This window comes from Nicotiana tomentosiformis, chromosome 2 (genome assembly GCF_000390325.3).
Source record: "Nicotiana tomentosiformis chromosome 2, ASM39032v3, whole genome shotgun sequence".
In the NCBI taxonomy this organism is placed as follows: Eukaryota; Viridiplantae; Streptophyta; class Magnoliopsida; order Solanales; family Solanaceae; genus Nicotiana; species Nicotiana tomentosiformis.
Genome location: NC_090813.1, coordinates 190,740,752 through 190,882,049, shown reverse-complemented (window position 1 = coordinate 190,882,049; position 141,298 = coordinate 190,740,752). Strand labels below are relative to the sequence as shown.

At 37.5% G+C, this 141,298-nt stretch overlaps 5 protein-coding genes and 1 pseudogene across 11 annotated transcripts; 3 read left to right on the top strand and 3 right to left on the bottom strand.

Annotated features, from left to right (window-relative positions):
• Nucleotides 1-70,643: 70,643 nt before the first annotated feature.
• On the top strand, nucleotides 70,644-78,085 carry LOC104110078 (general transcription and DNA repair factor IIH helicase subunit XPD). 3 transcript variants are annotated; one of them, XM_009619501.4, is made up of 13 exons: nucleotides 70,644-71,374; nucleotides 72,708-72,988; nucleotides 73,459-73,535; nucleotides 73,632-74,035; nucleotides 74,651-74,844; nucleotides 74,950-75,130; nucleotides 75,252-75,376; nucleotides 75,685-75,774; nucleotides 76,236-76,314; nucleotides 76,402-76,478; nucleotides 76,772-76,880; nucleotides 77,454-77,600; nucleotides 77,748-78,085. In XM_009619501.4, exons 1-12 carry the CDS (start codon nucleotides 70,835-70,837, stop codon nucleotides 77,571-77,573), a joined length of 2,277 nt encoding a protein of 758 aa, XP_009617796.1. In that variant the 5' UTR covers nucleotides 70,644-70,834; the 3' UTR covers nucleotides 77,574-77,600; nucleotides 77,748-78,085. The 3 variants fall into 3 exon arrangements, with proteins under 3 accessions (XP_009617796.1, XP_070052590.1, XP_070052589.1); XM_070196489.1 differs by having other exon boundaries at nucleotides 77,677-78,085; XM_070196488.1 differs by having other exon boundaries at nucleotides 77,454-78,085.
• Nucleotides 78,086-88,815: 10,730 nt separating this feature from the next.
• On the top strand, nucleotides 88,816-90,704 carry LOC104110079 (probable aspartic proteinase GIP1; annotated as a pseudogene).
• A 151-nt stretch (nucleotides 90,705-90,855) lies between these two features.
• Nucleotides 90,856-102,231, bottom strand: LOC104110080 (mediator of RNA polymerase II transcription subunit 33A-like). The gene is made up of 12 exons (XM_009619503.4): nucleotides 101,806-102,231; nucleotides 99,826-99,936; nucleotides 98,596-98,943; nucleotides 98,090-98,409; nucleotides 97,925-98,016; nucleotides 96,733-97,069; nucleotides 95,902-96,112; nucleotides 95,245-95,359; nucleotides 94,581-94,742; nucleotides 93,633-94,290; nucleotides 92,956-93,162; nucleotides 90,856-92,275 (listed from the first exon to the last, which is right to left on the bottom strand). Exons 1-12 carry the CDS (start codon nucleotides 102,078-102,080, stop codon nucleotides 91,107-91,109), a joined length of 4,005 nt encoding a protein of 1,334 aa, XP_009617798.1. The 5' UTR covers nucleotides 102,081-102,231; the 3' UTR covers nucleotides 90,856-91,106.
• A 328-nt stretch (nucleotides 102,232-102,559) lies between these two features.
• Nucleotides 102,560-112,623, top strand: LOC117274522 (uncharacterized). Of its 5 annotated transcripts, none has more exons than XR_011414470.1 (13): nucleotides 102,560-102,813; nucleotides 102,938-103,093; nucleotides 103,211-103,481; nucleotides 104,028-104,592; nucleotides 105,127-105,670; nucleotides 106,217-106,781; nucleotides 107,316-107,471; nucleotides 107,589-108,970; nucleotides 109,505-109,660; nucleotides 109,778-110,656; nucleotides 111,066-111,157; nucleotides 111,235-111,696; nucleotides 112,412-112,623. XR_011414470.1 is itself a non-coding variant. In XM_070196486.1 (13 exons), exons 1-4 carry the CDS (start codon nucleotides 103,079-103,081, stop codon nucleotides 104,530-104,532), a joined length of 381 nt encoding a protein of 126 aa, XP_070052587.1. In that variant the 5' UTR covers nucleotides 102,563-103,078; the 3' UTR covers nucleotides 104,533-104,592; nucleotides 105,127-105,670; nucleotides 106,217-106,781; nucleotides 107,316-107,471; nucleotides 107,589-108,970; nucleotides 109,505-109,660; nucleotides 109,778-110,656; nucleotides 111,066-111,157; nucleotides 111,235-111,696; nucleotides 112,412-112,623. The 5 variants fall into 5 exon arrangements, 2 of the variants coding, with proteins under 2 accessions (XP_070052587.1, XP_070052588.1); XR_011414469.1 differs by having other exon boundaries at nucleotides 102,560-102,820; XR_011414468.1 differs by having other exon boundaries at nucleotides 102,560-103,093; nucleotides 107,589-108,468; nucleotides 108,879-108,970.
• A 6,503-nt stretch (nucleotides 112,624-119,126) lies between these two features.
• On the bottom strand, nucleotides 119,127-120,257 carry LOC104114009 (heavy metal-associated isoprenylated plant protein 32-like). The gene is made up of 2 exons (XM_009624349.2): nucleotides 120,224-120,257; nucleotides 119,127-119,575 (listed from the first exon to the last, which is right to left on the bottom strand). The coding sequence occupies exons 1-2, from the start codon at nucleotides 120,255-120,257 to the stop codon at nucleotides 119,127-119,129; spliced, it is 483 nt and encodes a 160-aa protein (XP_009622644.2).
• Nucleotides 120,258-124,309: 4,052 nt separating this feature from the next.
• On the bottom strand, nucleotides 124,310-132,702 carry LOC104114000 (elongation factor Tu, mitochondrial-like). Its single transcript, XM_009624336.4, has 12 exons — nucleotides 132,466-132,702; nucleotides 129,204-129,279; nucleotides 128,992-129,084; nucleotides 128,838-128,912; nucleotides 127,706-127,810; nucleotides 127,527-127,617; nucleotides 127,213-127,418; nucleotides 126,867-126,950; nucleotides 126,331-126,393; nucleotides 126,175-126,237; nucleotides 125,544-125,784; nucleotides 124,310-124,597 (listed from the first exon to the last, which is right to left on the bottom strand). The coding sequence occupies exons 1-12, from the start codon at nucleotides 132,636-132,638 to the stop codon at nucleotides 124,527-124,529; spliced, it is 1,341 nt and encodes a 446-aa protein (XP_009622631.1). The 5' UTR covers nucleotides 132,639-132,702; the 3' UTR covers nucleotides 124,310-124,526.
• Nucleotides 132,703-141,298: the final 8,596 nt, after the last annotated feature.

Below are 141,298 nucleotides of genomic sequence, written 5' to 3'. Positions count from 1 at the left end.
ATCTAGCCAAAACCAATTATATATCATGAATAAAGCTACAAGAAACTAATTTAAATCATAAATCTACGACTTTAGCAAAGAATCGAAATACGAACACCCATTCGATATCGAGTTCACCCATACCAAAATTACCAAAATCCTATACCAAATCGCCACTCAATTCCTCAAATCAACTCTCCAAACTCTTAGCCTCAAACTCCCACATTTCACCTTAAACACATACAATCTAGGTGGGAAATAAAATGGGGAAACAAGATTATTGATAAAAAATAAGCACAAGAGACTTACCTCAAGAAATCCCTCGAAAATGCTCTCAAAAATCGCCCTAAACCGAGTTTGCAAAGTCCAAAATGACAAAAATCATGAAGCCCTTCGGTTTTAAACACTGTCCAGGCTTTTAACACCTGCGGCCTGTGATCTGCTTCTGCGGAATCAACTCTTGGCACCCATTTCGCTTCTACGGTCCAAATCCCGCTTCTGCGGGTGCACATTTGCGCAAACACGTCCGCTTCTGCGACCAATCTTCCGCAGAAGCGACTCCGCTTCTGCGACCTTCACACCTCATCTACGACCACTGTCCAATTCCCCTAGCCCCGCACATGTGTCCCATTGCTCGCTTCTGCGGGCTCGCACCTGCGGTCAACCTTGCGCAGCGATTACACCATAACCAGCCCAACATCAGAAAATCTTCTAAGTCCAAAAATGATCCGTTAACCATCCGAAACTCACCCGAGGACCTCGGGACCTCAACCACACATACCAACAAGTCCTAAAATATCTACGGAATTAGCGGAGCCCTTAAATCACATCAAACAACGCTAAAAACTTGAATTACACATCAATTCAAGAATAATGAACTTTAAAGTTTCAAACTTCTACATTCCACTCTGAAACCTATCAAATCAAGTCTGATTGACCTCAAATTTTGCACACAAGTCATAATTGACATTAAGGACCTATTCCAACTCCCGGAATCGGAATCCGACCCCGATATCAAAAAGTCCACTCCCGGTCAAACTTCTCAAAAATCATCCCATTTTTGAACTTTCGCCAATTGACGCTAAAATGACCTACGAACCTCCGATTCAACATCCGAACACACTCCTAAGACCAAAATCACCCTACAGAGCTATTGAAATCATCGAAACTTCATTCCGGAGTCATTTTCACACAGTTTGAACTATGGTCAATTCCTACAACTTAAACTTCCATTTTAGGGACTATATGTCCCCTTTCACTCCGAAACCAAAGACAAATCATCCCGGCAAGTCACAAAACCCAAAAATGAAATAGAGGGAGCAATAAATAAGGGTTCGGGGCTAATTCTCTCAAAACGATCGGACGGGTCGTTACATCCTCCCCCTCTTAAAACATACGTTTGTCCTCGAACGAGTATAGAGACATAGCTGAAGTGGTGAAAAGACGAGGATAACGGTTGCACATATCATGCTCTGTCTCCCAAGTCGACTCCTTGACCAGATGACCTCTCCACTGAACCTTCACCGAAGTGATGTTCTTCGACCTCAACTTTCTAATCTGTCCATCCAAAATGGTCATTGGCTCCTCAACATAAGATAGATCCTTGTCCAACTGGACTGAGCTGAAGTCTAACACATGAGACGGATCACTGTGATACTTCCGGAGTATGGAAACATGGAACACTGGATGAACTGATGGCAATGCAAGTCTGTTAGCCACCTCTCCAACTCTCTCAAGAATCTCAAAAGGACCAATATACCTAGAGCTCAACTTACCCTTCTTCCCAAACCTCATAACACCCTTTATGGGCGAAACCCGAAGCAAGACCCGCTCCCCAACCATGAATACAACGTCGCGAACCTTCCGATTCGCATAACTTTTCTATCTAGACTAGGCTATACGAAGTCGATCCTGAATCAATTTAACCTTTTCCAAAGCATCCTGAACCAAATATGTACCCAATAGTCTAGCCTCACCCGGCTCAAACTAACCCACTGGATACCGGCACCGCCTACCATACAAAGCCTCATACGGTGCCATATAAATGCTTGACTGGTAACTGTTGTTGTATGTAAACTCCGCAAGTGGAAAGAACTGATCCCAAGCACCCCCAAAATCCATCACACACGCACGAAGCATATCCTCAAATATCTGAATAGTGCGCTCGGATTGTCCGTCTAAGGGTGAAATGTTGTACTCAACTCTACCCGAGTACCCAACTCACGATGTACGGCTCTCCAGAACCATGACTTAAATTGCATACACCGGTCAGAGATTATAGATACCGGTATGCCGTGAAGCCTTACAATCTCGCGAATGTAAACCTGAGCCAGCTGCTCCGAAGAGTAAGTAGCAACCACAGGAATGAAATGTGCTGACTTGGTCAATCTATCCACAATCACCCAAACTGCATCGAACTTTCACTGAGTATGTGAGAGCCCAACAACGAAATCTATAGTGATCCGCTCTCATTTCCACTCTGGAATCTCTAACTTCTGAAGCAATCCACTCGGTCGCTGATGCTCATACTTCACCTGCTGACAATTTAGGCATCGGGAAACATATTCCACTATGTCTTTCTTTATCCGCCTCCACCAATAGTGTTGTCTCAAGTCCTAATACATCTTCGTGGCACCTGGGCAAATGGAGTATCGCGAACTGTGAGCCTCCTGAAGAATCAACTCACGCAAACCATCTACATTAGGCATATATAGCCTGCATTGCATCCGTAATACACCATCACCTCCAATTGTGACTTCATTGGCATCACCGTGTTGAATCGTGTCCTTTAGGACAAGCAGATAGGGATCATCATACTGACGCTCCCTGATACGGTCATAAAGAGAAGACTGAGAAACTGCACAAGCCAAAACTCAGCTCGGCCATTCCGTCACAGAAGGAAAAGGATATCGAATGATCGATTCACTATTGAGAACATTAACCCCAAAAAGACGAATATTGTGGTGTTCTAACAGCGGCAGATCAAAGAAGAACTTGATGAGCGCCCATTCCTCCTTTGATGACTCCCAGTAGAGAAAGCCTAAATTTTCTGATGTGGATTGAAAGGAAGTTGGGTCTCTACTAGGGGTTATTACTCATTTTTGTACTTGCTTTTTTATTTTCTAATAATTTCTTCAATTAACAAAACGAAGCTCTTATGAACTCTCACCATCCCTATGGTACTATGGCTGTACAGCTACAGTACCCTATGAAGAGATTTTCCACTCTTTGGTCCGCTCTTCTCTCCTCGTGATTGAAGCTGACCCTAGAAGTTGGGTATTCCTTCTTAAGAGGACACTAACCCTCCCGATCTTGCTAGCCGGGGGCTCAGTCTTTCAAGATTCAATCTTTCCCCTTCTGGTCCCAGGGAATCTCCGGATCAGGAATAATAAATAAAATGGAAACAAGATAAAATCTTATATCAAAACGACTTCTGGCATCACCGGAAGGATCAAAACCACATTCATAGGCCGACAATTTTTTTGGATAGGTCGAAATATTGGAAGAAAATAGAAAAGGAAGACCGAGTTGTCAAAGGAATCAAGGAAGAATTTCTTCTGATATTGCGGTTACTCTTTCAGAATCTCATCCTGAGACCTAAGTATGCCATTCTCTTCGTCAAGAAAGATCGAGCAGCATAGCTCAGAAACATCCAATCTGACGAACTGGTTGGCCAAGGCCTGAACATCCAAGGCTAAAGGCCTCTCTGCCACTGGTAGATATGCTAAACTGCCCAAACTCTCCACCTTGCGACTCAAGGCATCGATCACCACATTGGCCTTCCCGGGATGATAGATGATGGTGATGTCATAATCCTTAAGCAACTCCAACCATCTACGCTGCTGCAAGTTAAGATCCTTCTGTTTAAACAAATGTTGTAGACTCCGGTGATCGGTGAAACCCTCCCAAGGAACACATACAAATAGTACCGCCAGATCTTCAATGCATGGACAATAGCTGCTAACTCAAGGTCGCAGACAAGATAATTCTTCTCATGCGCCTTCAACTGTCTGGATGTGTAGGCAATCACCCTACCGTCCTGCATCAACACCGCACTGAGACCAACACGCTACGCATCACAATACACCATATAGGACCCCGATCCAGTAGGCTACACTAACACTAGGTCTGTACTCAAAGCAGTCTTGAGCTTTTGAAAGCTCTCCTCATAATCCTCGGCCCACCTAAACGGAGCACCCTTCTGGGTCAATCTGGTCATAGGTGATGCAATAGACGAGAAACCCTCTACAAATCGACGGTAATACCCCGCCAAGCCAAGAAAACCCTGGATCTCCATAGCTGAGGATGGTCTAGGCCAACTCTGCACTGTTGCAATCTTTTTCGGGTCTACATTGATCCCCTCACTCGATACTACATGACCCAAAAATGTCACTGAATCTAGCCAGAATTCACACTTCGAATATTTTGTATATAACTTCTCCCTCAAGGTCTGAAGCGCAGTCCTCACGTATTGCTCATGATCCTCCCAACTCTGGGAGTATACCAGAATATCGTCAATAAACACAATGATGAAAGAGTCAAGATAGGGCTGAAATACAATGTTCATCAAGTGCATAAATGTTGCTGGGGCGTTAGTCAGCCCAAAAGACATCATGTGCATAAATATTGCTGGGGCATTATTAAACACATCAATAAACATATCATAAGTTCATCAAGTGCATAAATGTTGCTGGGGCGTTAGTCAGCCCAAAAGACATCATAAGTTCATCAAGTGCATAAATGTTGTTGGGGGGTTAGTCAGCCCAAAAGACATCATAAGTTCATCAAGTGCATAAATGTTGCTGGGGCGTTAGTCAGCCCAAAAGACATCATAAGTGCATAAATGTTGCTGGGGCATTAGTAAAGACATCAATAAACACATCATAAGTTCATCAAGTGCATAAATGTTTCTAGGGCGTTAGTCAGCCCAAAAGACATCATAAGGAACTCGTAATGACCATATCGAGTCCTGAAAGGAGTCCTCAGGATATCTGGCTCCCGAATCTTCAACTGATGATAGCCTGAACGCAAGTCGATCTTAAAGAACACTCTGGCACCCTGAAGCTAATCAAATAGGTCATCAATACATGGAAATGGGTACTTGTTCTTCACTATAACCTAGTTCAACTGGCGATAATTAATACACATCTGCATATAACCATCCTTCTTCTTCACAAACAAGAGAGTAGCACCCCAAGGAAACACACTGGGCCGATTGAAGCCCTTATCGAGCAACTCTTGCAATTGTTCCTTTAATTCTTTTAACTCTGTTGGGGCCATACGATAAGGTGGAATAGAAATAGGTTGAGTGCCCGGTAACAAATCAATGCCAAAGTCAATATCTCTGTCAGGTGGCATGTCCGGAAGATCTGCTAGAAATACATCTGCAAAATCCCTCACTACCGGAACTGACTCAACAGTAGGAGTATCAACACTAACGTCTCTCACATAGGCTAGATACGCATCACACCCCTTCTCAACCATTCAGTGTGCTTTAAGAAATGAAACAGCACTGCTAGGAACATGATCCAAGGTACCTCTCCACTCTATCCGCGGTAGACCTGGCATAGCCATCGTCACCGTCTTGGAATGACAATCAAGGATAGCATGATAGGGCGACAACCACTCCATGCCCAAAATAACATCGAAATCTACCATACTGAGCAATAATAAATCGGCTCTGGTCTCAAAACCACTAAGAACAATCAAACACAACCGATACACATGGTTAACAATAATAGAATCACCAACGGGTGTAGATAGATAAACAGGTGAACTCTCAGAGAATCACGGGATACACCCAAACACGAAGCAAAATAAGATGACACATAGGAATAAGTGGAGCCTAGATCAAATAAGACCGATGCATCTCTATGACAGACCGGAACAGTACTTATGATAACAGAGTCTGATGCAACTGCCTCCGTCCTAGCAGGAAGGGCATAATATCTGGCATGGCCTCCCCCTCTAGGGCTACCTCTACCTGTCCGACCTCCACCTCTAGCTGGCTGTGCAGGTAGGGTGGAAGTTGGTGCTGCAATCATAGCCTGAGGACCCGGTGGAGCATGCGGTGCCTGAGAAATATGTGGAGGTGCACCCCTCCTGAATCTAGGGCAATCCCTCACCAAATGACGAGTGTCTCCACACTCAAAACAACCTCTCGGAGGATGTGGCTGCTACGATTGGCTCGGGCTTGATCGAATGGACTGACCACTGGAAGCACCCCATATAGGAGGCACACTAGAAACTGGCGGTGGATAATAAGGATCCTAGGGCCTAATAGTGGCCGGAGCACCGCTAGCAGCTGGAAGTGTTGAATGAACAGGGCGACCCATATAACCTCTGCCCTGACGATTTGTAGCTGGGGAACGAGTACCACTATAAGTGCTAGACTCTCGAGACATCTTGGCCCCTCTCACCTATCTATCCCGAGTCAGCATACCCTCCAACCTCCTAGCAATCCCTACTACCTGCTGGTATGCAATATCCATCTCCAACTCTCGGACCATACTCAATCTGATATTGGGGTTGAGCTCATCAATAAACCGACGAACCCGCTCTCGAACGGTAGAAACCAAGACTAGTGCATACCTAGACAAATCACTAAATCAGACAGCATACTCTGACACGGTCATAGCACCCTGGCGCAACTGCTCAAACTCTGCACGCCAAGCATCTATGAGACTCTGAGGAACATACTCCCTCAGGAACATATCTGAGAACTGATTCCAAGTGAGTGAAGGTGCCTCAGCCAGACTATCCAACTCGTATACACGCCACCACTGATACGTCTCTCTTCTATGCTGGAATGTAGTGAAAGAAACCCCACTAGTCTCTACAACACCTATAGTATGGAGGATACAGTGGCACTCCTCAAGAAAACTCTAGGCATCCTCTGACGCCAAGCCACTAAAAGTAGATGGGTGGTACTTCTTGTACCTCTCGAGCCTGAGTTACTCTGCCTCAGAAGCTGTTGCCCTATCCTCGGGCTGAATTGGAGCTACTGGTTGTATCGATATGATCTATGAATCCCGATCTACCTGAACTCGCTGCTCTAGGGTACCGGCGATGGGAGTATGTGCTTATCCCCCGGCCTGAGATGTGGTAGGAGCAAGAGGTATCAATCCTGCCTGAGCCAAGGGGCTGAACATGCTCAGAAACTGGTCTAGAGTCTCCTGGAGAGCTGATGTAGTAGCAGGCGTCTCAGGTGCCTGCCCTCCAACTGGAGCTACTGGTGGCTCCTCTATAGCAGCTCGTGCGGGTTCTCTGGCCGCACCACGTGGACGTCCTCGACCTCTACCCCGACCCAGCCCCGGCCTCTCGTGGCTCTAGCAGGGGGCGCGAGTGTCTGGTCATCCGATCTAGCTATACGTGTCCTCACCATCTGTGAGAGAATAGAAAGGCAAAAGTTTAGAGTCCAAAGTCAAAATCTTGCACGATAAGGAAATCAAGAAAGTGAAACTTTCCTAACAGTTCCATAGCCTCCCGAAGATAAGTATAGACGTCTTCATACCGATCCGCGAGACTCTACTAGACCTATGTGTGACTCATAATACCTATGAAACTAGAGCTTTGATACCAACTTTTCACGACCCCATTTTCCCCTCCGTAGGACGTCGTGATGGCACCTAGTCTCTAAGACTAGGTAAGCCTAACAATTTGCGGAATCATTGAATAGTAAACTGAATTCCAATCTCAACACATGTTATATAAATATAAAAATGTCATTCAATAATTACAACTCCCAAAACCTGGTAGGAACAAGTCATAAGCTTCTAAGAGCAAATACTAGGTGTCTCTATACATCAGAGTCTAAAGAGAATAATGAAAAATAACATAGTAAAGATAGAGGGGGACTCCAAGGTCTGCGGATGCTGGCAGATATACCTTGAAGTCTCCACGTGCGGTCCAACTCACTGGTATCTGGTCTGGTGGAAAGAACCTGTATCTGCACAAAAATATATGCAGAGTATAGTATGAGTACACCTCAACGGTACCCAGTAAGTTCCAAGCTTAACTTCGGTAGAGTAGTGACGAGATCAGGTCAGGACCCTACTAGTTTAAAAGAAAGTAAGGCAGAAGATATAATAATATTTTGAAATGACTGAGAATTTAAACAATAAGAAGTTTTAGAAAAATATCAACACAGTAAATAGAGGTAAACAACAGGGGCACTCCCGAGGTACCACCTCATAGTCCCAAATATAAATATGCACGATAGGGGGGATCTCTCGAGGTACCGCCTCATAGTCTCAAAGTAAATATGCAAGACATGGGGGATCTCCCGAGTAAACGCCTCGTAGTCCCAAAGTAAATATGCAGTACAGGGGGATCTCCTGAGTAAACGCCTCGTAGTCCCAAAATAAATATGCAGTACAAGGGGATCTCCCGAGAAACAGCCTCATAGTCCCAAAGTAAATATGCAGCAGGTAATCGAAGGAAACACGAATTTACAACAAGGATCTTACAGTTAAAGATTTAATTCAAATTAAGGAAAGCAGGTAATTCAGCTAAGCATGTTGCACAAATTGAAAGTAAGTGTTAAGGCATGTAGACATGCGATACTAGACTAAACATGATCACTACATATGCTAAGGCAATTGAGTAAATGAATTTTTAAAAGAAGACAACTCAGTTAGGGAAATTCAAAAGATGACAAATCAGCAAGAAGCAAATTTTCCATATTCAGCCCGTGTACGCACCCATCACCTTGCGTACACGACGCTCACATATCACAAATGGTTACGACAGTTCCAAAACCTTAGGGTATTTCCCCCGCACAAGGTTAGACAAGTCATTTACTTCAAATCTCGCTCAATCAGTCAAGTAGTATACCTTTCCCTCGACTTTCCGTCTCCGAATAGCCCAAATCTAGCCAAAAGCAATTACATATCATGAATAAAGCTACAAGAAACTAATTTAAATCATAAATCTACGACTTTAGCAAAGAATCAAAAAATCGCCCCAAAGGGTCGACTCGGCCCCACGTCTCGGAATCAAGTAAAAGTCACAAAATATGAACACTCATTCGATATCGTGTTCACCCATACCAAAATTACCAAAATCCGACACCAAATCACCACTCAGTTCCTCAAATCAACTCTCCAAACCTTTAACCTCAAACTCTCACATTCCATCTTAAACACACACAATCTAGGTGGGAAAGAAAATGGGGAAACAAGATTATTGATTAAAAATAAGCACAAGAGACTTACCTTAAGAAATCCCTCAAAAATGCTCTCAAAAATCGCCCCAACCTTTCGGTTTTAAACATTGCCCAGGCTTTTCGCACCTGTGGCCCATTATCTGCACCTGTGAAACTGCTTCTGCGGAATCAGCTCTTAGCACTCATTTCGCTTCTATGGTCCAAATACCGCTTCTGTGGGTGCGCATTTGCGCAAACACGTCCGCTTCTGCGACCAACCTTCCGCCGAAGCGACTCCGCTTCTGCGACCTTCACACCGCATCTGCGACCACTGGCCAATTACCCTAGCCCCGCACTTGCATCCTATTGCTCACTTCTGCGGGCTCGCACCTGCGGTCAACCTTGCGCAGGTATGATTACACCAGAACCAGCCCAATACAAGAAAATCTTCTAAGTTCAAAAATGATCCATTAACCATCTGAAACTCACCCGAGACCCTCGGGACCTCAACCAAACATACCAACAAGTCCTAAATCATCATACGGACTTAGTCAAGTCCTTAAATCACATCAAACAATGCTAAAACTTGAATTGTGCATCGATTCATGCCTAATGAACTTTAAAGTTTCAAACTTCTACATCCGACGCTGAAACCTATGAAATCAAGTCCGATTGACCTCAAATTTTGCACACAAGTCATAATTGACATTACAGACCTATTCCAATTTCTGGAATCGGAATCCGACGCTAAATGACCTATGGACCTCCGATTCAACATCTAAACACACTCCTAAGACCAAAATTACCCTACAGAGATATTGAAACCGTCAAAACTTCATTCCGAAGTCGTCTTCACATAGTTCGAACTACGAAACCAAAGACAAATCCTCCCGGCAAGTCACAAAACCCAAAAATGAAATAGAGGGAGCAATAAATAGGGGTTCGAGGCTAATTCTCTCAAAACGACCGGCCAAGTCATTATAGTTATGGAACTTGTTGGTATTTTTCGACGGGATCGCGGGGCCCCCGAGTGTGTTTCGGATGGGTTACAGGTCAAATTCCCCTTATTTGGAGTTGTTGATAACTGGTGTCTGATAACCTCCTTGTCGATCGCGTAGAGTTAGCCGCAATCTCGTAGTGTATTTGTTGCCTTGCCACACTTTCTTCTTCGCGTTTGCATGGATAAAACCATGATCGCGTACGTTGAGGCTATGGTGAACCGCGTTTGCACTCTTCTTTATGCGATCACGTAGTGCTTTCTTTGGGCAGTGATATTTCACCTTCGTGATCGCATTCCTTTGTTCGCGATCGCGTAGTATTTCTCTTGGCAGCTGATGATTCCTTCTTTGCTATCGCATATGAATTTCCACGATCGCGATGCATGTTACCTGGGCAGCAGAATATATTTTCCAAAATTGTAGGTTTTGTCTATTTTTCATCTTTTGAGCTAGAGACCTCGTATTTGAGCGATGTTTCGTGGGTTTTTCAAGCAAATCATTGGGGTAAGTGTTCTTCAGTCAAAATTTATTATATTTCATGATTTCATCTTTATTTTTATCATTAAATTAGTGGTTTGAGTTGAGGTAAATGTAAAATTTTGTAAAAATCTTTCATAATGTAAAATGATGATTTGAACAATGATTTACTATCAGACGTTGATAATTTTGGTATGGTTGAACCCGTATCATAATGGATGTTAGGGTTTAGTAAATTTTATTGGGGTTCGAGGTGCGGGCCCGGGGGTTGACGAATATTCCGCAGAAGTGGAAGAGGCCAGCTAGGCGAAGGGCCGCAAGTATGGAGTTTGGGCACGCAGATACGCATCCGCAGAAGCGGAGGAAGCACCGTAGAAGTGGGGGCTGGACCTTTGGTACTGGACCGCAAGAGTGGATTTTTGTCCGCAGAAGCGGACTTGGCTAGGCTTAGTGGGAACCACACCTGCGATGAGAATTTTCGCAGGTGCGGAGCCACAGAAGCGGCTAATGGACCACAAGTGCGAAGGCCACTAGGCAATGAGGTATTTTAAATCCGAGACTTAGCCCACTTCTCTCATATTTTCATTTGGTTGGGCGATTTTTGGAGCTCTTGGAGGGAAGATTTTCATCATCTATGGCAAGGTAAGTTATTCTCACCTATTGTAAGTAAAATACATGGATTCTATAGGGATTTAAACATGGAAATTTATAGAAATTATGGGATTTTGGTAGAAAACCTAGAATTTGGTATTTTTGGAATTTGATCACAAAATTGGACATAGAATTAGGAATAAATTATATATTTGAGTTCATGGTGTTATGGGTAAAGTTTATCTTCGAAAATTTTTGGAATCCGGGCCCGTGGGCCCGTGGATTGACTTTGTTGGATTTTGAGCGAGGCTGAGAATCATTATAAATTGTTAAATTATACGTATTGGGGTATATTGTGATTGGTTTGCACGTTGTTTGGCTAGTTTTGAAGAGACGAGCATCAGGTTGAGGTGTTTGAGTGGTGTTAGAGTCGGTTATGGAACTTTGGAGCGAGGTAAGTCTCATGTCTAACCTTGTGAGGGAAAAACTTCCCCTAGGTGATATTATTGTTATGTGTAACTAGTTGTGGGTGCTACGTACGCACGAGGTGACGAGAGTCCGCATGTAGATAAAGCATGTTTATGTCCGGGTAGACTTAGGGCATTATCATGTAATAATTGAATTATTTGAACTCGTTCTGCTGGCTTAATTAATTAAAGTTATAACTAAATTTGATTTAGATATAAATATATGTATAATAGGCTGAGCCTTAACACTTTGAGTTGTGGACGAGTTATTTGCAAAACGGTAAAGATTATATTCGATATGTGCTCATGGACTGTATTGTAATCATGTGTCTCGTAATTCGATAACTTCCTTCCTTTCTTGTTGAGCAGGCCGAGTGCCTCGGCAGTATAATGGATGCATCTATAGTTCGTGCCGCTCGACCCTCGATAGTGTACACATTATTCTGGATCGGGTCGAACGACCTTGGCAGAATCATGCTTTATATCGCTAGTAGTATGAATATTCACAAGATAAGCCTTCCACTGATGCGTGACATTTTATGGTATTCCTTATTTATTTGATACTGACACTTGGCATTTTCTGAGCTATTAAGGTAGAATACAAGATCGAGAAATTTATACTTTAAAAGAAATAAATTGGAAAATTATGAAATTTACAAATTTATTCCACTATTGTTGTGCACTTTATATCTGTTATGAGTTATCATATTATTTTATTGGACCTCTAGTAAGTGTCGATGTCGACCCCTCGTCACTACTTCTCCGTGGTTAGGCTAGATACTTACTGGGTACGCGTTGATTTATGTACTCATGCTGCACTTCTGCACTTAATGTGCAGGATCTGACAGGTTTATCTGGTGATCATCTTGGCGCGTAGGAGCATCTGTTGAGGAGACTTCATGTGAGCTGCAACTCAGGCTACGCATCGCAGTCCACCGAGTTTCCATCGTACTATTTATTTTATACTGTCGTATTTACCTTCTAGACATATGTTGTATTATTGATGTATTCATTAGAAAATGCCCATGTACTTGTGACACCGGATTTTGGGGTTCCTACGGGTTGTTCATTTGTAGTTGTGTAAATATTACCATTTACCCTGTAAATTTCATTTCATACTATTTTATTAATGAAAATTATGATTTCAAAATACTAAAATGAGTAATTAAGTTGATTAGTCACCGTTGGTTTGCCTGACGGCGGTGTTAGGTGTCATCACGACCTTTAGTGGATTTTGTGTCTTGACATTTTACCTCTATGGAGATAGTGGAAAGGTCATCCCATGACATTATATGAAGACATTACATATCTATCAAGAATGATGATTTCAAGATGCAACATAATCATTAAAGTTAATATGACTGATTTGCTTATCAAATCTCTACCAACGATCTTTTGAAGATGTTGGACAAGATTGGAATACGAAGGCTCAATGATTTGAATTGATTGTCTCATCAAGGGAGTTAATACACGTTGTACTCTTTTTCTCTTACAAGGTTTTGTCCTACTGGATTTTCCTTGTAAGGATTTTAACGAGGCAACCAAAAGGCATATTGTTAGATATGTGCACTCTTTTTCCTTCACTAGAATTTTTTCCTACTGAATTTCATTTTAGTTAAGGTTTTAATGAATATAAATAGTAAGGTGAATGTCTATCTTTTAGACAGATTCTAGAGTTAGTTACTTTGTGGCTAAGTCACTTCTCCCCTATAAATAGAGGGGTTTTATTCCATTGTAATTAATCTCAAATCAATAAGAATTCTCTCTCTACTTTTCTTTGCGCAATACTCTTTTTCTTCCTTTATTGTTTTATAACAACATTCCCTTTTTTTCTTCCTAATATGACTTGCTATAATCTTTTTAAACCTTATTCGTTTTATTGAAATTTATATATTATTAAAAGGAGAGGAAAAAGTCATCTCCTCAAGGCAAGTGGCATCCTTAAAATCAGCCACATGTAACGTATTAACTAATTAACTACTAGCTACTAACTAATTCAGTCATATGGTATAACCAGAAAAAGTCACATGTAACTTATTTCTTAATTAATTAATAATAAATAATTAATACTTAAAATATTATTAATAAATTTAAACAATTTAATACTTTTGAGTATTAATTTAAAATAATATAAATATTTATATCAAGATTAAAAAATTACACATCTATATATTATTAAAATGAGAGAAAAAAGCCATCTCCTTAAGGCAAGTGGCAGCCTTAAAATCAGCCACATGTAATGTATTAACTAATTAACTACTAACTACTAACTAATCGAGTCATATGGCATAACGAGAAAAAGTCACATGTAACTTATTTCTTAAATAATTAATAATAAATAATTAATACTTAAAAATATTATTAATAAATTTAAACAATTTAATACTTTTGAGTATTAATTTAAAATAATATAAATATTTATATCAAGATTAAAAAATTACACATTGATCTATATTATATTAATGGATATAAATGGATAATGATATTAAATAAAAGGGAAAGTTAATGAAAGCCACATGAAAGCATGAAATAATATATATTAGGTAACGTAATAGCAATGATTAAAAATTCAAAAATATTTAATATTAGAAATAGAAGGGAAAGATGATTTGAACTTGAGATTATATTAAAATTATGGTAAAAACGCTCAAACTATGAATAGGACCACAAAATTAAGGTTTTACTAGATAAATAAAAATAAAAATTAGATACATTATTAAAAGAAGAGGAAAAAGCCTCATCCTTAAGTCAAGTGTCAGCCTTGAAATTAGCCACATGTAACGTATTAACTAATTAGCTATTAATTACTAACTAATTCAACCATATGGCATAACCAGAAAAAGTCACATATAAATTATTTCTTAATTAATTAAAAATAAATAAATCAATCAATCAAAATATTAGAAATATTACTATATAATACTAAAAAATATTATTAATAAATTTAAACAATTTAATAATTTCGAGTATTAATTTAAAATAATATAAATAGTTGTATCAAGATTAAAAAATCACATATTAATCTATATTATATTAATGGATATAAATAGATAATGATATTAAATAAAGAGAAAAGTTAATGAAGGCCACGTGAAAACATGAAATACTAAATATTAGGTAACGTAATAGCAATAATTAAAAATTCAAAAATATTTAAATTTAGAAATAGAAGGAAAATATGATTTGAACTTGATATTATATTAAAATTATAGTAAAGACGCTCAAACTATGAATACGACCACAGAATTAAGGTTTTGCTAGATAAATAAAAATTAAAATTGAATAGCAAATTAAAATTTTAAGAATACAAAATAAATGTCTCATGTAGGTAAGTTAGTAACGACAATAAAAGTTAAATTTGTATCCTGAAACTAAAAGAGAAAGAAAATTTAATTGCATGCGATACAAAAATAATTCTAAGAAAATACAATAGATGTAAAATATAATAATTTAAAAACTCATGTATTAATATTTTAGACTAATTCAAAGTTATAACTTAAAATAAAATGTAATACTACATATTTTGACTATAATATAAAATATTAATATAAAAAACTAATTAAAATTTCATAATAGGGATAAAAATATATAAAGAGGAAAACAGAGATAGTTTGAGAATATTTATACTTTGAATTAATTTAAGGATAAGTATATTAAATCTATATCTATATATTCCATATCTATCTTCTATATATTATTAAAAGGAAAGAAAAAAGCCCTCTCCTTAAGCCAAGTTGTCACGACCCAAAATCCATTATAGGTCGTGATGGCGCCTAACACCACCGCCAGGCAAGCCAACATGATTGATCAATTTAATTACTCATTTTATTACTTTGAAATCATAATTATTATTAATTAAATAGTATAAAAAAGAATTCACATGGTAAATAATAATATTTACACGAACTACAATAATGAATAACCCGTAGGAACCCCCAAAACCCGGTGTCACAAGTGCATGAGTATCAACTAGGAAATATAATAAACTACAACATCTGTCTAGAATACAAATTAGATATGAGAATATAAATAACTCTGATGGAGACTCTCTAGGCTGCGGATCGTAAAATGAAATGCAGCTCACGGTAAAGTCCCCGCAATAACCGCGCCTCTGCGCCCAAGAGACCACCAGACATATATGTACCTCCACAAAAAGTGCAGCAAGTGTAGCATGAGTACGAAAATCAACGCGTGCCCAGTAAGTATCTAGCCTAACCCCAGAGAAGTAGTGACGAGGGGTCGACATCAACACTTACTAGTGATCCAATAAGACAGATATAGTAGAAGTAAACAGGTGTGAGTCAGAGTAAATAAGCGAAATAACAAGTATAATACGTAGTACGACCCTCCTCTCAGCAATAACTCAAACTCTTAGCTAGTAGTTACCTCCCCAATCGGAGTATATATATAATGGACCTTAGCAGATAGGTCGTCACAGTTCAATCAGGAAAATCTGACAGATATGCTGGCTTCTTGCCAATTATTATGCACGATTTCATAAGAGTATTTTAGAGAAATGTCGAGGCGTAAGACCCGATCCATCGTAACATTGTCGAACCATAGATACATTTATTTTATTGCCGAGGCGAACGGCCCGCTCCCATGAGAGTGTGGTACATAATCCTGCCGAGGCTTACAACCCGATACATCATAATGAGCGCACTTCCAAGGGTCGAACGGCACGAACCATAGATGTATCTATCCTGCCAAGGTGAACGGCCCGATACCATTAGAATAAAAATCTTTGACGGGTCCTTGGCCCCACTCACAAACAGACGTGTGAGTTATGAATTTTTGGGAAACCTTTAGATGAGAACGCATAGCGCGGGAGAAATTCGTAAGAGGAGTACAATTATTTCGCGGCTAATCATGAAGTCCATCGAATCTCTACAATAGCAGTCTATCACTCTACACAAGTCTAGTCTCAAGTCGCAACATAAAATAAAGGAATTTAATAAGCAGGAGACAACTCGAATAATACAACTATAGTATGGTGCGAACCTAAGTCTACCCGGACAATAATATGGATTTAACTACGTACGGACTCTCGTCACCTTGTGTGTACGTAGCCCCCGCAATAAGTAGCACATATCAAATACATCACCTAGGGGTAGTTTCCCCCTCACAGATTTAGACATGAGACTTACCTCGCTCCAAAGTTTCATAACCTGCTCCAAAGCCTCTCTAACACCTCAAACCGATGCCCGTCGATCCAAAACTAGTCAAACAAGGTGCAAACAAATCAAAATATACTATAATACTCATAATTAATCAATTTAAACAATTCCTAACTCCGCTCGAAAAGTCGATAAAGTCAACCATCGGGCCTACGTGCCCGGATTCCAAAAGGTTTCAAAGATAAACCTTACCCATAACATTACTAACTCAAATATGTAATTTATTCTTAATTCCATTTCCAAAATCGTGGTCAAAATCCAAAACTTATAAATTCTAGGTTTTCTACCAAAATCCCACAATTTTCCTAAATCTTCCTCCTTAAATCCACATATAAACCTTACATTAAGCTCACTACAAATGGAAAATTACTTACCTTGTGTTACATGATGTAAACTCCTCAAAATCGCCCAAGAACCGAGCTCCAAAAATCCCAAATGAAAATAACGAAATGACCAAGTTCGATCCCCTTATGTTCTGCCCAGCTGAGACGTCGCATCTACGAAAGCATTTTCGCTTCTGCGTAGGCGCTTTTACCATGGCCAATTGCGCATCTGCGGACCATCCGCTTATGCGTCTTCATTTCTCGCTTCTGCGATTCCGCAAGTGCGGGAATTTCTTCATACCTACGACCATTGCCTTGTCCCTTCCCATTTCGCTTCTGCGAGCTCGACCTCGCTTGTGCGATGTCACTTATGCGACCAAGACATTATAGAAGCGATCACACTAGCTGCTGCATTTCTTAAGTCCAAAAATCAATCTGTTAACCATCCGGAATTCACCCGAGGCCCTCGGGACCTTAACCAAATATACCAATACATCCAAAAATACAATACGAACTTAGTTGAGCCTTCAAATCATATCAAACAACGCTAAAACCATGAATCGCACCCCAAATCAAGCTTAATAAACTTTAGAACTTCAAACTTTTACATTTGACATCGAAGCCTATCAAATCAAGTCCGATTAACCTCAAATTTTGCACACAAGTCATAATTGACATTATGGACCTACTCCCATTTCCGGAATCGGAATCCGATCCCGATATCAAAAAGTCTACTCCCGGTCAAACTTCCCAAAATTATCCAATTTCCAACTTTCGCCAATTGACGCCGAAATGGCCTACAAACCTCCAAATCGACATCCAGACATGCTCCTAAAACCAAAATCATCATACGAACCTGTTGGAACCTTCAAATCCCGATTCCAAGGTCGTTACTCAAAAGTCAGTTCTTCCAACTTAAAGCTTCCGAAATTAGAATTTTCTTTCCAAATCAACTCTGAACTTCCCGAAATTCAATTCCGACAACACGTACAAGTCATAATACCTGAAGAGAAGCTACTCAAGGCCTCAAACCGCTGAACAACGCGCTAGAGCTCAAAACGACCGGACGGGTCGTTACATTCTCCCCCACTTAAACATGCGTTCGTCCTCGAACGTGCTAAGGACTGCTCCGGAGTTGTCCAAAATTACCGTTTAACACCTCGTGCACCTACCTATGCCACTATATTCTAGTTGAACACATTAGCTCGAGCCAGACTAAAAATCCTCCCTATAACCTTATTAACAAGCTTTAGAACCAAGTTCCAACTTCCGAATTTCTTTACAAGGCCTGATTCTAACATACGAACACCGTACCAATCACCACACACTGTACCAAACACACGATCATGCATCTATGCTGAAATCACACTATGCACCACATAAGTCGGTTGCCCATAATAACATCCTCCGACCATAATAACTGTAATTTCACGAATCTGATGCCCGCAATACATCTCATTACGCATATAAATCTTGTTCCAACTCTCGCGATACTGCCACGACAAACAAGACGTGTAGAACTCATAACTACCTGCCGAATCAATAATTCATGGAGTCTCCCCTCCTGTAAAGAACCATTACCTCCTTCTGAACTGAATAATGATATTTGCTCTTAAATGAACCTTATATAAATCTGATTGCACTAATTTCAGGTCCAATAATCTCGTCTCACCCAGTACAAGTTGCTCAGGCAATAAGCCATCTCATACACTGCCAAAATCTTATATGACGCCCACAATGTGCCAACAAGCTACAAACTCGAATGTGACACATAAGGAGGAACGAACTCCGGAAAAGAATTACCCATCTTGCGCAATGAATAAAACAGTCGAATAGATGTTATGAACCCTTCTCAGAGAATGAGAAACAAAATACGCAAAAATAGATATAGGAAACCGTACTCAACATATCACTGTTGTGGCGTGCAACCCGATCCAAACATGATACCGTTGTGGCACGCAACTCGATCCAAACATGATACCGTTGCGGCGTGCAACCCGATCCAAATAACGCACCCGTGGCGGCATGCCACCCGATCCACTCATAACAATAAATAAGGACATACTCATCAAGCCATAATGCTTCTACCTATGGAATACCGAATATCGACCATAAGCATGCTAAGTGCAAAAATACAACTCTGGGGAGACGGATAGCACAATACGCCACAAAACCCAAGAAAGACTAAGGTGCGATAAATGATCTGCATCTCAAGAGCCATCATTATTATCTAATACGGCAAGCTACATGGGACCACAACATATGTGCGAATAATAAATCCGTCTCAATCTGGGACAAACTCCCACAGTTCACAACCAAAGGACTAGGGCGCCTTCTAAGCATAAACTCTCACATTAGCGACAGTACCAGAATCTCCATACTTGGTTTCAATCTTTAACAATCAAGTGACTAATATGCCATACTTATACAATTTTCCCCGTGGAATACTCTCCCACGATCTTTCACATCAGGTAGCAAAGTCTACACATCCATACCACCAACGGTTCTAATTCTGTAAAGCAAATCAAGAATCCGCAAATCAATACACAAAGCCTCTTACATAGGACGCCATCCTTAGGTGACACTAAAGAAAACACCAGCTTACTCTGAACATCTGAATTTCCCCTGCTCCTCCGAGCCTGTGACATTCTTGTCAACACTGAACCGCAACCTTGATTCTCAACTTTCAAATTCCCATGTCGCTCACTGCACCTATCATGCCGCTATGCGAGAATACATGAATTCATCATAACTCCTGAACTACCAGTAGAATAAACACTTCATTGGCTAGAAGTATTTCACTTAATTCATTTCCGAAGAACCCATGCAACATGCAATTGAATTCCCAAATCGCAGAAAATACAAACCTCAAGTTATGATCTAAACTGCCGGGACTCTTCCAGAATCCATTTACACAACAAGACCATTCGAATACAATACTTCCCAAAGCAATCAAGTTATGGTGGATGCCAAGCCCGCACGCACAACTACAAACCACATGTATGACTTCACACACCGAAGGGACTGATCATTGCCACAATCATGCCGATTCAACCATTACTAATCAACCCAACTTATTTCAATTTACTCTTGACCTGACTTAGAAATATAATAGCCCCATTCACAACATAACGAACTCAATCTACACTCATCCCGAGTGACCCGAATCACGGGACCACATCGTCTTAATGCCCATGAACCACCTCATACCCTTCTCAAGTGCACAATATCATCTCTAACTGGTACACCTAGTTTACAAGACCTTCCGCGAATCCGAAGCTATTTCTTCATTTACTCCAATACTGCATCGCATACCCGATGATGACATAGAGCATTCCAAGTTCCGTTTGCAATCCACTGCGAAAACTCGGTCTTTAACTACACAACGGACCAGAAATCCTTAGGCACTGCACTCTAATTCTTGAACCCATTAGGACCGTTGTTGAGAGTCACCCACTCTGACCTAATCTCGAACATAACCAAACTCCAACGTTATGCTAGCGCATGAACACCCTCTCAAAGAAGCAACCAACTGAATTCCTTTCCTTGTACATCACATCCACAAAGCATAAACTCTGAATCTCTCCAAAACCTGCACATGAATCGATAAGGCAGAATATAGCACATATTTATCAATTTCTCAACTCAAATTACCCATGATGTTTCCTTTTCTTAGTCATAAATAATCCACCAATACACCTCTTAGTCATAAACAATCCACCAATACACCGATAACCAGAACACGCATAAGCAAACACCCACGCGATCCAATCGTAGACAGTGGGCTCCCCCACTTAGCTTTAAGCTACCACCACATAATGTAGAGCCCATAACGATTCCTCTTTCTCAATTACCATGATCTCGCACCGTTAACCCGCCAAATTTCTCGAAGTCTTTTGTTAAGCTTTTCATGAACATTCTGAATCATCAGTCACAATCACATATTCGACCTCTCACTGGGTAGCAAGTAGTATTCTTCGTAGAAGCTTCATCAACATCATGCAATCGCTAACCTACTCACAAGAGATAACCCACCTGTGAAATTCCTTACCGACATCCTCCAACGATGTTGCACTGAGTACAACTACCACGTAATCAGTAAATCTTTCTGAGCCCATGCTCGCCCACCAGTTGTATAAGTTTGTTCCTTCCCCATTGACATCAACTAAAAGTTTAACAATACCTTCCAAACTTAAATCATATTGTATCAGGAACAATAATCAAATCTTCACACCCCTCTTCATTTCAAGCAACTCCTTTCTGCCATATACAATTTTTCTTCGTACGGTAACCACAATTCAAAATAAAATCCGTAGACCAAATCACCTTCCATCATAACTCCCAAACTGTTCTACACTTTCTCAAGGTACATGGCTCTCCTACCACAGAATCCATATGCTACTCTGCCACTCCCACTTCGGTCAAACCATCTACTTTAAGCAACTTCCCAACCTCGGTTTTTCATACATAACCTGCCAGTAATTCAACTTCCGCGAGACACTTCCCGCCTCCCTCATACTTTGCAGCCCAACTACTGCCTTATACTAACTTTCTATCTGTAGCACCGAAGCTAATGAATTGCCACCAACTCTAAACCTCTTAGACGATCATCTTTCCTGAGCCATCAACATTAGAATTACCAATTTGATTCGGAACCGCTACATACCGCTATCTCTGACAGCCGCTTATTAAGCACCATTTCACAATGCCCTGCCCCAAAGGCAAAATCAGAGAAGACCATAACACCAGCGAACCATAACACGTTCCCAACAAGGACGACGATACCACATCTCAAATGAGAATTCCACCACGCTCCAGAATACCAAGTCTCGTCACTTCACCAACCAAAGCTGGACATATATAGTCTGATTGCCTTCCCTCTATTGGAATTAAATACTGAACCCCCTAAATCATGCACTGAGAAATCCTGATTCCGAGCCATTCACTGCTGCGATCAATATATAAGCACTATATCATTACACCAACACGGTGCGATAACAAATCATGAACAACATAGCAATCCATGCATATCCTCACAACTATAGGAAGTACGGATACTGAACTGAAACGACAGAACACCCTTCCGCAAGGCGACGATAATAGCCTGCCCGAACACGCAGGGAAAAATATCCCGCACTACGTCTGCAGTATCAATACCACTACTCGACGTCCAATTGACAACAAGCGCTTCACATCACATAAGATTGAGTGGGAAGGAAATAAAGGCACATGCCTCAATGGAATCGAACTGCACGATGAGGAAGTCAAGAAGGGAAGTGCTCCTAATAGACCTATAGCCTCTAGAAGATAAGTACAGATGTCTCCGTACCGATCCGCAAGACTCTACTAGACTTGCACATGACTCGTGAGACCTAAGTGAACCTAACGCTCTAATACCAAGCTGTCATGACCCAAAATCCACTATAGGTCATAATGGCACCTAACACCGCCGTCAGGCAAGCCAACAGTGATTGATCAATTTAATTAATCATTTATTACTTTGAAATCATAATTATTATTAATTAAATAGTATGAAATAGAATTCACATGGTAAATAATAATATTTACACGAACTACAATAATGAATAACCCGTATGAACCCCCAAAACCCGATGTCACAAAAGTATGAGCATCAACTAGGAAATATAATAAACTACAACATCTGTCTGGAATACAAATTAGACATGAGAATATAAATAACTTTGATGGAGACTCTCTAGGCTGCGGATCGTAACATGAAATGCAGCTCACGGTAAAGTTCCCGCAATAGCCGCGCCTCTGCACCCAAGAGACCACCATACATATATGTACCTCCACAAAAAGTGCAGCAAGTATAGCATGAGTACGAAAATCAACGTATACCTGTTTAACAGGCCGGGTTGACCCGTTTCCATACTGGCCCAGACCGATTGTAACCCGGACCGGTAGTTAGGGGGCCGGGTGGGCTGGGTTAGGGGGGTTGGTCCATTTAAAAAAGAATCCGATTAACCGGACCGGTCAAACCCGGCCAACAAAAAATACTGTTGAACCGGTTAACCAGCCCGACCCGGACCGGTTCAACGGCTAAAATTTGATTTTTGTTTTTTAAAGTGATATGATCGTTGGCAACGGTCAACTTCAATTTGGTCGTTGCCCAACGAGTTGATTGCAAAAATAGCCCTTTTGGGGCAATTGTTTTTAAAAAATAACACCTTTAGTCATTACTAATTTTGCCCTTTGAAAAACTCTAAATACACCCCCCTTCTTCTTCATTTCTTCACTCATCTCTCATTTCTCAAACTCATATTCTCAATTATCATTCTCTCATTCTTCACCTAAAGTGCAATCAACTATTTGGCTCTCATTGTTTTTTGGAATTTAATTTATCGTATTATTTATTATTTGAAGTTTGAACAATTGAACTTCAAACTTTGAACAATTGACGTTTCTTTGTAGTAACATTGGAGTTGCGAAATTATCAAGTGTTCAATTTATTGCCGAATTCGGTGCACTCCCTCCAACTCTTTCTCTTATTTACTATTTTATTTGCATATTTAATTTTTGCTAGTAGTTAAATTTTCACAATATGTTTAATGCTGCAAAAAGAGTTTGTAATAAGGTTGCTAATCGGGGTAATCGGGGAAATAGAAAAAGAGGTACTACTTCAACATCTGGTAGTAATTTAAATGACTCTACACATGTTTTCGAAATATTATCTGATAATAATATAGATTATGAATAATTACAGGAAGATTTCGGTATAGAAGATAATGAATTAAAAATTGAAGATGAGACACCACTTACACCTAGTAGTGTTGGAGTTGGTAGCAGGGGCGGTGGTCGTGGTGCTAGTAGTAGACCACATGTGGCCCCGACTACTAATCAGAGAAAAATAAGTAAGGTTTGGAATTCTTTTGACGAAATAGAGAATACTGATATAGTTAGATACAGACTTTGTAAAGATGATTTTAAACATCAGACTGAAGGATAATTAGGGGGGACTGGGACACTTAGTAGACATATGAGAATTACTCATCATATAGAATAAGGCTCTGATTTAGATGAAAATCAAGGAACTCTAAACCCTAGTACTGGAGGACTTATGAAATATGATAAAATGAAGGATCGTGAGGAGTTAGAAAAAATGATTGCTTTGGGTTGTCTACCTTTTTCTTTTGCTTCTTCATCATATCTTATTATTTATATTCAAAGGATTTTTAATCCTTTATTTAAAGGTATCCCCAGAAGTACTTGTAGATCTGATATCTTTAGACTTCATGGACAATATCAAACATACATACATTATTTGATTGACCACCTTCCTTATAGAGTTTCTCTAACTTTTGATATTGGCCATGCTGTTAATGAAAATAATTATTTGAAAATTACATGTCATTGGATAGATAATAATTATTGTATGCAAAAACGTATTATCGCTTTTAAATATGATGAAGATTAAAGTCATACTGCTATGTTTATAAGTATTACTATTTACGAAGTTGTTGAATTTTATAATCTTAAGAAAAAAGTATTGTGTATGTCTTTTGATAATGCTTCTAACAATTGTTGATACCCAATTTTGCCCTCATATTTTCTCAAACAGTATATATATTTTCAAAATATCACTTTGCGTCATTACTTAGTTTACAAGCATTTTCTATAATTTTTCATAATTTTTAAAACTCAAAAATTAATTTCTTTCAACATTTTTATTATATAAATATCTAATAATTATCCTTTAAAATTATTTTTGGGATGACTTAAGTACCTAAAATTATTATTTGTATACATAATACATATTTCAAATATTTTCACTTTAGTTTTTTAAATTACAATGGTATTTTAAGCTATTTGCACAATCTTGCAGGCATAGCCTATATTTTGCATTTGTCATTTTGTTCAGGGTCAAAATAATATTTTACATTATTTGTAATCTCCTACTATTATTTTAAAGTATTAATTTGAATAAATAAAAATTTATATATTTATTTAATTATTTGTTATTAAACTATTTCCCTTTTAATCTCCTATTTTAAAATTAGCCCAATTTTAGGCTAATTTTCGGACCAATCTTCGCCCATATCCTAAGCCCACACCCTCTCCCCTCTCAGCAGCCCAAACCAGCCCAACCCTTAATGAACCCGGTCGCGACCCATTTTAAATGACCCGCCCCACTCCCATGTCGATGTTGGCCGTTGATCTCAAATGATCAACGACCCATAATAATCCCCTACCTCTCCTTATAACCCCTCAACCCCAAACCCTAACTTTATTTTACCCGTCCGTTGCCCCCAAATCCTCTCGAAGCTTCTCTTCTCCTCACAAACCCTAACTGTCGCCTCCCCAATCTTCTCCAAATCTGAGTAACTCATGGATTCCCTCTGTGATTTATTTGCCTTTTACACGTTATCTCGTTGTTACTTGCAAGATTATGGTGTTACTTGGTACTTGCCTAAACATGGAAAGTATTACCTCTCTGATTCTGTCCGAATGAGTCCTATTTCTTGAATCTGGGCCGTATTTCGTCTACACACGTCTGATTCTACACTGTGTGAGTCCGATTTTGTTTGGATTTCTGCTGATTTACACTTTCCCTAAAATTAGGGTTTACCGGATTTCTCTCTTAAATCGATTTCAAATTAATTTGCATGTTGTCTTACCTTATTTGTTGCTTAATTTACTTCGTTTCCTTATGTGCTTGCTCGATTTTTGACTGCAATATAAACCCCTCCCTATCCCCCTTTGAGGCGGACCTAAATCGCAAGACTTTCACTAAAAATTGGAGTTATTACTCTATTGTTCTCTTATTCTCTTGTTCTATACTGTGATTCTAGGCCGGCTGAAAGCCAAGGCTACCGGATTTCGAATTTTCAACTTTTCTTGGTGCGAGCACTGCTCGGGGTTTATTCAAAGCCCTTGGGAACTCTGACGCACTAAGATTCTGAGTTCTCTCTCTTTGATTGATATTCAAAGTATTGTGGAGTTAGTTCTTTCCTGTTGTTTTTTTTGTCAACTGATAACTGGTAAGTCTTTTGGCTTTTACAATTTTGTTCTTCTGTGTTCACGATTTGCATACTCTTACCTCTAAAATTCGTGACCTAATGTGCTCTGGGCTATTTTTGTGTGCAGCTTTGTTAGTTTTGCACTTGTCTTAAACCTCTTTAGCATTTGATTTTAAATGAAGCTGCCAATTATGAAATAGGTTATTTGAATATGTTTCACCTAAATAATTTAGACCCTCTTAAGCTTAATGTGTTGATACCTGAATGTCTATATTTGTTGTTTGACATGAGTTTGTTTTTCCTGCTCTATTCTGCATTCCTGTAATGACTAACTCGCATCTATAATATGTTCACTGTTAACTATGATCCGCTCGCCTGCTAGTTTTGACACTTCATCATGTCTTTGTTTGTTGAATCTCATATCCTTTAGTGATTATATGAACCTTTAGAGTAGCTATCTCAACTTGTGTTTCCTTACCATGTTTGATACTATTTAGCTTCATGATGTAAGTTAATATGTCTGTCTTTTGATATTGTGATGGATACTTAACATGATTTGGGCCCCCTAGGTTCTAATACTCCAAGTTAATACTCTACTTCAGACTCGTTTAGTATTATGCACCTTTGTATGTCAATTTTGTAATGTCAGAAACTTTTATTCCCTTGTCTTTCGCAAAAAATGTTTTCTTCCCAATATGCTAAGTGTTTGAATTTGTGATAACAACCTACTCTTTGAGTTTTGTGATTCTCTTTGCTTGTATGCCACCCTTGTCATGTCTGCTTTCTAAAAAATACAAATGCACCTCTTCAAATTCTGCCCTCTTGATCACTATTCCCTCACTCTCATTTGTTACCTACACTATTCTGAATATATCACTCTTGGCTGGCTGAAAGCCAAGGCCACTAAGACTACTCTATTGACCACCCTAGTGTGAGCACTGCTCGGGGTCCATTTGAGACTCTTGTGAACTCTGACATACTGGGATTTGGGGTATTCTAGCCATTCTCTTTACTATTTGAGACCTGAGCTATCTCTGACACTCAGCTCTTTCTTCCTACTATCCACTGAATATATGTAAACTGGTTGGTTTGAGTGATTTAATGTCCGGGTAATATTGGTCAATCTAGGGCTATTTGGTTTGGCTTGAGTTCTCCTATGGTTTCTGGGTTGTGCTGATGAATATAGTTCCTTGTTGGGAATCTGGGTATGCTATGTGAGAGTTGTTGAAGGCCCAGGCAATGCTGGGTATTTCCTTTTGGGCCCGTTGTGGCCTACTGCTATTGCTTGTGTAATATGTTGTAATTACATTCATCATTGGGTCTGTAATAATTTTGTAATAAACAATTGGGGGTGTTAGTGAAATAGGGGAAATGGGTATACTCTAATGTTTTGCACGAAAGGGTAGAAAACATGCCTATATGGTTCGTATGGTCTACTTGTTGTCCAACCTGCTATATATATGCCATTCAATTTCCATGTGCACTGGTAGAAATCATGCCATTAGGAAAATCACACACTCACACAACTTGCCTACTATCAAAGCATAAGTATTTTATTTATTTTTATGTCAACTGCTAGACAACATGCCTATAGAAACCAAAAATGTCGATGACCATTCTTTTATTTGCATAACTGCAGCATATACATTAGATACCATGCCTATAGGATTATACTAGCTTATGTTCTACTTATCTTCATTTAGAAATCCTACCTATAGGACTTTAATTGGTTGATTTGCTATTGTTATCATACTGCTCACCTAGAAAACATGCATATAGGGACTAAGTATAAAAAATATCAGCTGCAATCGTTAATCGTTGGAAATCCTTCCTATAGGGTAATACTACTCGCTTTAAAGTGTTAATGCTGAACTTTCCAAACCTTGTTTCATTGCTTAGCCGTGCCACTATTAGAAAGCAAGCCCATAGGATCAAACTGAGTAATTCTGAGTATTTCCATTAGTTATCACTGCCAACCACTGCGTAAATCACCTAGAGATCATGTCTATAGGTTTAATCACTTATAACATGTAATCTCAATACTAGATACCCCTGAACTGTATAGTTGTTTGGAAATCATATATATAAGTTTAAAGTGGCACTTTGCATCTGAGTCTGCCTGCACGTTTGAATCCAAGATCATATAGAAATCATGTCTATAGGGATTTAAGTTCTTAATTCTGAACTGATTAACATACAACTTGCTCACGTGCATTTGTTACTTACATGTAGAGGACGACTTGAGCCATTTATTGTCTTTATGTGCAGTACTACATTTTTTGAATGTCGCTTAGATTTATCATTTTTTGAGCAACCTAAGTAAAGTCTAGAACCATCCAAATAGAGGTCCAAAACCTCCTGGACCATAGATAGTGAACGGGTAGTGCACTCACATAAGGCACGACTTAGAATCAACTAGTGCGCTTTAGGTAATAACTTAAAGATAGTAATCGGGTAGCAGGTGTTGATAGTCTGTGCCCGCTGAATAATACGAGTAACACCCCATCTTGAGGAAGTTACGAAGTATTATTTATGTTGCACAGGGTGATCCTTTAGGCTAAAAAACTTAGGACCCCTCTTTATCTTTGAATCAAGTGTTTGTATTTACTCAAAGACTTTGATAATCAAACTTCCCAAACTCTTTGTTTTCTCTGTCTTTGTTTGTCTCACTAATTCATATAATTCAAGTTCATCCGGGACCCACAATTATGGACCTCGAAGAGTGCCTAACACCTTCTCTTCGAGGTAATTTCGAGCCCTTACCCGATCTCTGGTGATGCAAACTAGTCAAACCTGAGTCATATGCAAATAGGTGCCCTAACACACCTTAAACCGTTAGGTGGTGACTCTCCCCTTTTAATACCTCCTTTAAAAGAGTTGTCACACATTGAGGCTCGCTTTTTGAGAGAGAAGGAAAAAAAGGGACGCGACAGCATGGCGACTCTGCTGGGGATTTAGGGGATTTACACTTAGGCTCTTACCATAACAAACTTGTCTCATGTGAATTAGTCTTCTCTGATAAACGTGTTTCCTTGTTAATACCATAGCGGCGCTTGATGAGTGTCCACGCTCTTCTGAAATCACCCTTTAAATTTGGAAAGGCTTATTTACGGTAAAATTAGTCGATCAGCGGTGCAGTCGACGGTTTCGTGCCTTTCCCTCTTAAGTTGTCCGCTTGAGGGTACCAGACTAAACTTTTCTAGAAACCCCGCTCTAATATTAACTATGCATGCATCATGTCCAAACATAGTATGGGTTAGAACGTTGTCCGCGTGATAACCCGCTAAGGCAATCCTTGTCCAAAGTCCGCCGGGATTTCCGTAATCCCAATGGATACCATCACGATATGTGCATTATTTGGAGAAAATATGCCGGTATGCTGACCATTAATGTGTAAATAGTCAAATTCAGAGGGGGAAAAAGGGCTAACTTTATTTGTTTTGCAGAAATGAGGCACGAAGTCCCCAAGTTTGGCATGGTTCAAAATATCCCACCTTTGCTGCTGGATTGGTGGAAAAACCTCTCACCAAGTGACAAAAACCATGTAAAAAGAGTCCTCGGGAATCTACCCTCTTTATTAGACATTCAGCCAAAAAATGCATTAATTGAGGCCGCCACCATGTTTTGGGATGAGAAGAGAGCCGTCTTCCGTTTTGGCGACATAGAAATGACTCCTCTTTTATAGAAAATAGGAGGCTTCGCTGGACTCCCATGGGATAGCCCTGGTTTGTTGGTACCGAAAAATCGTACTTCCCGAGGTTTCTTGAAATGATGGGTTTCAAGAAAAATGATGAGTTACTCTGTCCAAAGAAGTCTTATATACCATTTGAGTTCCTTTATGAGCGTTATGGGCACAGCAAGTCATATTGCCTTTACCATGATGAACTTGCCATTACCTCTTTGGGTTGGACACACCGCCAGGTTTTCGTATTCATTGTCTGTTTTCTGGGAATGCTGATATTTTCGATGAAGGGAGAAAGGATCCACACTCGCATAGCTATGGTCGCTAGGACTTTAATGGAGGGAATTGAGGGGAAAACTTACACCATTGTCCCTATGATCTTGGTTGAGATGTACCGGGCTTACCATTGAAAAAAAGGGCATGGGCACTTTGAGGGTTGCAATCTGTTGCTGCAGGTATTGTTGTTAGAACACTTTTAGAGAGGTGAATTCCGTCAAGAACTTCCGCGATGACCATGGAATGACCACATAGCCTATCATCATCCGAAGAGAATGACTTTTATCCCAAACATGTTTGCACAACCAGGAAATGCTGTGAGCTGGGTACGTTTCTGTCACACCCCTTTTCTACCCCTAAAAGATATTTGTGTTTGGATTGTGGGTTAAAGAGTTTTTCCAATTAAAGTGACAATTTTTGAAATAGGGATTATTTTATTTACAGAGTCGCCACTTGGAATTGATTTTTTTCCGATGTTCCAAGTCACCTTTTATTTGAATCCCTAGTCAAAGGAGAGTTTGACTCCTTTATTATTGGTCTGCGAAAACAAAGTTCGGGTAAGGAATTCTGTTGACCGGGGAGAAGGTGTAAGGCATTCCCCGAGTCCCGTGGTTCTAGCACGGTCGCTTTATTGACTAGAATTTGGCTTGAATAAATTTTGGATAAACTGTGTTTTATTGATTTTCATGTTTTACCTATGTCCGATTTTATTTATTAAAATATAGAATTATTTGGGATAAACTGTGTTTATTTTTTTATATTATTATTTGAAGTTATGGTCAAGTCGCATGAAACGCGCACTCGAATTGAGGATTATATATCATGACTATGCCACGGAAATCGTATCCATAGTCACGATATTTTATTATTAGCGTGCCTAGAAGCAAACTACGAGTGTTTATAAGAATTATTTTCTAAACTAGCGATTATTGCAAGGACAATAGTTTATGGATATGGAGTTATCGAAATGATTTTTTACATCTATTACTAAGTCGTTTGATCTAACAAAATTGACATTCTCTTCATTTTATTTTCACATGACTCAAGTCTTATACCATACAGTTTCTACATATATCTATGCCCCATTTAAACTCTAAATAACCAAGTTCTTACCACCCCATGGCCCAAATATCTTACCTAATAGTCCATTTTGTAATCCAGCCCATTAGACCCAGGTCCAAACTACCAATAAAGCTCTTAAGCAAAAAAGGAAACAACTGAATCAAGTTCAATGCTAACACAGTAGGGAATGAAATGAAGAATAACAAAGTATCCAACAGTCAATGCACTCAAGAAAAATCAAGATGCATTCATAGTTTGTCTAAAAAAAATGAACGAAACATAAGTTTTTATATCTCCAACACAAAACAAAAATAGAAAATAGACCTCCAATATTTATTCGCTAAATGAGATCCACAGCAGTTGAAAATGAGCACAACAACAATGCTTTCATTGTACCTTAAAAGCAAATCACGAGCGACGGAAGCCGAAGGAACCTCAGTTGCGACATGTACGTCTTCGTGTCGTTTTTTTTTTAGGAACCTGTGGTGTCGTTTTGGAAACAGTAATGAGGGTCATTTTTGGCTGGGTTTGGGACTAGTTTCAAGACAGTTTTGTAGCTGTTTGTTAGAGGAAAAGGAGCTGGTTGGAGATGGTATAATTACGACGGAGACAAGGCTATTTCTGGGGTGTTTCGAGACTGTTTTCGAAGCTGTTTGGTGGAGGTTTTCAGCTTGTTTTTTGGGCTATTTTTGATGCTTTTTGAGCAGATTTTGTGACTTTTTAGCTTCTGTTTAGAACTGATTTTTTGTTGGGGTTTTGATGTGGAAACAGAGCTGGTTTATGGACTATTTTTGGATTGGATTTTGAGTGAGAAAAGCAGTGCGTTTCAGCTGCATTTTTGGGTGGATTTGGACTGAGTTTAAGAGCTGGTTAGGAGGTGTTTTTGTTGGTTCAATTGCTGGAATTTTTTATGCTTGTTGTTAGAGGAAGAAAAGGATTCAGCTCTCTCCTCTTTTTTGTGTGTTATGTGTGTGTTTTATAGCTGAAAATGGGGTATGGGGTTTGTGATAGGAGACAAGCATGGGGGACAAGGAGTGGGGAACAATGGAGAGAGTAGGGAGCAAAGTGTGGGGGGACAAGCATGGGGGACAAAGCATGGGGGACAAGTATGGGGGACAAGCATGGGGGACAAAGAAAAATTGAGTGGGGACACGTCTGGGAAGCGGGAAATATTCAAGCACGGTCAAAAATTAGGTGCTCACAGCATGCCCCTCTTTGCTTGGAAACATTAAAAGTTTTCAGGCAAAGATAAAGTGAGCGGTGTGACTAAGTTTTGACCATATCGTTATTCAAAAGAGGAAGAAAATAAAAGAAAAAGGTGCAACCGAGTCCTGGTTTTGGACAACCTACATATCCCGGGTTATAAGGGAATCAGGTCGCGTGTAGTTCAAGAAAAATGATGGAGTGATGAGTTCGAAAGTCGAGCTAGGTTCCGTCGAGGCTCCGGTCCGTGGCCCTGTTATTACATCAAAATCTAAAGGAACTAAACAAGCCTATCAGTTATAAGTTACAAGATTCCTATTTATAAGTCTTCTGAACCTTGATCTTGAGTCTTGACTGGTTGTTCATGCAGACTCTGATCTGAACCTTGATGCTTGCTAGCTGTAGGTGCTAGTTCATTCTTCTACGGCTTCTTCTGAGCAAAACGGGAAATGTGAAGCTCGTAACTTCAGTCATGTTTTGAGCAGTCCATATCATTTCCATCTGCTTCTGCATTTGGATTCACTTTTTTTTTCCTTTTCTTTTCTTTATTGTGGATTCAAACTTCTTCTTTTGTTCATCTCGAACCTTGTGCCTCGAGGTAAAACCTGCTCAGACATCACAACAAACAAACTGACGAAATTTTTCTGCCCCAGTTTTCACTAGGAAAATTTCGTGAGTTATTGTAACAAAATTCTAAACTACTTCTTTATTGAAAGAAAATAATAATAAAAAAAGTAATGGTGTACCCTGAAAAGGTCATGATGATTTTGTTTTTTTATTGTCCCAAAAGAATGTCTCAACTAAGGATTTGTGCACCTTATGTTGGGAAACTGTGGTCAGAGAATGGGATACCCTATATTGGCAATGATACCAGGGAGTGGTGTATCCTGCATTTAAAATCAAATCAACTAGGGAGTGGTGTACCCTATGTTGGAGAACACAACAAGGGATTGGTGTACCCTATACTGGTAAGGAGATCAGGGATTGGTGTACCCTATACTGGTAAGGAAATGTAATCACGGGATGGCGCCCTGTATTACTGAAAAAGAAATATAACCAGGGGTTGGCGCCCTGTATTACTGAAAAGGAATGGTAATCAGGGGTTGGTGCCATGTATTACTGAAAAGAAAATGTAACCAGGGGTTGGCACCCTATATTACTGAAAAGGATAATGTAACCAGGGGTTGGCGCCCTGTATTACTGAAAAGGATAATGTAATCAGGGGTTGGCGCCCTGTATTACTGAAAAGGATAATGTAACCAGGGGTTGGCGCCCTGTGTTACTGAAAAAATATTGAATCCCCAGGGCGAAAAGGGTCTACCTGGGTTAAACTACGAAAAGCAAACCTGGGCGAAGAGTACTTCTACTCGGAATATGAGTTGTATCCCCCTAGGCGAAAAGTTTCTACCTGGGTTAAACTACGAAAAGCAAACATGGGCGAAGAGTACTTCTACTCGGAACTATGAGCTGGATCCCCCTAGGCGAAAAAGGTTCTACCTGGGTTAAGCTACATAAAACATCCTGAGCGAAAAGTACTTCTACCCGAAACTATGAGCTGGATCGCCCTAGGCAAAATGGTTCTACCTCGGTTAAGCTACATAAAACAACCTGAGTGAAAAGTACTTCTACCCGGAACTATGAGTTGTATCCCCCTAGGTGACAAGTTTCTACCCGGGTTAAACTACGAAAAGCAAACCTGGGCAAAGAGTACTTCTACTCGGAACTATGAGCTGGATCCCCCTAGGCGAAAAAGGTTCTACCTGGGTTAAGCTACGTAAAACAGCCTAAGCAAAAAGTACTTCTACCCGAAACTATGAGCTGGATCGCCCTAGGCAAAATGGTTCTACCTCGGTTAAGCTACAAAAACCAATCCTGGGCGAATAGTATTTCTACCCGAAAACTATGAGCTGGATCCCCATAGGCAAAAAGTTTCTACCCGGGTTAAACTACGAAAAGCAAACCTGGGCGAAGAGTACTTCTAGTCGAAACTATGAGCTGGATCCCCCTAGGCGAAAAAGGTTCTACCTGGGTTAAGCTACGTAAAATAACCTGAGCGAAAAGTACTTCTACCCGAAACTATGAGCTGGATTGCCCTAGGCAAAATGGTTCTACCTCGGTTAAGCTACAAAAACCAATCCTAGGCGAATAGTATTTCTACCCAGAAACTATGAGCTGGATCCCCATAGGCGAAAAGGTTCTACCTAGGTTAAGCTACAAAAACCAATCCTGGGCGAATAGTACTTCTACCCGGAAATATGAGCTGGATCCCCCTAGGCAAAAATGTTCTACCTGGGTTAAGCTACGTAAAACAGCCTGGGCGAAAAGTACTTCTACTCGGAACTATAAGCTGGATCCCTCTAGGTGAAAAGGTTCTACCTGGGTTAAGCTACAAAAACCAATCCTGGGCGAATAGTACTTCTACCCGGAAATATGAGCTGGATCCCCCTAAGCGAAAATGTTCTACCTGGGTTAAGCTACCTAAAACAGCCTGGGCAAAAAGTACTTCTACCCGGAAATATGAGCTGGACCCCCCTAGGCGAAAAGGTTCTACCTGGGTTAAGCTATGATTAAAAACTTGAGCAAAAAGTACTTCTACCCGCAAATATGAGCTGGATCCCCCTAGGCGAAATGGTTCTACCTGGGTTAAGCTACGTAAAATAACCTGGGCGAAGAGTACTTCTACCCGAACTATGAGCTGGATCCCCCTAGGCAAAAATGTTCTACCTGGGTTAAGCTACGAAAGACAGCCTGGGCAAAAAGTACTTCTACCCAGAACTATGAGCTGGATCCCCCTAGGCGAAAAAGTTCTATCTGGGTTAAGCTACGTAAAACAGCCTGGGCAAAAAGTACTTCTACCCGGAAATATTAGTTGGATTCCCCTAAGCGAAAAGGTTCTACCTAGGTTAAGCTACGAAAAGCAACCTGAGCGAATAGTACTTCTACCCGGAACTATGAGCTGGATCCCCCTAGGCGAAAAAGTTTTATCTGGGTTAAGCTACGTAAAACAGCCTGGGCGAAAAGTACTTCTACCCGGAAATATTAGCTGGATCCCCCTAGGCGAAAATGTTCTACCTGGGTTAAGCAACAAAAAGCAGCATGGGCGAAGAGTGCTTCTACCCGGAACTATGAGCTGGATCCCCCTAGGCAAAAAGGTTCTACCTAGGTTAAGCTACGAAAAACAAGCCTGGGTGAAGAGTACTTCTACCCGGAACTATGAGCTGGATCCCCCTAGGCGAAAAAGTTCTATCTGGGTTAAGCTACATAAAATAGCCTGGGCGAAAAGTACTTCTACCCGGAAATATTAGCTGGATCCCCCTAGGCGAAAATGTTCTACCTGGGTTAAGCAACAAAAAAATAGCCTGGGCGAAGAGTGCTTCTACCCGGAACTATGAGCTGAATCCCCCTAGGCGAAAAGGATCTACCTGGGTTAAGCTACGAAAATGAGAGGTATGAACAATAGTTATGCATGCTAAAAATAAAGGAAAGTGGAGATTTTGATGAAACTTACCTTTGGCGACATTCGTCCTTTAGAAATCACCATTCTTCATTGTTTTGTTCATGCTGCAAACAAAGAAAAATTGTGAGTTTTAAAAATAGTGGTCAGTTTGTGGCCCTGATGTCTTTGGAAGCTTGGCTTTGTGCCCATCTTCTTTTGATGATGATTTCAACCTGCCACTAGATGTTTCCTGAATACCACTAGCATGTCTGGCCCCAGAGAGCCTTTGACTTTTCAAACTTTTACATGACGGTTGGTCGCGTGGGACTTAACCTTTTCAACTTTGTTTTGCCTTTGTGGAATTTCACTTTCGACTTCTTTCCTCCGAAACTTTCAATTTATGAGAATTGGGGAACCTTTAGCTTTTCAAACTTTGCCAAAATGGTTAGCCACTTGGGACTTAACCTATTCAACTTCATTTTGCCTTGTAGGCACTTTCAATATGATTTCCTCTTTACAAGAGTTTTTGATTTCTAAGCATCAGCCGCCATGGTCAGTCGGGGTCGACTTGATGTCAATGCCGAGTCTGGGTGCCTTTTTTGCATATTAGCTTATATCAAACGAAAGCCCTATAAATCAGTCTTGCTATCCCTTCTTTGCCTTAGTTTTGGAACAGAGTTAGACCAAAATGGATTCGAAGAAAAACAAACAATGGAATGGACAATGAATTTAGACAAGAGGTATCCCTTTCGGGGAAGGAAAGAATGACTTATCCGGAGTATATGCGGACTTCAATGAACATGACATGCCTTTTGGACTTGATGTCTGATCTGTGTAAACCGTCCGACTCTTAGAAATTCATCACAACTTTTGCCTCGAAACCTAGAAACCTTGCCCAGGATTATCAATACCAATGGCTGTGAAGATCCTCTTTTCGATCAGTAGTGCCCTTTGCGGGTTTTCACCAGCTAAACTCTCTCAATTCTCTTCTCACCATCGCCTTATAGTGCCCTTTGCGGGTTTTTACTAACAAGACTCTCTCATTTTCATTTTCTTTACTCGTCATCGCCCTATGGTGCCCGTGAGGGTTTTCACCAATAAGACTCTCTCATTTAGGTGGCATCAGATCCAAGTGATTGTATCCTCCAATTCTTGAACATTCTCGTTGATTGATCGGAAGGACTTGAAAAGGATTTAGGTAAAAAAGATTTGGATTGAATTACAACTTTGGAACCTCTCAGGCGAAACCATCGCCGAATCATTATAACACATGCCCCAGTTTTAACTTTTGGGGGAATGTAGATTTTTATTTTGGTGACTGGACCCTAGAGAGAGGCTGCCTACGTATCCTTTCGGAATCAAGTCGAACGTAGTTCGATTAACATGAACTTGTGTTGATTTTGTTTTTTTTAAATAACATCTTCAGGTTCCAAAGAGGGTAATCAAAGAAAGGTAACCGGCTCAAAAGGGTTAGCAAAGGGTTGATGGTGTTTGGATAGCGAGAATGAAAGCCTTCATCATCCTAATCAGAGAACATTAATGCTATATAGAGGGTCAAACAAAGTACTTTTTGACTGCATCCGCGTTGACGGTTGTTTCGGGGACACTTTCTTCGTTGCTTCCCAGGTACAACGCTCTCTTTTGCAGTACTCTCATTACAATATATGTACCTTTCCAATTTGGAGCCAATTTTCCTTTAGCTTCTTCATGAGTTAGGAGGATACGCCTCAGAATGAGTTGTCCTATTTTAAATTTATTGGGCTGCACTTTCTTGTTGTAGACACGGACCATTCTTTGTTGGCATAACTGCCCGTGGAAAATTGCGGCCAATCATTTTACATCCATCAGTGTCAATTATTTCAATCGGTTCTTGACCCAATCTTTATCCTCAATCCCGGCTTCAACAATGATCCGAAGAGAGGGAATCTCAACTTCGTTCCAATTTTCTATTTGTTTTCTTACAAGCCTTGTCTTCAAAATATTTTGTTTCTTGATCTATTATTTCGGGGTCTGATAACGTTTTAGGATCTAGGCATGAAGTCCGCAAGCATGTCATGTTCATTGAAATCTGCATTAACAAAACTTAAAAGAGAATAAGAAAAGTGACAAGATTAAGAAAAGAAACATTCCACGACAATGAAATATTAATTTCATTTGATTTTTTTCTAAAAGTTTTTAAGATAGAAGGGTTTACATCAGAAAGCAAAGCAGTGAAGTAAAATATTCGGATTAGATCCTGAAATAATTCGGACGTAGAAAAGATAGCAAGATCGGCTACCAAGACTCCCATATGACAGAGAACTTTTCAGGTTTGGCGCCCGTTTTTAGGTTTCTCTTCTGTCTCGGCAATGTCTGCAATGGCCTTCAATGCCAGATCAAATTCCTCATCTTCACAGATCATTCCGATTACTAGCCCATTGGTGTGAGTAGGCAAAGAATTGTTCATCATATTAGGGGCCTCTTCATCCCTAAGAACTATTTTTTTGACATTGATGAGGTCTTCCACTGCTCTCTTAAGAGTCTAACAGTCTTCTGTATCATGTCTGACTGCTCCATAGTGGTATTTACATCTAGCATTAGCCTGGTGCGAATGAGACTCAGGGTTTGGTCGGTTCGGGGCTACTTGCCACAGTAGACCTAGCCTGATAAGCTTTTGGAACAAGATCGAGTATGATTCACCAACAGGGGTAATCCATCTCGGGAGACTCTCTTTTTCTTCTTTTTTTCCTTTTTTTTTTTGATTTTTTTTTTCATATCTTGATTTTTTTTTTCTCTTTTTGTTGTTTTTCGCTCTTTGTTTTTCTCTGTTATTTTTTGTCACACTTTCTTTCTTTTTCACTCAATTCTTTTTCGATTTTTTTTTTACTCAATTTGCTTATGGTTATGATCGAATCTGATGGGGATTGCCTGCGTATCATGACACCGCATGAATCAGATCATTACGTAGTTCAGGAATACCGGGAACAAAGTACATAAGCTAGCTCCTTTTTTTCTTTTGGAATGTTTGAAAAGAAGAATTCTTAAAGGAGAAAGAAAATATTTTTTTTTTGGATTTTGATTATTTTTTGTTTTTTTGGATTTTTTGGGAGAAAGACTTCTAAAGAAGGAAAAAATATATTTTTGGATTTTGATTTTTTTTTTTTTTTCAAATGAAAGACTTCTAAAAAGAAAGAAAATATTTTTGTTTTTTTTTTTCCGGTGAGAATCAGACCGGTGTAGTTCGGTGGATCAAAAATAAAATAGATAAACTAACTCTTTTTCATGTACAATTAATCCGATAAAATTTCCTAGCAAAGAAAATATTTTTAAATTTTTTATTTTTGTTATAAGAAAAATTAAATTATGGTGGATGTCTACTCTTCCTCCATGATCTTCTCAAATGCTTAATGACATATTCAATGACATATTTTTTTGCTTAATGACATGTTAAATGACATATTTTTCTTCACTTTTCATGCCTATATAAAGGCCTTGTAATAGATAGGAAAACACACACAATTGAAGAAGAAAATTTCTTTCTTCTCTCTATCTCCATTTCTTGTTCATGTTTTACTAAATTGCTTTTATTTTATAACAATATGTCTTGTTCATGTTTTACTAAGTTGCTTTTATTTTATAATACGTTATCATCATGAATTGCTCATTTCATGATCTTCTACGTCAAGACTATGTAAATTATAAGCAGACAATGAGATCAAGTACAATGAAAAATGTCTTGGATGATAATACAAAGATAAGTTTTACATCCATCTAAACCCATTCATACTTTCATATCTTTGCATTAACTTTATGTGCAGCGTTTAGTAAAAATATATTTTTTAATTGTATCCAGTGAAATAAAGAACTGGAAAGGTATGTCTTTATTTGCTACATCTCTTATAGGAAAAAGATAATATTCCAACATATATATATGTTCTGACCTTTTACATACTATGATAGATAATTATTAAGGTAATTTAGTAATAATATTTTTACCATAACACGATGTATTTCATTAAAAGCAAAATTGGCATATATCCTAACTAGCATTTTTGTTACAGAGGAACTGTTTTCAAGATTGAAATAGTTATATATGTCTTCTTGAAAGTTAATTTACTTATGCCTATAATTATGAAGTAATAATATTTTAAAGGCTCGAGTGCGAGTCCTAGTGAATTTTGGCCTATTATGCCAAAGATTGAGGGTAAGACGATGGGTTCAAGTCCCAATACACTATGTTGATGAAAAGACGTTGGATTCAAGTTCCAACGCATTATGGCCTAACATGCCTTTATATGGGTAAGACATAGGGTTTGAGTCCTAATGCACCATATTGATAATAAAAATAATAATAACTAAAGAAAAAATAATGTAATTTTCATGAAAAAGCATGAAGCTTGTCCCACTTGATTTGCTCCATTCTTGAAGTGAATGTAATAGCAGTGTATGATAAGTCTAAATAAGGACAAGTGGTTGACCAATGAATATGGGCGTGTGAAAGGCCAAAATAATAATAGTTATCACTATGGTAATTATAAAAAGAGAAATTCTTTGAAGAGAATGTGACTTGTGATAAACATTGAGATTGCATACTCATTCCTGAAAGTGAATGTGAAAATATATATATATATATATATATATGATAAAAAATATATATATATATATATATATGATAAAGATTATGCATAATAATGTACTTGTGCATAGTTGGATAAATACTACAACTCACCTCTAAGGGAGGTTTGAGACAAAGAAATATAATGAATATTATTGTGTAGTTACATGAATATATCATTGGTCGCATGCATGTGATACGTCAAAAATATTTTGTCATGCCTTATGAAAGTTATTAAAAGCAAAATTAAAGCAAGAAATTATTTTGCTTGTGATAATTTTGAACATGACAATTATTATGATATGATTCTCTTTGTGAAGGAGACATTCATTATATGGATGGTATGACAAAAAATCTTGTAGTACAAAAGCAGTTAAGAGCTCTGAAAGAACTAATTTGTTACTACCCGGATGAATGAAATTATTCATGACATTAATATTGTAGTAAGTCTAAAAGAAATATTTTGATTTACAAATATATTAGCCAAAGTGGTTGGCATATTGAGACTATAAATGAAAAGAAGATTGAATATCTTTATATTACTATAATCATACCGGGTAAATATGAAAGGTTACCTGACTTTTTTTCTATTTGTACTACACAAGTATAAGCATGATGATGCAATCATAAGCCACAAGTAAACTAAAGGTTTACTGAAATAAATATTAGTTGGCATGACCGGTTGACCATCTCGGTTCAATCATGATGCGAAAAAATTAATTGAGAATTACATTGGCATATATTGAAGAAATATAAGATTCTTCAAGAATTCTCTTGTGTTGCTTATTCTCATGATATACCAGTTAAGGTTGGGATTGAATCCCTTGATTTTTGGAACGAATAAAATGTGATAAATATATGGGCCCAGTTACCTTCCATGTGGACCATTTACTATATATGATTTTAATAGATGCATCTATTCTATGGTCACATGTGCATTTGTTATCAACTTGTAGTTTGGCTTTTGCAAGATTGATTGCTCAAATTATTAGAGCACAGTTCCAGAATATAAATTATGATGATTTATCTTGATAATACTGCTTTAAATCCAAGTTGGTTTAGCAGAAATTGTATGCCTCCAATTATATCTAAACCATTGGTTATGAGAACAAAATTGTCAAAATAAAATTTGGTATGTGATGTATTATTAAATATACAACAGCACTTGTACGCATCTAGCCAAGTTATGATAAGTTCTCCCTATCACAATCGGTTCAGGGTCAGGAACCAAATAATTTCCATCTAGAAATATGAATGTGCTATATGATTTAATTGTTCTACCACAATACATAAAGATGGATCCCCAAATAAGGCTAGGGATATGTGTTGGTGATCCCAACAGTAGGGGGAGAAAATGGGCAGCTGAAAAAGTAATGCATGTAATAAATTATTATGAGTACATCGAGATCCTCGTACGAGAAAATGTGAACTTGAAGTTCAAGTGATAATTCATTTGCAAAATATTGCTAGGCGTATTTGCTGACCCAAAGCTAAATATCATATTCAGCTGCTAATGCTCCAAATAAAATAAAGTTCATAATGAATAGAGTCCATGGCATGCATAAAGCATAATAGACTAATCAGTTCCAAAGATAAAACTCCTTGAAGAAGGAGATGAGCAAATGTTCAAGATGGTCATAATAAAGAGGCAAGTGCTCTAGAAGAGCACCACGACATAACACTTCATAAGACCTCATGGGAGAGGCTCAGGTACCTGAAAATAATAAGATAAAGAGATCTCAATAAGTTCTATTTTTATTGGGTAATAGTAGAACCGATATAAAATAATCGTCAACGATATTGTTAATATAATGTAGTGCTCAATATTATTAATATTGACGAGGATCTTGAGCTCAAATCTGTCATAAAATTTGGACAGATAAATGATTGACCAAATGAAAAATATGCAATGAAAATTGATTTCACATGAAAAATATGAAGTTGGACGGATAGTCCCAACACCTGAAAGTATAAAGTCAGTGGAGGTATAAATTTGTTCATGTGCGGAAAAAAAAAGGTCAAACCGATAGACATAAAGACGACTTGTGTCACAAGAAGATTTATAAATATCCTGGCATTGATTATATAGAGACATGTTCTCCTATGGTGGATGTCTCCTTTTCAGGTTTTAATCTGGCAATACAAGAAAAACGTGATATGCATATAATGGAAATCATTGAAGGATTTAAATTGTTCTGAAGCATATTAAGGTTTCCAAGAAATTTATTAAATAAAGCTTCAAAAATCCTTATACGGATTGAAACAATCATGGCGCATGTGGTATAATTGCCTGAGTGAGTACCTGTTGAAAGAAGGGTACAAGAATGATTCAATTTGTCCTTGTGTCTTTATAAAAAGATCTGGATCTAAATTTGTTATAATCACCGTGTATGTTGATGATTTAAATATCATTGGAACTCCTAGGGAGCTTCCTAAAGCAGTAGAGCTTCCTAAAGTAGTAGACTATTTAAAGAAAGAATTTGAAATGAAAGATCTTGGAAAGACAAAATTTTGTCTTGGTCTACAAATTGAGTATATAAAAGATGGATTTTTTGTCCATCAATCAACATACACTAAAATAATTTTAAAGCGATTTTATATGGATAAAGCACATCCATTCCGACCTCATGAAATAATGAAGAGCTTCTTGGTCCCGACGTACTATATCTTAGTGCAATTGGTGCATTAATGTATCTTTCTAACATTACAAGGTCTGACATAACTTTTTCAGTTAATGTCTTAACAAGATATAGCTCTGCTCCTACAAGGAGACATTGGAATGGAATCAAACACATATTGCGGTATCTAAAAGGGACTACCGATATGGTATTATTTTATGGCAATGATTGCAGTCCTGATCTTGTTGGTTATGCCGATGCTGGGCATTTATATGACCCACAAAAGGTTCGATCTCAAACAGGCTATGTGTTTACATATGGAGGCACTGTCATATCTTGGCGATCGACTAAGCAATCAATCGTGGCTACTTCATCTAATCATGCTGAGATAATTGCTATTCATGAAGCAAGTCGAGAATGTGTATGGTTGAGGTCTATAATACACCTTATTTGAGACAAATATGATTTGAAGTGTGACAAACTACCCACAATTTTGTATGAAGACAATGCAGCATGCATAGCTCAGTTGAAGGGAGGATTCATAAAAGGGGATAGGACAAAGCACATTTCACCAAAGTTATTTTTCACACATGATCTTCAAAAGAATGGTGATATCAATGTGCAACAGATCCATTCAAGTGATAATATGGTTGATTTGTTCACTAAATCTCTATCGACGTCAACCTTCAAGAAACTAGTATACAAGATTGAGATGTAAAGGCTCAAGGATGTGAATTGATGCTCTCATCAGGGGGAGTTAATACGCGTTGTACACTTTTTCCCTTACAAAGTTTTGTCCCACTGGGTTTTCCTTGCAAGATTTTTAACGAGGCAACTAAAAGGCGTATTTCTAAACATATGTACTCTTTTTCCTTCACTAGGATTTTTTTCCCATAGGGTTTTTTCCTAATAAGGTTTTAACGAGGCACATTATCTATGGACATCCAAGGGGGAGTGTTATAAAACAAATTAAATTATGGTGGATGTCTACTCTTCCTCCATGATCTTCTCAAATGCTTAATGACATATTCAATGACATATTTCTTTGCTTAATGACATATTAAATGACATATTTTTCTTCACTTTTCATGCCTATATAAAGGCCTTGTAATAGATAGGAAAATACACACAATTAAAGAAGAAAATTTCTTTCTTCTCTCTATCTCCATTTCTTGTTCATGTTTTACTAAATTGCTTTTATTTTATAACAATATATCTTGTTCATGTTTTACTAAGTTGCTTTTATTTTATAATAATTTTTTTTTTCGATTGTTTTTTTTTTTTGGGAATTGGTGAAAGAAAAACTTCTAAAGTAAAAAAAAAATTGAAATTTGATTTTTTTTTTTTTTTAAAAAAATTTCAAAAGAAAGAAAATATTTTTTTTTTTTTGGATTTTAGGAGAAAGACTTTAAAAAAAAGGAAGAAAATATTTTTGGACTTTTGGTCTCAAAAAAAAGAAGCTTCTAAAGAAGTAATTAAAGGAAAATATCTTTTTGAATTTTTAAAAATTGGGGGCCGAAACCGATGAGGTTTGCCTACGTATCTCACATCCGGTGAGAATCAGACCCGCGTAGTTCGATGAAAATTGACTATGTTCTTCTTCTTTTTTTTATATAAAAATTAATCTTTAAAAACCATATGCACTAAACCACATCATTTTTTCTCTCTTCGTTCAACCAATATATGCTAAAGTCGGTCGACATGCAAGCCTCCCAAATAATGCAACAAGTAGCACATAACATGACATAATGGTCTCAACAAGGTACCTGTCCTAAAACAGAACTCGGCCCATGAGTCGAGCGCTGCTAAGTCAAATGCACATGATGCAAATAAAGCGTAGCCTACTAGGGATATTCATTGCTTGTGGCTTGTTCTTCTAAGTTTGTAAATCCTAAAGGAGATGGTATCTAGACCTGGCTTACCCGGGCGGACAACCCGAGTCGAGGAGCGTCAAGCATTACTAGTAGTAGAACAGCACTGGCTAGCTAACGGCTCTCCCGCCTAAACATGTGTGACTAAATCCTTCACCAGAAGCTGGTAGGCTAACTGGCTTTATCTCAAGACAGAAATTTTGTGATGCTGGTAGGCAAACACAACATAAATAATTATCAGAAGACTCAGTGGGATGCGAGAGATGATACAATTTATATGTACAGTTCAACAATATCAAGACAGTAAAAAGTGGACAAGTAGCACATTAGTCCCAAATAAATCACAATATATACAAAAATTAATAAAGCCAAATAAAGTCAATGTACAAGCTCGAATTCTTGAAGTCCCCAGCAGAGTCACCAGAGCTGTCACACCCCTTTCTACCCCCAAAAGATATTTGTATTTGGATTGTGGGTTAAAAAGTTTTTCCAATTAAAGTGACAATTTTTGAAATAGGGATTATTTTATTTACAGAGTCGCCACTTGGAATTGATTTTTTGCTGGTGTTCTAAGTCACCTTTTATTTGAATCCCTAGTCAAAGGAAGGTTTGACTCCTTTATTATTGGTCTGCGAAAACAAAGTCCGGGTAAGAAATTCTGTTGACCGTGAAGAAGGTGTAAGGCATTCCCCGAGTCTCGTGGTTCTAGCACGGTCGCTTTATTGACTAGAATTTGGCTTGAATAAATTTTGGATAAACTGTGTTTTATTGATTTTCATGTTTTACCTATGTACGATTTTATTGATTAAAATATGAAATTATTTTGGATAAACTGTGTTTATTTTTTTTATTATTATTATTTGAAGTTATGGTCAAGTCGCATGAAATGCGCACTCGAATTGAGGATTATGTATCATGACTATGCCACGAAAATCGTATCCATAGTCACGATATTTTATTATTAACGTGCCTAGAAGCAAACTACGAGTGTTTATAAGAATTATTTTCTAAACTAGCGATTATTGCAAGGACAATAGTTTATGGATGTGGAGTTATCGAAATGATTTTTTACATCTATTACTAAGTCGTTTGATCTAACAAAATTGACATTCTCTTAATTTTATTTTCACATGACTCAAGTCTTATACCATACAGTTCCTACATATATCTATGCCACATTTAAACTCTAAATAACCAAGTTCTTACCACCCCATGGCCCAAATATCTTAGCTAATAGTCCATTTTGTAATCCAACCCATTAGACCCAGGTCCAAACTACCAATAAAGCTCTTAAGCAAAAAAGGAAACAACTGAAGCAAGTTCAATGCTAACACAGTAGGGAATGAAATGAAGAATAACAAAGTATCCAACAGTCAATGCACTCAAGAAAAATCAAGATGCATTCATAGTTTGTCTAAAAAAAAAGAACGAAACATAAGTTTTTATATCTCCAACACAAAACAAAAATAGAAAGTAGACCTCCAATATTTATTCGCTAAATGAGATCTACAGCAGTTGAAAATGAGCACAACAACAATGCTTTCATTGTACCTTAAAAGCAAACCACGAGCGACGGAAGCCGAAGGAACCTCAGTTGCACAAGTACGTCTTCGTGTCGTTTTTTTTAGGAACCTGTGATGTCGTTTTGGAAACAGTAATGAGGATCATTTTTGGCTGGGTTTGGGACTGGTTTCAAGACAGTTTTGCAGCTATTTGTTAGAGGAAAAGGAGCTGGTTGGAGATGGTATAATTACGACGGAGACAAGGCTATTTCTGGGGTGTTTCGAGACTATTTTCGGAGCTGTTTGGTAGAGGTTTTCAGCTCGTTTTTGGGGCAGTTTTTGATGCTTTTTGAGCAGATTTTGTGGCTTTTTAGCTTCTGTTTTGAACTGATTTTTTGCTGGGGTTTTGACGTGGAAACAGAGCTGGTTTATTGACTGTTTTTGGATGGATTTTGAGTGAGAAAAGCAGTGCGTTTCAGCTGCATTTTTGGGTGGATTTGGACTGATTTTAAGAGCTGGTTAGGAGGTGTTTTTGTTGGTTTAATTGCTAGAATTTTTCATGCTTGTTGTTAGAGGAAGAAAAGAATTCAGCTCTCTCCTCTTTTTTGTGTGTTATGTGTGTGTTTTATAGCTGAAAATATGGTATGGGGTTTGTGATAGGAGACAAGCATGGAGGATAAGGAGTGGGAAACAATGGAGAGAGTAGGGAGCAAAGTGTGGGGGACAAGCATGGGGGACAAGTATGAAAGTGGAGTGGGGAACAAGCATGTGGGATAAGCATGGGGGAAAAAGCATGGGGGACAAGTATGGGGGACAAGCATGGAGGACAAAGAAAAGTTGAGTGGGGACACGTCTGGGAAGCGGGAAATATTCAAGCACGGTCAAAAATTAGGTGCTTATAGTTTCTTCAGCAATTTGACTGATGAAAAAGTGCATTGCATGTTCGAATGGTTCCCTAGCAGCGAATTCACCATCAGGTCAAGAGAGACTCCGCATCTAGTGCTAATCGGGTTGAGAGGGATCTACCCTTATGCTCCTATAAGGGTTATGAGGCAAGCTGGGAGAAAACAGGTTATACCTCGGGTATCCAACATGGTCTAGTACAAAGCAGACTTCAAGGGGAACACCATTCCATTCAAGTTCGAGGCACATCATATGTGGCATCAAAAGATCATTGTGGATAAAGATACCATCGAGCCAGATCGGTATCACGTCGGCCATGTGTACTTCTACCCATCATGGTTGGTAGATGATATAGTGGGAGATGTCAATCCAGGGATTAATCTGAGGAATAGGGTCATAGACGATGCTGCTGAGGCACAAGTCAAATACAGAATGTTACGCAAAAGGGTTTTCGAATCTGAAGCCAGGCATTTGGAACAACACAAAGTGGTCATGGAAGCAATCAACGAGTGGAAAGGAATCGCTATTAAATCAACAGAGGGGTTGGAATATTTTGAGCAGGGGTTGATGGAGCTTGAGGGAAAGATGAGGAAAAGGATCTCAGACTGTCTGAATGCATAGGGCAACGAAGGAGGGCATCTAGCAAGGGCTTATCTCCTGTTGGACATGCGCGATCTGGGGAACCTGATTGATGGAGCTAAGAAGGCTAAGCATGGAAAAGGTCCCTCTGGGACCAAATAGATTAGGAATAATATTTTATTTGATTTCTAGACTCGCTTTAGACTTTGATTGTAATAAGGCAAATGTCATTAGTAACTCTTTATAATTATTGTCATTTTAATAGAGGTTTGGTTCATTTATCACATTGATGAAATGACGCAATTATTGGCATCAATTTTATCCAAATATATATGTCGCTTAGGACTACCTCGAGCACAATGAGGTCCCCAAAATTAGGACGCGAATTTATTTACTAATTCTGCAACACATGTTCAATATCGCAAACATATTTTTAATACTCCTTACTGACTTGGTTACCTTTTTATTTATTTTTTATTTTATTTATTCCCATTCCCCAAGGTTGGTTCGTACATACTGGCATCATCAGCATATCATACCAGATCTAGAGGTCCTCCTCCTCTAAGTGATCCCAAAAACAAAGGAAAAACTAAAATGGATGATATGAGCGGTATCAAAAAAGACAACGCTACACATACAGAGAATGTCGAAACTTCAGATGGCCGGAGTACTCCGGCACAGAACGATTTGGTCTTACGGCTAGAACAGAAAATACTGGAGTTACAAGGGGAACTTGAGCAAGTCTGGAATTTGGCAAACCTTTCCCTCACCCTAAACGTCCCCGACCTTAACCAACAAAACACAAACACCCAAAACCCGGTACCTCCCCAAAACTCACAAAATTCGTAAAATCCTCCCGCACCACATCAATACGCCACACCTCCTCAAAACCCCAACCCTCCGCCAGTACCAACCCCTCCACAACATCATCATCATCCGACCCAGTATCCACAAACCACCACCTACCACGCTCCTCAAAATACACCACAACCTACTCCTGACCCGCAAAACTCAACCAATGACCACCATTACGCCCAGATTCCTTGATTTCACCAAAGCAATCCCATATATATGAAAACCTTACCCCCACACCCCACAACAGACCCTATACATACCTGAATCCGCCGAGAAGGACCTGCTCATCAAAAATATGGCGGAGGAACTCAAGAAACTTACTGGCAGAGTTCAAAGTATCGAAAGGGGCAAAGGTGTTGAGGGTTTGAATTATGAAGATTTGTGTATTCAGCCAGATGTAGAACTGCCAAAGGGTTACAAACCTCCTAAGTTCGAAATGTTCGATGGGACTGGTGATCCGAAGATGCATTTGAGAATGTATTGTGACAAGCTTGTAGAGGTTGGCAAGGATGAAAGAATTCGCATGAAGCTGTTCATGAGAAGTCTCACTGTAGACGCCCAGTCTTGGTACATTAGTCAGAACCCAAAGAAATGGGTTAATTGGGTGAGCATGGCATCGGATTTTATGGATCGGTTTAGGTTTAACACAGAAAATGCACCAGACATTTTCTACATTCAGAATCTCAAGAAAAAGCCAACGGAAACTTTCCACGAGTATGCTACTCGGTGGAGGTCGAAAGCTGCAAAAGTAAGGCCAGCACTGGAAGAAGAACAGATAAATAAGTTCTTCGTCAGAGCTCAGGATCCGCAATACTACGAAAGACTGATGGTTATTGAAAACCATAAATTTTCTGACATCATCAAATTGGGAGAAAGAATAGAAGATGGGATCAAAGGCGGAATGGTGACAAATTTTGAAGCGCTCCAAGCCACAAATAAAGCTTTGCAGTCAGGAGGTATCTCCAAGAAGAAAGAAGTAGGTGCGATGATGGTAGCCCAAGGTCCAAAGTCTCCTCTTACATACCAAACACTCTCACCCACATATCAGCCTTCACCTCCCAGATACCAACAACCTGCCGCCACTTACCATACCTATAACACCCAACCAGCATACTACCACTCACCACCAGCCCGCCAAAACTACCTTAGACCAAATTTTGACTGCAGATCACCCAGACAGTACACCCCAATTGTTGAACCCATAGACCAACCGTATGAGAGATTGAAGGCTGCCGATTATATCACTCTCATTCCCATTGTTGCTATGGAAAGCTCTTCCCAGTGGATTAATCCAAATAAGACATGTGCCTATCACTCAGGCATGAAGGGTCATACTATTGATGAGTGTCTTACTTTGAAGGATAAGATTCAGATATTAATTGACACCAAAGTCATACAGGCAAATGAGGATGCACCCAATGTCCATAACAATCCTCTCCCGGATCACAGGGGCGGAGGGGTAAACTTGATAGAGACCGATGAAGAATGGGACTCAGAGGGGTCAACTGGACTCATTCGAGAAGGGGATAATCCTGAAACATCTCTAGTCACTCTCACACTTATCATGATACAAACTCAGGCACCAATTGAAGTTGAGGTAGCTGCACCAACTCCGTTTGAGGTTGAAGTAACAACACCCTTCACCGTGATGGTAGCACCTACACCATCTTATAAGTCTAATGCTATACCATGTGATTATGTTGCGGAAGCAAGAAGGAAAGAAAAGGCAAAAATGGAAGAAACAGGTGCAGCGCAAGGCATGACCAGAACTGGTAGAATTTATACACCCGAGCATTTGGGAGGAACGAGCAAAGAAGCGGCCTCTAAATCGCCTGTCATCGAGATTGGCCCAGATGATCTTTGGAGAAAGGTACAGGCAAGAGAGTATTCTATGGTTGATCATCTGAACAAAACCCCTGCTCAAATATTCATTTTATCACTGCTGCAAAACTCTGAGGCATATAGGAATGCCGTGATAAAGGTGTTGAATGAAGCCTATGTACCCAACAACATCACCAGCAAGGAGATGGCCAACATGATAGGGCAAGTGTTGGAAAGCCACAAGATCACTTTTCATGAAGACGAGCTGCCACTAGAAGGACTAAGTCACAACAGGGCACTGCATATCACAGTGCAATTTGAGGACAAGTTCGTTGCCAGAGTCCTGATAGATGGGGGTTCGAGTCTTAACATATGTCCACTAACTACTTTGAAAAGATTGGGTAAAGGCCTGCACGAGATACGAGCAGGAAGTATGAATGTGAAAGCATTTGATGGGTCTCAAATGGCCACAATTGGGGAAACCAACCTCAGCCTACAGATAGGCCCAACCTGGTTTGATGTTGAGTTTCAAGTGTTGGACATATCTGCTACCTACAACCTATTGTTGGGATGACCTTGGATACATATCGCTGGGACCGTAGCTTCTACTCTACATCAGGTCATGAAGTTTGAGTGGAACCATCAGGAAGTGATCATCCATGGGGACAGAAGTAATCCCATTTACACCAGTCAAATTGTTCTGGTCATCGAGAATAGAAGGAAGTTGGGTGGAGAAACATACCATCGCATCGAGCGCGTCAACGCAATTAAAAAGGAAAAATGGTGGAGCAGTAAGATAGAAGGCATATTAGCATGGACAGGGTATGATCCTGGCAAGGGTCTCAGTAAGAATCTCCAAGGAATCACCAAACCGATACAGCTAAAGCGTCACGGCACAACTTTTGGGCTTGGGTACGAATACACCTGGCACGAGTATTAGAATTGGTCGCCACCATGGCGTGGTCCTTATTACCCTCTAGAGCAACCAGTACCACATTTGAGCCAGTCATTTCATCAAGCTGACATAGTATGGGAGTCTGAAGAAGATGAAGTTCTATCTGGTATAAGGAATCTGTTTCTGGATGATAAAGACATGGATTGCAGTGCGATAGTTGAGGAGGAGGAGGAGGAAGACTTTATTATTCAGACCATGGAGAAGGGAGTTATTCTCAAGAACTGGACTGTTGCAACATCAAGGGCCGTTGAGTTCCTGGGTAGCCTGGCAATTAGCATCATTTATTTTAAAAGCAATTTTATGAGAATTTAAGACATTTTCAGTATTTTGTTTTAAGCATGTTTTGTTTTGAAATAATTTCTCGAGTCATCGAGCCGTACTTGTTTGACATTTTCAAGATTTATCTAATGCATTGTTATTTTTAGTATTTATTATTATTCTTTATATTTTTTCTCTACGGCATTATTATTACCTATCCTGATGAACCTACAACTGTGACATGTAATGAGACAACGCAACATAAGGATAATGATTCAGAGGCTCTGGAAGATGATATAATACCCGAGGAAATTGTCAGAGAAGTGGAAAACTTTGAAAACAAGCCTAAGTCTAATTTGGACGAGACCGAGGCAGCTAACTTAGGGGATTCCAAAACAGTCAAGGAAACCCGTATAAGCATTCACCTATCACTGTCAGAGAAGGAAGAGTACATCCAGTTCCTGAAGGAGTATGAAGATATCTTTGCATGATCTTACGATGATATGATTGGACTGAGCACATCCGTAGTGGCTCACAAGTTACCCACCGATTTCATGTGTCCACCAGTGAAACAGAAGCTCAGAAAATTCAAGCCAGATATGAGTTTGAAGATAAAAGAGGAAGTCACTAAGCAAGTCAAAGCCAAAGTTCTCAGAGTGGCTGAATATCCGACTTGGTTAGCCAACATTGTGCCGGTTCTGAAGAAGGGCAGGAAGGTCAGAGTATGTGTCGATTATCGGGATCTAAACAGAGCAAGTCCCAAAGATGATTTCCCGTTGACCAATATACATATACTAATCGACAACTATTCCAATCATGAACTCCAGTCTTTTATGGATTGCTTCGCAGGGTATCATCAGATCTGGATGGATGAAGAGGACGCCGAAAAGATAGCCTTTATCACACCATGGGGGATATACTGCTATAAAATGATGTTGTTTGGCCTAAAGAATGCTAGAGCCACTTACATGAGAGCCATGACAACCATTTTCCACGACATGATACACAATAGATAGAGGTGTACGTGGATGATGTCATCATCAAATCCAAGAGAAGCACAGATCATATAGCAGATTTGAGAAAATTCTTTGATCGACTCCGAAGATACAACCTGAAACTGAACCCCGCAAAGTGTGCCTTTGGGGTCCCCGCTGGAAAGCTGCTAGGGTTCATCGTCAGCCATCGAGGAATTAAGCTAGACCCGTCAAAGGTCAAGGCTATCCAAGATTTGCCACCTCTAAAGAACAAGAAAGATGTGATGAGTTTCTTGGGGCGTCTCAATTACATCAGTCATTTCATAGCACAATCAACTGTGATTTGTGAACCGATTTTCAAAATATTAAAGAAAGATGCTGCGACAAGTTGGACTGAAGAATGCCATAAATCCTTTGACAAGATCAAGGAATATTTATCCAAACCACCTGTTCTGGTCCCACCAGAACCTGGGAGACCTCTGCTACTCTATTTATCTATACTAGATGGGGCTTTCAGCTGTGTCTTGGGACAACACAACGAGACGGGAAGAAAGGAACATGCCATAGACTATCTAAGTAAGAAGTTCACATCCTATGAAGCACGGTATTCTTTGTTGGAGTGCACCTATTGTGCTTTGACGTGGATAGCTCAGATGTTGAGGCACTACTTCTGTGCTTACACCACGTATCTCATATCAAGAATGGATCCGTTAAAATACATCTTCCAGAAACCCATGCCTACGGGAAAATTGGCAAAATGGAAGATACTACAAAGTGAGTGCGACATCATCTATGTAACTCAGAAAGAGGTCAAGGGACAAGTATTGGCAGATCATCTAGTAGAAAATCCAGTGGGTGGAGAATACGAACCACTGAAAACGTATTTTCCCGATGAAGAGGTATCATTCGTAGGAGAAGATGTCACCGAAACCTATGACGGTTGGAGAGTGTTTTTTGATGGAGTTGCAAACTTCAAAGGAGTAGGTATTGGAGCAGTTTTGGTATCAGAGACGGGTCAACACTATCCGGTATCCGTAAAACTTAGATTTTCGTGCACCAATAATATGGCAGAATACGAGGCTTGCATCTTGGGGCTCAAGTTGGCTATTGACATGAACGTTCAGGAATTGCTGGTAATTGGAGACTCAGACCTTTTGGTACATCAGGTTCTAGGAGAATGGGCTACAAAGAATACCAAAATATTGCCGTATTTGCACTATGTACAAGAGTTGATGAAGAGATTCACAAAAATAGAGTTCAAACATGTTCCGAGAATCCAGAATGAGTTCATAGATGCGTTGGCCACTCTATCTTTCATGATACAACACCCAGAAAAGAATTTCATCGATCCTATTCCAGTAGGGATCCATAATCAGCCAGCCTATTGTGCTCATGTTGAAGAAGAAACCGATGGGAATCCGTGGTTTCATGACATCAAAGAATACTTGGCAAAAGGAGAATACTCGTAGCACGCAAATCATACTCAGAAACGCACACTCCAAAGATTGTCCAACCATTTCTTCCAAAGTGGGGGAATTCTGTACAGAAAGACTCCAGACCTAGGATTATTACGGTGTGTTGACACCAAGGAAGCTTCCAAACTGCTCGAAGAGATACATGCCGGAGCTTGCGGACCACACATGAACGGTTTCGTTTTACCCAAGAAGATATTAAGAGCAGGATATTTTTGGATGACTATGGAAACAGACTGCATCAGGTATGTTCAAAGGTGTCATCAGTGCCAAATACATGCAGATATGATACGAGTGCCACCCAATGAACTCAATGCAACAAGCGCATCTTGGCCTTTCTCCGCTTGGGGGATAGATGTCATCGGTCCAATCGAACCCGCCGCTTCGAATGGGCACAGTTTCATTCCAGTGGCCATAGATTATTTCACAAAATAGGTTGAAGTCGCATCTTACAAGGCTGTAACTAAAAAGGTCCTCACAGATTTTGTTAGGGATCGTATTGTCTGTCGATTCGGGGCACCAGAATCAATCATCACCGACAACGCCGCCAAACTTAACAGTGATTTAATGAAATCCATATGTGAAACCTTCAGGATCAAGCATAAGAATTCCACAGTATACAGGCCACAAATGAATGGAGTTGTGGAAGCCGCCAATAAGAACATCAAGAAGATATTAAGGAAGATGGTAGATAATCACAAATAATGGCACGAGAAGTTACCATTTGACTTACTTGGATATCGTACCACGGTTCGCACATCAACTGGGGCAACTCCTTATTTGCTGGTCTATGGCACTGAAGCCGTCATTCCCGTCAAAGTAGAAATTCCTTCTTTGAGAATCATGTAAGAGGCTGAACTCAGTGATGCAGAATGGATACGAAGTCGTTATGAGAAACTGGCTCTCATTGACGGAAAAATAATGAACGCAGTATGTCACGATCAACTTTACCAAAACAGAATGTCCAGAGCTTTCAATAAAAGGGTCAGGCCTAGACAATTTACATCGGGGCAGTTGGTGCTAAAGCGAATCTTCCCGCATCAAGATGAAGCCAAAGGGAAATTTTCACCCAACTGGCAAGGGCCCTACATGATTCACAGAGTGCTAATAGGAGGAGCGCTCATACTCGCAGAGATGGACAGAAAAATTTGGCCAAAACTTACCAACTCAGACGCAGTCAAGAGATACTATGTTTAGATTGTTTACATTTCTTCATTTGATGTAACTGAACTACGCTTGACCTGATTCCCGTTTAAGAGGGGATATGTAGGCAGCCCTGTGGGTTCGGTCACAACTCAATAAAGTCTTCATTTTTACCATGGTCAGAAACTGGGGCAGAATTTTGAGAAGGATCCTCAAAATTCCGGAGCAAGTCCAGCCAACATTGTCATACACGGAACAACCAAAGTATTGCACTTAAACTGGGGCAGAATTTTGAGGGGAACTCTCAAAATTCTAAAGCAAGGAGGTCGCAATGTCTCTAAAATATGTCACAGTCATTGGTTCATCTAACTCAGTCAATATTGCATACTACTATATTTTAAATAACTACATTCATCAAATGCACGCATTTCTTTCGGAAAACTTTATTTCTATAAACAACCAGATGTTACCCAGGGTGACTCAAACAATATCTCAAGATCGGAGCACAGGCAAAGCAAAAGACAAAAGCGCGAACCAACCTTCCCCTGCAAAACTCACAATTTTTCTTTGGATGCAGGCACGGTAAGATAATAATATCTGCAGACATGTCAGTTCACCACCTTCAAGATAGCGGATTATCTATCCCAAGCATCTCCAGCTAAGAAACACTCTACTATCACTCATCGTTTTCCTTATATCGAGACTAAGCATTGTCTCCTATTTTTGCATGAGGCTAAGCATCGCCTCCTTAATTGCATAAGGCTAAGCACTGTCTTTCCTTGCATGAGACTAAGTGTTGTCTCCTTTCTTTGCATGAGACTAAGCATTTTCTCCTCTTCCTGCATGAGGCTAAGCCTTGCCTCCCTAATTGCATAAGGCTGAGCATTGCCTTTCCTTGCATGAGATTAAGCATTGTCTCCTTTCTTTGCACGAGACTAAGCATTGCCTCCTATTTTGCATGAGGCTAAGCCCTGCCTCCCTAATTACATAAGGCTAAGCAATGCCTTTCCTTGCATGAGGCCAAGCATTCTCTCCTTTCTTTGTACGAGACTAAGCATTGTCTCCTATTTTGCATGAAGCTAAGCATCGCTTCCCTTACTCATATGAGACTAAGCGTTGTCTCCTATTTTGCATGAGGCTAAGCCCTGCCTCCCTAATTGCATAAGGCTAAGCGATGCCTTTCCTTGCATGAGACTAAGGATTGTCTCATTTATTTGCATGAGACTAAGCATTGTATCCTAGTTGCACGAGGCTAAGCATCGCCTCCTTAACTGCATAAGGCTAAGACCTGCTTCCCTAATTGCATAAAGGCTAAGCACTGCCTTTCCTTATATCGAGACTAAGCATTGTATCCTATTTTGCATGAGGCTCAGTCGTGCATTCCTAATTGCATAAGGCTAAGCACTGCCTTTCTTGCATGAGACTAAGCATTGTCTCCTTTCTTTGCATGAGACGAAGCATTGTCTCCTATTTTGCATGAAGCTAAGCACCGCTTCCATTACTTGCATGAGACTAAGCACTGTCTCCTATTTTGCATACGGCTAAGCACTGCTTTTTCCTCAAGATTAAATACTATCTCCATTATGCTATTTAAGACCTAACACTGTCTTCTATTCGACTGCGGCTAAGCATTGCCTAAGCTCTGTTTCGTTTTACATACGACCTAACATCATATCTTTGCATCTCATAGGCTGAAACATCGCCATCTTTGTCCAAAGGTGTCATAGTCCGAAGGTATCATCCTCATAGCCGGAAGACACCATTCCATGGCTAGAGGATCTCTCAGTATTGTACATCATTATTCAAAGGCGTCATGGCTCAGAGGCACCATTTTCATGGCCCGAGGACATCATTTCATAGCCTGCAAATCCCTTAGCACATGATTCATGGCCCAGGACGTCATGGTCTAAGAACATCATCCTCACCGTCCAAAGACAACTTTCATGGTCCAAAGGGAATTTGCATCATGTCTAAATTCTCGCAATAATCCATATATACTTGTGTGCATCGTGTTTAAGTTTTGCAGGTAATCCAGGAAGTAATCGTTCTCCTAATGGGAGAAATCTTCACTCCGATTTCCGTTCAATGTTCACATCCTACAATTTTTTCAGACGCAACCAACCACCATCAGTTACCCACTTTTACTTGATAACCATTCAGATACTTGTTTTGAGATACATCCATAACATTTCAAGATTCACATTCATGATTTCGCACAAATTCAACTGATATTGTCCTACCCTAAAAGAGCCCTTTTTCCGAAGCATACGATTATTCTTATAACAACTCCATCGGTTCAGTTCACCGTTGGATCCAGAACTACACACGGCCTAATTCCCGTAACACCAGGGATATGTAGGCAACTCAGGAGCCAGGGTTCGGCCTCCATTTTTTAAATCTCCCCATTCGTTCAAAATCGGTCATCAGTTCTTTACCCGACAACTCTTTCATCATTCCCGGGTAAAGAGGGGCAGCTGTTGATACCCAATTTAGCCCTCATATTTTCTCAAATAGTATATATATTTTTAAAATATCACTTTGTGTCATTACTTAGTTTACAAGCATTTTATATAATTTTTCATAATTTTTAAAGCTCAAAAATTAATTTCTTTCTACATTTTTATTATATAAATATCTAATCATTATCCTTTAAAATTATTATTGGGATGACTTAAGCACCTAAAATTATTATTTGCATCCATAATACATATTTCAAATATTTTCACTTTATTCTTTTTAATTACAATGTTATTTTAAGCTATTTGCACAATCTTGCAGGCATAGCTTATATTTTGCATTTGTCATTTTGGTAATGGTCAAAATAATATTTTATATTTTTTGTAATCTCCTACTATTATTTTAAAGTATTAATTTGTATAAATAGAATTTTTATATATTTATTTAATTATTTTTTATTAAATTATTTCCCTTTTAATCTCTTATTTAAAAATTAGCCCAATTCTAGGCTAATTTTCGGACCAATCTTGGCCCAAATCCTAAGCCCACACCCTTTCCCCTCTCAGCAAACCAAACCAGCCCAACCCTTAATGAACCCGGTCGCGACCCGTTTTAAATGACCTGCCCCACTCCCCTTTCGATCTTGGTCATTGATCTCAAATGATCAACGGGCCCATAATAATCCTCTACCTCTCCTTATAATCACTCAACCCCAAACCCTAACTTCATTTTACCCGTCTGCCGCCCCCAAATCCTCTCGAAGCTTCTCTTCTCCTCACAAACCCTAACTGTCGCCTCCCCAATCTTCTCCAAATTCGAGTAAATCATGGATTCCCTCTATGATTTATTTGCCTTTTATGCATTATCTCGTTGTTACTTGCAAGATTATGGTGTTACTTGGTACTTTCCTAAACATGGAAAGTACTACCTCTCTGATTATATCTGAATGAGTCCTATTTCTTAAATCTGGACCGTATTTCGTCTACACGCATCTGATTCTACACTGTGTGAGTCCGATTTCGTTTGGATTTCAGCTGATTTACACTTTCCCTAAAAAACTAGGGTTTACCGGATTTCTCTCTTAAATCGATTTTAAATTAATTTGCATGTTGTCTTCCCTTATTTGTTGCTTAATTTACTCGGTTTCCTTATGTGCTTGCTCGATTTTTGACTGCTATATAAACCCCTCCCTATCCCTCTCTGAGGCGGACCTGAATCGCGAGGCTTTTACTAAAAATTGGAGTTATTACTCTATTGTTCTCTTATTCTCTTGTTCTATACTATGATTCTTGGCCGGCTGAAAGCCAAGGCTATCGGATTGTGATTTTTCAACTTTTCTTAGTGCAAGCACTACCCGGGGTTCATTCGAAGCCCTTGGGAACTCTGACACACTAAGATTCTGGGTTCTCGCTCTTTGATTGATATTCAAAGTATTGTGGAGTTGGTTCTTTCCTGTTGTTTTTTTGTCAATTGATAACTGGTAAGTCTTTTGGCTTTTATAATTTTGTTCTTCTGTGTTCACGATTTGCATACTCTTACCTCTGAAATTCGTGACCTAATGTGCTCTGGGCTATTTCTGTGTGCAGCTTTGTTAGTTTTGCACTTGTCTTGAACCTCTTTAGCATTTGATTTTAAATGAAGCTACCTTATGAGATAGGTTATTTGAATATGTTTCACCTAAATAATTTAGTCCCTCTTAAGCTTAATGTGTTGATACCTGAATGTCTATATTTGCTGTTTGACATGAGTTTGTTTTTCCTACTCTATTTCGCATTCCTGTAATGACTAACTCGCATCTGTAATATGTTCATTGTTAACTATGATCCGCTCCCCTGCTAGTTTTGCCACTTTATCATGTCTTTGTTTGCTGAATCTCATATCCTTTAGTAATTATATGAACCTTTAGAGTATCTATCTCAACTTGTGTTTCCTTACCATGTTTGATACCGTTTAGCTTCATGATGTAAGTTAATATGTCTGTCTTTTGATATTGTGATGGATACTTAACATGATTTGGGCCCCCTAGGTTCTAATACTCCAAGTTATTGCGCTACTTCAGACTCGTTTAGTATTATGCAGCTTTGTATGTCAATCTTGTAATGTCAGAAACTTTGATGCCCTTGTATTTCGCAAAAAATGTTTTCTACCCAATATGCTAAGTGTTTGAATTTGTGATAACAACCTGCTCTTTGAGTTTTGTGATTCTCTTTGCTTGTATGCCACCCTTGTCATGTCTGCTTTCTAAAAAATACAAATGCACCTCTTCAAATTCTGCCCTCTTGATCATTATTCCCTCACTCTCATTTGTTACCTACATTATTCTGAATATATCACTCTTGGCCGGCTGAAAGTCAAGGCATCTAAGACTTCTCTATTGACCACCCTAGTGTGAGCACTGCTCGGGGTCCATTTGAGACCCTTGTGAACTCTGACACACTAGGATTTGGGGTCTTCTAGCCACTCTCTTTACTATTTGAGACCTGAGTTATCTCTGACACTCAGCTCTTTCTTCCTACTGTCCACGGAATATATGTAAACTGGTTGGTTTGAGAGATTTAATGTCCGGGTAATATTGGTCAATGTATGGCTGTTTGGTTTGGCTTGAGTTCTCCTATGGTTTCTGGGTTGTGCTGATGAATATAGTTCCTTGTTGGGAATCTGGGTATGCTATGTGAGAGTTGTTGAAGGCCTAGGCAATGCTGGGTATTTTCTTTTGGGCCCGTTGTGGCCTACTGTTATTGCTTGTGTAATATGTTGTAATTACATTCATCATTGGGTCTGTAATAGTTTTATAATAAATAATTGGGGGTGTTAGTGAAATCGGAGAAATGGGTATACTCTAATGTTTTGCATGAAAGGGTAGAAAACATGCCTATAGGGTTCGTATTGTCTACTTGTTGTCCAACCTGCTATATATATGTCATTCAATTTCCATGTGCACTGGTAGAAATCATGCCATTAGGAAAATCACATACTCACACAACTTGCCTACTATCAAAGCATAGGTATTTTATTTATTCTTATGTCTACTGCTAGACAGCATGCCTATAGGAACTAAAAATGTCGATGACCATTCTCTCAATTTGCATAACTGCAGCATATTCATTAGATACCATGCCTATATGATTATACTAGCTTATGTTCTACTGATCTTCATCTAGAAATCCTGCCTATAGGACTTTAATTGGTTGATTTGCTATTGTTATCATACTGCTCACCTAGAAAACATGCCTATAGGGGCTAAGTATAAAAAATATCAGCTGCAATCGTTAATCGTTGGAAATCCTGCCTATAGGGTATTACTACTCGCTTTAAAGTGTTAATGCTGAACTTTCCAAACCTTGTTTCATTGCTTAGCCATGCCACTATTAGAAAGCATGCCCATAGGATCAAACTGAGTAATTTTGAGTATTTCCAATGGTTATCACTGCCAACCACCACGTAAATCACCTAGAGATCATGTCTATAGGTTTAATCACTTATAACATGTAATTGCAATACTAGATACCCCTGAACTGTATAGTTGTTTGGAAATCATATCTATAAGTTTAAAGTGGCACTTTGTATCTGAGCCTGCATGCACGTTTGAATCCAAGATCATATAGAAATCATGTCTATAGGGATTTAAGTTCTTAATTCTGAACTGATTAACATACAACTTGCTCGCGTGCATTTGTTGCTTACATGTGGAGGCCGACTTGAGCCATTTATTGTCTTTATGTGAAGTACTACATTTTTGAATGTCGCTTAAATTTATCATTTTTTGAGCAACCTAAGTAAAGTCTAGAACCATCCAAATAAAGGTCCAAAACCTCCTGGACCATAGACAGGGAACAGGTAGTGCACGCATAAGGCACGATTTAGAATCAACTAGTGTGCTTTAGGTAATAACTTAAAGATAGTAATCGGGTAGCAGGAGATGATAGTATGTGCCCGCTGAATAATACGAGTAACACCCCATCTTGAGGGAGTTACGAAGTATTATTTATGTTGCACGGGGTGATCCTTTAGGCTAAAAAACTTAGGACCCCCCTTTTTATCTTTGAATCAAGTGTTTGTATTTACTCATAGACTTTGATAATCAAACTTCCCAAACTCATTGTTTTCTCTGTCTTTGTTTGTCTGACTAATTCATATAATTTAAGTTTGGCCGGGACCCACAGTTGTGGACCTCGAAGAGTGCCTAACACCTTCTCTTCGAGGTAATTTCGAGCCCTTACCCGATCTCTGGTGATGCAAACTAGTCAAACCCGAGTCATATGCAAATAGGTGCCCTAACACACCTTAAACCGTTAGGTGGCGACTCTCCTCTTTTAATACCTCCTTTAAAAGAGTTGTCACACGTCGAGGCCCGCTTTTCGAGAGAGAAGAAAAAAAAGGGACGCGACAACAATAATGCCGCAATTTCAATATTAAGACTGCATTTGCAACCACCACTTGACAAAATTTTTCATGTTAGGTGTGCATGTCATGTTTATAATTTAATTATTAAAAGTGGCCTTGATTTATTTTCAACTGAGATTACTCATGTTAGAAGAGCAGTTGGTATTATTCAAGAAAATAATAGACAATCTAGAATTAGGGAATTGAATAAGTGTACTGAGCATAACCTTAACCTCAGATTTATACCAGACGAAATTTCTATTAGATTGAATTATACATACTTATTTTTAAAATATTGCTACAAATAGAGATTGCCAATAACTGAAGTTGCTAATACACATTGTACTGATCCAAACTGTATGTTAACAACTGCTACTTGGGAGGCCATTAATGATGTTGTTAAATTTTTACATAAATTTTATACAGCTACTGTTGAGTTTTCTGGAGCATATTACCCTACTGTTACTATGGCTTTAGTACATATAGCTAAAATTTCTTTTCTACTCTCTGAATTTAAGAAGAAAGAAAAATATAAGGATGTTGTTGAAAAAATACAAGCAAAATTCAAAAAATATTTCTTTCCAATTCCTCCGATTTACTTAATTGGTGTTGTTTTAAATCCTTCTATTAAGATGTCTGATTGTCACCAATTAATCAATGCTTTATATACTTATATGGAGATTGGACCAACTGAAACTCCAGATATATATTGTTATATGAACAAGCTAAATGATTATTTACAATAATTATATAATTATTATGCAAATATAGTTGATGATGTTGCTCTTAATGTACGCAATGTTAATCCCACTATGCATTGTACCACTTCTACTACTATAGATGATGATGAAGGCCTTGATGATTTTAATATTTGGTATACATTTCCTACCACTTAAACCAGTAGCAGGAACATTGATGAACTTCAATTCTACTTGCAAAAGCAAAAAGAGCCTCGCACAAAGGAATTTTCACCGTTGGGATGGTGGCATGAGAATGAAAAGAAATTTTCTATTCTTTCCGCTATGGCTCGGGACGTGCTGAATGTGCCAATTTCAACTGTTGTATCAGAGAGTGCATTTAGTCAAGCAAGACAACAACTTGGAGACACCCGTCACTCATTGGGAAGCAATGCTTTGGAAGTTTTATTATGTTTCAGAGATTGAATTAGATCGGAACGAAGAAATCAGGGACGTAAAGATGTTGATAGACCAGAAGACGAGGAACTTGGAGATATATTAACACATGGTAACCCATCTGAATTTAACACTCCAGAAAATGGCCAAGAAGTTCATATTGATTATGAAGAACTTACTAAGGCAATGCAAAACCTTTGAATTTACTCTTTTTTTCGTTAATTTACTTGTTGTTAAATGTAAACTTCAATTTGTAAGTTTGAAATTAAAAAAGCACTTGCAAATTATAAGTGCAATTTTTTTCCATCTTTATTGTATTCTATTATCTTAAATTCTTAATGAAATATTCAAAATTTCAAATATAAAGATTTTAAAGCCTTTACATCCTTTTATTCAAACACTCTTTTTATAAGATTATTTTTTTTTGTTTTATATTTTTACTTTATATTAATATAAATTACGATAGTTATACAAAATACAAACAACAACAACAACAATAACAACCCAGTGAAATCCCACTAATGGGGTCTGGGGAGGGTAGTGTTGTACGCAGACCTTACCCCTACCCTGAAGGAGTAGAGAGGCTGTTTCCGAAAGACCCTCGGCTCAAGAAAACAAAAAGACAAAAGGGCAAAATGAGACAATATTAGTACTACCACATCAGTCATAGGAAAAATGGGAACACCGTAAAATCCAGAAGAAAGATGCAAAGCAAAGGGAGACAATATTAGTATCACCACATCAATCATAAGAAAAATAGAAATACCATGAAATCCAGACGAAAGATGCAGAGCAAAAACGATAGCTAGTAAATAGGACCTACACTGAAAAGCGAAATAGTAAGACATAACATTGCCACTAGCTATCTTAGGCAAAAACCCTACATGGCTAGTCCCACAATGGTACGAAGTAAGGCACGACTCAACTACCTCCTAACCTACAATCCTAATACTCGACCTCAACATCTTCCTATCAAGTGTCATGTCCTCGAAAATCTGGAGCCTCGCCATATCCTGCTAGATCACCTCTCCCCAATACTTCTTAGGCCGCCCTCTACCTCTTCTCGTGCCCTCCACAACCAGCCGCTCACATATCCGTACCGGAGCATCTAGGCTTCTCCTCTGAACATGTACGAACCATCTAAGCCTCGCTTCCCACATCTTGTCATCAATGGGAGCCGCGTGCACCTTCTCCCAAATATCGTCATTCCTAATCTTATCTATCCTAGTGTGCCTGCACATCCACCGTAACATCCTCATTTCTGCTATTTTCATCTTCTGGATATGTGAGTTCTTAACCGGCCAACACTCAGCCCCATACATCATGGCCGGTCTAACCACCGCTTTATAGAACTTACCTTTGAGTATCGGTAGCACTCCCTTGTCATATAAGACTCCAGATGCTAACCTTCACTTCATCCATCCTACCCCAATACGGTATGTGACATCCTCGTCGCTCCCCCTCCCCCCCGGATAACTGAACCAAGGTACTTGAAGCTGCCTCTACTCAGGATGACCTACGAATCAAGCCTCACATCCACGCCCACTTCCCCTGGATCAGCGCTAAACGTACACTCTGAGTATTTCATCTTCGTCCTGCTCAGCTTGGAACCCTTAGACTCAAGAGCCTGTCTCCAAACCTCCAGCCTCTCGTTAACACCAGCTCGCGACTCATCAATCAGAACTATGTCATCGGCGAATAACATGCACCATGGTACCTCTCCTTGAATATGGTGTGTTAACGCGTCCATCATCAGGGCGAATAAGAACGGACTGGGCGCAAAATCTTGGTGTAACCATATTACAACCGGAAAATGCTCAGAGTTGCCTCCTACTGTCTTAACCCGAGTCTTATACAAAATACAAAAAAAAAAACATTAACCCGGCCCGACCCCTTGGACCCATAACCGTTCCGGTTCATTTTTACCCAGATGGACCCGGACCCATTAAGCCCGGTTTGAAAAAACCGATAACCGGCCCAGATTGAAAACCGACCGGTCACCTTTTTTCTCAACCCAGCCCGGCCTGACCCACCCGTTAAACACCTTTAAATTAACGCGTACCCAATAAGTATCTAGCCCAATCTAGAGAAGTAGTGATGAGGGGTCGACATCAACACTTACTAGTAGTGCAATAAGACAGATAGAGTAAAAGTACACAGGTGTGAGTCAGAGTAAATAAGTGAAATAACAAGTATAATACGTGGTACGATCCTCCTCTCAGCAATAACGCAAGCTCTCAACTAGTAGTTACCTCCCCAATCGGAGTATATATATAATGGACCTTACCAGATAGGTCGTCACAGTTCAATCAGGAAAAACTCACAGATATGTTGGCTTCTTGCCAATTTTTACGCACGATTTCATAAGAGTATTTTATAGAAATGCCGAGGCGTACGACCCGATCCATCGTAACATTGTCAAACCATAGATGCATCTATTTTATTTTCGAGGTGAACGGCCTGCTCCCATGAGAGTGTGGTACATAATCCTGTCGAGGCGTACGACCCGATACATCATAATATGCGCACTGCCGAGGGTCGAACGACACGAACCATAGATGTATCTATCCTGCCAAGGCGAACAACCCGATCCCATTAGAATAAGAAGCTCTGACGGGTCCTTGGCCCCACTCACAAATAGACGTGTGAGTTATAAATTTTTGGGAAACCTTTAGATGAGAACGCATAACGCGGGAGAAATTCATAAGAGGAGTACAATTATTTCGCGGCTAATCATGAAGCCCGTCGAATCTCTACAATAGCAAGTCTATCACTCTACACAAGTCTAGTCTCAAGTCGCAACGTAAAATAAAGGAATTTAATTGGCAGGAGACAACTCGAATAGTACAGTTATAGTATGGTGTGAACCTAAGTCTACTCGGACAATAACATGGATTTAGCTACGTACGGACTCTCGTCACCTTGTGCGTACGTAGCCCCCGCAACAAGTAGCACATATCAAATACATCACCTAGGGGTAGTTCCCCCCTCACAGAGTTAGACATGTGACTTACCTCGCTTCGAAATTCCACAACCAGCTCCAAAGCCTCTCTAACACCTCAAACCGATGCTCGTCGATCCAAAAACTAGTCAAACAAGGTGCAAACCAATCAAAATATACTCTAATACCCATAATTAATTAATTTAAACAATTTTCAACTCCGCTCAAAAAGTCGATAAAGTCAACCCTCGGGCTTACGTGTCCGGATTCCAAAAAATTTCGAAGATTAACCTTACCCCATACCATTACTAACTCAAATATGCAATTTATTCTTAATCCCATTTTCAAAATCGTGGTCAAAATCCAAAATTTATAAATTTTAGGTTTTCTACCAAAATTTCATAATTTTCCTAAATTTTCCACTTAAATACACATATAAACCTTACATTAAGCTCACTACAAGTGGGAAATTACTTACTTTGTGTTACATGATGAAAAGTCCTCAAAATCGCCCAAGAACCGAGCTCCAAAAATCCCAAATGAAAATAACGAAATGACCAAGTTCGATCCCCTTATGTTCTGCCCAGCTGAGACGTCGCATCTACGGAAGCATTTTGGCTTCTGCGCAGGCGCTTTTGCGATGGCCAATCATGCATCTGCGGACCAGCCGCTTCTGCGTCTTCATTTCTCGCTTCTGCGATTTCGCAAGTGCGGGAATTTCTTCGCACCTGCGACCACTGCCTTGCCCCTTCCCATTTCGCTTCTGCGAGCTCGACCTTGCTGCGATGTCACTTCTACGACCAAGATATCGCAGAAGCGATCACACCAGTTGCTGTCCAGCTTCAACATTTCTTAAGTCCAAAAATCAATCCGTTAACCATTCGAAATTCACCCGAGGCCCTCGGGACCTTAACTAAATATACCAACACGTCCAAAAATACAATACGAACTTAGTCAAGCCTTCAAATCACATCAAACAACGCTAAAACCACGAATCGCATCCCAATTCAAGCTCAATAAACTTTAGAATTTCAAACTTCTACATTCGACGCCGAATCCTATCAAATCAAGTTTGATTGACCTCAAATTTTGCACACAAGTCATAATTAACATTATAGACCTACTCCCAATTTCGGAATCGGAATCCAACCCCAATATCAAAAAGACCACTCCCGGACAAACTTTCCAACATCATCCAATTTTTAACTTTTGCCAATTGACGTCGAAATGACCTACGGACCTCCAAATCGACATCCGGACACGCTCCAAAAACCAAAATCATCATACGAACCTGTTGGAACCTTCAAATCCCGATTCTGAGATCGTTACTCAAAAGTCAAACATTAGTCAATTCTTCCAACTTAAAGCTTCAGAAATTAGAATTTTCTTTCCAAATCAACTCCGAACTTCCCGAAATTCAATTCCGACCACACGTACAAGTCATAATACATAAAGAGAAGCTACTCAAGGCCTCAAATCATTGAACGACGCGCTAGAACTCAAAACGACCGGTCGGATCGTTACACAAGTGACAACCTTAAAATTAGCCACATGTAATATATTAACTGATTAACTATTAACTAAAAACGAATAACTAATTCAGACAAATGTCATAATTAGAAAAAGCCACATATAACTTATTTTTTAAGTAATTAATTCTATATATTATTAAAAGGAGAGGAAAAAGCACTCTCCTCAAACCAAGTGGCAGCCTTAAAATTAGCCACATATAACATATTAACTAATTAACTAATAACTAATTCAGCCATATGGCATAACTAGAAAAAGCTACATATATCTTTATTTTTAATTAATTAATAATAAACAACTAAATCAAAATATTAAAAAATTTACTATATAATATTTAAAGATATTTTTAATAGATTTAATAATTTCGAGTATTAATTTAAAATAATATAAATATTTATATCAATATTTAAAAAAAAACATATTGATCTATAATATATTAAAGAATATAAATGTATAATCATATTAAATAAGTAGAAAAGTTAATGAAGGCTACATGAAAACATGAAATACTATATATTAAGTAACGTAATAGCAATAATTTAAAATTAAAAAATATTTAATGTTAGAAATAGAAGGAAAAGATAATTTGAACTTGAGAATAGATTAAAATTTATGGTTTAAATGCTCAAACTATGGGTGGGACCACAAATTAAAATTTTACTAGATGAATAAAAATAACAATTAGATAACACATTAAAATTTTAAGAATACAAAATAAATGTTTCATGTAGGTAATTTAGTAACGAAAATAAAAGTTAAATTTGTATCCTGAAACTAAAAAAGAAAGCAAATTTAATTTCACGTGATATAAAAATAATTATAAGAAAATATAATAGATTTAAATATAACAATTTAAACTTATGTATTAATATTTTAGACTAATTCAAACTTATAAAATAAGACAATGCTATACTACATATTCTGATTATATAATAAAATATTAATATAAAAAACTAATTAAAATTTCACAATAGGGGTAAAAGTATATAAATAGGAAAACATAGATAGTGTGGGAATATTTATACTTTAAATTAATTTAAGGATAAATATATTAAAATAATACTCAAAAATATTATTGATAGATTTAAATACCGAAAAAGCTATGAGTAAGAGGATACAAGTATAAAAATACATTAAATATTAGGAATAAAAAAATTATATTTATATATGATTATTAAAAGGGTAATAAGCAAGAAATTAAATCAATTGGTAAGCTAATAAAAGATCACATAAGAAATATAACAATATTAAGTAATGAATAATGCAATAACTATAAGCAAAGATTAAATAGCAACAACAACAACAACCCACTATAATCTCACGTGTGGGGTATTGGGAGGGAAGTGTGTACGCATACCTTACCCCTAGGGGAAGGGGGAGGGGTAGAGAGGCCGTTTCAAAGCAAAGATTAAATAGAAATTTTCTTGGGTGAAAATGTAGAAGGATAAGACTTATTCGACTTTGAGGTAAAACATAAAGTGGTAGTAAGAATTTTGTTAAAACAATATGCTCAAACAAGAAATATTACAACGTGTTATATTTATTATTCTTTAATATTGATCATAGAATAAAATACAAGTACTAAGATCAAGGGGATGTAAAAAAAAAAAAAAATATGTTATCCAGTATGAAATATGAGAAACAGTTTCATGTCCAGCTTCTTAATTGATATCTAATAATTATATGTAAATTTTATCTGGAAGGTTTAAATTTTAACGTAATTTGCATATAATCTAAATAATTTATATTATAATTTGATATTTGTCCAAGTATCATGCAGGTACTAATACTAGTATCTATATATAATAGGAGAGACAAACAAGGAGAAGATGACAAGTGTCATCACCAGAAAAAACTCAATTTTAAAAAGCAAAATAAATAAATAAAATACTTGGCAAAATTCAAGGATAGGACGATAAGCAATATTTTAATTTTAAAAATCAAAATAAATAAATAAATTATTTAGCAATATTAATAAATAAAAAACTGCATGGAGCAAAATACTTAGCAAAAATTAATAAAGTAAATTAAATGATAGGATAAATAATACAATTTTTTGAAATTAGTGTAAAGAAAAAATAAATATACATATATTTTTATAACAATATTTATAACCTAAGATCAAATTGAAAAGCTAAGATTTCATTAGATAAGTAATACAATACTTTTTTAAATAGTGTAAAAGAAAACAATCTTGAATATATAATTAATTTTTAAGTTTATTGCATTAAAAATCAATTAAAAAGATAGCCAAAATCTAAGAGAGGGAAAATAAGTTATTGCATATATATTAGTTACCAAAATTTTAGGAGATATAATTAATTTTTTACTCTTATTGCATTAAAATGTAGGAGATTTGCGCAAAAAAAATATCTTATTGAGCAATGGCAAGTGGCTTATTATTAGGCTGACACATGGTTTAATATGGATATGTTTTGAATTAATTTTTAAAAAATAACGTAAAGTAAGTAAATATTATTGATAAATTTACATAACTAAAAATTGAGAAAATAAATTTTAAAATTAAATTATTTTTGAAGTGTAACAAAATAGATATCTTCTATATTACATTAAAAATAGAGTAGTAGACAAAAATATTAAACATAATAATATGTTAATATAATTTTATATTAAAAATATAAATATTGGATAATATAATAAAATTATATAAAATAAAAATATTATTCGATAATTATATAAGAGATTTTTTTCATCAACTTTATAAGAGATGACAATTGAAATTTATTAAAACAATATGACAGTAATTTGTTCACACAATTTTGATCAAAATTAATTTAATTAGTATTTTTTAATATTGATCGGGTACTATTACTAGTAAATAAATACGTCCTCAAGCTCTTCCCTCTCCACCACACCCACCCCCCTCACTTCTTCTCCGCTTCACTCCTCCATTAGGGTCTCAAATTTTCCTCTTTATTCTCCAGAAAAACCTACCAAGATTCAATCTTTTTTATTAAAAACCCAAAAAAGCTACCAAGATTCAACCTTTTTGATCACAAAACAAGAAAAAAACCAAAAACCCAAATCATGAAATTCCAATTAGAAGACATAACAGTTTACTTCCCATATGGCAACATATACCCAGAACAATACTCATACATGTTAGAACTCAAAAGGGCCTTAGATGCAAAAGGCCATTGTCTTCTTGAAATGCCAACAGGCACTGGAAAAACCATAGCTTTACTTTCCTTAATCACAAGTTACAGACTTTCAAAACCCTCAAGCCCAATTAAGCTTCTTTACTGTACAAGAACTGTACATGAGATGGAAAAAACATTAGCCGAGCTTAAATTATTGTATAATTATCAGTTGCAGCAGTTCGGCCCGGGGGCCCGGATGCTGGCAATCGGGCTTTCGTCAAGGAAGAATTTGTGTGTGAACCCGAATGTTGTTTCTGCTGAGAATAGAGATTCTGTTGATGCTGGTTGTAGGAAATTGACTGCTAGTTGGGCTAGAGCACTTGCTATTGAAAACCCTAATGTTCCAACTTGTCCATTTTTTGAGAATTATGATGCTGCTGATAAGGCTGGTACTTCCACTTTGCCTGCTGGCGTTTATACTTTGCAGGTATTTAAGTTATACGCACTGACATTGTAATACATTTTTACAGTGTTAGTGTAATTTAACCTATTATAGTAGGTTACTTACCATTTATTCCAGGTTACTAATTAATACTTGTTGGACAGAGTTAGTTACCTACAATTGCCTTTTAAATGACCTGATCGTGTAAATATTTTCTACACTGACAATGCATCAGTGCATGCAACTTAAACTCATGAATGACTATGCCTCGATCAAATTAGTTGGAGTTGGTTGGCCCCAGGCTTTGGTATAGTGAAATGAGCTTAGTGCGTGTTTTGTCGGTTAGGCGCATGTCACGGGTTTGAACCATGTCACAGACGAAAGTGTGGTGTTTAAGTGGGGAATGGTAGAGGAGCGGACTCATTATCCGCCGAGTTTGGTGCCTTGCGCCATTGGCCCTTTGGTTATTAAAAAAAAGTTGGAGTTTGGCTATATGAATCTGATTCAAAGTTAGACTATTTTTAAGCTTCCATCAACCTATTGGAACACTCCCATTTCATCTAGTTATGCTTTTGTGAAGCTCACATAGGCAGAGTTAGGAAAAAGACACTTTTTTGCTTGCACCAGCTGGGAAACAAATTGGTCATTGTTGATATTGCTTTTTGTGAAGGATGCAATGACAATTGTGTCTAATCTACTTTGGTTTGAGAAGGGGTCATAGAGAAACACCTGAATTTGCAACCGGAAGAGAGATAAGACTTGTTTTTTCATTGCATTCTATGGTCTAAGGGCTGATCCTTGACTAGAACTTTTACTGTCATTATTGAGTCAAGTTTGATTGCTTATGTTTTTGTGTTAAAGTGGGTGCCCAAGTTTGCATATGTTCCTGTAAGATTGTTAGAAAGAGAACCGGGTTATAAAGAAGCGCTTAAATTTGCAGTGTTGAAGAGATGTGACTAGTTTTTGCACTGCATCCCACGCTTCATGGACTGATTCTTGACCAGAAATTTCTCTGTCTATGTTTGAGTCAAGTTTTGTTGTTGATATTTTCTCTGATAACGGGGGTGCTCGAGTTTGCATATATCCATGTAAGACGGTTAGTCTCCATTCGTGCAGGAGCTCATTGTTTGGCAATGATTTTTTTGGAGGATACAAAGACATCCGTTATATCCAATTCAATTTGGCTTGAGAAGTGCTTGTATTTGCAATGGCGAAATGAGATATACTTGTTTGGAAATTGCATTCTATGCTCTAAAGATTGATTCTTGACTAGAATTTTTTGCTCTAGTCAAGTTTTATACTCTGTATTCTTCTCTGTTGATGGAGGTGCTCAAGTTTGCATATGTTCTTGTTAGATGATTAAACTGTATTGTTGCAGGAGTTAAGGATGTACGGTAAGGAAAAAGGTTGGTGCCCATACTTTTTAGCGCGGCATATGGTGCAGCAGGCAAATGTTGTGGTTTATAGCTACCAATACCTGCTTGATCCCAAGGTTGCTGGTATTATATCAAAGGAGATGGAGAGAGAGTGTGTTGTGGTGTTTGATGAGGCCCATAATATAGACAATGTATGCATTGAGGCACTTAGTGTTAGTGTGAGGAAGCAGACGCTTGAAGGGGCAACAAGGAATCTCAGTAGGATGTCTCAGGAAATTGAAAGGTAATTGTTACGTTAGGTAAGCTTCTTATGAGTGCTACTTGTTATCTTCCTGCACCGGGAATGCTTAACTTCGCATGTTGATGTTGTTTGTTTTGCACTTAGCCCCACAAAATTTAAATACTTGTTCTATACTATAATGTTGATTTTAGTGATAATCGCCGGGACATTTTGTGTCCATGCCCCCTTCATGCTGAACCATAGTTTGCATATTCTTACGTACACAAAATAGAAGTATAAATTTGCTAATACCATTTGAATTCTTTACTTATGCTGTAGTTCTTTTGGTTAAGTATTGGCATATTTGGAGTACCTCAGAGATTGTTCAGCCTTAGCATATATGATGTTATCATCTGTTATAATCTATAACCCCCTCCCCACAAGCCCCGAAAAGGAAAATACGTAAAGAAGAAGAAAGAAAAGTAGACAAGTGCTGAATACCATGTTTGTCTAACATCTTGCATGGTAGGAAGGCTGAAGGCCACTGATGCTGGTCGATTGCGAGCAGAGTATAATCGTCTTGTTGAGGGTCTAGCACAAAGACTGCCTGGTATTTTGAATATACTGTCTGTTGACTGTGTACTTCTAATCATGTACTAGTGATATTAACCGAGGTGTTCGCTCATCTATTTCTTCTTTGTTATAGCTCAGGATGTATGGCTTGCTAATCCTGCCTTGCCTGATGACATCATGAAGGAAGCGGTGCCTGGAAATATAAGGCGAGCAGAGCACTTCTTATCTGTTTTGCGAAGATTTGTCCAGTATCTTAAAGGGCGTCTTGACACTGAAAATGTGGAAAAGGAGGGTCCTGTTGCCTTTGTTGCTTCTATTACTACACAAGTTGGAATCGACCAAAAGATGTTAAAATTTTGTTATGATAGGCTTCACTCTCTTATGTTAACCCTGGAGATAACTGATACAGATGAGTTTCTGCATGTGCAAACTATTTGTGACCTTGCAACGTTGGTAGGGACATACTCTCGGGGCTTTTCAATTATAATTGAACCTTTTGACGAGAGAATGCCACATATTCCTGATCCTGTCCTTCAGGTGCGTGTTTGCTGCTCATGAGGCAACTGTGGACGTATTTGTCTTATAATACCTCAAGCTAGTCTAAGTTTGCAACATATATCTCTTGATTTAATTTGGGGTTTTTTCCATTTCTAGCCCGGCGGCCGAAAATAATTACAGGCGGTAGCGCAAATATACAAAACATATTTACACTTAATATAGAAAACATATACATTTGCGTTTTTTTTTTTGGGCGGCCCAATAATGTTATTTTCCCATTGATTTATCTGTATCAGAAATTATTGTTCTTAGTTTCTTCGGAACATTTTATCATGGAGATATTGGATATTTCTAGTGCTCTTGTTTTGTTAGTTGTTCTTCAGGCACTTACTATTATGCCACCCCTTATCTATCAGAGAATGGTGTCCATTTGTCTTGCTTTGACTAATCTTATTTTTCTTTTAATGATTGTCTCAATTGGTATAATAGTAATCCGTGTTCTGTAATGAAAAATTTGTTTCTAAGAATATTGTTACTATTACTATATCGAAATACATTCAACTATAAAGATGTCTCACTCGACAGTGATCTTTCAGTAGTTGTTTTACTATTAGTGTTCAATTTCCTTACCTCAGAAATAATTTGGCATGCCAGCTTACCTGTCATGATGCTTCTCTCGCCATAAAGCCTGTTTTTGAACGATTCCAATCTGTTGTTATTACATCCGGGACCCTTAGTCCAATTGATCTCTACCCGCGTCTTCTCAATTTCAATCCGGTAGTTAGTCGAAGCTTCAAGATGTCTTTGACAAGGGATTGCATATGCCCAATGGTCCTTACACGGGGAAGGTAAATCTTTAAACCAGTTGTTGACCCTATAATTATACTAGTCTCAACCCCCACCCCTTTCGGGTTTTGTATATGTTATCTGTTCTGTATTTGTGTTAATTTCAGTGATCAGCTTCCAGTAAGCACAAAGTATGATCTGAGAAGTGATCCTGGCGTCGAGAAAAATTATGGGAAGCTTTTGCTAGAAATGGTGTCTGTCGTTCCAGATGGCGTTGTCTGTTTCTTTGTCAGTTACTCTTATATGGATGGAATCGTCAATAGTTGGCATGAATCAGGAATATTAAAGGTGTTAGTATACCTTTTATTTTATGTGAACTGATTGAGATAATGCTTTACGACTATGCCTTAGCAAACACATGTGGCTCCTTCTCTCTACTGTTTTTTCTTATCGTCGTTAAATGATGCAGGATATAATGCAACATAAACTCGTATTTATTGAGACCCAGGATGTTGTAGAGACTACATTGGCTTTGGATAATTATCGCAGGGCTTGTGATAGTGGGAGGGGTGCTGTTTTCTTCTCGGTTGCTAGGTGAATCTTTTTTCGAGTTTATGCATTTAATAATTTTGTACTTCTTCCTTGCGTGTTTCTTCTTTGCCAAACAAAAATTACTATGGGGTCAGTATTTCATTTGTTTCGGCCTTCGGGCGGGTTTGGTTAATTCAGGTCAGCAACTGAATTAACTCAACTTTCGAAAATGGAAAACTGATCTTTGGACAAGAATGAGTTCAAACCCTTTTCAAAATTTATGCTTCTGGTTTGGTTTGGTTTTGGCCTAATTTATTTTTGAGTTTGCATTTTCTCTTTTTGCTTTAAAATATGTCTGTGTTACTGTGCAGGGGAAAAGTAGCTGAAGGTATAGACTTTGATAGACACTACGGCAGGCTTGTGATCATGTTTGGTGTTCCTTTCCAATATACACTAAGCAGGTTAATATCTCTACGTCTTATGCTTCACTTTCATGTACTGAGGTACTTAACTTGGATTTTATGTGAATTAGAGGATTTACTGTTATTAGAGCTGTCCATTTGGTTGGTTTGGCTTCCATGACTACAATTTAGTTTTTAACAAGACTATGTACCACCAAAATCTCAATTTAAAAAAGTCAAAATACTGCCCTCTTATTAGAGTCACCTGACAAGCAAGATCAATACACTTAATCTAATTGTTCTCAAGTCATAAGCTTCATCAAAAAGAAACTGTTCTCTTATGATCGAATAATGAATGGATGCTTATCTTTTTAACAGAGAGAAACTGCAAGAGCATATTCCTTATGATCTAATAATGAAAAGATTATCTTCTTTAATGGGAGAATCTTTTCTCTGATTGAGACGTGTGAACTTATCTATTTAATGCTATAAATTGCACCTTTACCTTGTTAAATTTGCAGAATATTACTTGCACGATTGGAGTATCTTAGGGAGACTTTCCAGATAAAAGAGGGCGATTTTCTTACCTTTGATGCTTTGGTACTTTCAGACTCAGTCAAGTCCTTATAATATTTCTTTGGGACTTCGTTTTGATATAATTAACTCCATATATACATATATATTCAGAGGCAAGCTGCTCAATGTGTGGGACGAGTTATCCGTTCAAAGGCAGATTATGGCATGATGATTTTTGCTGACAAAAGGTTTGCTTCTTTGTCTGGGTCATTTCTATAATATTAATAGAACAGACAAGTTGGAAGTGGAATTTACAAAAAGATGCACAAGCAACTGGTTATATGTTTTACAGGACCTCTTATCTATTATCCTAACGTAAAATTAAATAGCTAGCCCTCCTGGGTGATTTTTGTTTTTTGAATATGTACTACCCCCCCCCCCCCCCACACACACACACACCCCACAAACACAGAGACACACACACAAAAAAAAAATTGAAACGAGATGCTTATGATGCCTTGCCTCTTTATCTTGTGATCAGATATAGCCGTCATGATAAGCGGTCTAAGTTGCCTGGATGGATACTTTCTCATTTACGGGATGCTCACTTGAACTTGAGTACAGACATGGCCGTGTACATAGCAAAAGAGGTATATCCTCTTTCCTGCACGCTGTTAATATTCAGATGCAAGAGAACTGTTCTCTGCTCTTACTTAGGAGTGTTCAACTTCTGCAGTTTTTGTGAATTATCAAATGTGCTCTATGTCCTCCTGAAAATTTGCTTTCGTTGTCCTCTCTTTTCTTTTCTCTGTCGTAAGGGTCCCAAGGGAAGGGCTAGGTTGTTGGAGTTGTTAGTGTTAGAATGTAACCACACTGGTTAAGGGAATGTGCTGTTGTTTATGGTCTTGGGCAGTTCTCATCGCACGAGCTAACTTCTAAGGTTGAGTTAGGCGCAAAGTTCATTTTCTCAACATGGTATTAGAGTCAAATACATCCCTATTCTTGGTTTACCCAATGTTGTGCGCCCTGTTATATTGCTCATGATTCAAATATCTAGTCCCTGAGCGTGCAGGGGAAGGGGGTGTTTTAGAATGTCTCACGTCAGTTAAGGGAATGGACTGTTCTGTTGTCTCCTTATATTGTCTTGGACAGAAGCATCAATTTGATTGCATTAGAAGATCTGGCACTTTTTGATTCTTAAACTTTCCTTCTTGTGGATACAGTTCTTGAGGAAAATGGCTCAGCCATATGATAAGAACGGTGCATTGGGCAAGAAAACTCTATTGTCACAAAAAGACTTGGAGAATATGATCACTGGCCCTGATGGAGAGATGTTGCTTTAGGTGCCAGTACTCAGGCAAAACATTTTGGTGAGAAATCAATTTTGTTCTACGCTCCTGGAATTTTCAGTGTTTTATATGCTGAACAGCAGCAATGTTACTATAGTGTGGCTGCAATAGTTCAAGTTTTCCCACAGTTTGAAGGTTTGGTGAAAATGGAGCTGATTTTTGTTACAGCTTTGCAGCAACCTTCAGATGGGCCCTAAGTCGATACGTTTAGAGCAGATTTCATTTAACGATCAGAAACCATTGGAACGTTGATGCAAATTTGTACAATTTCGGATCAATGTAACTCTCTTGGTTTTTTAGAAGTCGGAATAGGTTTTAGGTTGAACATAGCATGGAGGTCGCAAGTCTATTGGCAGAGAAGATGTATTTATTTTCTACATAAGCTGGTTGTGCAAAGTCTGTTCATGCATAATGTAACAGTGTAACTTGAGGTCTGAGTTTGAGTTTTAGGCACTAATCAAAATTTTTATGCATATAAATACAAATGTATGTGGTGTTGAGTTTCACTTTTATTTCCAAATTGATGTTTGTTTTGCATTATTTTTGAAACGGTGTCGACCTATTGTAATATACCCATTGGTTTTTACATAAAAAAAAATTATTTACATATCTTTAACTAAATTTTTCGACAAAGCTGTGTCGGATGAGAGAGTACCCGTGGCTATTTATATGCATATATTTATTATATTAACTTTCAAGTTTTGATAATTACTTTATTTAAAATTTGATCTGTGTAATTATATGACTTGTACAACCAAACAATACGTTTGTTATTGCACTGTAATTACGTTATGACAAACAAACAGGTCGTCGTAATTATTAGGTTGTGTAATTACTAGGCTGTGTAATTACTATCCTAATAATTACATCAATTCCAATTACCATGTGGCTTTCCAAACAGACTCTTACAAATTTCCTTTTTTTATAATCTTATAGTGTTCGAATGCTCGAACACACTTTGACTAATTTCACGGCCTACCTATTACCTCTCACTAGCATAATATGGGAGAAGTTTATCCACAGGAGAAGAATCATTTGAAATTCCCTTTATCTGGTTCCTCTCTTGTGTTTATTTATTGATTTGCAGTATTAGCCAGCAAATTGTGTACTAAAAGTCAGAAGAATTGATACCTCGTGGTCAAAGAGACAGAGAAATTACATCAACATATGTTTGAATATGTTTCATGTTTTTTTGCTTATAAACTAATAAAAAAAAACCATTGAGAGCCTATTGTTCTTCTCTTTTTTTTCTCTATTCACACTAACCTCAACCCAAAAAAGACATACAGAAAGGAGAAAAATAAAAGAGAACAATGGAAATTAAATCTAATAGCAATACTTTTTCCAAAAAGAAAGATATTTACCTACTATACATGCAGTGGCGAACGCGGAATTTTGTGCTAAGTGGTGTTGGCAAATAAATCACAAGTCAGCTTGTAAGTGAGATCGGATTTGGAACTGTGATGGTTTTAAGGCTTTACTTTCTTTACCACTTTGATATTTACTTTATCTTATGTCCAAGTGATATCTACCTATTGTATATATACATATTATTCATAACTTCAGTCTATATTTGCAGGATGATAAGATCGTTCGTTCTTATTTTAGATATCAATTCCTCCGTTTTTGTGTTCATTCTCAAGTTTTGATCACTTTTATTTTGTTTCCCTCTTTAAATTATAATTTACCTCAATTTCTCTTACTAAATAATTACTTGTATACGGTCGAAATCGGGCGTGTCCGATTTCGTAGGCACGAGGAGCTGCCTCGAGAGTAAGCTTGTAATAGACCAGGCTCAAGTTCAATGGCAGAGTATGGAGCATGAAGATCGAAGTACTCGCTGAAGATCGAAACCGAGCATAATAACGGAATGGCGAGATATTAGCAACCGACCGAAGATCTCGGCGAAAATCCCGGAACATATCGAATCAAGCGGTTATTGACGCCAATCATGGGATTTGTTTCCGTTATTAGAATTATGCCTTATTTAGGATTCATCTACTATATAAAGAGGGACCCCATTCATTTGTAGAGAGGGATTCACTGAAAAATATACAAACGTTGCTCTCTATTTCACTTACTATCCATTACTGTCCATCACTATTTATTTTCTATTCTCTATTGTTCTTGTTACCCAACCTCGAGGCCATCTCGAATCGAGGTCGAAAGCACTGCTAGAACACTGATTTGATTTATTTTACTATTCAGATTATCTATTTAATTCCTTATTTATCAATCAGTATTGGATTAAATCACGTATCCTTGAGACCACTAAATAAGTTTAATTGTTACTCAAATTTTAGGGGAAACAGTTTGGTGCCCACCATGGGGCTAAGGATAATAGTGATTGTTCAGTACCGATTCCGGTAAAACACACTATTTTACGCTTGTTCTTGTCAAGTATCTTTGCTTTCAAGTTGAAACATGTCAAACTCACAAAACGCATCCACACACGGTGACAATGGCCTCGGATTCCATGGTGAAAACGAAAATGTGATTGCTATAGGAGTCGAGGTGCGACAGGTTAATCTCGGGAAAGCACCGGCTGCCAACCAAGTCGATGTCAGTTCGCACGTTGCGCTAAATGCGAACCTAGGCGCAAGTCTCGATGGAAGCGTACGCAGAGAAGGCCGAACTAGTGGTTTGGAGAAATTTATCCATCAAGATTTGGAGATATGAGAAGAATCATTTGAAATTCCCTTTATCTGGTTCCTCTCTTGTGTTTATTTATTGATTTGCAGTATTAGCCAGCAAATTGTGTACTAAAAGTCGGAAGAATTGATACCTTGTGGTCACAGAGACTAAGAAATTACATCAACATATGTTTGAATATGTTCCATGTTTTTTTGCTTATAAACTAATTAAAAAAAAACATTGACAGCCTATTGTTCTTCTCTTTTTTTCTCTATTCACACTAATCTCAACCCAAAAAAGACATACAGAAAGGAGAAAAATAAAAGAGAACAATGGACAATAAATCTAATAGCAATATTTTTTCCAAAAAGAAAGATATTTACCTACTATACATGCCGTGGCGAACGCGAAATTTTGTGCAAGTGGTGTTGGCAAATAAATCACAAGTCAGCTTGTAAGTGAGATCGGATTTGGAACCGTGATGGTTTTAAGGCTTTACTTTCTTTACCACTTTGATATTTACTTTATCTTATGTCCCATTGATATCTACCTATTGTATATATACATATTATTCATAACTTCAGTCTATATTTGCAGGATGATAAGGTCGTTCGTTCTTACTTTATATATCAATTCCTCCGCTTTTGTGTTCATTCTCAAGTTTTGACCACTTTTATTTTGTTTTCCTCTTTAAATTATAATTTACCTCACTTTCTCTTACTAAATAATTACTAAAAGAATGGATTGTTATGATTTTGCAAGGAAATAAAAAGATTAAGGTGTGAATGATCAAAGAATTAAAATATGATGCAAATTAGCCAGAGGTCGAGAATGAGACAGACTCGCCCCAATTAGTTTTGGGCAAAGATCATTTTAACCCGCGGCAGAAACAGATTGAGACAAAAGAAGTATGTATTCTAATTTTAATTTGTAATTACGAGTCAAGTAGTATGTTCCCTGTAAAAACATTTTGTGAGATTGAGTTTATTTACCCCTAAATCGGATAATAATTAAATTTATATGCGGTTTTAAGGATACGTGGTTTGATTCAACACGAATAATCAAGAAAATTAGATAAACGAGTTAAAGACGAAATAAACGATCAAACCAATTGTAATGTTATGGCCTAACTTGAACTTAGGTTGAACAATGACCTCGTCCCCGATTGGACCCTTGGTTCGAGCTCAGTTGTGAATAAAGAACATAACAATTGAATAAAAACTTTAGCAGTAGCTAAAAGCAGTAAAACAAACTTGTATTGCTTTGATTTGCGTGTCACAATGTGTCTTACAAAAGAAAAACTTTTCCTTTATATAGTAGGAGAGTTATATCCCTAGTATAAGTTTAAAAAGGGTAAAAATCCTCCTTTCTCGTTAAATACTGATCCGTAACCGATATCGAGCGAGATCCCGCCGTGATATCCGGTTGGGTGCGAATATCACAACCCTCTATCCGTCGTGTGTAACCGTTTATCGTATTTTTCGAGGTCTTAGAACTCGTCCTGGGTCTGGGGCGCATTGCTTTATCAGGTCTTAGAACTCGTCCTGGGTCTGGGGCGCATTATGGGTAGAGTAAATCAAAACGTCACATTAGTCACGTCGTTCTGACTGCAGACACGTGTTAGTCACTAGCTGGCTTCTTTCGAATACGAAACGTCGCGCATTGACTGTTTTTCCCATATAAAAGCTTCGACCTTTTTCACTTCTTTCACTTTCTGATTCTAGATTTTACCCTCGAACTCTCTAACGACTTTTAACTTCCCCGAATCTTCATATATTGCCCTTTGAACCTCCATATCTTCATCCTCAATCCTCATACATTTTCTTTGAACCTCTAACCCAAACCTTCATACCTTCATACCATCTTCAAATCTTTATATTTTTCTTCAAACCTTCATGTTCTTCTTCAAACCTTCATATTTCCCAGATTACAATGGCAAAAACCTCCAAGTCAGTGCCTCAGCAGGCTGCCCCTCATTTTCCAACCCGTCCACGGGTGCCGAGGTGGCCGCCCCCGAGGTGGCCCAAGAGCCCCCCATGAAGAGCTTCGTACCCGGGGGCTGCTCTATCAGGAATGACTTTCTCGTCGAGAAGGCCTCTAGTCAACATGACCGAGGCGATGGGGCATGGAGATACATATGCTCTGTTACCGAGGAAACTCTACCCATAATCCGAGCGAACTGTAACTGGGAGGGTAAGGATGTGGTCGTCCCCGAGCCCGATGATGACATCACTACCTATGTGAAGGGGTATTTAAGTGTTTACACTTACCCCTTCACGCTCCCTATGGTGGACCCCATAGTTCTTGCTTTCTGCAAAAAAATACGAGGTGTGCCTTGGGCAAATCCACCCGTCTTTTTGGAGGATCGTGATCCTCTTACGCCATTTCGTGAACAATATCGAAGCCCCCCGGTTCAGCCTCGACCATCTACTTTGCCTATACATTCCCCAAATTTTCCGAGGGGGCTGATCAAGATCGTTTGCTGAGAAAGCAAGGCTCATTTCTCGAACATCGACGAGAACCGAGATCGAGACTGCAAGGGAGATTCGTTCGGGTGAAAATCGAATACCTGATCCCTCCCGAGTTTCTTCCGTTCCCCGAGAAGTGGAGTGCATCTCGTAAGTATTTTCTTCCTTAAGTATTCACTTCTTTTTATTCCTTCTCTCATTGCCTGTGTTTTTTGTATACGCAGTTGTTGCCCAAGTTAATGCAATTTCCAAATTCAAGGAGTGGATCGAGGGGATCTGCAAGCAGATGTTGTACTCCGAGCGTACATGGTGCAAGCTTTCGAAGGGAAAATGGTAGGCCCGTCCTTATGGTAAGGTTTTTCCAAATAATTACCACCATGCTCTTAACTTACATAGTGATAGTCCTTTCTCTTTTCTTACAGGTTTGTCTAAGACTACCGAACTTAGGCTATTGGATGAGGACGGGTATCCGTCCTCGCTTGCTGAACCCTCCATTTCGGGGCAGCCCGAGGCTGCCTCGAAGGAGGAGGAGAAGAAGAAAAGAAAGTCCTCAGTTTCTCCGGATGCCGAGGCAAAGAAAAAGAAAGTGACCATCCGGGTCTGGAAGCCCAAAAAGAACACCAAGTCTAGGGTACCGGACCCCGACGCTCTCTACTAGCTCAAGGACGAGCCTGAGGACGATGACCTTTTTATCACTCATGGGTCGACCCTTAACGATGGGGAGCAGGCAACGACCGAGAAAGAGGACCGTGAGGTCGATCCCCCTCTTACTCAAGAATAAGAGAAGAGACGGAGGTTGCGGCCCCCCCAGGAAGTCGTTCCTGTCCCAATATAGGCAGCCGGTGTCGTTGACATCGTGGAGACACCCTCCTATACCGAGTCCATGCTCGAAGAGGCCCAAGCGGGCAAAGAAAAGTCAAGCGAGGTGGCACAAGTCCCAGACGACGCCCTCAACTCGTTCTTCGATGGCATGGATATGGCCGCACTGGAGGATTTATCCGGGCTTGGTCACTTGGAGGTCCCGAAGAAGGATGTTCCATCAGGAGTGAGCGGGCCGAGTTCGAGCCCAAAACTAGTGAAGCAATTTTTCGCTCCGAGCGCAAGAGAACGGTAGTTCTTACAATCCCGCAGGATGCCCGGGTCATATCTACTCTGGTGGGCGTAGCCATCTACCTTCGATGCCTGGTGACCAAGGAGCACCAGGCAAAGATGAATGAGATGGGCACGTCGAGCTTCTTCAACGAGGCGCAACAGGCACTGAGCCGGGTAAGGCGTCAGCCCTTTGTACCCCTTTGTGAATCTTATTTTGGTTTTTGATGTCCTCTACTAACTTCATTGTTTTTCAGGCTTCAGTGCTTTATCATGAATGCTTCCTCCGGTACCGCTTGGAGATTAGCCAGCTCGAGTTCGATCTCAAAGAGCAGGTCTGGAAGAAGGACATGTACAAGGCTTTTAGTGAGCAGTAGGACGAGGCCCTCAAAGACCTCCTGATTCTCCAAGCCGAGCTGGAAAAAGCTCAGAAGGAGGCCTCGACTCTGAAGCGGGAAAACACTAACCTGGTGGAAAAAGTAAAGATTTTTAGGCCAAAAACGAGCAGCTAGTCGTGGTGACTAACAGCACAACTTCACAGGTCTAAGAGAAGATAGACCGGATCAACCAACTTCAGACTGAGATGGATGAGGTCAAGGTCACGACCGAGGTATGGAAGGGCAAGATGGACATGCTGGCTTCAGAGAAGGAAGCTGCAAAAGCGGAGCTGGCATCGGTCGAGAACCAACTCCGGGTGGCGAAGGGAAAATTCGATAAGTGGTCTTGGCTAAATGATGATCTCCGGGAACAGCTGAGCTTGGCCTTCACGGAACGAGATGCTCTCGGACAAGAATATGCAGCACTGAGATCTAAATTGGATGCAATCTCTACTGATGCTGAGGAAATGGTGGCTCAGTATAAGGTCGATGTGGAGTTAGCCGAGACTCGCTTAAAGATGAAGACTGAGTATATAAAGAGGCTATACCGGAGAGAGACCCTCGAAGAGATCCACGCCAGAGGTTTTGACCTATCGACCGAGATTGAAGAAGTTAAAAGGCTCGAGGCCGAGGCAAATGAGCTTTACAATCCTGAGGGTTCCGAGGGCTCCGATGGTTCTGGCGACGCCCCGGTGAAGACCAGGCATATATGCCTTAGTATTTTCCAATTTTTCCTTATATATTTTTTTTTTGTTTATTTTGAGGTTGTTCTATCGTGCCATTGTAAATATATTTTGGAGTATATAAAATTTTCCCCTTTCTGGCAGTACCGTGTCTTTAATTTTCTAGCATCTACTTGCAAATTCTATTTGCGTATTGTTTTTAATGCCTTAGCATAAAATCGGATGTAGTCTGGGGCATTCATTTTTTTGGAGGTTCGAACGGAGCCCGACTTCAATGCAACTTTGGTTTACTTGTGGCTTCAAACCCTTGGTAAGACCAAAGGTTTTTGACGATATTTTTGTCGAGGGTAACCTTTTAGCATGTTTCGATTTTTCGTAAGGGCCTTACTTTCTGGTTACGGATTTCGGACGTCTCCGAGTAGGGTGGTCGTAGCCTTTTATATTCGGGCACCGCCTAGTGGGTTTGGTGCCTCCGAGAATCAATAGACTGGATCGTCTGAATTTTCATCGGGTGACAGTCCCCGAGTAGGGGTAGCCCGTGTGCTTGACAGTCCCCAAGCAGGGGTAGCCCGTGGGCTCTAGGATCCGGTATCGAAGAAGCAAAATGCGCAGTAATAAAGTGTAAGGGAAGTAGAATTTTCTTTCATTGCTTAGTATGCAAGGTACATGATCAAGGGCACATAAAACTTGTGTTGTGTCCAGAGTGGACTATGTGGGCACGGTTCATACGACCGTTTGACCCTTACAATGAATCCTAACCACCAAGCCTTAGGATCCGGGGGGTCATGGCCCCCAGTATCCGAGGTCGAACTAGCGAGGGCTCGGATACTGTTAATCTTAAGCAAACGATCATCGATTCCGATTTGAAACCGGTCTTGAAATCTAAGGTAACATGTTTTACTGTTGCCTCATTAAAAATCTTGCTGAAAAACTCACTTCAGGATAAAACCGGTTCAAAGAAAAAAGAGTGTAACACGTGCTTTCAGACCTAATAGCCACATCCGTCCTTGGTTGATAACCTGCATACGTTGGTACGATTTATAACACAATTAGAAAATAATAGAGTTCGTACCTTAGCAGTAGTACCTCTTTAAGTGTGTCACATTCCATTTATTTGGTAGTTGTACACCGTTTCCCGCTTCGAGTTTATATGAGCCTTTACCGGTTATTCCGACATATTGATACGGTCCTTCCCAATTTGGGCCCAGTTTCCCTTCGTTCATGTTCCTGGTGTGTAGTGTTACTTTTCTCAACACCAAGTCTCCGACTTGAAAGTGTCGGAGGCTGTCTCTTCCGTTGTAATACCTTTCTATTCGCTGCTTCTAGGCGGCTAATCGGACCAGGGTGGCCTCCCGCTTTTCATCTAATAGTTCCAGGGTCATGATCATGGCCTCGCCGTTCGGCTCTTCGGCCACATACTGGAACCAAAGGCTCGGTTCTCCTACCTCGACTGGTCTCAAGGCTTCGGCTCCGTAAACCAAAGAAATTTGGGTGGTGAATATCATGCACAATCCCGAACTCTCGGGACGGTTGACCAAATGGGCCATGGAAATTAACGGATACGATATCGAGTTTCGACCCCGGACCGCCACAAAATCTCAGATTTTGGCAGACTTCATGGACGACTTTACGCCGACCTTAATACCCGAAGTCGAAAGGGAATTACTATTGACCTCAGGGACCACTTCAGGAATCTGGACCCTTTTCACGGACGGTGCCTCCAACGCAAAGGGGCCCGGGCTCGGTATCGTATTAAAACCACCTACGGAAAATGTAATTAGGCAATCTATTAGAACTGTGATATTGACTAATAATGAGGTCGAGTATGAGGTCATGATTGCATGTCTAGAATATACTAAAAGCCTTGGGACCGAAATAATCAAAGCTAAATGCGACTCCCTCCTCGTGGTGAATTAACAGAACGTTTGAGGTAAAAGAAGACCGGATGCAAAGGTACTTGGACAAATTGCAGGTAAGAGGTCACGACACATATGGGGTAACATTGAAAATATGGTTTTAGCTTCCTGGAAGCGCTTAGCAAAGCGAGTGCTAACTTTTCTAGATGAGTATACCTTGATTTGGCGTCGCCTAGAGTTCTACTGACATAATAGATAGGAAACTACGTACCTTCTTCATCCCGGACTAAGACACCACTTACCGCCACCTCAAAAACTGCCAAGTAGATATATAATTATTTGTCTGCCTTCGGAGTGTACAACAGGGGGGTCGATAGGTACCGTTTGAGTTCCTCCAAAGCTTTCTAGCATTCGGGGTCCAGGAAAAGTTATTCTTCTTTTTTAATAGCGAGAAGAATCGATGGCTCTTGTCCAAGGACCTCAAGATGAACTAGCCCAAGGCGACTATACGCCCAGTCAGTCTTTGAACAGCCTTGACATTGTCTACCATAATGATATCCTCTATGGCCTTTATTTTGTAGGGGTTGATCTCGATGCCTCAATTGGATACCATGAACCCGAGGAATTTTTCCGATCCAATCCCGAATGCGCACTTCTCCGGGTTTAGCTTTATATTGTATTTTTTCAGTATGTCGAAGGTCTCCTGCAAATGTTTCAAATGGTCATATGCTTGCAGGGACTTGACCAACATATCGTCAATATAAACTTCCATTGATTTCCCTATTTGTTCTTCAAACATCCAGTTTACTAAGCGTTGATAGGTGGCACCGACGTTCTTTAACCCAAATGACATTACATTATAACAGTAGGTGCCGAATTTAGTGATGAAAGAAGTCTTTCCTTGGTCGTCCGGGTCCATCCGAATTTGGTTGTACTCGGAATAAGCATCGAGAAAAATGAATATCTCATGTCCGGCCGTCGCGTCGATCATTCGATCGATGTTAGGCAAAGGGAAAGAATCCTTGGGGCATGCTTTGTTCAGGTCTTTGTAATTTACACACATTCTTAGCTTATTCCCTTTTTAGGCACTACCACTACGTTAGCTAACCAATCCAGGTATTTAACTTCCCGGATGGATCCTATTTTAAGACGTTTGGATACCTCGTCCTTTATGAATGCGCGTTTGACCTCGGACATGGCCTCCTCTTCTGCTTGACCGGATGGAACTTCAGGTCCAATCTATGTTTATGAGTTGTTACCTCCGATGGTATCCCTGTCATGTCAAGATGGGACCAAGCGAAACAGTCTACGTTAGCTTTAAGAAAATTAGTAAGTTTTTTCTTGAGCACGGGGTATCAGAACAGTGTTTTCGTTCAGATTTATCTTTACATAAAAAATAGCTAAATTTCGATTATTTTTGAAACTGTGGCTATTTTTCAATTACCACTTGTAAATCTGGCTATTTTTGAATTTTACCCATTTGCAATGAACTATAAAACAAAATCTTTCAAAATTAATGTTTACTTTGTATTATTTTCACACTTATCGGTCTATTTTGTATCTACAAATTCATATATAAAGAAAATATTATATATGTGTGAATTTTTTTGAACGGAGCATTGTGACCACTGACCAGTGTCAGGCGTGACCATTATAGAAAAGTGTCTTTTCCACTAGATCTACATGTGAATACATCACTAGCTACTATCGATTTAAATTTATTGTATTTTTAAATTTTTCTTAAAATATACATACACATTTCCGAATCTATTGTAACCAAAAATTGTTAGTGCAATGATATTTATAATACGCTCAAGTAAATCCAGAATTTAAAGTTTATGTTCTAACTTAATATACAATAATTATTATTTTTACAGTCAAATATTTATAGATATTTAATAAATTTTTTGATGGAAGCCTTGGGGCAACGGTAATTATTTTTATATGACCTATAAGCCACATGTTCGAACTGTGGATTCAACCACTGATTCTTGAATCAGTGTAGACTTTCTACGTCACCCCCAATTTCTCTCGACCCTAATAAATACAAAGAGTGAGCAAAAACTTGTACGTTCGTTTAAACTCGTACCTGCTCATTCTATATATAGTAAGCATTCCACTTATAGCAGTAAACTAGCCAAATTGGCAGAACTCTAAAAGCAAATAGCTATGCGGAAATCTATATTCTTCATATTTCTCCTTTCTGTTTTGCATTCTTCTTTACTAGTGTCTTCAGTAGATGTATTTTTAGCCCCCATAACCAAAGACAACTCCACAAATCTATATTCTCTCTCAGTTTATCTCAAAACTCCATTGCAAGTCACAAATTTACATCTTGATCTTGGTGGTTCAATTAGTTGGGTTGATTGTAGTCGTCGCTACAAATCTTCCTCCTATCAACACCTTCTCTATAACACCTCGCTTTGTGAATCTCTCTATGGCAAGTGCTTCAAGAAACCCGCCCCGGGTTGTTTCAACGACTCGTGTGACTATTTTTGCGAAAACTCAGTCACACGAAATGTTTTTATAGGGAACATACTACTTGACTCGTAAGTAATTTAACTTCAACAGTTACAAATTTAAGGAAAACAATATACTTCATTTGTCTCAATCTGTTCTGCATTTTTTTTGTTACGAAAAGATAGAGAAATTTCTATATTTATAGTATTTACTGTAATGATAACTTTAATAAGTATTTACTAAAAATAATTACATACTTATTTATTAGATAACTATGATAGATGTTTATTTCATTTATTAATTTGACGCAGACTCGCGTTATCTAGCGCGGACGGCCGGAATCCGAGTCGACTCAAGGTCATCAAAGACTTTATCTTTGCATGCTCTGATACAAAAATACTCCGGGGACTCCCTAACGGAGCCACCGGCGTAGCCGCATTGGGAAGATTCAACTATTCACTTCCATTTCAGCTTAGCAGAGCTGGCTCTTCTTCGGCGGTGTTCGCCGTGTGCTTGCCGAGTTCCGCTGCTGCCGGTAACGGCGTTGCATTTTTCAACTCCCTCGGACCTTACAACTTCCTGCCAGGAATTGATGTTTCAAAATCATTAATTTACACTCCGCTGCTTCTAAATCCAGTCGTTGGAACGGTGATATTTTACACACGCCCTTCCGACGAGTACTTCATCGGAGTGAGTTCGATCAAAATCAACGGCAAATCCGTGTCGTTGAACCAGACGCTACTGAAAATCGACATGGAGACTGGATATGGCGGGACGAAGATTACAAACGGCAATGTTCAAGGCGGTAACGGAGAGGTTTGTGGCGGAAGCGGAGGCGATGAATTTGACGGTGACAACTCCGGTGAAGCCATTCGAGGTGTGTTTTCCGGCGAAGGCGAAGGCGATTGCATTCACGCGCGTTGGACCGGCAGTGCCCACTGTTGATTTGGTTCTGCAGAAACCAGATGTGTTTTGGAGGATTTTGGGGTCTAATTCGATGGTTCGGGTTAAGGCCCAAAATGTGGATGTTTGGTGTTTGAGCTTTGTGGATGGTGGGCCTGAGCCCAGGACTTCCATTGTTATTGGCGGGCATCAAATAGAGGATAATCTGCTACAGTTTGATTTGGCCCAAAAGAGACTTGGGCTTAGTTCTTCACTCTTGTTCAAGAGCACCAATTGTGCAAATTTTGATTTCGCTAGCAGGAACTAGTTATGATGTCTGTGTACATTTTCCCAGTTTGGTTTTTTCAATGATTGTTTAAATTGGAAATCACAAATGTTTGCTAAAACTTTACATCTAAAATTATGGCCAATCAGAATAATGGTCAAATTATTAAGAAAGTCATTTGTTCACCAACTAGGTTGTGTGAGCATGCATTCTATATGTTAACTTGGAATGCATGTCTGTCTCTCTTTCGCATTGTATCTTTCTCCTGCGAGCTGGTTAGATGCGTGAGGCAAAGAGCTCGTACTACCCCGTTTGATTGATCTAGCCCTTTTGGTGTGTTTTAACCCTACCTCGCGAGCTATTTCTCTATCTGTACAATATCAACTAGCCTTCAATTCCAAACTACTTTAAGTCAACTACAGGAATTCTCTGTATCCAAGAGGATTTTCACGCTGATCGACCACCTACTACAAATCTTCTTCTTTGATCAAGCTTGGGAGTGGTTGTGCAATTGCATATATACTATAGCTATCTTAAGAACTCAAAAAGAAAGAGAAATTAGTAAATAAAAGTGAGAGCATCATAATCAAGCTCAACCGGCCCAAAGAAGGCTTGCTAACTGACTCCAGTGCATGATAGTAAAACAAGTCAAAAATGCAAGGGGGTACCTGCGGGATTCCAAAACTTCTATATCTGTACTCACCATATACTCAGACCAAAAATTGTAGAAAGTTGTAGATCCTCTTGACAATCTAAGCGGCTATGTTACAACAAAAGTCCTCGAGTGCTCATCTAGCAAAAGTTCAAACCCCCTTCTATAATCATTTCAGCAGCAGTGCCCATGGCACCGACACCACTAGCTTCCAAAAGGGCCAAAGCTAACACTTCCTCGTTCAGTCGTTTCAATCCTTTGCTTAGCCTCTTTAAAACCTCAACATCCACCTCCAAAAGCCAGCTTGGTGTGCATCCGACCATTAAGCCTATGAATCCTGAAACATATGCTCTCCATGTAGCCTTGTTACAACCAAGTGATATTTTCCCATCTAGTGCACTCGCAAGAAACTCCAAATGTGCTCCAAGAATACTTGGCCGCCATTTGGATGCGGGTGACAATGAATCCACACCCCAAGCAAATGTTCCGGACAGAAGTGCAAAGTAAGCAAGGGCATAACCCCTTAGCCTTGCGACCATTCCTTCTGAGACCCCACCGTTGGGCTCTGATCTATGTGCTGATATAAACCAAGATGGCAATGTTTCTTTTAGCAAAGACTGGACCAAACTTAAACCACCTGTAATCCAAACTAGTGAAGCACCCAATGAAGCTGCAAGCTTGACACGGGTCATTGCTGCAGCAAGAGAGACCTGACAAAATGCAGGGAATCCACTTTCCATGTTATTACAAGAGAGAGAACTCATCGGATTTCTGGTTTTCTTGAGTTTCTCCAATTCCTCAGCTGCGAATCCACCATCCGCAATAATTCTGACAAAATGCATCAGAAGGGTGACGACCTCTTCTGCCATAAACATGACATTTCTGACAGCTCTATGAACACGCAAGTAGAGTATACCAGGGGCAACGGGAGAAATACCACCAGAAAAGTGCGAGCCAAACCCATGACCAAGAAGTGAACCGACACCACCATTGCTTTCTATAGAAGATGTACCTAGACCTAGTGTAGCTGTAAAGCAGACCCGAAGCAGTTGAACTACGGCATCACTGCTGTGGTGGAACACAGTCCGGGATGCAGAGAAAACAAGAAAGTCACTCCAGCGTCTAACCTTTTGCGCCCATAGGGCAGCTATAACAGGCATACATGGCCAAGGACAACTTGTAGCCAGGTTACTCAATGCTGTGCCCACCAAGTTCAGAAAGCGGTCAGTACCTCTATCAAGCTTATATGTAATGGTGAGGCTCGCAAGGACTGCCAGGGGCAAAGGAAGAATAGCTGGAGAATTTCCACCTACAAACACATAGCATTAGCTAAACAAAGGAAACAAATGAATGAGTAGTTAAATTCCCTGCACCTAATTCCTCCTAAGCACATATGTATTAGATACAGAGGCGGAGCCAGGATATAAAGTATATGGGTTCTGAACTAGCCATCGAACCCATAGCTCACAATTAAATAGTTATACATATTTAATGGGTTTTTGATACAAATACAGGGTCTAAACAAAAGCTGTTAGGTTCATCCGAACCCGTAACTCATACGGTAGCTCCGCCCCTGATTAGATAGATACGGTAGTCTAGGTCTGCCACATAGCAAAGTTAGCTATTTAGTCAGAAAATTTTGAGAATGATATTAAATTTATTTTTATTTTTTGAGAATGTATTTAGTCAGAAAATATAATTCGATATTTCAACAAAGGAGATTAGGGATCTAATCCCCCAAAACCGTACTTTAACGTCACGACAAAAGGAATGGAAAAAGAAGGGGGTGGGGGTAGGTTCGCGTTCAATCTGCCACTGTATGATTCCTCACCATTCCATCGAGAAATTCACACGGGGCGATTAACTTGTCACAACGGTAACCTGACCCATAGGTTAGAAGAAAGAGAAGAGGGGAAGTACGTTTCTAACGCCACAGTTCCTCTCATCTTATAAGAAACAGATGTCAGATGAAATCAAACGAGTACACACCTACAGAGAGACTTGGTACATCTACACCAGTAGCAGCTAGGATTTTCTTAATCTGTTGTTCCACTGTTGCTAAATTTGCAGCCGGACTTGGCCAATCAGTTCCATTCATAAAAGCAGGCTTCCAAAGACCCCGTGTCACTTCAGCTGAAAAGTAACTTGCAATTGTTGCCAAAGACGCAGGAAGAAAGTCAGCTAGATCCTTAAGACCTGAGATGGAGAAAATGCAGCGTTCAATATACTAAGACATAGAACTCATTAACTTAGACTTGACAGCATCATCTACGTGATAAGTTCAAGTTTCCCATGCGAATTTTCCTCTTCTTTCTATCTTTTTTCTCTGTGTTGCGTGTGTGTGTGCATAGTGAATATAAAGGGTCTATCAAGCAGTGGCCGCGTGTAGGAAGGAGACACAATATATCTTACATGAAAACTCCTCTTCTTCTCATTAAAAGGAGGTTAACGACTTCACTCTTTTTTTGTTTTTTTTTTTTTGGAGGGGGGGGGAGGAGTTGTTGTGTGATATGACTCATAGCTCTGACAACTGGCTTAAGTGTTTCATCTCTCTCTCTCTCTCAACTGACAACTGGCTTAGGATTGCTCTCGAAGCCTTAGTGTAGACATTATATTCAAATGACAATTGCACTCTAATTTTATTAATCTTTATCAAATAGTCTAACCTGTGGCTAGTTCACGTGGTGACAATTGTCCGTGAGCACCGGCTGTCAGAGCAGCATCAAGCACAAATGGAACAGCTTCCAAAATATCCCATGCGGGCAACTTAAGATGAGGAGATATATCTTCGTTGCCAGACCCAGATGAGTTACTACCACCTGAAGTCGTTGGTGCAAGGGACTGACCAGCACTATTTATTTTTCTGAACATGAAGTTCAGCAGTGCTTCGACAATCTGATGAACCGGAGTTCCAGGGACGAGACCTGAGAGAGGTGAAGCAATACATGCTTGATTTTGCCGGTACCAACATTTTAGTTTCGGAAAAGAATCCATAAATATGGGTTCTTCAGGTAATCGACGTGGAGTTCTAGACAATTGCTTGCTTTTGCTTTGACCTTTAAGCAAATCTTCAGAGCATGCCAACTGGGAGTTACGAACCAGCAATAGGTATTCAGGAGTTAGATGGGATCCCACAGGAACATCTCTGGTGACATGCTCAAGAGGTGGCTGATCAAACCTCCACAACTTCAGCAGAAGTGTGAACGCATTCGAGAAAACAGCATGTGAATTAATCTTTTCCGACATTAGAGTCCATGATACATTGGGAGCACAAGAACCGAAGACTTCACAAATTGGCATCAATGCACCAGCAAGCTGTGGAACCTGGAGAAATTTTAAGTACACCGTCAGTAACACAGGAAACAAGAAGTTTGGTTTCTCCATCTTTATCTTAAGCCCAGCTCTACTCAGTATACTTTTCTCAAAACCTATTTTCAACAGAACTTTAGTTTTATAAATTGTTGTTCAGGTAACCTGTCTCTATAAAAGTAGTGCAACACTGCAGCTGTATGCTAGCATCTGATTCAAGTCTATGTGATTTTCACCGACATTAACATATAAATGACATCAAACATAATTCAAAACAAGAAAAGTGCAGCGGAAGTTTAACCTACCAATCCATGCAAAGAAAAGATCTGGATACAATCGATAGATGATATACCAATGAGAAGGACATTCAGAACTGGAGCATAGCTTATCAAATGGCTTTCATTTCCACAATAATCAGAAGGAATACAAGGTGAAAGCAACCTAGTGATGAATAGAACGGTATGTTCCTGCAAGCATGTAGATGAAAATACAGTGTGAATGAGTGTGCAAGACATAGAAATGAAATATACAAGACACCCAGTTTTGACCTTGAGAATGACTTTAGAATACCAGATTTTTAACAGGGTACCTCGTATCTGAATATATTTTCACTTCAAGGTAAAATCAAATATACTATAGATATAAGGGATTAGTGATGGTGGCTAGGTGAGTGTTCTTCCGCTCCTTCTTTGTTACCACCTTTCTTTATTTTTAACCCTTTCTGGGGGTTGCTGATCTAAACACAAACGGTAATGCTTCTCAACCTTGTTTACTAATAACATTGCTCACTTATTTATGTTTTTTTCTTCTCTTTTTTGTTCATTCAGTTAAGGTTGTTTTTTCCTCTGTGCAATACTCACAATGTTTGAGAGGAGATTTGACCTAAGGTAATGAAGGCTCTCAAAGAGGTTTTGCTGCTACTATAGCACAAAATACTGGTTTTAATCCCAGAGAGATGGCATGTGTTACCTGTATATTCCAACCGCGAGCAAGAGAGGCCCCACAGAGAATAGTAGCAGCAGAAATCTTTTCTTCATCGGAACCATCAACAGCAATCTCATATATTTTCTCTATTTCTGCTAAGCTTCCATCAAATCCATGAGCTTATTAAATTCAGTTTTCATACCACTGGATAAATATCAAGAAAGAGCATCTGATATGTCTGGCCTCAGGAAAGAAAGGAATTTTCAACCGAAGATCAGCTTTTCTTTCTACCAGAGAGCACCAGATGTGAATACTTACAATTTGCAGATGTTTCTTGAGCAGAAAATGATATGCCCATTATTTTGAAGTGATAGCCCTTTTCTTATACATCTATAACTCTGAACTCCAAATATGACCTTAAAAGCAACCATATTAACCAGTGGCATGGGTAAAACTACTGCTTAAATCTACTGAGGCTTTCTTTAAAAGAATATGCCCGTTATATCAAGCTATGTACAAATTTCTATATCGTTTAATTCTCTATATGGATAAAAACACCTAATATGAACTTAAAAGCAGCCACATTAAGCAGTGGCACTGGGACACCACTACTGCTTGACCAAATAACCTTTGCTGATGATGGCGTGAAGTGAACAGACTAGAAATAAAGAAAAGCTTTCTAATTGTCAACATCTGTCATACCTTGAGGCGGGTGTTGAAACCAATGCACTGACCATTGGAGGAGATAGGAGAGATCCCTTCATCAGTGATGACCAGCCAAGCAATGGGCCTGAAATGCTACGAGGCACTTGATTGCATTGACCTTTTACGTATCCAGGCCATAAATAAGCAGATGTATCCAAAATGTTTCTAGCAATGCAAGCCTCAACAATAAGGTGCCACAAGTTCCCAGCTACAAATAGTTACAGATGATTAGCATACTTACTAGTTAGGAATAGGCTTTAAATTTGTTAGAGAACTTTTAATTTTATTATTATTATTATTATTATTATTATTATTATTATTATTATTATTATTATTATTATTATTATTATTATTATTATTATTATATACTAATAATTTATATAAATAATATATATATAAAACTTATTTTCCCTATTACTCTTATTTTATTTTGGCATGATGACGATATGAGTCGAGCTTAAAGAAAGAAGTGAGGATTCATATCACCGACCCCAACTTTGTTTGGGATTGAGGCGTAGTTGTTGTTGTTGTTGTTGATGATTAGCATACACTACCAGTATAACTACTTATGCATATAAGAGTAAATAAGAGATGCACTATTGATTAATTAGATTTTTCGACCATACAGTCTGAAAACAATCTGCCCAAAAAAAATAAAAAAGTAAAGAATTTACAAAGAGAAACAAATACATGGATGGGGTTGTGAGAATAAAGAGGAAGCAAATTCTAAAACTTAGTCAAATTGAAAAGAATGCAAGACAGAATCCAGGCAGCAACTGATACAAGGCTGACAAAACACAGACCTCTCTTGAAATCTACTGAACTCACCACAATTGACAGGCATGTCACTCAATTTCATCCCATCAAAGTACTCACTTCCCATACTTAGCCCTGAAAGGAACATCATTGCTTTAACAGCAGCTTGGTTTGCCAATGGAATTGCCGGCAGTGGTGGGGTCAACAAGCCTTCATAATCATGCAGTTGCTGTAAGCTAGAAACCAAGGCCTGACAACGTTTTTCCGTGGACTCTTTTCTTTGATCACTAGAGGTGCTATCATTTTCCTCTTCTTCAATGATGTTGGTAATTGCTAGCGGTGTAATAGACAACAATAAGCATAAGCAGGTATCAAGACGAGGTACTGGTCCCTCGCTTGAATCCCTTTCCTAAATTGACCAAAAGCAGTTATTTAGTAGTACATTTTCAATATCAAACTGAAGCTATTAAAAAACTGCAGTTTCAATTCTGATAAGCTGTTTCATTTAACCTTCTATACAAAGGAATGTAAATTCTTGGCTGAGAAGGAAACCCCATATTTAGCCCTTAACAAATAAATTAGGTTGGTTTCTAGAACTTTGAAACTTGGAAGCACTTCTCAGCAAAATTGTGTTAGAAAATAAGACCTAGAGCTGAAGATGGAAAATGGTAAATGGCTAGGAAGCATAGGTTTTCTATCATCATGCCGACTAGCAGAAAATGCAAGTGATCCAGAAGCCATAACAGCATGAAGAAATTGCCGTGAGCTTGTTTTGCATTCCCTAGGGAGAACTTCACGGTTTTTGGATATCAATAGCACCAAAGCCTCCAGAGAGATATTCTAAGAGTTTCTTAGAGCTGACGAGTTTGACACTAGGAAGTTGTAAGTGCTGCATGAAAGAATCCCAATGTGTGGGCCTAAAGAAAGAACAAATGCATATTTAGCTACCACTAATATCTATTAGTCTAGCATAGTACCAGTATAACTGCTTATGCATATACTGGTATTTGTTTCATTTAACCTTCTATACAAAGGAATGTAAATTCTTGGCCGAGAAGAAACCCCATATTTAGCCCTTAACAAATAAATTAGGCTGGTTTCTGGAATTTTGAAACTTGGAAGCACTTCTCAGCAAAATTATGTTAAAAAAGAAGACCTAGAGCTGAAGACGGAAAATGGTGGATTGCTAGGAAGCATAGTTTTTCTATCATCTAGCAACTTTGATAAAGCCGATGAAAGAAAGGATATCTTCGTTGACTCTTACTCTATTAACAAGCCTTAGGGCTGAAACCCATAATCCAAAAAATGTGTCCTGCCATGTTATACAGTTAGTTGCCTGCAGAGCCTTCACCAGACCTGCAAAATAACTCCAGTTTAGCAGGTCAGAACAGGGTATACTAAATAACTTAGACGATACTACAGTGTCGACCAGTTAGAGTGTCAGCGGAACTTGTAGCTGCCACTTGAAATCCATCCATGGTATCTTCTAGAAAGAGATCAATTGGTAGCCAGAGAACTGATGTACTAGCAGCGTCACGCCGACTAGCAGAAAATGCAAGTGATCCAGAAGCCATAACAGCATGAAAAAATTGCCGTGAGCTTGTTTTGCATTCCCTGGAGAGCACTCCAAGGTTTTTGGATATCAATAGCACCAAAGCCTCTGGAGAGATATTCTTGGAATTTCTTAGAGCTGCCGAATTTGACACTAGAAGTTGTAAGTGCTGCATGAAAGAATCCCAATGTGTGGGCCTAAAGAAAGAACAAATGCATATTTAGCAACCACCAATATCTCTTAGTCTAGCATAGTATGCATATTTTTAAGCACTACTTCTCATTTCATGGCTCAATGGAACGCTGAGAAAAAAGCATTAGTAAGAAACATGTTGCTATTTGATACAGCGCAAACACTTAATGAAGGAAGCTCTATGATCTTACATGTTCTTACGTGCCAAGTAAAGAATCATGGATGTCAATTTGTCCCCAAAAAGTTCACCAATTATTTCAATAGCCAATACAGTGTTCATTCTGCATAATCCTTCACGATGTTCAACTCTTTTCCCAGCAAAGCCATCACGATTGCTGACTTCCATTTCTTGAGTTGCAACTGGCCACCTAGACTTCTTTTCAGCAGTCAGCTCCAGCAATCCTTCATCGTCAAGCGAGGCATCAAGTAACTGCCATACAACCATGAAAACATATCCAACCACATGCTTTCCACTTTCAGATCCCTGAAGTTCAAATATCTGGGAAAGATGAAGAGTATCATTTATCGACTCCATAATCCTGCAATAGCAGTACCAGATAAGTTAACTCTTTTATTGAAATTCATCCACAAAAATTATACTAGTTCAAAACAACGTCAATGTTAATTTGGAAAATTAGAATCAATCATGAATATTATTAGTTTTCAGCTATGTTGCACGGACTCTCCAAAATGTTGCCGCACCTGTGTCGGATCCTCCAAAAGTAATGGCTCCAAAAATATACTACTTTTGGAGGATCCAACACACACCCGGCCACATTTTCGGAGAGTTCGAGCATGATAGGTTTTCAGCCACATGACATCTGTTTACCTCCCAGGAAATATAGGAGGACAAACATTCACCAGAGCATACAATGGAAGATTATGTCAAAGAAATTTCACTTAAGATATCATTCTCACAACAGATTGAGGCATAAATTAGAGGACCTAAAATAAAATATATAGAAAACCAGAAAATGAACAAAAGAACCTCTGTTGAAAAAAAGAGACTATTCAACAAAGAGTTATGCCAAATAAGTCAATAACATTTCAGAGGAAAAAAAAAGTGAATACTCTAGGAAACGTCATAGATTATGCTGTTATAATTTGAAGATTCAATGAGTGTCCAAGGGAATGATTACACAGCGAAAGTGAGACATTTCATCCAAAGTAATTCAAACTACATCTTTTAACTTTTGGGACATATTACAGCACTTGATATGACTGAGATGAACCATGAAGTCTCAGTACCAAAGAAGGATTTTACACTACCGCGAATGACATAAAATGACAGGCATCAAAACACTGATCCTACCAACAGATAATATAGTCTAAAGCACCTAGCGAAAGAAAAAAGATTCTTATGGAATCAAATTAAAGAGACAATACAAGAAAATGGCACAAAATAGGAGAACGAGGCGTACTTTCGATAATTTGGACCATTAATTAGAGATGGTAATGAAAAAGCATATCTTTTCAGGAGTTCCATATACAGCCTGTATGCCATCGGACAGCTCCTTCGTGTAGGAATTACTCTGTAAAAGAAAAGAAATTATAAAATCAACGCAACAAAAAAGACTCAACCAATCAATCAACTATGGCTCAGTCCCGAACTAGTTAGAATCAGCTTATTTGAATCCCCTATATCAATTCCTCTCTATTCAAGTCCATTCCAATTTTCCATCAACCTAATGCAACTCTCTGTTTCTATTCAATCAGCTATATGAATCCCATGTATCCATTCTGCTTATTTGTTGAAGTTTGTGACTATAACATCTAAAAGCTTACGATGTTAGAGAAATCACTCTAGTTGGAATCAGCTTATTTGAATCCCCTATACCAATTCCGCTCGATTCAAGTCCATTTCAATTCTCCGTCAACCTAATGCGACTCTCTGTCTTTTATTCAATCAGCTATATGAATCCCATGTATCCATTCTGCTTATTTGTTGAAGTTTGTGACTATAACATCTAAAAGCTTAAGCTGTTAGAGAGATCACACTTTTATTTTCTTAATTATGTCTTTTATAGCTTAAGTTGTTACAAGGATCATGCTTTTATTTTCTTAATTTTCTTGATAATGTCTTTCCTTTTCTTAATTACGTCATTCAACACGTTCCTTATTTTCTTAATTGTCTTTTATTTTATTAAATATGTCATTCAACATGTCTCTCACGTGCGGGCCTGGGCCAAGCACATGAAAATTCCTTTCCTTTGGTGAGACTCGAATCTAGGACCTCTTGCAGCTCTGGTACCATATTGAAGCGTGTGACCATCTAATATAAAAGTTTAAACAGTTAGAAAGTGCACACTTTTATTTTTTACAATTATGGCTTTAATGTGGTAATATTTCAAACATTTCTTGACAAATGTTCTTTTGCATGGAAGAAGATAGATAAGTGGCTCTTACATGAACCATTACGGACAAGTGTCACAGCCACCGGTCCTTATTATAACCATCCATTCTTACACCATTCGAAACACATCCAACAACTGTTCTTTGAGACTATCATCATTGTTAATCATTAGCAATCATTATAAAGTTTTCTTCTACAATTGTTTCTTTTCGTTCCATGTTCAATTTTTTTCTAATCATTAGCAATCATTATAAAGTTTTCTTCTACAATTGTTTCTTTTCTTTCCGTGTTCAATTTTTTCTATATATATATATTCCTAATTCTTCCTTCTTTTATATTATACTTTGAAAACTTGTTGGTTTATTATTATTTAATTTTGCTGAAGCATTTCACATTGCTGAAATAGTATCTTAGCACAGTGCCTAGCTCGATTCAAGCCAATCCATGTATCAACTTATAAATAATATTGCATCCCCCCCCCCCCCCAAAACCCACTGTTTTTCCAACATTCAACACATTCCTTAAAATAAAAAACACTAAACAAAAATGAAGGGACAAAAAAAGACCTTTGATTGTTCTAATACCATATCAAAATTGTGCAACCATCTAATCTTTTGCTTTTAAAAAAAAATTATGTCCTCAACATATTCCGTTAAATAAAAAAACACTAAATTTTCAAAAAATGAAGGGGCAAAAAAGGGACCTGGTAATTAAAGGTTTTTTCTTTTATGCAGATAATTTTCTTTCTTTTATAATATTGAAAAAATGGAAAAAATTACTTTTTTGGATAATTTTTGTCTATAATAACCAAATAAGATTTAATTGTCAAATTTTATTATATGTGTATAGCAGCCAATCTCTATAAAATCCAGAAAAATACTGGAAGATGCTATAGTAGAGAGATTTGACTGTACTATATTAAAATGTGTGACCATTACAGAGAACACTTTCATTTTTTCTTAATTATGTCTTAAACACATTTCGTAAAAATACAAAAACACAAAATTTGCAAAAATAAAATAAAATGAAGGAGCAAAAAAAAATGGACCTGGTAGAGAGAAGAGCGAGAACGAACAAAGGAGGTACAATTCTAACCGTCAAAGCTTTCTCCAGAAACTTCCAAGCAATAGGAACGTTATTCGACCAACATATATGATTCACTAAAATTTCGCCGACGGCGACGGACGGCATGGATACACCGGCGGCGTTGAGGCTGGATGAAAGTTGCATGGCCCATATCAAAGGATCGGTGTTTTTCTCCTGAGCTATTTTCGTTAGCTCCGTTACTCTATCGAAGATAGAGTGTACGGTTTCCGTTTTCATTGCTTAGTCGAAAAATGGGAGTTCTCCGGCGAGTTACGCCGGCAGTTTTGTCGCCGGAGAAAAACAGAATAAGTGTGGACTGTGGCGTAATGAATATGGGTGGTATGGTGGGTTGACGAGATTATAAATTCTTCTTTTCTTTTTAATATTTTAATATTTTAATAAACTAAGAATATAAGAACGGTTGATACATGATGATTTAAATCTATATTTACTTAAAAGGAAAGAAGTCTGACCTAAAAATTTGCCAAAGTGTTCCACATATAAAATGCCATGTAGCATCTTTAGGACAAATTAGTTATTTTAGGTTAAATTAGTTTCTATTTTTAAATTTTGAATTTGAAAACAGTTAATTAGGTATTCTATATTTTTTTTTAAAAGAAGTAGTTTCTACGTTATTCTATATTTAAAAAAAGAAGAAGTAGTTTCTACATTTTTTTTAAGAAAAAGCAATTCCTATTAAATAGGTATATACATACATTTTGAAACCTTCAAAACGGTAACTGGTAACGCCATTTTCATCTATTTGCCCTAAAAATTTCATCCTCCAAATTCGGCACCTCAAACCCACGATGTCTTACCACGATATCAACTCCTTACCCACGAACTCTTCTGCCCAGGATTCCAGTAACATGATTTCACATTTTTATCAAATCAGTTCTACTTTTACAGTATATAATTATGTTCTTTCTCCATCGTGTGCATATCAAACAACAATTCTAGAGTACAAGAGGTGATTTGTATGATTTGTATTTCATGAACAATCTTTATTCCAGTTGAGATTGTATTCCTTTAACAGATATTTCCGTGAAGTTTTAGTTTCTACTTATATTTACAAATATCTCTGTCTATTTCAGGACATAATGGCGGCTGAAATCAATTTTGTTACTGAAATTAACAGCAAGTCAATGAATTGGAAGTTAAAGGTTCGTATTGTCAGGCTTTGAAAAAATTCGGATCGCGATAGGCCTGACAACCCTTTTTCAATTGAGATTGTTATGATGGATGAAAAGGTATTGTTTAAAACTTTATAATTACTTTCTATTTTGTCATTGTTTACATATGCGTAAGTATATTACAGTCATATACAGAATAACTTAGTCATTTTAACTAATTAAGTTTTTTTGTAGGGCGATCACATTCACACAAGTATTGGCAGGTCTTTTATCCAAAGGTTCAAACAAGAAATTAAGGAAATGGGTTTGTACATCATGAAGAATTTCGTGGTTTGTCCAAATAATATGAAGCTGAAAACCAAAGACCACAAGTTTAAGTTGATGTTCACGCATAAGACCATTGTTGACGAAATACATGATCCACATTTCAACATGTGTATTTTCAAATTTAGAACCTATGAGCAGCTGTCAAATCCCCCAGAATTTGACAATACTGAGCTATTTGGTAATTAAATTTCTCTCATTTTTTTCAGTTTCATTTTACTTTGTCTTATTTGTTTTCTATCTTATGAGCTCTAAGTGTGAACTAAATCAATACTAATTACAGTACATAAGATCAAAGATTAAGTTTTAGATTAAAGTTGAATTTCTTGACATTGTTAAATCCTCTGTCGAAAACCATAATCTGATTTCTAGAAGGCCTTTGTAGGCATATGGAACTAAAGAAAGGTTAGTACTGTACCATTTCTCTGAAGATCTCCAGTACAGCAGTATATTCTTGGTACTACTTTACATAGTATTTACAGATAGTATTTCAGTGATTTTATGAAGGCCTAAGGTTAGCTTTTGATCTCTTACTTCCATAGGTAGCTAATGGAGTTCATGCCCACACTTTTCTTGCATTCTCCGAAACCTTCCCTTTTAACAAAACTCAGAAAAATTGATACCAGCTGCCTTTGGAATATACATCTAACTATTTAATTCTTTTACAATCTTCATTTATATTGTCTATAATGATTACTAATTTTGCACATATTTCCTTGCTTTGTAGATGTTATTGGCGAAGTTGTGAGTTGTGAGGACGTAAAGACTATCAAGCAAGATGATAACATCCGTATGTACATGAACATTGAGATATATTTTGTCAAATGCTTCACTTAAAGGAACTTGTGTGGAGGTCATCATTTAAATTTCATGTTACATTGCATTAACCATCATATTTTGCATGTCTTATCATTAACTTTGCACATAGCACATGAGTTGTGCTTATATTCACACAGGTAGAAAATTGCAACTTGCTTCTAGAGCTTCCCATAAAATATACTGGTAATTAAATGTTTGGTCAACTTTTTTATTCTAATGATGGCATATTTTGATATATTCATGTTAGTTACAATGATTGTTGCTTTATACAACGGTTGTACATAGAATTTTCATAACAGATTTCGATTACCTTTTTTTCCGCTTCTCAATACAAGATGATTTACCACCTGTTAGTTCATTCTGGGTAATTTTTGTTTATAGGACATGTCCTGAGGAGTGTAGAGAAGCTGTAAAATATTTGATTTGTGCAGCAGCAAGACTCGCCGACGTGCCAGAATTACGCCTATTAAGAAGTATATTTACTGATATATGATTGTCTTGCCTTCACCTTTTTATGTGAAAGTTAAAAAGAAGTAGTTTCTACGTTATTCTATATTTAAAAAAAGAAGAAGTAGTTTCTACATTTTTTTAAAGAAAAAGCAATTCCTATTAAATAGGTATATACATACATTTTGAAACCTTCAAAACGGCAACTGGTAACGCCATTTTCATCTATTTGCCCTAAATATTTCATCCTCCAAATTCGGCACCTCAAACCCACGATGTCTCACCACGATATCAACTCCTTACCCACGAACTCTTCTGCCCAGGATTCCAGTAACATGATTTCACATTTTTATCAAATCAGTTCTACTTTTACAGTATATAATTATGTTCTTTCTCCATCGTGTGCATATCAAACAACAATTCTAGAGTACAAGAGGTGATTTGTATGATTTGTATTTCATGAACAATCTTTATTCCAGTTGAGATTGTATTCCTTTAACAGATATTTCCGTGAAGTTTTAGTTTCTACTTATATTTACAAATATCTCTGTCTATTTCAGGACATAATGGCGGCTGAAATCAATTTTGTTACTGAAATTAACAGCAAGTCAATGAATTGGAAGTTAAAGGTTCGTATTGTCAGGCTTTGAAAAAATTCGGATCGCGATAGGCCTGACAACCCTTTTTCAATTGAGATTGTTATGATGGATGAAAAGATATTGTTTAAAACTTTATAATTACTTTCTATTTTGTCATTGTTTACATATGCGTAAGTATATTACAGTCATATACAGAATAACTTAGTCATTTTAACTAATTAAGTTTTTTTGTAGGGCGATCACATTCACACAAGTATTGGCAGGTCTTTTATCCAAAGGTTCAAACAAGAAATTAAGGAAATGGGTTTGTACATCATGAAGAATTTTGTGGTTTGTCCAAATAATATGAAGCTGAAAACCAAAGACCACAAGTTTAAGTTGATGTTCACGCATAAGACCATTGTTGACGAAATACATGATCCACATTTCAACATGTGTATTTTCAAATTTAGAACCTATGAGCAGCTGTCAAATCCCCCAGAATTTGACAATACTGAGCTATTTGGTAATTAAATTTCTCTCATTTTTTTCAGTTTCATTTTACTTTGCCTTATTTGTTTTCTATCTTATGAGCTCTAAGTGTGAACTAAATCAATACTAATTACAGTACATAAGATCAAAGATTAAGTTTTAGATTAAAGTTGAATTTCTTGACATTGTTAAATCCTCTGTCGAAAACCATAATCTGATTTCTAGAAGGCCTTTGTAGGCATATGGAACTAAAGAAAGGTTAGTACTGTACCATTTCTCTGAAGATCTCCAGTACAGCAGTATATTCTTGGTACTACTTTACATAGTATTTACAGATAGTATTTCAGTGGTTTTATGAAGGCCTAAGGTTAGCTTTTGATCTCTTACTTTCATAGGTAGCTAATGGAGTTCATGCCCACACTTTTCTTGCATTCTCCGAAACCTTCCCTTTTAACAAAACTCAGAAAAATTGATACCAGCTGCCTTTGGAATATACATCTAACTGTTTAATTCTTTTACAATCTTCATTTATATTGTCTATAATGATTACTAATTTTGCACATATTTCCTTGCTTTGTAGATGTTATTGGCGAAGTTGTGAGTTGTGAGGACGTAGAGACTATCAAGCAAGATGATAACATCCGTATGTACATGAACATTGAGATATATTTTGTCAAATGCTTCACTTAAAGGAACTTGTGTGGAGGTCATCATTTAAATTTCATGTTACATTGCATTAACCATCATATTTTGCATGTCTTATCATTAACTTTGCACATAGCACATGAGTTGTGCTTATATTCACACAGGTAGAAAATTACAACTTGCTTCTAGAGCTTCCCATAAAATATACTGGTAATTAAATGTTTGGTCAACTTTTTTATTCTAATGATGGCATATTTTGATATATTCATGTTAGTTACAATGATTGTTGCTTTATACAACGGTTGTACATAGAATTTTCATAACAGATTTCGATTACCTTTTTTTCCGCTTCTCAATACAAGATGATTTACCACTTGTTAGTTCATTCTGGGTAATTTTTGTTTATAGGACATGTCCTGAGGAGTGTAGAGAAGCTGTAAAATATTTGATTTGTGCAGTAGCAAGACTCGCCGACGTGCCAGAATTACGCCTATTAAGAAGTATATTTACTGATATATGATTGTCTTGCCTTCACCTTTTTATGTGAAAGTTAAAAAGAAGTAGTTTCTACGTTATTCTATATTTAAAAAAAGAAGAAGTAGTTTCTACATTTTTTTAAAGAAAAAGCAATTCCTATTAAATAGGTATATACATACATTTTGAAACCTTCAAAACGGCAACTGGTAACGCCATTTTCATCTATTTGCCCTAAATATTTCATCCTCCAAATTCGGCACCTCAAACCCACGATGTCTCACCACGATATCAACTCCTTACCCACGAACTCTTCTGCCCAGGATTCCAGTAACATGATTTCACATTTTTATCAAATCAGTTCTACTTTTACAGTATATAATTATGTTCTTTCTCCATCGTGTGCATATCAAACAACAATTCTAGAGTACAAGAGGTGATTTGTATGATTTGTATTTCATGAACAATCTTTATTCCAGTTGAGATTGTATTCCTTTAACAGATATTTCCGTGAAGTTTTAGTTTCTACTTATATTTACAAATATCTCTGTCTATTTCAGGACATAATGGCGGCTGAAATCAATTTTGTTACTGAAATTAACAGCAAGTCAATGAATTGGAAGTTAAAGGTTCGTATTGTCAGGCTTTGAAAAAATTCGGATCGCGATAGGCCTGACAACCCTTTTTCAATTGAGATTGTTATGATGGATGAAAAGGTATTGTTTAAAACTTTATAATTACTTTCTATTTTGTCATTGTTTACATATGCGTAAGTATATTACAGTCATATACAGAATAACTTAGTCATTTTAACTAATTAAGTTTTTTTGTAGGGCGATCACATTCACACAAGTATTGGCAGGTCTTTTATCCAAAGGTTCAAACAAGAAATTAAGGAAATGGGTTTGTACATCATGAAGAATTTCGTAGTTTGTCCAAATAATATGAAGCTGAAAACCAAAGACCACAAGTTTAAGTTGATGTTCACGCATAAGACCATTGTTGATGAAATACATGATCCACATTTCAACATGTGTATTTTTAAATTTAGAACCTATGAGCAGCTGTCAAATCCCCCAAAATTTGACAATACTTAGCTATTTGGTAATTAAATTTCTCTCATTTTTTTCAGTTTTATTTTACTTTGCCTTATTTGTTTTCTATCTTATGAGCTCTAAGTGTGAACTAAATCAATACTAATTACAGTACATAAGATCAAAGATTAAGTTTTAGATTAAAGTTGAATTTCTTGACATTGTTAAATCCTCTGTCGAAAACCATAATCTGATTTCTAGAAGGCCTTTGTAGGCATATGGAACTAAAGAAAGGTTAGTACTGTACCATTTCTCTGAAGATCTCCAGTACAGCAGTATATTCTTGGTACTACTTTACATAGTATTTACAGATAGTATTTCAGTGGTTTTATGAAGGCCTAAGGTTAGCTTTTGATCTCTTACTTCCATAGGTAGCTAATGGAGTTCATGCCCACACTTTCCTTGCATTCTCTGAAACCTTTCCTTTTAACAAAACTCAGAAAAATTGATACCAGCTGCCTTTTGAATATACATCTAACTGTTTAATTCTTTTACAATCTTCATTTATATTGTCTATAATGATTACTAATTTTGCACATATTTTCTTGCTTTGTAGATGTTATTGGCGAAGTTGTGAGTTGTGAGGACGTAGAGACTATCAAGCAAGATGATAACATCCGTATGTACATGAACATTGAGATATATTTTGTCAAATGCTTCACTTAAAGGAACTTGTGTGGAGGTCATCATTTAAATTTCATGTTACATTGCATTAACCATCATATTTTGCATGTCTTATCATTAACTTTGCACATAGCACATGAGTTGTGCTTATATTCACACAGGTAGAAAATTGCAACTTGTTTCTAGAGCTTCCCATAAAATATACTGGTAATTAAATGTTTGGTCAACTTTTTTATTCTAATGATGGCATATTTTGATATATTCATGTTAGTTACAATGATTGTTGCTTTATACAACGGTTGTACATAGAATTTTCATAACAGATTTCGATTACCTTTTTTTTTGCTTCTCAATACAAGATGATTTACCACCTGTTAGTTCATTCTGGGTAATTTTTGTTTATAGGACATGTCCTGAGGAGTGTAGAGAAGCTGTAAAATATTTGATTTGTGCAGCAGCAAGACTCGCCGACGTGCCAGAATTACGCCTATTAAGAAGTATATTTACTGATATATGATTGTCTTGCCTTCACCTTTTTATGTGAAAGTTAAAAAGAAGTAGTTTCTACGTTATTCTATATTTAAAAAAAGAAGAAGTAGTTTCTATATTTTTTTAAAGAAAAAGCAATTCCTATTAAATAGGTATATACATACATTTTGAAACCTTCAAAACGGCAACTGGTAACGCCATTTTCATCTATTTGCCCTAAATATTTCATCCTCCAAATTCGGCACCTCAAACCCACGATGTCTCACCATGATATCAACTCCTTACCCACGAACTCTTCTGCCCAGGATTCCAGTAACATGATTTCATATTTTTATCAAATCAGTTCTACTTTTACAGTATATAATTATGTTCTTTCTCCATCGTGTGCATATCAAACAACAATTCTAGAGTACAAGAGGTGATTTGTATGATTTGTATTTCATGAACAATCTTTATTCCAGTTGAGATTGTATTCCTTTAACAGATATTTCCGTGAAGTTTTAGTTTCTACTTATATTTACAAATATCTCTGTCTATTTCAGGACATAATGGCGGCTGAAATCAATTTTGTTACTGAAATTAACAGCAAGTCAATGAATTGGAAGTTAAAGGTTCGTATTGTCAGGCTTTGAAAAAATTTGGATCGCGATAGGCCTGACAACCCTTTTTCAATTGAGATTGTTATGATGGATGAAAAGGTATTGTTTAAAACTTTATAATTACTTTCTATTTTGTCATTGTTTACATATGCGTAAGTATATTACAGTCATATACAGAATAACTTAGTCATTTTAACTAATTAAGTTTTTTTGTAGGGCGATCACATTCACACAAGTATTGGCAGGTCTTTTATCCAAAGGTTCAAACAAGAAATTAAGGAAATGGGTTTGTACATCATGAAGAATTTCGTGGTTTGTCCAAATAATATGAAGCTGAAAATCAAAGACCACAAGTTTAAGTTGATGTTCACGCATAAGACCATTGTTGACGAAATACATGATCCACATTTCAACATGTGTATTTTCAAATTTAGAACCTATGAGCAGCTGTCAAATCCCCAGAATTTGACAATACTGAGCTATTTGGTAATTAAATTTCTCTCATTTTTTTCAGTTTTATTTTACTTTACCTTATTTGTTTTCTATCTTATGAGCTCTAAGTGTGAACTAAATCAATATTAATTACAGTACATAAGATCAAAGATTAAGTTTTAGATTAAAGTTGAATTTCTTGACATTGTTAAATCCTCTGTCGAAAACCATAATCTGATTTCTAGAAGGCCTTTGTAGGCATATGGAACTAAAGAAAGGTTAGTACTGTACCATTTCTCTGAAGATCTCCAGTACAGCAGTATATTCTTGGTACTACTTTACATAGTATTTACAGATAGTATTTCAGTGATTTTATGAAGGCCTAAGGTTAGCTTTTGATCTCTTACTTCCATAGGTAGCTAATGGAGTTCATGCCCACACTTTCCTTGCATTCTCTGAAACCTTCCCTTTTAACAAAACTCAGAAAAATTGATACCAGCTGCCTTTGGAATATACATCTAACTGTTTAATTCTTTTACAATCTTCATTTATATTGTCTATAATGATTACTAATTTTGCACATATTTCCTTGCTTTGTAGATGTTATTGGGGAAGTTGTGAGTTGTGAGGACGTAGAGACTATCAAGCAAGATGATAACATCCGTATGTACATGAACATTGAGATATATTTTGTCAAATGCTTCACTTAAAGGAAATTGTGTGGAGGTCATCATTTAAATTTCATGTTACATTGCATTAACCATCATATTTTGCATGTCTTATCATTAACTTTGCACATAGCACATGAGTTGTGCTTATATTCACACAGGTAGAAAATTGCAACTTGTTTCTAGAGCTTCCCATAAAATATACTGGTAATTAAATGTTTGGTCAACTTTTTTATTCTAATGATGGCATATTTTGATATATTCATGTTAGTTACAATGATTGTTGCTTTATACAACGGTTGTACATAGAATTTTCATAACAGATTTCGATTACCTTTTTTTCGCTTCTCAATACAAGATGATTTACCACCTGTTAGTTCATTCTGGGTAATTTTTGTTTATAGGACATATCCTGAGGAGTGTAGAGAAGCTGTAAAATATTTGATTTGTGCAGCAGCAAGACTCGCCGACGTGCCAGAATTACGCCTATTAAGAAGTATATTTACTGATATATGATTGTCTTGCCTTCACCTTTTTATGTGAAAGTTCTAACACTTCATTTTCATCTTGTAGGGTCCAGAAATTGGAACATGATTTTTAAAAGATGCTAAGCCTGTTCAACTTAAACAGGATCAGGAGATCACAATCTCAACTGATTACAATATTAAAGGTGATGAGAGTATGATATGCATGAGCTACAAAAAGTTAGCAGAGGATGTAAAGCCACAAAGTGTGATCCTCTGTGCAGATGGCACAATCACCTTTACAGTTTTGTCTTGTGACAAAGAGAACGGTTTGGTACGATACCGCTACGAGAATACTGTTGTTCTTGGTGAAAGAAAGAATGCTAATCTCCCGGGAGTAATTGTGGATCTGCCAACATTGACAGATAAAGACAAGGATGACATTTTAAACTTGGGAGTTCCGAATCATATTGACGTGATTGCGTTATCTTTTGTTCGTAAGGGTTCAGATCTCGTGGAAGTTCGGAAGCTGCTAGGTGAACATACAAAGAACATTCTTCTGATGTCTAAGGTTTGCTTCTGACCAGCTAACTATGTAATCTAATTTTTTCCCCATGAAGTTGCCTATTCACTTTATTGCATCATTATTTTGTGTTTGTAGATAGCTTTCGTGGTACTTGAGAGTCATACACAGCACACTAATTTTGCAGAAATGTAATTAAATGATAGATTTAATTTTACTCCTTTTCCCAAGAATTGAAGAAATAACATCATGAGTTAGAACTAAACTAGGCGAGATCCTTTTATACTGAACATCTGGGATCATGAGAAGGTTAGAGATCCTTTCCACTCTTGTGTTTCTTTTGGGTGTGTTGGATGGGTGGGGGCAGAGATGAAAAGGCATGGCTTTGCGAGTTAAGCAAAATCCCATCTTTCTCACTTGATCAAAGCCGAAAGGCTGATAAATGTATTGTTTTTAAATTGTTGCAGCTCAAAGAAATATCTTTGTTGTATAAATTCAGTCGAGATGTTTTTTTCTGATGTAGATAGTTGTTCGTGCTAGTGGACTTTCACAGCGGTAGTAGTTAGAATGACTGTAATAAGTGTTGCCATCTTTTTATGCAACTATGTATGTGTGGTTGAGGGTGGATTCACGTGGAGCAATAAAGGCAACATATTGTTCGTAAAATCTTTTAACATTTCACATTCTTTTGTTTCACTAAGAGTACCAAATGTTCTACTTATTATTTCATCTAATAGTCTACAACATACATTTGTTTTTACAGGTAAGAAAAGTTACCTTAAGTATGCAAACTTTGCCTCAGCTATAAAGGAACATGTAGCTTATGATGAATGTATTTTCGATTGCAACAACATCACTGTTATGTTTGTAAGTGACATAAAATCTTGATGAGAATTAATATTTTTAATGTATGCATTTCATCTAAGACTTAAAACTGTTATATAAATTATGCTAACAAGGATTGGGTATTTTCAAGATCTTAGTTATCCATGTGAGTCGTCGTTTATATCATCAACCAATATGACTGACTTGATCATGTTCTCATATACTTCTGATCCAAAGTACACCACAACAAAAGGTGATGTCTTATTTACTGTGAATTACACATATGTATAACTGTTCTTTGTTTTTCTGATAATAACTTGAGACAAATTTCTGCTTTTTCAGGTGGCCTAATCGTTTTTAAAGCTAAGTACTTATGTAGCATTACTCCACTGTGTTGTAACAGCTAAGCTATTCAAATTTACACAGAAATTGCTAATTTAGTTTAGAAATGTTGTAATTAATAGTAAAAATTGAATGTTGCTGCCTTCTATCGCACGTATGTTCTCTTGGATTTGGTGATTATCCAAATTTAACTATAACAAAACTCTCGGTTATTTTATATCTACTATGAATATATGTTTGATTATTGGTTGAGATTTTGTACCATTATTTTACTTTCCCTGCAACTATGGACGATGTGTATATGAACTTGAAGTGAATTTTGGGAAATCTACTTTAGCTTTTGGCTTATTACAGTTATCCAACCTTCTCTGCTAATCATGTTTTTGTGCATAAATATTGGTGGTCCCTCGCATAGATACAATCCTATGAAATTCATATATTTATTTTTTGAATTAATTCTTTTGAATGTGATCGCTAAATTTAATCTACAATAAAGACATATTTCTATTATATCATTTTTTTCTTTGAAACAATTCGCGCATCGCGCGGGTACGTATACTAGTATTTATTTATACGAAGGAATAATAAAATTTAATTAATAAGAGAAATTATATATATAATAATGTAATAATTATCTAAATGTCGAAAAATATTACTTTATCCGTTCCGGTTTATATGAACCTATTTACTTTTTGTCAGTTCCAAAAAGAATGATCACTTTCTAAATTTAAAAATAATTTAGCTTAAACTTTCAATTCTACCCTTATGAAAAGTTTTTATAACCACACAAATATTCTGGACCAGTTAATGATTTGTTTAGGACCACAAATTCCAAAGGTCTTCATTTTTTTCTTAAACTCCGTGCCCAGTCAAATAGGTTCACATAAATTAGAACGGATGGAGTATTACATTAGTATAATACATGAATTTAAAATAAAAGGACATCATCAAAATTTACACAAATGATCAATTTTGTCATGTTAGTTGGATAATTATGTATTATAATTTAAAAATATTTAATATGATGGTATCTTAACGAATACTTCTTTGTGAGCAATACTTTTTTGTGTATGTTTCCTCCTAATGTTTTGGTTGCTCTGTCTTAACCAAAACTCTTGTTGTCGATCTTAATATCTCTCTTGAAAGTGAAACATACAATTGTTCGTACAAGAAAATATATTGCGGTAATATAGTTCAATATTTAGGATGTTTCCTTGTGCTTTATTTTATTATATTTGCAAACATAAACATACTAGTAAAAATTATTTTCACACAAATTTAAAAGGATATTCCTTAGTTTCGCAAAACGAAAGTTGAATTGAGGGATAAGAATATACTTAGAAGCATATATGACGTTATTTTTGCATATATGACGTTATTGTCAAAACTTCTATATGCCATATGTGTGCTAGCTATTCGGCGTATCTAAGTTTTTCAGTAGCATGACGTGCATATTTTTCTTCAAAATCAACCTATATACAATGGAATATCAATTTTAACTTAGTCTATTATATAAACGGTGACACTAACATATGTAAGAAATAATAAACTTTACAACAAACAAGTATGGTAGAAGGCCATTTGGTATTAAAGTATTTAAGTATTCTTCTTGGTATCATTTTTTGCTGAGTCAAAAATAGAAAAATATTTTGTTTATTATAAAATTTTGCAATCAGCCTTCTATTTAGTTGATCAACATATTCATTTATGCTAGCTAAGATATCATTTTAATTCTATCATGAGATTTGCACAAATTGCGTTTTAATTTATTGATAGAAATATTTCTATTATTAAATGCACCACCATTACTATTGTGATTGATAACCAAGTATTCAAGAAGATCCAAATTATCTTTCATTGGATGCTCTTCTTCATTTCTGACACAAAGCAAGAAGACACTTAATACTGGATATGTTCTTACTTTATATTTCTTGTTAGTGAATTTTTTTCATTTGAGGCCAGAAGTATAACTTTGGCAAGCTAGCTTTTACAGTCTCTGTTTTTGTCGATTTTGGAACTACAGGTAGTACTTGACATAAATCACATCCCAAACCATTAATTTTCCACCAAACAGTTCATTAATATCCAATATATCTCTAGAACTCCGGGCAATTATTTCGATCGTTTGACACTTAGCCATAAGTGTTTCATCTCATATTATCAATTTTTCTTTTCTTATAAATTAAACACCATTGCTCTACTTTGATATATTTGTGATGGTTATTTAAGTTGTTTGAAGAGATATTTCAAATCTAAAGTGAGTGGCCTCACAATAAAATAGTTGTTGGTACACCACTTGCTATTATTACTAACAGTGTCATGCCTCTTGATATGATATTTGCAAGTAATGCATGACATGAAAATATTATTTTGATTCCGCCGGAGGCATCTACAAAGAATAATTCCGCTATAGCAGAGTCGACTCTTTATAATATAGTCTTGAAAGCTTGTTCTTGTTTAGGATTTAGCTTTGATTGTGCTTTCTCATACACTTATATAGCATTTTAATTTTTAATAATATACTAACATTTTTACTTTGTGTTCTAACACTCTTTTTATGGAATAAATTTATGTACCCTAAGATTTTTTTTAACTTGAATAAGAATTTTACTCGTATGATGAATTTAAAAAGTAATTGAATTGGATTCTCTTGCAAAATAATTAATTAAAAGATTTAATTATTTAGTTTTAACATAAAAATAATTTATTCTATGTTGATTCAGATCTCAATATTAGTTCATCTCTTGTTTTGAATATTTAATCTTAATTATAATTTTATCCACCATAAATTTTATTTCCAAAGAGTAAAAGATTGATATGACATTTCACTTTTATATCTTTATGTTTGTAGAATCATTAGTGGTATTGGCTCTTACCAACCATTTTTTTCTTTCTCACACATTTATATTCTTAAATATTGTCTTAGTTGTTGTTTAATAATTGAGTATTTTTCAATATTACACAAAAAATTGATAAAAAAATATTATTTGAGTAGGAAAATAGTTTAAATATAATATAAAAATATATTATCGTGGGGGTATTATTTTTCTCAATTTCAACACTTTATGTTGTCCATCTAATATTAATTTTTATTTTTTCTTAGTATTGGATATTATGGAGTGGTAATGTATCGTCAATACAGAGGATTCTTATAAAATTTATTTTATTAAACCTTCCTACATATTTTTAATAATAATTTAATAGATAAAATTTTATTAATTTTTAAATATTAAAAATTAAAAATTAACATAGAAGGTATTGTAGTCCAAAAAATAGGTTATTGCTAAGATTTCTAACGTATAGTATTATGTCCTAAAACTAATAGGATTATAAGGTATCTAGAATTTCGATTATATCCTTTTATTATGAGTTATTATGCTTAATATTATAAGGTTATTTTCGCAAACCAACATTGTATTCATGCTTTATATAACTATATATATATATATATATATATATATATATATATATATATATATATATATATATATATAGTTATATAGTCGAGAGTCAAATGACGGTAATTTTTGAAATATATTTTAAATATTTTAAATTATTAATTATTATGATTTATTTTTAAATATATAAATTTTGTTTTAAAAATTATAAAATTTGGTGGCCAAAATTAAAAAGTTGACTCTCGATTTGAATACAAATTTATCGTTTAAAACATATAAAAATTTGTTATTTAGTACATGTCATAAAATTTTTGTGATTACAAAGTCATATCACAAAAAGTAAAATAGTAGAATTGTGTCCAAACTAATAGGATAATAACTGAGATGTGCCCCTATTAATCTGAATACCTCTATTGTTAAAGAAAGAATTAATAGCAATGATAATTATAAGTCTTAATACTATAAAGATTTAACTATCAATATAAATCACTTATTATAGTAAGTTAGTTAAAGTTTTTATTATGTTACTAAGTAATATTTTATTATAGAGATTATGTATAATTACCTTAATTGATCTATTTTGTGAATATTTTATACATCACTAGTGTATAAAATTCAGACTTTAATTTATAATAGGAGTTTATATTTTGTGCACCGATAATGTATAAATCTTTTTATACTATCAAATAAGTTGACTTACATGTTACAACGTAAAATCTTCATGGCAAACTTGATATGATAATTTGAGAAATAGGTTAATAATCTATGTATATCTTAATTAATGATAGTAGTAACCATTGTATCATGTCGCTTTTGATTTAATTGTTGGACTAAAACTTACAATGAGAATGGCTATTATTCCAATATATTCGATTTTGTTATTTAGTTAATATCTCATATTATGGGCAAAATTCTCAATCCTTAAATAACTATGGTAATCCACTTTTAATATCCTTATTGATTTTTCCTGTTTGTCTAGAATTTTTTACTTTTGTTGAAGAATAAAGTATTATTAAAATTATTTTAATATCCCTATTAAAATTCTCAATTCTTAAACGCCAGTGGCCTATGTAGCTTTTAAGTATTTATACTCACTCACATCGAGTATAATTTTAAAAGCAAAATAAATTTAATACTAAAATTTTTTGAAGTCAAATATATGAGGAAGAAATTGAAAAATAGTCACTTTTAAACCCAGGTATTAGAGTTTAGCCAGTATTTAAAAAGGTATTAACAGTTAGCTACTTTTTTACATGAAAAAATATTTGGACAAAAATACCCCAGCTAAAACACGAAAAATTCCGGTAACAACCACTTTTAGTTTTGCATTAGAAGGGGCTCAAAAGTTGCTTTAAGTCATAGATTTAAATCTCAACTACGATATACTAGTATAATAATATGGATAGTGAAAATTAATTAGTCAATTTCAACTTATTTCGGATTAACTCGCCGTAAAAATACCAGTACATTAGTTGGATACAAATGTATGCTTTAGTGGAATTTCGATCTTTTTTATAATTAAGTAGTAGTGAGATTTGATTATCTCATCGCATAAATTATCCTATAAAAGTTAATTTAAAATATGTCCAATTTAAGCGTGTGCACTACGCATAACTGTTGACTTTGATGAATTAAGCACATATGAAATCAGATTATGCAATTACACCTTGACTACTTTTTGAGAGTCCGGATAATATTAAATGTTAAAAGATAAAAATAAAGATTCTTATGATATATATCCTTACTTTTTCAGTGTACCTCCTAATTTCATCCCGGAAATGAGAAAATCCCTAGTCGGAAGTCTGAACTCGAAAGCACTTTTCCTTTAATGGACCTTATGCGTTGCGAATCCAAATTGACCGGACTCTAAAAGGAGCACGAAAGTCTACACGAGAAACCAAAAAATATACTAATAGAAAAAAGAATATGTGGTTTAGGTTTTATGATTAATTATAAAAGATTTTTGCCCATTCAATGTAATTTAGAGGGTAACATATTTTCTGATTATCAGCCAATGCTTAAAATAGATGTGTCTTTTAAGTAATGTACTCCCTTCGTCTCATATTATCAGTTGTAGTTACTAACAATAGTTGTCTCAAATTATTTGTCAATTTAGAAGCTCAAGACAAAATTGATAATCGTTTTTCTTTTAAACCCTTAGTAATAATTATCCTTGAAGACTACAAACACCTCAATTATGGATAACTTTGTTCAAATACCAATGAAGAAAGTTAAATATTAAAACATGAATAAGGGTAAAGTATTCAAAATTTCATCTTAGTTAATTTTTCTTAAGGAGCGTGTACAAGAGAATTATGACAAATAATATGAGACGGAGGGAGTATTTAAATATTTTTTATACCGTCATTGAAAGCAATCTAAGCTGCATTTATAGCAAAAATCTATATTCAAATTTGCGTTGAAGTTGACCCTTTGCAAAGGATAGAGCAAGTGTAACTAAGTTTTAGATAAACAAATGCTAGTTAATTTGACTTTGTTTAGTTAATTACTTACATGATGATTAAGACAATATCCAATTACACAAGCAAATTGTTGAAAAATTCTTAAACCGCAAATTTATTATTTTATTAGCCACATGTAAAACGGAATTCTTCTCGTCTGATTAATTAGTTCCTCAAAATATCAACCTTGCTAAAAGAACTAAAAAGAAGAACTAACTAGCTAAAGAAAAAGAGATGATGCAAAACATTAAATGAGGGCATCACAACAAATTGGATGGCGTTTATGTTGAATTATTTGAAAACACAACATATATATACATGTGAATGATTACCAAATGTTCAACAAACACTCAATTCTGAACTCATAATTTTAAAATTACGATGAGTTCAGTGCTAAAAACCACTTAAAGGATAATTGAACCATCAAGTTAATTTATCTATCGGATCTGTCTCACAAAATATTGCACCAGTTCATAGGTTCTTCTCTGATGACATGATCAATAATAACGGGTTGGTATAGAGACGACGACGAATCATAGCTGGTATAAGGAGAAGAGTTGTGGTAGCTTGAACCGTAATAAGGTTGATCGACCAAGGCTCTTCTTGAAGAATAATAAGAACTTGGCTCAGCCAATGCATTGGAATTGTGGTAGCCATAGGGTCCATCTATTGCACTATAGTTATTATTATTATAGCCATGGCCATAATTATGGTTATGGCCATAGCTATTATTTTGCCCATAGTGACTTCTTTGAGTGAGATTTGGATGTCTCAATTTCACTGATATTAATTCTGCATGTTGTCCTGACCTTGACAATGCCATTAACAATCTGTTTGGATCCACTTCCCCATAAACATTTGCTATTCCTTGTTCTGCATCTATTGTCAATGCATATACTCCTATACAAAGGCGAATACAAAATCAAGAATCAACAAACTTATATCACGTAAATCAGTTTATTTTGAGAAGTGCTTTTCTCAAAATTATTTTTGGTGAGAAGCAGTTTGTTTTTAACTAATTAATTTGAAAAACACTTTTGAGCAGCAATTGGTGTTTGGCCAAAATTTAAAAAACTGCTTCTAAGTGTATTTTTCTCAAAAGTATTTTTCAAAAGTGCTTTTGGAGAAACTATTTTTTTCTGCTTCTCCTCAAAAGCATTTTTTTCCTTTCAAAAGCTTGGCCAAACACCTTAATTTTAGAAAAAAAAACACTTTTGACAAAAAAAAAAAAAAAAAAAAACGTTTTTACCTCAAAAGAAGTTTAGCCAAACAGACAATAAGTTGAATATAAATAAATAAATATAATTTTTTTAAGTTTCCATTTTATATATATAATTCAAGTCAAAAACAGCGGATGTGACCGCACTTGTCATGTGCATTCGCCTATGTTCTTAATATTCTTTATGAAAATTCAAAACTTCCTTTTAGACAAGAATCAACTCATTTTTTTCAAACTTATTTGCAAAAAGTTTAGACTTTATGCACTGGCATTATAAAAGATTTTTATATAAACCGGTCATTTACAAGATAAAAAAGGTAACTGATTACCTCGTACAGAGTGCAACACTTCCATCATTTTCATCTTACAGGAATCGCAGTTGACATTCACTTTCAAAGTGCAACTCTAGAAAACAACACAAAAACAAAAAAGAAGCAATTGAACGGAAATGCAAAAATAATAACAATAATAATAAAATCAATGAGAGCATTGGAACCTTGGAGGTTATACAATCGCATCATATAATACTAGTGCATGTTTAACCAAACTTTCCGAATTTGCTTATTTTGGTAAATACTCCCCCTAAAATGGAGTTTAGAAAATTTACTATAACTACAAAATTGGAAAAAAAGGTAGCCCGGTGCACTGCACAAAGTATCCCGCGTTCATGCAAGGTCGGGGAAGGGCCGCACCCCAAGAGGTGTGATGTAGGCAACCTACCCGATATCAGTGGCTAATTCCACGGCTCGGACGGCGAACCCGTGACCTATAGGTCAAACGGAGACAACTTTATCATTGCTCCAAAACACATCTTCTATAACTACAAATATACAAGAAAATTGAAAGCTAAGGGATAGAAAAGTTTCTTCACTTACCACGTCTGCGAAGGGCTCCATGGAAATTATTTACTGGTCTCTAAAACAACTGGTAAATATAAAAAGAGAGATTAGTGAGAACAAAGATATATACATATATATACTTATATTTAACATATACAAATTCTTTTTGCACAATGATTTTGTTATTAGATCGACAATTAATTCACCATTAAAGAAACATGGGGATATTTGAGTTATTAAAATAAATTAAACTAACCTATGAATATAATGAAAATGCCAATGGAAGAAAGGAAGAAAGAGCAAATACATGATGAAGAGGAGTGCTAGGTTTTTTAATAATGAGGTTATGCGATTTTCAAGATATTACTCACGCCTAAAAAGGTAAGTTAAGATTTGGTTTCTTTTGGAGATTGTCTCAAAATGGAAACTCATTAATTTTTGAAGCCTAAAAGAAGAAATCAAATATAATATCAATATATTAAGTAGATTATTACTTCAATGGTAGCAACTTTTACAATAAGCAACGTGATAATCTATTCTAGATTAACTTTCTACATGTATATATTGACAACATGAAATATTATATACTATTAGATTATTGTAAGTCCGGTGGACATACTCGATTGGAATGGGAAGAACTACTCATCCAACGAGTTGGCATACCTCTTAGCAGTCCCCTAAAACCGGTACTAATGAATCGTAGTTATGAAAAAATAAGACAAAATATCTTACTACAATAGGTTATACTATAATGATAATCAGGGGCGGAGCTACAATAATGAGTGTGGATTCGAGCGAACCTAGTGGTTTTTTCTCCGACCCTGTAATTATATTGAAAATTTCACTAAACCTATATAATATTTTAATGCCGAACCCAGAAGCAAGGAGGTTTTGGGTTCAGTGGCAAGGGCTCTGGGTTCTGAAGATAGAGTCTCGCGAAACCCGTTGTCACTTTGTTCCTTTTAACTTTTAACTTTGTTCCTTTTAACGAAGTTTTCCATCTCTTTTTTGAAGAAAAAGAACGACAAATCAATTAAGGTAAGGAAGAAAAAGACAATCTCCAAGAAGGCCCACTCTCCCTATCAAAATCAAAAGAAAAGTGAATGAGAGAGTGTTTGGTCACGTTTTTGTTCAAGGTTCATCTCTAATATTCTTTTTTCTTCTTTATTCTTTTTATTTCTGATTTTTATATTAGTTTTTTTATATATGGCTTCACAAGTTTAATGAACAAATATTAAGCAATTTAAATCTTCATTTTTTATTTTGTTCGTTTTATGGTGCAAGGTCAAATTAAAGTGAGATATTCAATTTGTAATAGTAGACTACAAATAATTTTTCTTATAAAAGAAGTCGTTTCGTATAGCAATATTTGTTCGGGCCAGAAAAGGATGTGTGCATTATGCAGGCGAACTTTGCATCTTTTTATAACCTTCTTCATATATTAGCTAAAAAAGAACCTTATTCATATCAATAAGAAAAACGTAAAGGAAAGCAAAAAAGCCTTTCTATGCATCTACTATCATATGCAGTGAATTATTAAAACAAATATGCACAAGATATGGAGACTTAGTTATTTGTTTAAGTTTGATATTATCTTTCGCTATTTCAATGATGAAAAGATTTTTTTGATGAAATTTATTTAAAATGACTCACAGTGGTGATAATATTTTAAATGATTATTTAGTTTGTTATATAAATAATGAAGGAATTGAAACTTGAAAGTGCCTAATGCTGCTATAATTTATCGTTCTATAAAATATGATAAGTCGTCGAATGCAATTGTATGATAATATTTATATTCATATATTGTATTTAAATGGTTCATTACTTATTGAATATATATTATTAAATATTGGTACCCGTTCCTTGTTTTGTTATTATTGTATATTAACTTGAGATCGTTGTCGTGTCTTAAAATTCAGAACTCATACACTTAAAATCATGGCTCCGCCTCAGATAATGTAAAATTTATCTTCCTCATTTTAATTATAATTAAGATCTTTTAGAATTGAGCAATTAAGATCGAGAATGTTATTGTTTATTTATTTGCACTTGGTTTACATTTATAGTGTCTGTTTAATGTTTGGAACAAGTATTCTTGCAAAGACTCGATGGTCAAAGGATGGTCAAAATGAGTTTAACTAATATCCATCGACGGTGTACCTTTTCTTTTCTACACAATCAGGTAACTTTAAAGCATATTAAAGTAATTCCAAACATTTTGATTTTAAAACTTATTAAGGAAAATAATGATAAAAGGTAAGTTGGACTCTAAATCTATTCTAGACCATGTTTACCAAAAATAAGGGTAGATCTTGAACCACAAAAAATTAAGAAGGGGATGGGGAGATTGATGAAGATGTCACACATCGTATTGGGGCAGGATGGATGAAATGGAGACTTGCGTCCGGTGTTTTGTGTGACAAGAAGGTACTACCAAAACTTAAAGGTATGTTTTATAGAGCGGTGGTCAGACCGGCTATGTTGTATGGGGCTGAGTGTTGGCCAGTCAAGAGCTCTCACTTCCAGAAGATGAAGTTAGCAGAGATGAGGATGTTGAGATGGATGTGCGGGCACACCAGATTTAGATAGGATTCGGAATGAAGTTATTCGGGACAAGGTGAGTGTGGCCCCCTACTGAGGACAAGATGCGGGAAGCACGGCTTAGATGGTTTGGACATGTGAGGAGGAGAAACACAGACACTCCGGTAAGGAGGTGTGAGAGATTGACATTGGAGGGCCTTAGGAGAGGTAGAGGTAGGCCGAAGAAGAGTTGGGATGATGTGATTAGGCATAACATGGCGCAGCTATAGCTGGCCGAGGACATGACCCGTGAGAAGAAGGTGTGGAGGTCGAAGATTAGTAAAGTAGGTTAAGTAGTCTAGATTATTCATACCGATAGTGTTAGTACGTACTCTCACATTTGGTTGGTAGTAGGCTTATTTGCATTTTTTTATTTTACACTATCTTGTTGTGTATGCTGCTTTTACATAATTTTTCGGTATTGTCCCGTCTTGTTTCTTGTTATTATTGTGGTACATATTCTTGCCTGAGCCGAGGGTCTATTGGAAACAACCTGTCTACCTCCACAAAGGTAGACGTAAGGTCTGCGTACACACTATCCTCCCCAAATTCTACTATGTGAGATTATACTGGGTATGTTGTTGTTACTTACCATGTGAAAAATGCTACATAGATAATTTCTTCATATCTATTCAAACCTAAGTAAACAATGTTACCCAGTAGGCCAGTACTATTGTGGTCGAGGTAGGTAGCAAATGCTAGGTGAATTAGCCGAGACACGCATAAGCTGAACAACGCCAAAATTATCAACAACAAAAAAATGGAAATGGCAAAGAGAGTGCTAGCCTGAGCAGATGTGAAGAAAAAGTATCAAAATCACGCTTAGAACTTACTCATCAGATCATATACAGCACAATCAAATAACAAATGCAATAAACACCTTTGAAGCTTAGCAAGGAGTTCTAAACAAATGCAAAGAGCATAAATTATTATTAATACACCAAAAAAAAAAAAAAAAAAGTGATTTATGGGCTCTAGCTTAAATAGATGACCTAGAAGGTATAACGAGGTAGACTCATTTGCTGGTATATTCAAATGTCAAGACTTGGATTCTTTTGACACTGACATAAAATTACTTGCATCAAATGAAAACTACATCAGCAATTGTCAAGTCTTGTATTTTCCACAATGAACCAATCAATCTTTCTTTCATCAACCTGTCTAGAGAATAAACAAGAGTGAACCTAAAATCCCCCTAAAACATGAATCCTCAGCTTATTACTTTTGAAACAACACCAGCGCCAACCGTTCTGCCACCCTCCCTCAAAGCAAATCTTTGTCCTGCAAATTGTACACAGATAGCATTGAAACAATCAGACCTGTTCTACAATATTAGATAAAATACTTAAACTGAGTATCATTTCTAAATTATAAATCCACTTATCCGGGAGAACCGGGACACATGGGCCAAATTGAGAAACAAGTATTCATACAACTTTCCAAGAGTATGTTAGGATACAACAGATAGAAAGAAGTCAAAACATTTGGTAAGCTACCAAAAAGTATCACATTTGCCCCATAACATCAGACACACTCAACACCTCACTTTATTCTTTTCAAAGGCAAAGACCAAAGGAACAATATTTGGTTCTACTATCCAAAAGAATATTTGTTGGCTGATCTGGTCACAAGCTTCAGCAAAGAAATATCATGACTGATCCAATACCCAAGTCTTCAGATAATATAATTCGTCAGCCCCATTGCGTTATCCTTCACAGGATTCAATCTATGATGAGGTACCATGAAGATTATGAGCAGCAACACGGGAGAACCAAGTCCATGAATCCAATTATTTGAGAAAAAGGATTGATCATCACATCAATAATGAGACAAAAATAACAGCGAAGGCAAATCCCTTGTACAAGCAACACCATCAGCCACTACAAGTGAGATGATTTGGTAAAATAAAGGAGATTATTCTAGAGTTTTTATTTATTTAATGTTTTTTAAAATATTTATAGGGGAGGGGATTACGACGTGGGGAATCGAACCCACACCAAGGTGAAAGTTCAAGTAGCCAACCAACTGGACTACTAAAATTAACTTTACAAAATAAAGGAGATTTTGTAAAGTTTATCTTCTGCAAGAAGAACAAATTGTAATTCTCTAATGATAATGGACATCATATATATCATTGTCCATCTTCAAGGGGGTAAAAACAAGTGAAATCAGAAAATTCTAGAAGAATATTTGCTTAGAAAACCAAAAGCCTGAAGAATTTATTCACCTGCATCAAGGGGAACTGGAGACATCAACTCAAAAGTAGCAGTAACATTATCCCCGGGCATAACCATCTTGACATTTTCAGGCAATTCCACTTTGCCGGTGATGTCAGCAGTCCTCATGTAAAACTGAGGCATATAATTTGAGAAGAAAGCAGTGTGCCGACCACCTTCATCCTTTGTAAGTACATATATCTCTGCCTCAAATTTCTTGTATGTTTTCACACTTCCAGGCTTTGCAATCACCTATAAAACAAATGGTCTATAAATGTTTGCAAAATATGTATGTAAAAGAAAGTCACATTATTTTCTAAAGAATTCAGATTCCAACTTCATCATAAATTACAGTATCATGCTTGAAACAATCACCACAAGATTAAATTGAATTTGACTAATCCTATTTTCTGTCCTTAAGGTGGAAAACTGAACAAAGAATTCTCTTTTTAGGCTGATGATAGAGTGTGCACCTTAAATAGCAACATTGCAAAAGGAACTGATTCCAAAATGCTTTTAATAAAATTTCAAACGATACGGATTCAACATGAATCTATAACAGTTGTGATAGGAATAAATGAAAAATATAGATGAAGACAGATAAGAAGTTCTATAAAGAAAGTCATGGAATTTCAAACGTACCATTCCTCGCATAATGTCGTCTCGTTTCAAGCCACGAAGAAGAAGCCCAACATTATCACCAGCCTAATAAGAATATTAAAAAAAGAGAGGAAAGAACGATCAGTTATGGTGTAAGAAACTCTTAGAAAAGTTATAAAGATCAGGTTAGATTTTTACTTGCCCATAATCCAAGCTCTTCTTGAACATTTCAACACCAGTAACTGTAGATTTTAAATTTCCCTATAAAAGAAAAATGATATAGGAGCATGTGTTACAAAGAGCACAATTTCATACTTTATCATGTACCAGGTATTTAACAAAGGAATCAGAGCTCTTAAAACTTCAAGGCCAACTAAGATTGGCTCAAGCATCTTAATCATCAGAACAGTAGATAACCTCAGCCAAAGCTTATGAATAGAGCATATCCTCAAACCAGATAATTATATAATACAACTCATCTAATGCATTGCTTGTATTTTTATCAGATAAGGTTGTGTAGAATTCTATCCAGTAGCCCATAATGCCAATAAGATGAAGAAGTTATGTGGTTATTAATCAGGTGATGACAGTCATGTTTTTTGTCGTCAATAGTTTCAACCCAAACAGGGAGAACAAGCAGATCCAATCCAGATAATTGCCCCTGGAAATTACAAATTATGAAATAATAATTGCCTCCCCAAATAAAGAATAATAAACAAAGGATAACATGTTACCTGCATCAGCCCTAAAATCTCCACATCCTCTCCAACTTTTATGGTTCCTTGTTCAACACGGCCAGTAGCAACAGTTCCACGTCCCTATGAAACATAAAGAGGAAATAATCATAAAATAATAATCAATACCACAGAGTCGAGCACTGAAGAAGCACTAGTTTATTTTTGGTTTCCAGGAGACTCTTTTTCCCTTTTTTTCTTAGTTTTGCAGCAAAAGGATTTGTTTAATGTTAAAAACATAGAAATAAGATCCATACAAAATTAGAAACTTGAAAGCAAAGTTGAGTTTCAAAAGATGTTTCTGAAAAACTCTTGAACAACACAAAGCTAAAGAACATTTAGTTACCTGAATTGAAAATACATCTTCTATTGGCATTAAGAATGGTTTATCAAGCTGACGCACTGGATCGGGGATATATTCATCTACAGCCTCCATCAACTTTAGAATAGCCTTTTTTCCAATTTCTTCATTTGTACTCTGCAATGCAGACAGAGCTGAACCACGAATGATAGGGATTTCATCCCCAGGAAATTTGTAGAAACTAAGCAGCTCTGCGAAACAGGAAAGCTCTTGTAAGGAAATCTGGCAAACATGTTATGACAGTTACCAAGATTTCAAAATGCAATAAATTTCATACAAGTGTTGGAAAACCTGGTTACCTCGGAGTTCCATTTCCACAAGTTCCAGCAGTTCTGGATCATCAACAGCATCAACCTTGTTTAGAAAGCACACAAGTGATGGTACACCTACCTGTCAAATGTAGGCACAGTAAAATTAGAATTACCACATGGAGCTTTCAGTTATTTACTAATCTATCCACGAGATGACACATATCCACCTGGCGTGCAAGCAGAATATGCTCCTTTGTCTGTGGCATGGGTCCATCAGGAGCAGATACGACTAGAATACCACCGTCCATTTGGGCAGCTCCAGTAATCATATTCTATGCAAAAAGAAACTATGAGAAAGGCAGAAAACAGACAAAACGGGAGCTTGTATTAGTGAAAAAAGTATTATCTTGTAGTGGAAATCAAGTTTTGACTTTGACAAGCATAACCTACAATACCTGAAAAAATAGTATCTAAAGAGGGAGTTCAAACAGATGCATTACTAGCTGACATGCTTTAGCTATCACACACACTGTCCCAGAAATTGCTACTTTTAGCTTCTTAAGAGCCAAATTAATTCCATTTATGACTAACTACTACCTTTCGAGGGATATGGTAAATCTCGCCCTCCAAAAACACCCCTCCCCTGGACCCAACAATGGGTAAAATTTTACCCTTTTTCCTTTTGGCGACTCGAGCTCGCAATCTTATGGATAACAGTGGAGGATGTCTTCTACTAGACCACCCCTCTCTTGACTAAGGACTAGGTAAGCACCCTTTACGTTTCGAACTGTAAAAAGTTTTCAACTAGTAGTACTTTTGATATACTTTCAAAACCTATAAATTTTATCTTCAAGAGAATCAAATATCATAGCATGTCATTTAAAAATTGGTCAACATATGTAACATTGTAGGGGAGATGGCAACAACATATAGTGCTTCTAAAAATAGTCTTAAGACAATGAAGATCTAAAGATTGTACTTTCTGTACTAGTTTTCCACTAACAGATAGAGAAAATGGCCACTTTCAATATGGTAGCAGATGGGACTTATGACTGTTATCTTTCTGCTCAGACCTTACAACTAAAATCTTGGGGAACCAATTACAGTTTTCCTTTCAATGATTGCTGTTATACGACAACACAATCCGTGAAAAAAAACCACCCGTGATACAGAATTCTTTGCATACAAATATTTTCTTTCAAGCAAAGATAAGGTTGATACTAAGTATTTGCTGGGTTGCTGGTAATAAGCATTCCCTATGTAATAAGCACTTTTTTAATAACTAATAAGTAATATAAAGCACTACGTAATAAGCACTTAAAATCATAAAGTACGATAACTGAGAGTTGTGCATCTCACTTTAACATAATCAGCGTGTCCTGGGCAATCGACATGAGCATAATGTCTTTTAGCCGTCTCATACTCCACATGGGCCTACGGTACATCAGTTCCAGTGTCAAAAGAAAAAGAATTAAAAGTGAGAGTGTCAACAAAAATGGCACAACATCCATACCGTAGCGATAGTAATTCCTCTCTTTTTCTCTTCAGGGGCTTTATCAATTTCATCAAAAGCAACAGCCTTAGCCTTTCCTTCTTCTGCTAGGACCTAGAAAAGGGACAGGTTCTTCTCGTGTCACGGATTGATTAGATAACTGAATGAGAAAAGGATAAATGTAGCAGACGGAGGGAAGAAAAATAACAAGTACCAAGACTAACAAACCTTACCTTTGTAATTGCGGCAGTCAGAGTAGTCTTTCCATGATCAACATGGCCGATAGTTCCCACGTTAACATGAGGTTTTCTGCAGGAAACCAGAAGATGTTATTAGATGAGAACAGAAATCGGTTGGTGTAATTTTCAATTTCTGCTTGGCATAGTCGACAGAGAGCGTATGAGAACAGCAATATGGGCCTAAGTAAAGCAGAATAGATATCAAGGATTCATATAGCTGACCGCAGCTAGTGGTGAGCACCCTCCACTTCCAACCAAGAGGTTGTGAGTTCGAGTCACCCTAAGAGCAAGGTGGGGAGTTCTTGGAGGAAGGGAGCCGAGGGTCTATCGGAAACAGCCTCTCTACCCTAGGGTAGGGGTAAGGTCTGCGTACACACTACCCTCCCCAGACCCCACTAGTGGGATTATAATGGGTTGTTGTTGTTGTTGTTGGCATTTCTCCTTGATATTTATATTTCCATCCAACCAGGAAAAAAAAGCTCAAAAATCTCCAAATTTCCGGAACAATATATATCAAATCAGTACGGAACAATATATATCAAATCAGTACAAGTCTAGACACAAAAGGAATTTGCATCATTTAAGATGGAATTACAGAAGAAGACTCGCATACAGGAAGAAAGAAGCATACTTGCTCTTGATCAATTAAAAAAAAATTCTAAATGGGTGTTTGGTTAATCCAGAGGAAGTTTAATCTTATGTTTGAGCAGGGTTGTAAAAAGCGAGCGCTTTCTCGCTTAAAGCGAGAAGCGAAGCGAGGCGAGGTATCTGGCGCTTCTGTTAGCTGAAGCGTAGCAGATTTACAAAAAGCACTCGTTTCCCCTGAAAAAGCGAGAAGCGATGAAGCGATGTGAAGCGTAAGAAGCGAGCGCTTCTCTTTATAACTGGGCTGCCAACATATTTAATTAAAAAAGCTATCTTTTTTTTAAAACACCATCGAGCAGCAGCAACAGAGAAAGAAAGAGGCGACCTAGGGTTTAAGTTTTCTACACTTTTCAACTTCAAGATCATCAAGTTTGGTCCCAGGTATGTGATTTCTTCCTCCTCCTCCTTCTTCTTCTTTTTCTTTTTCTTTCACTGTTTCAGCGTCCAAATAGCAGCGAAATGCTGGCGAATTTGTTTTTTCCCTTCAGTTCTTCTTTCTCATTCTTCTCCTCTTCTTCTTCTTCTTCATTTTGTTGCACTGTTTCAGTGATAAAAAGATTGAAATGCTGCCCATTTTTTCTTACAGTTACATGTATTGTCTATGCAGTATTTATTTTAATTTTTTTTTTTAAATTCCGCTTCACTTCAAAAAAGCGAGTGCTTCGCTTCTCGCTTTAAGCGAAAAGGGGCTTGTCGCTTTTCCTCGCTTCACGCTCTTCACAACACTGTGTTTGAGTCAAGGTGGCTCTTAATATGAGTAAGGAAACTCTATTGTCAAAATAGAATTAAAGAAGAACTCATAAGGTTATTGGACGAAAAAGAAAGACAGCTATAATGGTATTCTGTTCATTTAGTAAAATTTTATTTTTACATTCGAGTGAAGGTGGCTCTTAAGATTAGAAGACCAAATTATCATAAGTCCAGGCATGAAAGGGACATTGCAGCATAAAAAATGGAATTACAGAAGAACTCTATCCGACATATATGCGTATGCAGCATAAAAAATGGAATTACGGAAGAACTCTATCCGACATATATGCGTACAGAAAGAGAAGCTAAAAAAGCACAGTGGGTGTTCAGGCACTCCACTAGGAATTTAATGACTTTATCTAACATTCTAGTAGAGGTTGGCTCTTCACAACAAAATATAAAATCATAAAATTGTCCAAGCTTAAAGGAATTTTGCCTCATTTGAATGGAATTAAAGAAGAATTGTGTCCACCATAGACGCGTACAGGAAGAAAGAAGGGAAAGTCAGTACATAATATACACCCACCCTCCCCTATCTCACAATAGCCTGGAGCTCTTCAGACAAGCCCTTCATTAATTTAGCCTTTTCCCTAGCTCTTCATATCTCCATGCAAACATAAAAACTCAAATCGCCACTGTTTCAGGAAAAAGATCCAGGCATGAAGTGAATTTGCACAACTAAAGTGGAACTACAGAAGAGCTCAATCCAACATATACATATATAAAGAAACAAGCAAGTCTGCAATACGTGTGCTCAGTTACTTTATTCAATAAATCAACTGAGCCTAATCCAAAATTAGTCAGTGTCGGCCATATGAATCCTCCATATACATCCTATACTAATGGAACTCATTTCTCTAATACTAGATAATTCCTTCTGAGACAAATTAGTATTCTCACCATACACCAATACACAAGTCTCTAAATAATAAAAAATATTCTCTACAAAAGAAAATTTTAATCTTCCAAGTGAAGGTATTCATGATCTCCACCATGGGTTCAATAAATACAGGAGCTGTATTTGCATTTAACGTTTCATCGAGTAAAACTGAGAACAAACAAGACTGATATATGTGTGATCGATACTCCAATCAATCAATTAACAACGACTTAGTTCTGAACTAAGCAGGTCAATTATAAATATGTTCTATGTACATTTCGCTCTATTTGAACTAATTTGCACCTCAATCCTTGACTAGTAGGGGTCGAGCATTCATTCAAATACTAGATATTTGCCTTTCAAGACAACTAAGCGGTTCTCAGGCTTATCCCTACGCTAATATACAAGTTCCTAAAGAATAAAAAAATTATCCTCTTCTTTTTTTTTTCCTTAACAAAAGAAAATTTTAAACTTACGACTGAAGGTAGTCATTGATGTCCACTATGGGTTCAAAATAATGCTGAAGATGCATTTGCATTTAATATTTCATTTAGTAAAAACTGAGAACAACCAAAACTGATATATTTGTGATCATACTAATCAGTCAATCAACTACGTCTCAATCCCAAACCAGACTAAGTCGAACATTCATTCCAATACTAAATGTTTGCCTTAAATTAGGACTTCCCACACTTATACGCTAATACACAAGTTCCTAAACAATAAAATTTATCTTTTTTCCTCAACAAAACTGCTTTATGTGTGATCATACTCCAATGACCAATCAATCAATCAACTATGCCTCAGCACCAAAATAATTGGGCAGAGTAGATTTATCTTCTTTATATATTCCTGCTCTATTAGAACTTCATTTCATTATAACGCTACACAATTTTGCCATTAAAAAGGCAAGTTTTATAAACACGTATCACTACACGAATAGACAAAAATTTTAGATAAATAAAAAGTTTTAAATCTTACGTTCGAGTAAAAGTGGCCATGGATCTCCACCAGTGATGGTTCAAAAATGCGGGACTCTCATTTGCATTAAACTGAGTGGGCGCTGATCCTCTACAGCAAGAGTAGTAGTATATTTGAGGTGAAAGTGTAAACAGACGCTTTGAATTTGAGCTTCTGAAAGCTACTGACGCCATTTGAGAAGAAGAACTAAAGCTGAGAAAATGGAGAAAGTGGAAATGTTTGGAGTTTTACAGGGTTTAGGGTTTTAGCTTGAAGGAGCAGTTAAACGACGACGTTTGAATTAGCTTTAATGGGCTTCAGCTTGCAAGCCGGTTTTGGTTAAGTTGAGCTTAACGAGAGAGAGTGGTTTCAAGTACATATATCAAAACCGATTAAATTGATCGAATCGTATCGTATCGAACTAATTTTTAGATTTTTTTTTTAAGAAACCGTAAGTTTTTATATAAATCTATAATTGTATCGATAATTAGGGTAAATTTTTTCTTTCATAAAAATAAACCGAAAAAATACTGAATCGTACCGAATAAATTTTACATGTGGAATATTTATATAGTAAGTTTAAAACTAATAAAGCATTAAATTTTTCATTGAGCCTTGGAATTATGAAAACTGTTACAAGCCAACAAGTAATTAAACTCAAAATACTAATTCCTCAAACCTATTATGCTATTTATACATAAACTAAGTTATTTCAAGTATCTTTATTAGCAAGACACAAAGTATTCTAGCGATTATTAGTAGCAAATTACAATGTATTGAATATGTTTTATTTCATATAATTTAGATTTATCTTTTTGAATATTTAATATAGACTTTATTCTTGAGTCTCAGCTTGGTTAATATCTTTCCATTCGTGTGATTTATATTTTCTTTACTTTTACTTGGTTTCTTTTACGTTGCTATCGAATAGTTGATGGATCTATACTCTAGTCATCTTTCATGTTTTTTTTAATTCATCACCCTTTAAACAATAAAATGTCTAGAAAGTTTTACTAAGCCCTATAAAAGAACGTATGTTATCTACTGGTGAAATTTACATGACATTTAAATAAATACCGAAAATTAACCGAATCATACTGATACCAAAGTGAAACCGACATGATTAGTACGGTTTCGAAAAATCTAATTTTGGTTATACATAATAGAATAACCGAAAAATTGGTATGATACAAATTTTATAAAATAACTGGTGGAACCGAACCATTGACACCCCTAGTTTCAAGCTCTAGAAAGGGGGGGGGGGGAATAACAGCGGGTAACCATTTTTAAGTATGCTATTTAAAATATATTCACCATTTATAATATATTTAAAGATTAACCAATTCGCTCCAACTTCAGTACACATCGTCCTGAAGTTTTAAACCTTAAGATTCAAACTTTAGAATATCGTGTCTTAAAGTTCGAAAATTATGTCCAGAAATTCGAATTTTATTCCTTGAATTTTAAATTAGTAGCCTAAAAATTCAGAATATTTAGTCTTGAATTTTAAATTAGCAGCTCAAAAATTTAAGACACTAAGTCCTGAATTTCAAATAAGCAGCTCACAAATTCAGGATACAAAAATTCAAGATATCTTTAGTCTCGAAATTTGGATGAATTGACTAATCTTTAACTACATTATAAATTGTGGATATATTATAAATAACATGCTAGAAAGTGACTACTGGTGCACTTCGCCTAAGAAAATCATATGTTTTTTTTTTCTTTAATGAGCTTTACACGAATGAAATGCAGATTTGTTGGGGCCTTAATACTGGTACCGACTTTTTTATGAGGGCGAAGTGCAGCAATAGCCACTTTTAAGCATGTTATTTAAAATGTTCATAATTTATAATATATTTTGAAGATTAGCCAATTCACTCAAATTTCAGGATTAAATAACCGGAATTTGGAAATTTAGGACTTAGTGTCTTGAGTTTTTGAGCTGCTAATTTAAATTTCAGGACTAAGTGTCCTGAATTTTTGAACTACCAATTTAAAATTCAGGATATAATATTCGAACTTCTGGACACAATTTTCGCAACTTTAGGACACAATATCCTGAAGTTTGAATTTTGAGATTTAAAACTCTAGGACGTCGTATACTGAATTTTGAGTGAAATTAGATAATCTTTAAATATATTGTAAAGTGTGGATATATTTTAAACAATATACTTAAAAGTGACTATCTAGTGTCATTTCTACTTTTTATGATGGTGATATTTGGACCAAATTGTATGAACCTTGACTATTTTATTAGATACCTATTATCTCTCACCGGAGTAAGTATCGAGTTATTTACTAAGTGGCCTACATTACAATTACTAATAGATAACTATTCATATCGAGTAAGATCTTAATTTTTTGAGGTGGAAATATTTGAAGCAATAACTGGTGGTAAAATGCACAGTGCCACGGCAACAATGTGTGGCTAATAGGTGCAGTTTGTATAGATAAGATGTTCAATAGATCAAGCTCTTAGATAAAGTGTCTAAATCTTAGATAAATTGTCTAAATATTTTATTTCTTTTGATAAGTTTGTATACGGTCAAAATCGAGTTTGCCCTTCGTATGACTATTCGAGATTGGAACATGATAGTTTGGGGTTTATCATTGTAATATCGAGCCATGATACGAAGTTAGGTTGTCGAGCTCGAGACCTAGAGACCGATCGAGATCGGCCAATATCGAGCTCGAGACCCAGAGACCGATCAAGATCGAGATCGGCTTAAATCGAGGTCGAACAAATAGAGACCAATCAAGATCGAGATCGACCAAGATCGAGATCGAGCCAAGAAATAAAAAAGTTGTTATAGCCGCAATTAAGGGGAGAATCTCGGCGAAAATCACCGCGCAAATCAAGGAGAGACTAATTAAGTAATCTATAATGGGATCCCCACTATGTATTTTTAATTATATCCAAAATAGAATTTCCCCACTATATTAAGGGTTGTTATTATTTGTAGAGGGGGTTAGATTCATTGAGATTTACATAACATAAAGCAAATACTATCATTTTATGGCCTTTGATATTTAGTCATATTGTTCCTCTATCAATCATTCTCCATTCAATTTGAAGGTGATAAAACTTGAAGGCTTAGGCTAACTAATTCTCGGTTTGCATTTATTTTTCTTTTACAGCTAATTTCGATATTCATTTACTTATTTTTCTCAATTTGTACCAAGTTATATCACGTATCCTTAGAACTACGTATAAATTCAATTACTATCCGTTTTTCGGGTAAACAGTTTGGCACCCATTGTGGAGATAAGGATAATAGTGGTTATTTGATACGAATTTCTATAAAACATACTATTTTACACTTGCTCTTGGAAGTATCTTTGATTTCAGGCTAAAAATGACGAACTCTCAATTAATGGCCCTACCTATCGACAACGAATCTGGCCATCAAGGTGAGAATAACAACGTGACACTCGGGGATGAAAGGTCACCCGTTGACTCCGTTGGGACTCGTGTCGTGGATCCAATTAACGGTAATTCGTATGTGGCCATTGAAGCGAACCAACATTCCGGCCCCGAAAATAGCATTCATGGTGAAACTCGATCTGCAGTTCGAAATACCCAAAAAATTGGAGAAGACGGGATTAACCTGCATATGATTTTCGAAATGTTGCAAGCTCAACAGGTAGTGGTAGCTCAGTTGCAAAGCCAAACCCAGGCACCGAGCAGGCCTGAGCCCGGTCCACCCCAAGAAGTCACCTACAGAACGGGGACAACTGTAGTAAGGTCAAATGAACAAGAATCGGGGACTAACCCCGAAATTATAAAGATGCTCGAGGAACTGACAAAATGGATAGAGACGAGAGAAAAGAGGATTGAAGCAAACGACAAGAAAGTAGAAACTTATAACTCCAGGGTTGATCAAATCCCGAGGGCACCACCAATATTGAAGGGTTTAGATTCCAAAAAGTTCGTACAAAAGCCTTTTCCCATGAGTGCAGCTCCCAAACCGATCCCCAAGAAGTTCTGCATGCACAAAATTCCTAAATATAATGGAACGACCGACCCTAACGAACATGTCACCTCTTACACGTGTGCTATTAAAGGGAACAATCTAGAGGACGACGAGATCGAATCCATATTATTAAAGAAATTTGGGGAAACTCTGTCAAAGGGAACAATGATATGGTATCATAATTTACCACTTAACTCTATCGATTCTTTTGACATGCTTGCAGATTCTTTTGTGCAAGCACACGCCGAAGTCATAAAGGTCGAGACCAGGAAGTCGGACCTTTTCAAGGTAAGACAAAAAGATAACGAGATGCTAAGAGAGTTTGTATCTCGTTTCCAAATGGAACGAATGGATCTACCACCTGTCACGGATGATTGGGTTGTTCAAGCTTTCACCCAAGGACTAAACGAACGAAGCTCAGTGGCTTCACAATAGTTAAAGCAGAACTTGACTGAGTACCCGACTATTACCTGGGCCGATGTACATAATCGATATCAAATCGAAGATTAGAGTCGAAGACGACCAGTTGGGGGACCCTTCTGGATCCATTACCAAAAGGGACATCGACCGAGAATCGAGGTTGAACAGGGATCGATACTAGCCGTATAATAGAGATTGTAGGGGCAGCGGACCAGGGGACAACTCTGTACTAGGTGAAAGGAGAAGTGATCGAGGCCAAGGGTCTCGAGGGCTGATGAGCAAGAATGGTTTCGACAGGCATATCGGAACTAAGGAAGCACCGCAATTGTCAGAGTATAACTTCAACATTGATGCATCCGCCATCGTATCGGCTATCAGACGTATCAAAGATACTAAATGGTCTCGGCCTCTACAGACCGATCTAGCCCAGAGAAATACCAATCAAATATGCAAGTATCATGGCACTCATGGCCACAGAATGGAAGATTACATGCAGTTGAGAGAAGAAGTAGTCAGGTTGTTCAATGAAGGGCACCTTTGAGAGATTTTAAGTTATCGGTCCAAGAATCACTTCAAAAATAGAGAGTTCAATAGATAGAACGAGCAAGAAGAACCGCAACATATTATTCACATGATTATCGGAGGGATCGATGTTCCCCAAGGGACAGTGCTTAAACGCACTATGGTGTAGATTGTAAGGGAGAAGCGATCTCGAGCTTAGGATTACATACCAAAAGGAACCTTGTCCTTCAATGACGAAGACACATAAGGAATCATTCAGCCCCATAACAATGCACTGGTAATATCTGTACTCATGAATAGGACTCAAGTTAAGCGTGTGTTAATTGATCCAGGTAGTCCGCCCAACATCATTCGATCGAGGGTCGTAGAATAACTCGGTCTACAGGACCAGGTTGTGCCCGAAACCCTGGTACTAAACGGATTCAACATGGCATGTGAAACTACTAAGGGCAAGATAACTTTGCCCGTAAACATGGCCAGGAACATCCAAGAAACGAAGTTCCACGTGATCGAGGGCGACATGAGGTATAACGCCTTATTCGGGAGACCATGGATCCATAACATGAGAGCAGTATCCTTGACCCTACACCAGGTTCTAAAATTCCCGACACTAGAGGGAATCAAAACAATCTACGGGGAACAACCCGCAACAAAGGAAATGTTTGTCGTTGACGAAGTGACTCCGATATCCTCACTCTCATTAGCAAATGGGTCAAATTTGAAGGGAAAACAGGAGACCAAATAGCAATCACAAATTCCGGCCTCGGCCCAACTAGAGAAGCAAGAGATTGACGAAGATGATGATTATGGGGTCCCTCGATCCTTCATAGTCCCCGATGATTCCGATACTACTAAATCAACGGTCGAAGAACTGGAGCAAATCATACTAATCGAACATCTGCTAGAGCGAAAGGTATACCTGGGCACGGGGTTAAATCCCGAGCTCAGGAAAAAGCTTATTCAATTTCTTATAGCTAACATGGATTGTTTCGCTTGGTCCCATCTTGACATGACAGAGATCCCCCCCGAAAATCATCACCCATAGACTAAGCTTGGATCCGAAATTCCATCCGGTGGAGCAAAAAAGAAGACCCCAGTCTGAGGTAAAACATGCTTTTGTCAAAGACGACGTAACCAAGCTTCTTAAAATAGGGTAAATCCGTGAGGTAAAATACCCCGAGTGGTTAGCAAACATAGTAGTAGTCCCTAAAAAAGGAAACAAGCTTAGAATGTGTGTAGATTACAAAGATCTAAATAAAGCATGCCCCAAGGATTCTTTTCCTTTGCCTAATATCGATCGCATGATCGATGCTACAGCCGGCCACGAGATCCTCAGTTTTCTCAATGCCTATTCCGGGTACAATCAGATACAAATGAGCTCGGATGATCAAGAAAAGACCTCGTTCATCACTAAGTATGGTACCTACTGCTACAATGTAATGCCATTTGGATAAAAAAATATTGGTGCCACTTATCAACGCCTAGTAAATCGGATGTTCGAAGATCAAATAGGAAAATCTATGGAAGTTTACATTAATGACATGCTAGTTAAGTCCCTGCGAGTGGAGGACCATTTAAAGCACTTGCAGGAAACTCTCAGTATATTGAAGAAGTACAACATGAAGCTAAACCCGGGAAAATGTGCATTCGGGGTCGGGTCAGGCAAATTTCTTGGATTCATGGTATCAAATCGAGGAATAGAGATCAATCCCGACAAAATCAAAGCTATCGATGGCATCACGATGGTAGACAGCGTAAAGGCCGTACAGAGGTTAACCGGGCGCATGGCCACCCTGGGCGATTTATCTCAAGGTCCTCCGATAAAGGCCAATTTTTCTCGTTGCTAAAAAAGAAAAATAATTTCACATGGACCTCGGAATGCCAACAGGCTTTGGAATAGCTTAAACGGTACTTATCGAGCCCGTCGCTGCTTCACACACCAAAGGCGGACGAACAACTTTACTTGTATTTGGCAGTATCAGAGGTAGCGATAAGTGGAGTCCTAGTCCGAGAAGAACGAGGTAAGCAATTTCCCATTTATTATGTCAGTCGGACCATAGGCGAGGCCGAAACTAGATATCCCCACCTAGAAAAATTGGCGCTCGCTTTGATAAGTGCCTCTAGGAAACTAAAACCATACTTTCAATCTCACCCCATATGTGTCGTAACAACTTACCCACTTCGAAATATTTTGCATAAACCCAAACTTTCGGGACGGTTAGCCAAATGGACCATAGAAATCAGCGGGTATGATATCGAATATCGACCTCGAACAGCAATTAAGTCTCAAATTTCGGCAGACTTGGTAGATGACTTCACGCCGGCCCTAGCACCCGAGGTCGAAAGAGAACTATTGATAAATTCGGGTACATCCTCAGGAATCTGGGCCCTCTTCACGCACGGTGCTTCGAACACAAAAGGGTCCGGGCTCGGCATCATACTAAAATCACCCACATGTAATGTAGTTAGATAGTCTATCAGAACTACAAAATTGACTAACAACGAGGCCGAGTATGAGGTCATGATTGCAGGTCTCGAACTAGCTAGAAGCTTGGGAGCGGAGGTCATAGAGGCTAAGTGTGATTCCCTCCTCGTGGTAAACCAAGTTAACGGAACTTTTGAAGTTCGAGAAGACCGAATGCAGAGGTACTTGGATAAACTACAGGTGACTCTACATCGATTTAAGGAATGGACCTTACAATATGTACCTGGTGAACAGAACAATGAGGCCGACGCATATGCAAACTTAGGTTCATCAGTCGAAGATGAGGAACTCAACTTAGGGACCGTCGTACAACTCATGAGATCGGTAATTGAAGAAGGTCACGCCGAGATAAACTCCACAAGTTTAACCTGAGATTAGAGAAACAAATACATAGAATACTTAAAGAACGGGAAGCTTCCATCAGACCCAAAAGAGTCGAGAGCTCTGCGTACAAAGGCAGTACAGTTCACTTTGTCCGGAGACGAAACGCTATTTAGAAGGACATTCGATGGACCATTGGCAATATGTTTGGGACCGGGAGATACCGACTACATCATACGGGAAATTCACGAGGACACTTGTGGAAATCATTCTGGTACCGATTCGTTAGTCCACAAAGTAATTAGAGCATGGTACTATTTGACCGATATGGGCAAGGATGCAAGGGAGTTCGTTCGAAAATGCAACATATGCTAAAGGCATGCGCCCATGATTCATCAACCTGGGGAACTACTCCACTCGGTCCTGTCCCCATGGCCCTTCATGAAATGGGGAATGGACATCGTTGGCCCTCCCATCGGCCCCGGGTAAGGTTCAGTTTATTTTATTTATGACTGATTATTTCTCTAAATGGGTTGAAGCACAGGCTTTCAGGAAAGTCAGAGAAAAGGAAGTCATAGACTTCATTTGGGACCATATCATTTGTCGATTTGGGATGCCCTCCGAGATTTTATGTGATAATGGAAAACAATTCATCGGCAGCAAAGTAACTAAATTTCTCGAGGATCACAAGATCAAAAGGATCTTATCAACACCTTATCATCCCAGCGGGAATGGACAAGCTGAATTGACCAACAAAACCATCATCCAAAATCTTAAGAAGAGATTGACTGACGCCAAAGGAAAATAGAGAGAAATACTACTCGAGGTTCTATGGGCATACCACACAACATCGAAATCCAGTACCGGAGCAAACACCGTTCTCGTTAGTTTATGGCGCCGAAGCTGTGATCCCGGTCAAAGTCGGATAACCTAGCGCCAGTTTTCGATATGCAACAGAGAAGTCGAATAACGAGACCATGAATACGAGCCTAGAATTGTTGGACAAAAGACGCGTAGCCGCTCTCGTCCGATTGGCCGCCCAAAAACAACGGATCGAAAGGTACTACAATCGAAGAGCCAATCTTTGACATTTTAACATCGGAGACTTGGTGCTAAGAAAAGTCACCCT

Bases quoted from the DNA above. Each gene is read 5' to 3' on its own strand.
- LOC104110078 (XM_009619501.4), top strand. From the start codon at position 70,835: ATGAAATTCCAATTAGAAGACATAACAGTTTACTTCCCATATGGCAAC. The intron at 73,536-73,631 runs GTATTTTGAATA...TCTTTGTTATAG, and splicing joins TCTAGCACAAAGACTGCCTG to CTCAGGATGTATGGCTTGCT. The intron at 75,775-76,235 runs GTTAATATCTCT...TTAAATTTGCAG, and splicing joins TTCCAATATACACTAAGCAG to AATATTACTTGCACGATTGG.
- LOC104110080 (XM_009619503.4), bottom strand. From the start codon at position 102,080: ATGAAAACGGAAACCGTACACTCTATCTTCGATAGAGTAACGGAGCTA. The intron at 98,410-98,595 runs GTAAGATCATAG...TTCTTTCTTTAG, and splicing joins TACTTGGCACGTAAGAACAT to GCCCACACATTGGGATTCTT. The intron at 93,163-93,632 runs GTTAGACTATTT...TCTCCATCTCAG, and splicing joins ACCACGTGAACTAGCCACAG to GTCTTAAGGATCTAGCTGAC.
- LOC117274522 (XM_070196486.1), top strand. The intron at 103,482-104,027 runs GTAATTAAATTT...CTTGCTTTGTAG, and splicing joins TGACAATACTGAGCTATTTG to ATGTTATTGGCGAAGTTGTG. The intron at 104,091-104,500 runs GTATGTACATGA...TTTTGTTTATAG, and splicing joins CAAGCAAGATGATAACATCC to GACATGTCCTGAGGAGTGTA.
- LOC104114000 (XM_009624336.4), bottom strand. From the start codon at position 132,638: ATGGCGTCAGTAGCTTTCAGAAGCTCAAATTCAAAGCGTCTGTTTACA. The intron at 129,280-132,465 runs GTAAGATTTAAA...GGTTTCCTGCAG, and splicing joins ATGGCCACTTTTACTCGAAC to AAAACCTCATGTTAACGTGG. The intron at 127,419-127,526 runs GTAACCAGGTTT...CCTGTTTCGCAG, and splicing joins TGTGGAAATGGAACTCCGAG to AGCTGCTTAGTTTCTACAAA.
- LOC104114009 (XM_009624349.2), bottom strand. From the start codon at position 120,257: ATGAAAATGATGGAAGTGTTGCACTCTGTACGAG. The intron at 119,576-120,223 runs GTAATCAGTTAC...GCCTTTGTATAG, and splicing joins AGTGTTGCACTCTGTACGAG to GAGTATATGCATTGACAATA.